At 40.0% G+C, this 144,179-nt stretch overlaps 1 protein-coding gene across 1 annotated transcript; it reads left to right on the top strand.

The window, feature by feature from the left end:
• The first annotated feature begins 27,699 nt into the window (after nt 1-27,699).
• LOC136885356 (uncharacterized) lies at nt 27,700-140,637 on the top strand. Its single transcript, XM_067157869.1, has 5 exons — nt 27,700-27,768; nt 31,241-31,370; nt 33,265-33,360; nt 139,060-139,146; nt 140,509-140,637. The coding sequence occupies exons 2-5, from the start codon at nt 31,305-31,307 to the stop codon at nt 140,635-140,637; spliced, it is 378 nt and encodes a 125-aa protein (XP_067013970.1). The 5' UTR covers nt 27,700-27,768; nt 31,241-31,304.
• Nucleotides 140,638-144,179: the final 3,542 nt, after the last annotated feature.

Raw genomic sequence — 144,179 nt, 5'->3', positions numbered from 1 at the left:
ATGCCATAATGTGTGAAACACCGTGAGTCTACGCTAGTTTTGATTAGTACAGCAACGTGACAAATACTATGATTCTACTTTACTAGCGATAAGTGTCATTACGACGGGCCGTTGACCAGCATTTTCGACCCCTTTAGACAGCAAGCATCCTCAATTCAGGATTATGCTTTAGAAGCAATCCCTTGGTCAGTAATACTATCGTTTATGATAGTTTCTGTGTTGGATCCACCGATTGTTTAAAATTCATATCCACCAAATTATTCTACATCATAACGTTCTCATTCTGGTCAGTGGACGATTTTGAACTTTTGAATTGTCAATACATTTCGTCTTATTTCATACCATTAGGGACTGATGATCTAGATGTTAGGCCCCTTCAAACAACAAGTATCATCATCATCAGGTTTATTAATGTTATTTGCTTTACGTCCCACTAACTACTTTTTAAGGTCTTCGGAGACGCCGAGGTGCCGGAATTTAGTCCCGCAGGAGTTCTTTAACGTGCCAGTAAATCTACCGACACGGGGCTGTCGTATTTGAGCACCTTCAAATACCACCGGACTGAGCCAGGATCGAACCTGCCAAGTTGGGGTTAGAAGGCCAGCGCCTTAACCGTCTGAGCCACTCAGCCCGGCATCAGGTTCATTATACCTACACCAATCAGACTACAGTCTAGGGAAGTACCTTTTATTATAGTACATAATGCTCTTACTTATATGTATAATTGAAGAACTGAAGATCCATATACAGGTATAACTGGTATAAATCCAAACTGTGTAATTTGGGAGAGAGTGAGCCCATGTGGTATTGCGCATCACAAGAAACTGTGTGAATTGGCTGTGCAGTTCGATCATACTGCTGTGGTGGTGGATTCGAACCCCTCACTCGATAGATCTTACTTCTTTTTGTTTTTTCCGTGGTTCCCTCACTATTACTTTTAGCTGTACCTTTATTATTCATAGCCCTCCTTCCTATCCCATTCTTCCCTTACAACCTGTCTTCAATCAATGTGATTTAAGCCAATATATAGAAATCTGGTAATTTTGTTTGACTCATTAGTGCCCCTGTATATTTCCTGGGTTTCCCTAATGTGGTGAGCTTGAGATAAACCAACTTGCAAGCTAAAAATTGTTTAAAATGACCCACCCATCCCCTACTGCTTATTGAAGGATGAAGAAGAATAAAACATCCAGGCAATAGGAAGACATATACTGTAGGTCCTACGTGGTAAGTCCTTGAACTTACGGAATTTGCAATAAAATACACAATGTAGATCTTTGTCTCTCTTTCTCTCTTCCTCCCATTGAGAATACGGTTATACTAATGCGTACATCAAAATAAAGGCCGGAACTATTTAAATTTAATTTAATTTAAGCTAGTGAAGAAGAGAATGTATGACTAGCTCGGGTTCGCGGATTCGAGTCCGGCGATATTTGAGGGTGCTCAAATACAACATTCCAATGTCTGCAGACCTACCAATAAGTGAAAGAATTCTTGCGGGACGAAATTCTGGCTCCTCGTCGCTTATGGAAACCCTAGAAGTAGTTAGTAGAACTGTTAACATTATTATTCTCAATTCAACAATGAATTTGAAAGCTGACCTAATTTCCGTTCACATAGCCGAGCACGTTAGTTCTCCTCTATGTTCCCTGGATAAGCTTGAATATATAACCAGCATGACAACTGAAAATATGCCGAATAATTACAGGTCACTGATGAGAGAAGAAAAACTGAAAAAAAGCAGCTTGATTTGTTCTGGGTGATATCCGAGATGAGAATATGTAGAGTTACAAAAATGTTGCAAAGTTTGGGCTGGGAAGACTTGGGATAAAGGAGACGAGCTGCTCGACTGTTCCGAGCTGTCAGTGGACAGATGGCGTGAATTATATCAGTAGACGAATAAGTTTGAGTGGTGTCATTAAAAGTAGGAAAGATTACAATATGGAGATAAAGCTGGAATTCAAGAGGACAAATGGGGCAAATGTTCGTTTATAGGATGGGGAGTTATGGATAGGAAAAACTTACCAAGGGAGATGTTCAATAAATTTCCAATTTCTTAATAATCATTTAAGAAAAGACTAGGAGAATAACAGATAGGGAATTTGCCACCTGGGCGACTGCCCTAAATGCAGATCAGTATTGATTGATTGATTTGTTGACGTTCGCACAAAATAAAGGAAAGGATCTAAGTAATTTGTGGAACTTTCGAAAATCACACTGCAAAGACTAAATAAAATGCATCGTTTAAGACACCGGTCTTTTCATGGATATCGTTTTAGGAATGCATATATCAAATAAAAGGCAGAAATATATAACATTAATTTGAGTGAGAGTGAGAAAGTGTGTTTATTTCCTTAATTCCACATTGAGCGTGGGAACCGGATTAATTATGAATATCTTGATTTATTTCTTCTTAAATTTTATCATTTACTGCTGCACGAGAACGTTCATTATGGATGTGCACATTCAGGTTAGTTTGTTACCATTATGTCTAATGATTTTTAATATGTAACTAGTCATGTTGGCAGGAGTGATGCGCCTTGATAAAAGAGAATAGGGCCGTGATATTTAACTTTTAGTGTAGGGCCTTAATTGGCGATTACTATAATTAGGGTGCTTGGTTGCGTCGAATACTTCAGGCTTCGGGCCCTTCCTCAAAATTGAGGAAACGCACTGGTTACGGCCCCTTTACATTCAGGAAGTATTGTGTCCATCATTTCGGTAGAATGGTATTCCAAGCTGAAGTAGTGTTGTCAATATCCTGAATATGTTTATTCTTCTGTAAAATATGTTTCGGCTAACTCTCCTCCCCTAGAAATTTTAGGACTTATCCATGCCAAAATTCATACTTCAAAATTTATGTGGATATCTAAGATAATGTTTGCTAAATATTTGCCATGCCCTGTGATATTAATAGCAGATTTCCTGTCACATTCCACTATCGTGCTCGATCCTGCGCATTCAAATTGAGGAGTAATTTTCATATACGGTACCTCTCTTGAATTGCAATTCTCTAGCATCTTCTATTATTTCGCCTCCTCAGAATGAGATGTCGTTTGACCTTATGCGTCTACCTGAGGATCAGGCTAGTTGCATTCGTAAATTATGTCAGTCATTTCCCGACGTGTTTTCGGAAATTTTTTTCGTATTGGCTTAACGTCGCACTGACACAGACAGGTCTTATAGAGACGATCCGGAAAATCTAGGTGTGACTCACTTAACTGAATACAAGATTGAGGTTACGGATTCGATCCCCGTAATATTTCCTCCCAACAGGTTATCTCCGCCGAAAATGAAGGTCCTCAATGAAATAATCGACAGAATGCTGAGGGATGGTATCATTCGACCCTCCAAGTCACCGTATTCTTCACCCATTTTTTCTGTTGTCGGAACCTCAAGGTGGCTTCAGGCCAGTAATTGATTACAGGGCGTTACATCGTAAGATTGTTCTACAATCAGTACCACTTCCCGACTTGTAATCATGTTTCTGTTGGTTTCGGGAGGCTAAGTTCTTCACCATCTTAGATCTCAACCAAGCCTATAATGATATACGTCTGGTGGAAGAATCAAAACATCTGACTGCCTTCGCCACCGACTGGAAGCTGTGTGAAGACAACCGCGTGCGTTTCGGCCTCGCCCACCGGCACGGCGGTTCTTACTAGGCTGTCCCGTGAGGTAGATCATACACAACACTCTACGTTCACGGCAGTAAATTAACAAGAAAGAAAGGAAAAATTAATTGGAACACAATAAGTGAATAAAGGGAACAAGCTGGAAGCGAACCCAGAGCAAAATCATCAACACCAAACAAACAAGAACAAGATACTTACCATAAATAAGGCCAAGAAAACCCACCCGGAACAAGGAGAAGGAAAATCATACCTGGTACCAGCTAGTTAATTTAAGAAGAACAACACCTTTATAGGGAAATTAAAACAAATGCTTTATTTAGAGAATTAAACGTTTAGAAGGTTAGAGAAAGAAAATACTCAACGCAGGAGAAATAAAAAAGTATACATTAATTTGAATTAAGATATCAAATAAATATGTTTTAAAACTTAGGCTGATCAACCCCCAGAAAATAAATGAAAACACTAAATTATTAAATAAGTGAGGCCTCATCATACCAGGAAAGTTAATTTGGCACTAGTATCAATACACATTGGGTACATTTTAAAGTCTTCCAGATCCACCGAGTTCTCACCAAGGGAATAAATCAAGAGGAGAAAATTTAGCATGACACATAGTACCCCGAAGAAACAGTAGGAAACCGAAATAAAAAAATTAAAATCGCTTAAATCCAAGCACAAGGTCACCCAAGAGAAGAGAAATCAAACAGAATAAAGCATAATCACATCAATACCAAAACCGTTGGCATGGAAACCAACAAACGCAATGAAACAAGTATGGAAACGGGTGACCACGGATACAAGAATAATCAGAAAAAAAGGGGACGAAAGGACGAACAAGGAACAATAAACACGAGCAAAATCAAACTCAAACACAGCATAATTAAATAATTACTGTCCACTTGGTTAGAACTCAACTGGATAAATAAACTCGCTTAACATGCTTTGACAAGGTAGTTAAACTGATACTTTACAAGCTTTACCACATAAAGGTAAGGTACTCGAACTCCGAAATTTCTTAAATTACTTTACATATTTCACCCGAATAAAGGTTTCAATAATATCTTTCAAAATGATAATAACAATATCCAAATTTCTTTCAAAAGGCTGAGATCTTCCATTCAATTAAGAGTCTATCTTTACTACACGACGGATACTGTAATTGATTGAAGCTGAAGAGAATTAGTTTCGTAGAATTGCCGAAAATCTTCACTGCATTAGGAAGGCGTCAAGACGCCATTTTTTTTAAAAACTTACATTCTGGATGATGAAGCGATCCAACGATTAAATTAAAAATACCAACTAGAGCAGCTCCCGCGTTGATTTAAAATACAAGATCATAAGGAGGGCCAAGGGATAGCCCTTTTTCACATTTTTCTTCAAGTCACATCCATGACGAGAGGCAAAATGCCTTCCCACCAGACAGGCAAGAAACGTGCGTCCATCTCAGATCACAACTCACGCCAGACTCCTCCTCAATAATCGGCGATTAGCTTTTCTTCTGGAAGCCAGCTCTCATTGGTTAGAGGTCGGAGCATCGTTTGACGAAAGCTCAGGCAGAGAGCGCCACATACAAGGTTCATTTCTTCCCGCAGCTTCAAGGAATCACCGCCAGAGCGCAGATCAATGCATATATTTAGTAAATAAATTCTCAAGCAGTACCAAACCGAAACGAAGGTAATTCCACCAGATAGAGATAATTTGTTACCAATTTCCACCACCGAAAGGCCAGTTCGAAACTGTTTCCTTGGGAAAGGGATTTTTAAGTTATTAATACCGTCTCAAGGCTGCTAGGTAGTAGGTAGGTAGGTCTTCTGCGATATTAAATTTGAATATATGTACCATTATCTAGATGATGTTGATATTTCCTCTGAGACCTTTGAAGAACCCGTAGCTCATCTATATGAAGCTCTAATCGCCTTCGTAAAGCTGGATTGACGGTCAAGTTTCAAGAGGTATCTTTTGATTAACCATCTATGTCCTACTTTGGGCATACTGTGTCACCTGATGGAGTTTCAGTCGATCATTCCAGAACGCATGCAATCCGTAACTTTACGCCTAGTAAGGATGTTAAGGGGGTTGCTAGATATCTTTAGGAAATTCATCCCCAACTTTGACAATATGGCGGCACCCCTAATCCGTCTCCGCAGGAAAGCTGTCAAGTTTGAATAGGGGCCGTTGCAGCAAGCAGCGTTAGAGGATCTGAAATTGGCTCTGTGTAACGCCCCGGTCTTGGCTGTGCCAGATTTCTCCAAGAAGTTAATTGTAAACACAGACGCCTGTCCATCCGCGGTTGCTGCGGTTCTTCTTCAGGAATCTGCACTGGAATGGCGGCCAATCGCCCATGCGTCTAGAACCTTGTCACATCAAGAGGCCAAGTACTCTACGTACGAGTTAGAAGAACTGTCCGTCCCATTCCCCTTATAAACATTCCGTGTTTACCTTGAGCATGTTAAATTTCAATTAGAGACTGACAATCATTCTCTGAGGTGGGTTCTTCCTAGGCCCCGTCGTACCGGGAAAATCGGATATGAGCGTTTTAGTTTGACGTGCGAGACATTGGGTGATGTGGAAGTATGGTTTCAGATGGATTAAGCCGAATGTTTGCCGGCGATTCTGATGTTGTTGACTCGAAGAAAAGCCCTTTGCATTCTATTTCCACACCTCCTATTATAAGTGCCATTCTAACTGATGCCCCTTTGTTATTTCATGACATAGCGAAATACCAACGTGAAGATCAGTGCTGGCTCCTGTTATGGAAACCCTTTCTTCTTGGGAACATGTTGTCTATCATGTTTTGATGAATGTGGGTCGGTGTCGCCTTTCGAGGCATGATCAGAATATGCAAATTATGGTTCCAGCTGTTCTAGCGTCCATGATTTTCAAGTATTACCATGAGGCGCCATTAGGTGGACATCTAGGCGTCTTCAAAATCAGAGAAAAGATAAGGGACATGTTTATCTGGAAGAGCATGGACGGCGAGATTAGAGAACTCGTTAAAGCATGTAAGTCTTGTTTAATTAGGGATAGTAAATCGAATGCATCGGACCCTTCCCTCAGTCTAAAGGGAATGGGAATAAATTCATTCTTGTGTGTGTGGATGGTTCCACACGGTTCTCATGGCTGTTTCCGACTAGGATTGACGCTGATCAGTCCACTGTTTCTTGTCTCAATATTATTTTCCACCTTTTGGACCCTATCAATATATTATTTCTGATAACGCTATTGCGTTCCCCTCTAATTCATTTCGTAAGTTCTGTTTCGATCTCTCTATTCACAATGTCACGACGTCTGCGTACCACCCACAGCCATCTCTAACCCAGAGGGTTAATCATAATCCCCGAACTGCCCTTATTGCCTTCCACCACGAAGATCATTCTCGTTTGGACACTTCTTAAACTGGTTATCATTAGCCTTTAACTGGGCCGTTCATGAGTCCCACGAGTTTTCTCCACTTTCTCTTATGTTTAAGTTTGTCCCAAATTTTCCTTTGTCAAATGTGTTGTCAATCAATGAGCTATTGCCAGAGACAATAGATCCTGAGGATATCCGGGATTTATGTGGAAAAGCTACAAATAACCTTAGGGCCTCTCATAGGAGAGTAAAGATTGGGTGTGACCGTGGACAAAGACAAACCAATTTAGAAAATTGGAGATCAGTTTGTGGTTAAAAATTTTGTTTCCTCTGGCAAGCTTGCCCCCAGATTTCATGGAACTTGCATTATACTCGATTTCCTTACTCCTGTCACCCTTTTGGTAAGTAACCCGAGAAACGAAAGGATATTAGGAGTCCACCTGTCTCAAGTAAAACCTGTGTGAAGGCCTTCGCTTTTCATTATACGCCACCAAGTGATAATATTGCTGATTTAATTATATTTCTTTCCTTAGTTTCTTATCAGTTTAACTTTTATACAAGCAAGTTAGAATAAGGAGGCCTTCTGCCCCTGCGGGTTGTGAAATATTCTATGTATTTAAGTCAATCCTAAGTTAACTTCCATTTTTTGCTTAAATACTTTTTTGAAAGCCTTGACTTCAATTATTTCATTACCATTCCACCGTTAAGGACACTGCCTCCAAACGTGTGTCAGAAAATTCGTACATTCGTCCTACAAAGTCGCCAACTTTACCTGCAACACATGTGACACTATCTGTGAGTCAGTTACTGTTGCCCCAAAGATCAATGTTACAGTGCCCTACTCTCACTTGAGGCCACGTCGTGTCAACCTGCGAGAGATGCCCGCGGGGGTATGGGTCCGCCTCTTTCCGGCCGAGACTGAGTCTAAATTGCCTCCTTTGGGACTATCATCCTTGGGATAAGCTTCGAAGCTGGATTCCAAACGCCCACTCTATCCTTGACCCGAACAATGCTATTTGGTACTTTGTGACCACGCCTTGGTTGCTCCCCACAATATACGGGAGGATGGTATCTCAAGGTACCTTGGAAGTCGGGGTGACCCCATCCAGTCATCGTCAGCGGCAGCCGCTCTTGCCATCGACTCTGGGCGCAACAGTTCGAACTTCTGCTACTTCGCAAACACTATCTGAACTACATTTCCTCAACAAATAAACAAAAAAGGACTCTCTATCAAGTGATACTCCAAATTATATATATGTTCTCTCAAAAATATGCATGACAAGATTCAAGATTTCAAAGCTGCTCATAACGTGGTAAGAGCTTAGAGGGTGGCGGTCTGTACCGAGGGTGCACCTTCTCTGTCCGGTCGAACTGCGTGCCTTCTATAAGGCCATCTATGTAATGGAACTTGAAATAATGTTATGCAAGACACTTTGATTTTCAACTGTTGGATGCCTCTACCATCGGCCTAAGTGCCCCCTCTGGAGGGATTAAGGACAATTAATTCTTATCGGTAAGCTAATTTTGAAAGGTAGATTATCTTAGTTTTGAAAATTATTTTGTTCTTGTGTCAAGGTTGCCAGCACATCTGCCTCCCCCCTCCCCCCCCAATTTCCTGCATCTATCTAACACTTCGTAATTTTGTGAATATTTTCTGTAGCCGAATAATATTTGGGGTGTGTAGTACAAGCGTCCAGCCTATCCGTAAAGTGTTCACTAACTTCCCCTCGAGATACTATAAAAGCTGGGCGCGTTAAGGCCGTATTGTCATTGGCATGGCTACAGTTTATTGTGTGCGGCGTATACTAAAGTGGCAGAGGTCGCTGATCGGCGTTCGGAAGGCCAGCCACACAGGGTAATGACAGAAATTTTTTAACATATGATAGCTCCCGGAGATAGCATGAGAGGAATGTTTCAAAGCTCCTTTATTTCGTGTACATTTCTAAACCTGTTGGTTTAAAAGTATAATTTTCGCCAATCTAAGGGCTCTGTTTTATTCCCTAATGGGAAATATGTAACATAAGGGGACAAAAGTGATTACCCTCTGTTGACTACCATTCAACTGCTATGGGGTGACTAAAGTTTCTTATCCTCCACAATCATTAACAGTTTTTGGTATTCAATGCTTATTGTTTAGTTACCCTGGCGTAGAATAGCCTTAGCCTCTGTACCTTGGGGCCACGAGCTCACTTAAAGTTTTAACAGTTTTCTAGAAGGAGTGCAGGATTTTCGCCTACCTGCGATTTTTTTTGGCCGAAGATTATCAACTTTTTCCTGTTTACATTGTAGCCATTCAATATGGGCACTCATTTTGCCTCTTTATGTTTCCGGAAGGTAATAACAAAATAATTGAGCAGAAGTGAGTGTAAATACCTCATTTGAAGTTTGCTATTGTATATCCTTGTGCGCTATAAGAAATGTATGCCTCTGAGAAACTGGACTGTATTAGAGTTTGGAGCTGAGACTCTTAGTGAAGCAAACCTGCTCTTATACAATAGTGTAAATGTTTCAGGGATAAAAGTACTCATCCATCGTGCTTATAACTCTCTCTACTTTTGGACTTTATGTCGTTGTTGTTGCTCATTATTATATTGTTATTGTTTATTCACATCTTCTATTTACCAAATTTTAAATAAGAGAAACAAGAAGGAAGGAATAACATTTCCAAATTTAGTGCATTAAAATATGCTCTTGTCAATTCCTTGTCCATGCATTCAGCCCAGCACGTTCTTACACATCTGTGATCCACGATATTTGCGGAATAATAATAATAATAATAATAATAATAATAATAATAATAATAATAATAATAATAATAATAATTGTACCGGGAAGTACACCTCAACTCCGCTCATTCAAAATCAGCGCCTTAATAATCTCCCCTATCGATCAAAAAATGAAACTAATAACACAACAAGTTGCAACTTTAATCAGAAGCTGTCACCACTGAAGTATTAAGTAATTGTGCTGTTGTGAAGTTTCCTAATCTGATTGAATTTCTTCTGGTTTTGTTCGCCATACATCAAGAAGTTTGGACATTTTTCCACAGATGATATTACCAAAAAAACTCTGATCATGCACTCTGGTGCAAGGTGTAAGAACTTATAACTTAACACTAGAACGGCCAGAGCGGTCATTTTGACCGTTAGCGAATTTCATGGTATTTCCACGCTCGTAATTTTTTACGCACGAGGTTGTTCTTTTGTGACTTTTAATATTTTAGGGTTATGTACATTCACGCCAAAAATTACATCCGTAGATAATAAGGGAACGCCGATATTGTCCCTTATACCTAGGAAGGCCATAAGCGGTCATTTTGACCGCTTCACTTCCTTGATACGGAAAGCTCTATTCTGCTCACTGATTGCTTCCTGTGATATATTTACAAGTGGCGCTATAGGGGCGTATGATGTAACTAAATAGTATGCCTCTAGCAGTGGTTGCGAGTGGACGAGTTAGTGCCTGTCCCTTGTGTCGTATAGTGCGTAATAATGGCTCGGCGGCAAAAACTTACTCCTGTTCAATTATTAGCAGAACTTGAAAAGCTAGGAGAAGACGAATCAGGTGACGAAGATACATTATCAGATATAGACGCAATGAGTGACGATGAGGATTTTATAACTCAACAGTGTGATAATATGTCGGACAGTGATGGTGATTCGCCTGATGAAAATATGCACACAGTGGACTTCGCACCTACGATAGACGCAGTTACTCCTTCAACCAGCCGTGATCAATCTTGCAGCAGAGGACGATCTCTTAGCAGCAGGCAACCTGTTCGAAGAGGAAGGGAACGAGGTGGGAGAGGTCATGAACTGGTAAAGTCTTCTTCATTTGCACCAGGGGATCAGTTATGTGGTAATGATGGAACAACTATTTGGACTGTTGTCGACAGTAGTGGGAACCCCCCTGGAAGGATGGCTGCTCAGAATGTACTGAAAGAGGCAGCAGGGCCTACTTCTCACGCTAAGCGTACCGTAGAGACTAACAGCAAGGTTAGTGCCTGGCGTTTATTCATTGACGCATCCATGTTGAAGCATATAAAGATGTGTACAGAGACCGAAGCTCGTAGACAGACAACGGATAATAATTGGTCTATTTCTTTGGAAGAATTAGATGCTTTTATTGCTTTGTTATACGCCCGTGGAGCTTATAAACTTACTAGTCTAGCTGTAGATCATATGTGGTCTTCTTTATGGGGTCCCCCTGTTTTCACTAACACTATGGCAAGAAACAGGTTCAAAGAAATTCTAAGGTATTTGCGCTTTGATCTCCGTAAAACTAGATCCACTCGTTTGCAGACAGATAAATTTGCTTTGGCTTCGGCTATTTGGAATAGATTTATTGAGAATTGTTATGCGTGCTATAAACCAGGAGCGAATGTCACAGCTGATGAACAACTCTTCCCCAGCAAAGCTCGGTGCAGGTTCACGCAGTATATGGCCAACAAGCCAGATAAATTTGGCATAAAATTCTGGCTACTGGTAGACGTTGATTCTAAGTATGTGTGCAATGGGTTTCCTTATCTTGGGAAAGACGAAATGCGACCCGCCAATGAGTCACTGCCTGAAAATGTTGTCATGAAACTTATGGACCCATACCTCATGAAAGGACGTAACGTGACCACTGATAACTTCTTTACATCGGTAAAGTTGGCTGAGAGACTGAAAGAGAAGAAAACTAGTATTGTTGGAACAATCAATCGAGTGCGGAAGGAAATCCCAGTGTCAATCAAAGCACTACGTATGAATCTGTACGAGACTGTCGTACTTCAGAAGGAAGATCACACCACTCTCACAGTATATCAAGGAAAAGTGAACAAGAATGTGCTTCTGCTAAGCACTCTACATCCAAGTGTTCGAGTCAGTGAAGATAACAAGAAGCTCCCTAGTACTACTGAATTTTATAACGAAACTAAGTATGGTGTGGATGTAGTTGATCAAATGGCGCGTAAATACTCCACTAGAGCTGGATGCCGAAGGTGGCCTGTACATGTATTTTACAACGTACTTGATCTAGCAGCAATAAATTCATGGATAGTCTACAAGGAAGTTACGGGACAGAGAATCTCTCGACATGATTATATTCTTGAAGTAATACAAGAACTAAGATCTGATTTTGTGAAGACAAGATCCCGGTTGATTGAACTCCCTACACTTCAGCCTGAGCCTCAGATTCAGGTTCAATATGCCAGTCGAAAGCGACGACAATGTCAAGTGAACTCCAATTGTAAACAGAACAAAACCTCTGACACATGTTCTTCGTGCAACAAAGTAGTCTGTGGAAAATGTTCGTGTAAGGTAATAACTTGCATGAATTGCTTGTCAAGTGCCTAAATAGGATTGTAAACAAATAGAGACCGTTATTTTTATCATAATTTTTCACAAAGGCATACAATAGCAAGTCCGCCGAAATATTTCATTGTTACCTATCAGAAGTGAGATAATATGAACAATTATTAATATTTAACAATGGATTGACCTGTATACAATACATCCTAATGGTTAACTATGTTGTTTTAAAATAAATAATTGAACATTCGCATGTTTCTCAGATCCTGGATCCTAGGTATATGTCAGTAAGCGGCAGCGGTCAAAATGACCGCCTGCGGCCTTTATAGGTATGAGGAATGTTCGGCCGTTCTAGTGTTAAAGAATTTCGTATTTCTAGGTTTTTATAACTTAATCTATGTTCATTTATTTTGCGATTGGCAATACTTCCGTTTCTTTCCGCCAGTCTTGAATAGGACCAATCATAAATATTGGTGATTAATTTTCCACCAATCCCGCCTTTCTAGTTCATTTTGAATCCACCAATAAAAATTAAGAGGGTGTGTCCTGATTAGCCTTTAATTCTCTCGAACCTTCCCTGCGGCTTTTCATGTTTCCTTGTCAACTGATCATCCTCTTTCTGTGTGTGTGTTAAGGCAGGAGGCGGGGCCGCCTCTTTCTTCGGTCAGCTGAACATCTATAATGTAATGGCCACGTAAACTTTATCTTTCTTGCTACCTCCGCAGCTTTATTCGAGGGGAAGGTCTGAGTCTTTAATTATGTTACAATACTTTTCTAAAATGTAACTTTCCTTTCGGCTAATGTAAAAACTTCATAAAATCTTTAATTGTAAATGGGGGATAGAGAGTGAGTTACCCTCTCGAGCTCCCATTCTTCTTGGTTTGATGTGTCTGCGATTTAGCAACCTTTTTTCTGTAATGTATTACCGTTATTTTCATGCGCACCACCTCAAGTAGCTTGGGATTAGCTCCTGTTTCCTTGGCCGAGAGCCCTGTAAGTTTTAACTTTTCATTATCTAGGAGTGCACTGTACGCCTCCATTCAGTTTGTTTGAGCCGTTTATTTAACGTGTTCTTTTTCGCAAAGGCCCTGTAGGTTGGGTACTAGATACCCCTGTATAAAATTATTTTCAATTAGTAAGTTGTGCCTTGAGAGGCCAGAGACTGTAAGTTTTTGATGTTGCCTTGAGTAGGCTAGAAGAAAATGAGAGAACTGAGAGCCTGTTGCCTCTTTTACCAAAATTTAGTAAGAGTAATGTGTACCTATGGAAGGCTAGATATTGCATTTTGGGAGCAAGTGCTCTTGAATTAGGGGATTTCTGCCCTTGAGTAAATGATTCCTTGTTTGAATTAAAATTGTAAACTGGATCCGGTATATCTAGGATTGTAACATTAGGGGCTTGAAGCCCAGAATCCCTAAAAATCACTAATATTGGTTTTTCCTAGTCCTGTTTCAAGATTGCTAATTGTACCTGTTATATAGTTATTTGTTGATTTTTGAAATCTATATATATATAAAATAAGAGTTTTGTCTGTACATTGCTCCGAATTTGAAAAGAATGGTATTTCTGTATCGGTCATGTCCACAGTAACAAGAAAATGCATCTTTTATTTTCCGTAATTTCTGTCTGTCTGTCTGTCTGTATGTATGTATGTATGTATGTATGTATGTATGTATGTATGTATGTACACGCATCACGAGAAAACGGCTGAAGAGAATTTAATGAAAATCGGAATATAAAGTCGGGTAATGAACCGCTACAATCTCGGCTATAAATTATTTTAATAATGCTGAATGAAATGGTAGTTTAGGGGAAGGCCTGAAATTTAATTCTCAAATATTTGTCATTAGTGTTCGTGTCTTAATGAAAATCGCTAGACAAAGATGGGAAATAATTCGCTACAATACAGGCTGTACGCGCTGAGAAAAATGGTAGTTTAGGGGAAGGCCTAACATTTAATTGACAAATATTTATTTTATTAGTGGTCGTATCTTCACGAAAATTGGTATGCAAAGTCGGGGAATAGGTCGCTATAATCTAGGCTATCAATAATGTTATTCGCACTGAGTAAAATGGTAGTTTAGGGGAAGGCCTGAAATGTAATCTATCTATCTATCTATCTCTCTCTCTCTCTCTCTCTCTCTCTATATATATATATATATATATATATAATAAGAGTTTTGTCTGTACATTGCTCCGAATTTGAAAAGAATGGTGTTTCTGTATCGGTCATGTCCACAGTAACAAGAAAATGCACTTTTTACTTTTCCGTAATTTCTGTCTGACTATCTGTCTGTCTGTCTGTATGTATGTACACGCATCACGAGAAAACGGCTGAAGAGAATTTAATGAAAATCGGAATGTAAAGTCGGGTGTTGAACCGCTACAATCTAGGCTATAAATTATTTTAATCACGCTGAGTGAAATGGTAGTTTAGGGGAAGGCTTGAAATTTAATTCTCTAATATTTATGTTATTAGTGGTCGTGTCTTAATGAAAATTGCTAGACAAGGATGGTAAACAATTCGCTACAATATAGGCTATACACGCTGAGAAAAATGGTAGTTTAGGGGAAGGCCTAAAATTTAATTGTCAAATATTTATTTTATTAGTGGTCATATATTCACGAAAATTGGTATGCAAAGTCGGGGAATAAGTCGCTATAATCTAGGCTGTCAATAATGTTATTCGCAGTGAGTGAAATGGTAGTTTAGGGGAAGGCCTGAAATGTAATCTATCTATCTATCTATCTATCTCTCTCTCTCTCTCTCTCTCTCTATATATATATATATATATATATATAATAAGAGTTTTGTCTGTACATTGCTCAGAATTTGAAAAGAATGGTGTTTCTGTATCGGTCATGTCCACAGTAACAAGAAAATGCATTTTTTTTAACTTTTCCGTAATTCCTGTCTTTCTGTCTGTCTGTCTGTCTGTCAGTACACGCAACACTAGAAAACGGCCAAAGAGAATTTAATGAAAATCGGTATACTAAGTCGGGGAATAATTCGCTACAATCTAGGCTATAAATATTTTTTATTCACGCTGATAGAAATGGTAGTTTAGGGGAAGGCCTAAGGTTTCATTTTCAAATATTTATGATTTTAGTAGTCCTATCTTCATAAAAATTGGTATGCAAAGTCGAGGAATACGTCACTACAATCTAGCCTATGAATAATTTTATTCACGCAGAGTCAAATGGTAGTTTAGGGGAAGGCCTAAGTGTAATTCTCCAATATGTATGTTGTTAGTTGTCGTATCGATAAATACTACATAACCAAAGTTATAGAGAATTAAATTTCCGACCATTTATGTCTTATACATTTTTACCGTACCGGCTAGGATTACACAGATATTCATGAATTTGTATTTTTGTTGGTAAGTCCATATCAACGCCGAGCCACGAGAAAATGGCTTAATAGAATTCAATGAAAATCGGTATATAGAGTCGGGGAAAAAGAAGCTACAGTCTAAGCTATAAACAACTTTATTCATCCTGGATGAAATTGTAGTTTAGGGGAAGGTGCATAAAATGTAATTTTTAAATACCAATGTTATTGGTCCTATCGAAAAGTAGTATATAAAAAGTTATAGAGAATACAATTTCCTTACCGAATGGTAAGGCCTAAAATATCGAACAATGACATTACATTGACCATTGTTTATTGTGATGTTCTTTGTCTCTTATGCTGCCTTTCAACTCCGATAGATGGGATTACTGCTGCGTACCGAGTATAACAGCCTGACTGAATATTGGCGGGAAATAGCCGGGGAGTTAGAAAACTTTCTTCTTTAGCATGCAATTCCCCTGGTTCATACATTTTCTTATACAGTTGGTACGTAACAAGCTGGTTCATCATAGTATTTCAGCTATTCGATCCCTACTCTGACGTGCTGTTTTGAATAAGCAGTGTGCATACTTAAGGCAGAGCCTCACTTAGTAGTAGTAGTAGTAGTAGTAGTATGGCCTGGTCTAGAAGAACAATTTACCGAGTTCGATAGCTGCAGTCGCTTAAGTGCGGCCAGTATCCAGCAATCGGGAGATCGTGGGTTCGAGCCCGATTGTCGGCAGCCCTGAAGATGGTTTTCTGTGGTTTCCCATTTTCACACCAGGCAAATGCCGGGGCTGTACCTTAATTAAGGCCATGGCCTCTTCCTTCCACTTCCTAGGCCTTTCCCATCCCATCATCGCCATAAGACCTATCTGTGCCGGTGCGACGTAAAGCAAATAGAAAAAAAAAGAACAATTTAGGTCTTTTCGAAATTATAGCACCACAATATTCACTAAATAGCTCAAAATTCAACCCTGAAGAGAGCCGTTTCTTAAGAAAAGCTTCTTTCTCTTCACTTTTGAAGAGGGGGTTCCTCTTCTGGCTTGGAGAAAAAAATTTGCCTTCAAGTCAGATAGATTTTTCCGCCGCCAGTGTAGTGAATTGATATTTTCCGACTCATCGGGCACTCCTAGGAAACAGAATAGTAACTGGGCATAGTTTTTGCCCTGGGAGCCTCTACTATTCGACCCTCTCCCCGCCGAAGAGTGTTCACGGATCACGGCTCACGGCTGTCTGCGGTTTGGTCATTCCAGGTCTGGAACTTTGGACTGTTAGATAGGCAATGTAGTCCTGTTCGTTAAAAGTGAGGAAATGTGTGGTGTTTCATTTGAACGAGTATTTCGTAATATGAAAGCATTGCTTTTAATCGAGCCATTCCTATTGACGTCGTTGTATGTTCATTTCAGTTGGGAAAACCACTAAGACAGCAATTCTGAGAACGTAAAAAGGCATTATAATGAAAACATCCCAACCTGATTTTGACTGATTCTAACCGGCACCACCCTCTAGGACCCCGGTAACATCCTAGCAGTGATGAGGTTAATATAAAAGGATAAAAACAACACCAGCCAACAACATGACACAAAATTACCCAAAAGAAAAAAGAGACACTTACCCAAAACGTAGAGGAAAAGCCCGTGGGCACCCAAACAAAGAAATAGTTGCAGCGCTGCACCAAATGTGGTAAATGAAAACCAACTTTTAAGTGATATGAAAGAAAACTTTAATAGACATTTAAATGAGAGGTAACAAGTCAAAAAGATAATATCTGGAGTGGACCTAGGTTCATCATTAAAAGGAGATTAAAGTCAGATAATAACTTGAACCAGGTGTTAAAAGAATGTAAATACTCGTTTAACAGTAACTGGATTAACTTGCAAGAAATTAATATGATTAGTAAATAAATAGCCAACAAGGCAGCTTTAAATAAGAAAATGTAGACTTCATTTAACAAATAATAAAGGAACTAATCCGTAAATATCAACAAGGAAAAAACAACAGTGACCTCCATACCTCAAACAAGATAATTAAAATATTGATTTAAATGTGATCGATCACGCATTTAAGAGAAAAACCAATACCATACTTAGCAAACAATCAGTAGTTCCATGACCTTTAGGCCGGTTGCCTTTTAACTTTACCACAATTCATTCCAATTTCTACCGAGGGCAATTTCCAAGGGCACACGAAAATAAAGGTAGAAGTTACACATTTCGCCTAGACAAGGAACGAGACGAAACGACAAAGAGGTTGGCCGAAATTAATCACTTTATATGAAAGAAAAGCCAACGATACCAGGCAACAAAAATATTTCATCCAAGAAGCACACACAAACCAACAACAATCCCCATTAAAAAAACGCCCACAACAATTACCCAAACACACGTTGCCATAGTAACGGACAAGCGAAGCACAGTCCACAAATGAGAAGTAAAACCAACGGTATAAAATTAAAATAAAACAGAGATTCCAGAAACAATGCAAAAAAAATCAAAGTAAGGAGAAATAAATCCCAGAAGGCAAGGAACTCGAAGGAAAGCTAACCCCGCTACCTTGGAAACAGCGCCTTTGTTCACACCTTATGGTACAATAAAGTGCAAAAAAACTTTTACTTAATTTTAAGATAAACATACTAATCTTTTTCACCGTGCGAACTGCATTCTAAAATGATTAATTGCCGAAACCGTTTCCTATGGTTCACAGACGCACACGATATCCAGCACATATTTCGAAGAGGAAGTCTTAATCCAAATTATCATTATTATTATTACAGTTATCTTGAAGTACGCCGAAACACATTAATCTTCTTGCTTCCCCAGAATTACTTTAATCCAAAACAGTTACGGAAAATTGAGAAGTTCAAACCTGGCCATTGTTAATGAAGACCGGCAACCACGAGGCCGTGAACTAAAGTTGTTCACCAAGGATCCTGGAGAATTATCGTAGCAAAAACATAATCCAATGAAACAGTAGGAGGCCAGCAACTAATGGAATAAGGGATAATCCCTCTTAAGTTGGATTTCACGGGGGTTTCAGCACAACCACCCGCCGCATAGCGGAACACACACATTCACGTCCATCCATGGCGGCTACAGGACGCGACTCGACTCGGAAGTAGTCGCTAGCAGTTAACAGTAGACTCGCGTCACACCACTCGCGCACGCGTAGTAGGCGCAGACCAATACTCAGTTCAGCAGCGCGCGGCATACTGTCCTTAAAAAATATATATTGGCAAAAGCCGATTGACATAGAATTTCCAAATGGCAACACACACGCCAGTTCGAAAAGGTTATAGGGGGAGTCTCAAACTACTTAATACTGTCTCACTGATGGTATGAAACTGGGTCTACTATTACATTGAAAATTCCGTCAGTCTTCATACTGTATGAGAAAAGATGTTTGGTGAACTCCCGTTGCATTTGTAGCGTGACGTTAAGAGCTATACAATTTCAGACAATCTTGCTCACAACGTGTACACTACCTAACGTAGAATTCTGTATACAGTGTAGAATTCCTTAGCAAAGCACGGGTACATCAGCTAGTTCTAAAGAAATATAACCTTCAGATCAAGTTTTAAATTAATTTTGATATTGTAGATAGACCCATTCACCCCGGCACCTTCTTTAACCTCTTTCTGCTCCATGGATATCCCCGAAATAATAATAATAATAATAATAATAATAATAATAATAATAATAATAATAATAATAATAATAATAATAATAATAATAATAATAATAATAATAATAATAATAATAATAATTGTCGGTTCATGGTGTCGGTTACTACAGTCGCGTTCCAGTTCGTGAACCATGGGCAACGGCTAAGTAAGCTAGTAAGCGTTCCTGAGGGTCGCGATACCACTTGCTATGGAACGGGAATGGGTTCTCGGACATATTCTGTGCAATGGCCCTTCTTGTGCTCAGGTGGCTAAGAATACAAAATCCACCCGTGGTCCCTAACCCGTTACAGGAGAGATCCTCACTTGGATTATGTATAAGTAGGGTAGCATCCTGCTTCATGTATTTACCGAGTTCAGAACGTTTAAAGCAAACCTCGGACCTATGGGAGTAATGGGGTCTCACTCTCATTAACAGGCGAAGGACTCCTTGGAAACGACTTGGCGAACGAAATGGAATTCGATGGTGGTCTATCAGTATTAATGGGGCTATTCGAATAAAGAAAGTAGAAGTGGATGATTCGGCAAAGAGGACGCATCCGGATGTACTAATGGTAAGTGATATTAGGGTAAGAAGTGATAACGAGGAAGAGACAGGAGATTGTAAAAGGGTACTTGACTGGTGTTAGAAAGGGAAGGGCACAGTATGTGTCAGGACTGTTTATGTGGAATACTATTGTACGCAGCATAGTTTCTTTTAGGCAGTTAAATGAGCGAACGACGTGGATATATTTGGCAGTTGGAGGAATTAGGACGAGAATTGTTTCAGTGTATTCACCGTGTGAGGGTGAAGATGAGAATGAAGTTCACAAGTTTTATGGAACATGGAATGATATCGAAGTCAGGGTCAACAGCAAGGATGAGGAAGGTGCTAAAGGGCGATATCAATGCGAGAGTTGGAAATAGAACTCATGTATTCGAAAGGGTGATTGGTAAATGTGGGGAATACATGGAAGCAAATGGGAATGGGAAGAGTTTGTTGGACTTCTGTGCTAGTTTGTGTTTAGCAGTTACGAATACATTCTTCAAACATAAGGCTATTCACATGGGGCTACGGATACCAGATCCATAAAATAGACCATATCTCAACCGACTTAAAATTCGAGAAGTCTGTTAGGAATGTATCAGTTTTTCGGGGATTTTTCGGTGATACAGACCACTATCTGATCTGTAGTGAACTAAGTATCTCTAGGCCTAGGATAGAGAAAGTGAAATCTGTCTGCAAACGAATAAGAGTAGAAAGTACATGGATATGATTACTGAGAAGTTTTGAACAATGGACAGTAAGCAGGTTCAGGACATAGAAAGAGCATACAGGGATGCTGTAGTAGAAACAGCAAGGAAATGCCTAGGAATGACTACGGTATGTATAAATACAAAAAGAAGGCTTACCAGAAATGGCTCCAAACAAGGGCCGAAGCAGACAGGGAATTGTACGTAGATGAATTAAACAGAGTGATACAAATTGTTGTTGAATTGAAAAAGAAACCAAGGGAAGATTTTGGTAAAAACCTGGAAAGGCTATGTCAAGCAGTAGCGAAACCTTTCTGGACAGTAAAAAAGAATCTTAGGAATTGAAGAAAAAAAAGGAAATGAGCAGTGTTTTGAGTAATACAGGTGAACTCACAATAGATCCCAGGGAATCAGTGGAGAGGTCGAGGGAATATTTTGAAAATCTTGTCGCGAACAACCAATCTCATGTGCAGGAAGAAAGTGATGTTGGTGAAATTACGCTTGAGGAAGTTGTAAGGATGGTAAATAAACTCCATTGTCATAAAGCAGCAGGAATAGATGAAATTACACCCGATATGGTGGGGATGAAATGGCTTCATAAAGTAGTAAGATTAGAATGGAGTGTTGGTAAGGTACCTTCAGATTGGACAAAAGCAGTAATTGCACCTATCTATACGCAAGGGAACAGGAAGGATTGCAACAACTATCGAGGCATCTAATTGTATACTATACCACGGAAGGTATTCACTGGCATCTTGGAAGGGAGGGTGCGATCAGTGGTTGAGAGGACGTTGGAAGGAAACCAGTGTGGTTACAGAGCACGGAGAGGCTGTCAAAGTTCGATTTTCAGTACGAACCAGGTAAATGTAAAATGTTACGATTTGAATGAACAGTTGTGTTTATGTTTTGTAGATCTACAGAAAGCATATGACGGGGTACCGAGGGGAATGATGTTCACCCTAGTGGGGGGATGAAATTAAGGGTACATTATTGAAATGAATCAAAGTCATTCATGATGACAATTAGGCTGCAGTGAGTGGTAGAAAGAGTTCTTGGTTCAGGATACTTACAGGGGTTAGACAAGGCTGTATCTTTCACCTTTGCCCTTCGTAGTTTACGTGGATCATCTGATGGAAGGTATAAATTGACAGGGAGTGATTCAGGCAGTTGGAAATTTAGTAAGCAGTCTGGCCTCTGCTGACGACTTCGTCTTAATGGCAGATTGTGCCGAAGGCTTGCAGTCTAATGTCTAGGAACTTGAAAATAGGTGCAATGAGTACGGAATGACATTTAGCCTCTCCAAGACTAAATTTATGTGAGTAGGTAAGAAAGTCAACAGAATTGAATGTCAGATTTGTGTCTAAAAAGCTGGAAAAGGTGGAAATATTTAAGTATTTTTGCCAGCATGGTAATATAGTAAGTGAGACTGAATCAAGGTGTAGTAAAGCTAATTTACTGAGCTGACAGTTGCGATCAACAGTGTTCTGTAAGAAGGAAGTCAGCTCCCGGACGAAACTGTTTTGGCATCGGTGTGTCTCCAGACCATCTTTGCTTTACGAGAGCGAAAGCTTTGTGGACTCAGGATATCTTATTCATAAATTAGAAGTAACAGACATGAAGGTAGTGGGAATTGTTGCTTTTTCAAACAGGTGGGAGCAATGGCAGGAGAGTACTCGGAACAAGCAGATGAAGGCTAAGTTAGGAATGAACTCGATGCATGAAGCTGTACGCGTAAAACGTCTTCAGTGGCGGGGATATATGCGACGAACGGAGGAGGATAGGTTACGTAGGAGAATAATAGTCTCTATTATGGAAGGTATGAGGAGTAGAGGGAGACCAAGAACAATGGTTTGACTCAGTTTCTAACGATTTAAAGATAAGAGGTATAGAACCAAATGAGGCCACGACACTAGTTGCAAACAGAGGATTGTCACGACGTGCCGTTTCGTTAAACTCACAGAGGCATGCAGACTGAACGCTGAAAGGCATAACGGACTATAATGATAATCCATGCAGGCCCTGTGTATAAAAAAACCGTACGATTTTATTTCCGTTAGTGTGCGAACAATTGGATCGTAAAGTTCAGTCAGTTGATCCCTCCTTCCATGGCTGTCCACATACACGGACATACTTTCGTATTCTTTCTTTCACCTGGAGAAGTTCCTTTTCTCTTGTACATCCTCTTTGAGCCAGACATAGCGGGAAATTGCACCCTGTGTTTCAATCAATCAATCAATCAATCAATCAATCAATCAATCAATCAATCAATCAATCAATCAATCAATCAATCAATCAATCAATCAATCAATCAATCAATCAATCAATCAATCAATCAATCAATCAATCAATCAATCAATCAATCAATCAATCAATCAATCAATCAATCAATCAATCAATCAATCAATCAATCAATCAATCAATCAATCAATCAATCAATCAATCAATCAATCAATCAATCAATCAATCAATCAATCAATCAATCAATCAATCAATCAATCAATCAATCAATCAATCAATCAATCAATCAATCAATCAATCAATCAATCAATCAATCAATCAATCAATCAATCAATCAATCAATCAATCAATCAATCAATCAATCAATCAATCAATCAATCAATCAATCAATCAATCAATCAATCAATCAATCAATCAATCAATCAATCAATCAATCAATCAATCAATCAATCAATCAATCAATCAATCAATCAATCAATCAATCAATCAATCAATCAATCAATCAATCAATCAATCAATCAATCAATCAATCAATCAATCAATCAATCAATCAATCAATCAATCAATCAATCAATCAATCAATCTCTGCATTTAGGGCAGTCGCCCAGATGGCAGATTCCCTATCTGTTGTTTTCCTGGCCATTTCGTAAATGAATTCAATGACATTGGAAATTTACTGAACACCAAGTTGGATAGCTGCAGTCGCTTAAGTGCGGCCAGTATCCAGTATTCGGGAGATAGTAGGTTCGAAGCACACTGTCGGCAGCCATGAAAATGGTTTTCCATGGATTCACATTTTCCCACCAGGCAAATGCTGGGGCTGTACCTTAATTAAGGCCACGGCTGCTTCCTTCCCACTCCTAGCCCTTCCTTGTCCCATCGTCACAATAAGACCTATCTGTGTTGGTGCAAAGTAAAGCACCTAGAAAAAAAAATATTGTACATCTCCCTTGGTAAGCTATTCCAAGAAAACTTAAAGGTCCAATAATACTGCCTTGAGGAATTCCCCTCTTAATTATTACAGGTCAGATAATGCTTCGCCTTCTCTAATTTTATGAGATCTATTTTCTAGAAATTTAGCAACCCATTCAGTCATTCTTTTGTCTAGTCAATTGCACTCAGTTTGGCCAGTAATCTCCCGTGATCCATCCTATCAAATGCTTTAGACAGATCAATCATGATACAGTCCATTTGACCTCCAGAATCCAAAAAATCTGCTATAACTTGCTGAAATCCTACAAGTTGAGCTTCAGTGGAATAACTTTTCCTAAAACCAAATTGCTTTCTATCGAACCAGTTATTAATTTTTCACACATGTCTACTGTAATCAGAAGGAATGCCTTCCCAAAGCTCACATGCAATGCATGTCTAACTTACGGGCCTGTAATTTTCAGGTTTATGTCTATCACCCTTTCCTTTATATTCAGGGGCTACTATAGCAACTCTCCATTCATTTGGTATAGCTCCTTCAAACAAACATTAATCAAATAAGTACCTACTTCAGATATGGTACTATATCCCAACCCATTTTCTTTACTATATCCCCGGAAATCTTATCAATTCCACCTGCTTTTTCTAGTTTTCAACTTTTGTATCTTATTATAAATATCATTTTTATCATATGTAAATTTTATTACCTTTAGAGTTAGTCACCTGCTCTATCTGGACATTTTTCTTATAAACAATAATCTTTACATACGGCTGACTGAATACTTCTGCCTTTTGAAGATCCTCACATACACCCTCTCCTTGTTCATTAACTTTTCCTGGAATGTCCTTCTTGGAACCTGTTTCTGTCTTAAAATACCTACACATACCGTTCTATTTTCCACTAAAATGTGTATGACTGCCAATTATGCTTGCCCTCATGTTATCCTTAGCTGCCTTCTTTGCTAGATTTAATTTCCTAGTAAGTTCCTTCAACTTCTCCTTACTTCCACAGCCATTTCTAACTCTATTTCCTTCCAATCTGCACCTCCTTCTTAGTCTCTTTATTTCTCTATTATAATAATGTGGGTCTTTACCATTCCTACCAGCTTAAAGGAACAAACCTGTTTTCACATTCCTCAACAATTTCCTTAAACCCATCCCAGATTCTGTTTACATTCTTATTTACCATTTCCCACCAATCATAATTACTTTTTAAAAACTGCCTCATGCCTGCTTTATCATCCATATAATCCTGCCTATTAGTCCTACTTTTAAAACCATCCTTTCTATCACATTTATTTTTAACTACAACAAAAACAGCTCCGTGATCACTAATACCATCTATTACTTCGGTTTCTCTATAGAGCTTGTCTGGTTTTATCAGCACCACGTCCAGGATACTTTTCCCTCTAGTTGCTTCCATCACTTTCTGTATCAGCTGTCCTTCCCATATTAGCTTATTTACCATTTGTTGGTCATGCTTCCCGTCGTTCGCACTTCCTTCCAATTGTTGTTTGGTAAATTAAGATCTCCCGCTGCGATCACAGTCCTTTCCATGTCGTTTCCCACATAGCTGATTACCTTATCAAATAATTCTGAATCTGGGTTAGCACTACCCTTTCCCAGTATGTGCACTCCAAAGACATCAGGTTGCCTATTATCTTTTGTAATGAGCCTTACGAATTTCATGTTTCTCATGTTTAACTTTTTCGTAACTTACAAATTCTTCTATCACCAGAATAAACACTCCCCCTCCCACCATTCCTATCCTATCTCTACGGTACACACTCCTGTATGTAGGATGCTAAAGGGTTTATTGTGTCACCTATTCAATACATATACATTTTCAAACATTTAGGAATTTATTATTAATTCCATTTGAGACATGTTTTGCCCTTCATTGATGGCATCATCAGTCAAATGGAATTAATAATAAATTCCTAAATGTTTAAAAATGTATATGTATTGAATACGTGACACAATAAACCCTTAAGCATCCTACATTCAGTATCTTCAATACGGATTAACAATGATATTTATCACACACTCCTGTTCCGTGAGAAAATTTCTGAATCCATTACATAATTTCTCAGCCATGATTCAACTCATATTACAATATCTGGTAAATATATGTCTATTAAGTTACTTAATTCTACTGCTTTCTTTACAATACTTCTACAGTTCAACACTAACATTTTTATTTCATCCCTACTTGATTTTTGAACCTCTGTACCCTCATCACCGCTCCGTCGACAACACCGTTTTCCTGAATGTACCTCCCTATTACCCTTCTAAACAAATTTCCTAACTTTTACATACCACTGCGATTTAATTGAAGGCCCTCTGAGTGCAGATCCCTATCTCCTATCCACCCATTAAGATCTAGAAATTTAATTCCCAGTTTCCCCACATACCCACTCCATAGTCTCATTTAAATCCCCAATCACTCTCCAGTCAGTATCCCTCCTACACAGTATTCCACTGATAACAATCTTTGCTTTCTGAAACTTCACCCACGCAGCATTTACCAGGTCTCACACATCTCCAACTATGTTGGTACTTATATTAGCTTGCCTTACGTTGTTGGTACCAACGTGAAAAATTACCACTTTCTACATTCCCTTCCTCCTTCTCTTCTACTTTTTTCAGCATCTGCCTCAAACTAATTTCTGGATAACACTCTACCTTGGTTCCCTTTTCTCCACACACTTTCCCCACATGGCTAACAATGGAATCCCCCATGACCAGAGCCTCAACCCTACCCACCTCCTTTGATCCCTCTCCTCCTGGTCAGCACCATCTTTCCTGATTGCTGCAGAAGCTACTTCCTCCTCCCTTTTCTCCCCCCCATGGCCCTGTTCCACCTGTCTTTTCCTATTCTCTACTCTACATTTTCCTTTCCTACCTTTCCCCTTCCCTCTACTTCTACACATATCAGCAACAGTCCCCTGTTCCTCATCTTCCCTCTGTTGCTCTACCAGGAGTGGCTTCTACTGATTTCTCATAGACACCTGTCCTGAGTTCTGATCCTGAATAGAGCCCTTAGCCTGCAATCTCCTTCCCCTTAAAACATTAGAACACCCGTCTTCTACAGTTCCCTCCTTTACTTCCTCTCCCTCTTGTACACTTACTGTAACCTGTACGTTGTTTGAGGAAGTCCCTCCTGTCTTCTGTGAGAATCCTATTTATCTCCCTCAAACTCTCCAACTCTTCCCTCATACCCCTCAATGCCTCGCCACACCCACAGTACATACACTTGCATTCTTTAGCCATTCATTACAGAAAAAATTAAAAGGAAAGGAAAACAACTTGTTTTGTCCAAAAAAAGAAAAAAGAAAAAAAAAAGAAATACTGTCTAGGATAGTACTCAAAGAACACACAACAATTAGGTACCGTACTTAATATACCGGTACTACTACACTATAATACTACTTAGTCGTATTCTATGTGTATCCTACAACACCCAACAGATGAAAACTACTGTTAATTACTGAATACCGAAAGGAATACACAAAAATTACACAATTCTATACTGCAGTCAAGCCTCTCCTAATTGCAACAACAGCATTTTGGTAAGAGGGTTTCTAGAGATACCTCTACTATACTACACACAAATTCTACAATAATAAAGTAAGGACGCCTATTTCTAATAAGATATTACTCGTATACTACTGTACAGTACACTACAATAATTTTAAGCCACATTAATACGTTTCCTAATTACGAAACCGGTATCGTTTGTCACTACTAAGCACAAACGTAAATATAATATGCTCTTTTCAGTAAGTGCCTCCTATTCTGTAGTTGTCACTAGTAATACACCCTTTCTATCTTCAGCCTGTTCAACTGACTGTTACGAATCAAATTTGATCTTCTAGAGTTTGTTAAAGGTTGATTTAAGTAATTAAACAACATTCAAATATCCGGTTTCGTTTCGAAGTGGCTTCTATGTTGTTATGTAAGGAGCGTATTAGCCAATCGTACAGCTTCCTCCGTTAAGTGAGTTAACGGATTTGCTTCAATGAAGAATTGTGATTTCTATCATTTTACACTGTGTCAACAACCTCTAACATATTGTCGGTAATGTTCAAGTTCAATAATTTTCTTTTGCTAAATGTATAGATCTAAATTGAGAATATTAGAAGTTAATACTAATCTTTCTCAGTTTCATCATTCTGTTATTAATACTCTTAAATTTCTTAAAGTTTATTTTAAATTAAGCATTAAAAATTAATTTGCATATAACTAGCTTGCTTTTTAGAAAACTCCCAGCCTTTGCGTTGAAAGTGCCTGCAAGTTGTGTCAAGTAGCATTATATCGTATATCCTAAATTAGTGGAATGAGGATTTTTTTCTGAAGAGCAATGCAGATGAATTTTAATTATTGTTTTGCTGTGTTATTTACCTTTCTTTGCAATTGTATAGTGACGCTGTTAATGTTAAGTTGTTCTTTACGCTGTATCCTGCAACATATGGTAGTAGGGTTCAAAATCTTGAGAGGTTTCCATTTAGGATATCTGTATCTTGTTATATCAGTGTTGTTATGGAGATTCTTCTGTATCACATCATTACCCCACAGCAGCTATATCCGGTATTTATTCGTGATGATTTAGGTAACAGTTGCCTGCCTCCCTGACTTATTGGTTAAAAAAGATTTTCAGGGGCGAGTGGCGCTTAGTTTGCATGGGGTCGAATCCTAGGATCTGCAACCCTGAAAAACGTTTCCATGGTTTCCCCATATTATCATTAATTAACCCTAATTAATGCTGATGTGTACCTAATCTTATCCCTTTCCCTTGGAGTTGTTAGTGCAACATTAAACTGCTAGCAGGAATGGAAGAACAATCTTCAGGAAGAAATTCTGGCTGTGGAAACTGTAAAAGGTAGTTGCTTGAATGTAAAGCCAATAACATATTAATAACCTGTGATGGCCAGAACAAGTAAACATGGTACACTACAGTATTGGCAATGCGTAAGGATTGACTCAATTAGCCACGGGTACGAAGCTTGTATTACCTGTAGGAGAAATTATAGTATTAATTGTTAGTGCAGTATGTTTACATTTACAGTAAAATATCACAAAGTGACTAATAAACACTGCTATTGGTTGAAATGATTTCTCTGAAGCATTACTCAAGGTATTCAACATAGACAATTTTTGTACAACCTGGGGAACAATAAAAACAGCTAAACATTTGAACCAATTTTTTGGCATGGAACTCCCTTCTAGGGGTGCTCTGCTAAGCACCACTCATTTGTGTCATTAGATATGACATGAAACGAAAAAAAAAAAGAAAGGACACTTAAGTAAAGGTTGGTGGCATTGTTCGATGAAATGAGCTGATGGCAGTATTCTATAAATTTTTGTCTTCATTTCAACAGAATTTTCTTCATTTTCCATTTCCAGTCTACTGGGTTGAAATGTGAATCAAGAAACTCCTCTGTTTTTCTCTCTCAACCACTCCCTTTCTTCCTCGAATATTTTTTCTACTTTAACTCCTCTCTTCTCTGTACTCTCCTTACTGTATCCATTCACCCCTTTCTGGGCATTTCCTGATGTCTTTCTCCTATGACTTTCCCTGTATATACTTACTTTGGAACTCTATCCCCAACCATTCTCATCATCTGTCCATACCATTTCTCTATCTTGCCTTTCAGTTCAGGCGATCCAATTCTCTCCCTGATTCCTATGTTTCTCACTTTATCGCTTCATGCCCTCCCTTGTATTTCTGTAAGGAATTTCACCTTGGCCTCTTGCATTCTGCTTTCATCATGTGTTCTTGTCCATGTGCCTGACACATATGTCAAAATTGGTGTGTAATAAATTGGGTGCAAAATTTTCTTGCATTCCATTGCGACAAACCAGTTACAGACTATACATCTCACACATTGGTAAAACTCATTGGCTTGTTCAATTCCCTTTTGAATTTTTTAATGTATTTTCCCATCTTCTGCAATTATTCTCCCCGAATACTTGAAGCATTCCTCAACTTATAATGGTCTTCCTTTACTTCAATATTCCCACTTCCTTCTCTATTATTACCGAGCTCGATAGCTGCAGTCGTTTAAGTGCGGCGAGTATCCAGTATTCGGGAGATAGTAGGTTCGAACTGCACTGTCGGTTTTCCATTTTCACACCAGGCAAATGCTGGGGCTGTACCTTAATTAAGGTCACAGCCGCTTCCTTCCCACTCCCAGCCCTTTCCTGTCCCATCGTCACCATAAGACCTATCTGTGTCGGTGCAACGTAAAGCAAGTAGCAAAAAAAAAGAAAACTTCTCTATTACATCTCGTCACCACTATTTTCTTTCCATATTCCTCTATCTCCTGATTCCATACAGTATCTTGTTCTTGTGCTTCCATTTCATCTTCTCCACGTATTATTGTCTCATCTGCAAAGATGCGTCCTTGGTTGTCACTTTTTATTGTATACTTTTGTGGATTACATCCATGAACGTAATGAAGATTAGAGGGGATAAACACATCCTTTTTGAAGTCCTGTTTCTACTTTGAACAGTTTGTTTGTCCTATCATAATATTCATAATACTTACCCTCTTTTCTTTCATGGTTTTTATACTTGTTTCTTCTGCTCTCCCGGCCTTCTTTTTTATCAATGCATCCGAGATCACTTGCCATGGTACACTGACGTATGCCTTCTCAGTATCAATAAATATCATCACCGAATCCAGCCTAAATTCCCATCTGTTCTCAGTCACGTTCTTTAGGTTCAACGGATTGAAAAATTTAAAAACTGTGTTTACACTGAGTATGGAGTATGACACCATATGGAAATGAAACATAGACAATAACTGGTGCCAAGAAAATCAGTTTGGAAGCCTTTGAAAGGCTGTGTTATCAGAAGTTCTTGAAAATCAGATTGATAATATATGTCTCAAATAAAGAGGTATTGAATCAGCTTGATGAGAGCAGAATTATTTGAGAGAATTTGATCCCAGGAAGGAAAATTATAGAACAAATCTGACAAAACTGTGAACTTCTTCAGTTAGTTTAAAACTTATTGCAAAGGATAAAAATGATAGGAAGAATCCAAGATATAAACCCAGGTGATCAGAGTGATATACCATTGGAATAGTCACTGAATTTTCAAGAAATTTTGTGCATTTCAATCACAAGCGATGTACATTGGGTTTTTAACATGAAAGGTCATCTTGTTGTGGTTTCAGTTCTGTATAGAACTGTATGTTATACAGTTATTTATATGATATAAGGAGTCATGTGGTATTAGAGGTCCTTTGACTAAGATCTTGATATCGACAGATATATTAACTTATATTTCCTATGTAAGTGATCACTGTTTTAGAAGTCATGTAAAACTGGAGATCCTTAGCGTTGATCGAAGTATCAGTCATAGAAAATGGAGGTCCTCTGGGTATGATCACAATATCAAGAGTCATGTAAAATTTTGAGTTTTTCGGTATGATTAATATTGACGGTCATGTAAAATTGAAAGCTTGTTGCTTTGTCTGTTGACAAACAACATAAGTAGCAATGACATCAATAATGTTACATACTTTTCTGGCTTATATTTCAGTGTAAGGTCATTGGAAGTGATCAATGACCCTAGTACCTTCTAAATACTTAAGTTGCAGTGCAAAATGGACCTGGAAATAAAGATCAAAGAGGAACCTGCCTGGCTTGAAGGGACAACAACTGCATCACTTGTAAGTATCATTCCAGATAACTTGAAAGAGCTCAGAAATTAAACCTTAATAGCTGAATAAGTTTGGAAGGGGCATAATTTTCTCTGTGCTTCCTGAGTATTAACACCAGCAGTCACCAATTGCTGAATGAGCATCTAGGCGTAGTATGACTCTGTTTTGCTTCTTCGTCTGAGAATGCACCACAGCGCTCTACAAAAGCTGCCAACTCTTAGGATCTTAAGGTTGAGGTTGGATTAGTCTCTACTTTTTACTGTCAATATCAATATTACTTTGGTTTAGGGTTTGCACTTCTATTTTTCCTCTCTGGTTATAATAGAGGATGGTTGGCCCATTGTACTTAAACAAAACTAAAATCCTCCAACACTACTGCAACACCGTTAGCACCACATGTTAAAAATTATTACTCGTACCATAATTCGTGTAGAAGAAGTTAAATCACAAATCTTTCGTTGGTGTTTTTGAGATTGGATACACCAGTCTGCTAAACAAAACATCAACACCGGTGTGATTATTCTGGGTTATCCTCACATCCACATTGTGCTGGTAGATATTATGTGTGTTAAGAAAAGTAGCAGATTTGCCTATGGCATACGAGGGATAAAATAGCTCAAAATCTGAATGTACGTTCTCTCAAAGTAAGTATTTTGCTCAAATGTTGAATTAATTTAGAAAGTTGGAATAGTGATTAGCTCATTTTATTCCTCAAATACAGGTTAGATTCTATGTTATATAGAGAACCATGTCTAAGGGCTCTAGAATGCACGATATCTGAGAATAATTTCTTTAATATGCCCCTTCTTAGTGGGCTCTGACACTTTAAGGTCTTACGGCACATTAAGCAGAATATTTTCTTTCCTCTTTCTCATTATTTCCCTGTCCTTTTTGTGCATCCTTTTCATCCATTCCTTAGTTCAGCTACTGTTCCCTTCTATATCGAATGGGTTAAGTCAGTATATTCTAGAACTTGATACTGTAATTCACATTTAATAGTAAGTTAACTTAGAATATAAGCTTTTGGTCACAGTCCCTCCTCCCCCCCCACCCCCCCAACGTATAGTGCTGACAGGGTTTTATAAATCCATGTGAGAAATTTAAATGTCTCGTAGTATATCATAAAAGATCTTCTGAAACTGCAGATGTACACTCCAACACTGTTGACTCTTCACTGACAGTGTTCTCATCCCCACAGTTCTTCAAAAAACACTACATAAAATGCTTGTAGTAGTAAAGTATTTCATTTGTGGTTGCTTTGACTTTGGGCTACATCACATCTTTTGCTGGTATATGAATGTGATAAGTCTGCTTCTTTCATCTTTTTTAATTTTTATTTTACACTTAACTGTCTTAATGCTTTATGTGGCCCATGTGATCTCAGCAAAACCAGAGTAGAGAATGTGTTTCCATTATTTCAAGTTTTTTTTTATCTGTGTCTAAACAAACTCTATGCTGAGAATAAAAAAATATTTAGAATAGTTTTAACTCTTCTAATTCATTCAAACAACTTTTAAGATTTGATTGATGTGATTGTACATATGAAAACAGTTCATACAATTTAGTGTTTATGCCTATGGTTGCTTCCTTCCAAATTCTGTGTGAGATAACCCCAATTCCATCCCTTGTATTATATCTTCTGATATGGCTAGAAAATGTTTTGCATTTTACGTTTTGTTCTCATCCTTTGGGTTATATAAAGAGTGAGGAAGAATAGTAACACCATTCTCAGTACAGCCTTTGGTTATAAAAATCCTCTGCTAGTAGAAATCTTCCTTAAACATTAGTGAAATTCTGAGAGTAATGTAATACCGGAAATTAATGAATGAACATGCTCATTTGTTGGTTGCTATATTTGTAGATGTGTGTTATGAGCATACCTAATATATCTTATTTTCCACAGGAAAATTTTGAACATGTATCAGAAGTGATAGTTCTGAAAGATGAAGTTAAATCAGAGTTAACCGAGTCAGGGTCATCACATGAAAACTATCTTGAGGTAATGTACATAATTTGATAAGCCATTGTCAGTTGATGGAAATGGTTAGAAAATGGCTCAACGGATATCAAGGCGTGATCCTTCATTTCAGTGCACATGATTGAAATTCCTACAGAAAATATACTTTTTTATGAGATTGTCTGTTTACTTACCTAATTTTCACTTTTCCTTCAAGTTGTTCCACGATCTTGCGTTATCAATTGTGCTGCAGCTAGTATTATTCCAAAGACCTTTACTCTATATCATTTTGGGAGCTGGAATCATTCCTACTAATACTTTTGAATTCATAAATAGTTTCGAACAAAAAGTAGCTATAAGATAGATAGTTTTGTTACTGTTACAGGATATTTTACTAGTTGCTTCCAAATGTAACACTTTGTTATTATTTATTATGTTAATTATTGATTTCTAGATAATACAGTAATTTGTTGATACAAGTTGCAGGTGATATGCTCGTTTACTGTGTGCGTTCGCTTATATACTACACAATGGTTTTAGCCGTCTCGTGGCAAGTGAAAAATATTCTTATTCTTCCTAAAGTGGTCTGTGGTGTTCCTAGTCCATTGTGACTTATAATATTACTTAAACATTCAGTGAATAAATAAGCCATTCAAGAGTTGTCTGGCCTTTCTGTTTCATACTTTGTAAGGGATAGTGTTTGGGAATAGGCCTTGTAAATTCAATTTTACTGACCTGAACATACATTACATGAATGAATTCATCATTACCAGGATATAAATTTGATCACACTAGTCGTCCAATTCATAGCATGTGCGTCATCATCGTTCAGTATGACTATATTGCTATGGGGAATTTCATTGCCCATTTATTGAGGTATTCATTTCACTATCTGTTCCGGGATTTCTATGTTAGCTGCTGAAAATTTATCCATGTGGGCAAGGTTGTGATGAGATAAGATATATACTCATCATCAGAGAGTGTAGTAAGTGGCTCTCCTATAAGGAAATGGGTTGTAGTTAGGTAAGAAGTTTCAATAGGGTGTATTTGCATGTGATATTGTTATACATCCGGGTGTCTCCTGGGCAACGGACTAGGACTCTTCCTAGACGGCTGATTCTCTCACACCAGAAGCAGAACTAATCAATCTTAAAATGTATTTTAAGAAACGGCTCTTTTCAGAGCCATCCATGACAATAATATCCATAAATATTGAAGGCCTGTCAGCTGCCAAAGAGGAACTCTTGAAAAAACTATGCCAAGATCAGAAATGTGACGTCTTGTACATTCAGGAAACACATAGGGATGAACATCAGAAACGTCCAAAGATTTCAGGAATGATTTTAGTTGCAGAAAGGCCTCATGCGAAATATGGTAGTGCTGTATTTGTAAAGCCAGACATCCAGATCATCAGTACTCATCATACTGAAGATAACGACATCGAAATAATCACCGTGGAGTTAAGCAACATGACCATTACATCTGTGTACAAGCCTCCAAATGAAAAGTTCTCTTTCTTACCACCTGCAAATTTTGGTAATCAAACTAAGTCAATAGTAATCGGTGACTTTAACAGCCGTAGTCACGTCTGGGGATATGCTCAAGAAGATCAGAATGGAGAGATCGTCATTGCATGGGCTGAAACTCAGGAGCTTTCCCTTATTCATGACAGTAAGCTTCCCTCCTCCTTCAACAGTGGAAGATGGCACCGAGGGTATAACCCAGATCTTCTCTTTGTGAGCAACTGCTTTGTGCAGCAATGTTCTAAAGAAATGGGTTAACCAATCCCAAGAACACAACACCGGCCACTAATATGTCACCTCTCTTCACCCATAAGACCACACGAAGTTCGGTTCAGACGGAGATATAACTTTCGAAAGGCTGACTGGAAAAGGTTTTCCAGTATGTTGGATGAGAGGATAAAAACTGTCTCTCCTATACCCCAAGATTATGACAAATTCATTGATATCGTGAAGTTCTGTTCACGGGCATCAATTCCCAGAGGCTGCAGGACACACTACCTTCAAGGTATAACTCGTGAAACAACTGCTCTGCTGCATGATTACTACAGGCTTCACAAAGAAGACCCATTTAGTGAGCAAACGATTCAAGCAGCACAAAGTGTTCTTTCCTCTATCTCCCAGGCAAAGAAGGAGACATGGATGAAGTTGATGTCTGAAGTCGATATGGGTAGGAGCAGTCAAGAAGCTTGGAGACTTTTAAAACACTAGAGCAATGATCCTATGCAAGGTAACACACATGTCAATGTGAGTGCAGATCAAATAGCACACCAACTTTTGCTTAATGGAAAACCAAAGCTTTCCATGAAAGTAGGGAAGAATCCTATAGTCAGACAACCAGACGAGAGCAATGAGTTATCTAAGCATTTCACACTAACTGAACTGGAATTAGCTCTCAGTAAGTGTAAGATTGGGAAGTCAGCAGGACTCGATGACCTTCGAATGGAACAAATTAAGAACTTTGGTCCTACTGCGAAGTGCTGGTTGTTAGAACTCATGAATAACTGCATTCAGTCTTCCATGATTCCTAAAATATGGAGGAAGGCTAGGGTCATAGCCATTTTAAAACCAGGCAAAGATAAAAATGACCCTAGGAGCTACAGGCCAATCTCCTTATTATGCCATCTTTTTAAGATTCTGGAGAGACTAATCCTCAATAGGTTGACTGATAAAATTGAGCCACTTCTGATTCCACACAAAGCTGGATTCAGGAGAGGGAAAAGCTGCACATGGCAGGTGTTGAAATTAAGTCAACACATAGAAGATGGCTTTGAAAGCCGGAAAATCACAGGAGCTGCATTTATAGATCTCTCGGCAGCATATGATACTGTTAATCACCGAATTCTCCTTGGAAAGGTATACAGCATGACAAAGGACTTCCATCTGACTTGTGCCATTAGAAACCTACTTCAAAATCGAAGTTTCTTCGTTGAGTTCCAGGGAAAAAGAAGCAGGTGGAGGATACAGAAGAACGGACTACCTCAGGGAAGCGTGTTGGCACCAATGCTTTTCAATATTTACACAAATGATCAGCCTCTTCCTGCCGGGATGAATAGTTTCATCTATGCTGATGATTGTGTCATCACATCTCAGGGGGATAACTTCAAGGCGATTGAACAAACATTGTCCACAGCTCTAGACACTCTTGCTGGCTATTACAAGAAGAATCAACTAACACCAAACCCAACTAAGACGCAAACCTGTGTTTTTCATCTAAACAACAGAGAAGCTTCCCGAACTATGAAGGTCAATTGGCAAGGCATAGCATTACAACACAATCCTACCCCGAAGTACCTCGGAGTCACTCTGGATCGTGCCTTAACCTACAGAAAACATTGTTTGAACATCAAGCAGAAAGTGGCTGCTAGAAACAATATTGTGCGGACGCTAACTGGAACATCTTGGGGAGCACAACCAGACACAGTGAGGACATCTGCCCTTTCGCTCTGCTATTCCGCAGCTGAATACGCATGCCCGGTGTGGTACAAATCTTGCCATACCAAAGCAGTTGATGTAGCACTCAACGAAACCTGCCGCATTATTACTGGATGTTTGAGACCTACACCTTTGGAAAAAGTGTATTGCCTCGCAGGAATAGCACCTCCCGATATTCGCCGTGAAGTGGCAGCCAAGAAAGAAAAGAGAAAGGTGTTGACATCGGAAGCCCACCCTTTGTTTGGATATGAGCCACCACGCCAGCGGCTTAAGTCTAGGAAAAGCTTCTTGAGAGTAACCGAAACACTTGCAGGAACAGCGCAGCAAGCAAGCATTCAAGAATGGCGCGTCAGGAGTCAACATACGAGGATCAGTCAATGGATGACGCCAAAGGAGGAACTCCCTCCTGGCCATGTCACAGATTGGGTGAATTGGAGAGCACTGAACAGACTGCGCTCTGGTGTTACGCGGTGCAGGGTAAACCAGAAGAAATGGGGTTTCGAAGTGGACAGTACCTTGTGTGTATGTGGAGAAGAGCAGACCACAGCCCATTTGCTGCAATGCAGTTCATGCCCATTCAGCTGCACAACAGAAGACCTGGTTAAAGCGAAGCCAAATGCACTTGATGTTGCAAGGTCTTGGGCTCACATAGTTTACTGTGGCTCTTCGCCATTGGAGTATTTATATTATGTTTTATGTTCTTCCTTATCTTTAATTTTAAACTTATGTATGCTTCTGACACGATATAAAATAAATTTAGCTTTGGTGAAAGGATGTGTTGTAATAATGGTCCATTCTTTGTTGGTGAAGCGATAAGAATCCATCACTTGTCTGGGGTGATATATCAGACTCTTGACAGCTGCTTCCTTGATTCCACCAAAGTGTGATGCTTCAGAAGGGATGAAATGCCACGTCCGTTCCATGCCTGCAGTTATGTGAAAAGTTGGTTTTCTGAGGGTTGTTTTGCAGAAAGGCCTTGATTTCTGTAGCTGCTCCAAAGGAGTTTGTGCCGTTATTGCTGCAATGTTCAGGGGTCAAACTCTATGAGAACCAAGTCGATAAAATGCAGAGAGAAATATTGTTGTGGTAGAGATCAGGTAACATGATTATCTTTTAACTTGCACCTTTTTCATGATGGATTTCTTTTTCTTCTTATTACGGGAAGAAGCTCCATCCTGGACGGGATCATTCTGCTTACTTTCATTTGAGAGGAATTCGACGACTGCGGTGTATAGAGTTTCTACAATTTCCTGTGTGATATTCACACCGCTGGCCGCCTCTCTCAGCAGATATGTTGGTTCCCGTGCTCGCGGCAGTCACGGACCAGATTTAAGGCCTCCTTCCTTAATCTGATCTAGAGGCATCTTCTACCAAGATGCGTCTAACCAGGGGCGAGGATCCTCAATGGAGATCTAGGGCTCATCTTCAACATGGACACTCGTCAAATCCAATGGGGACGCCAGAGGGAGTCTGTACATCCCTCCCTCCTGGTGAAGTGATAGGTTGAACGCCCGTCCGGGTGCTAGCGCATGGTGACTGGCTGTGCTCGTGCATTCTCCTCCCCCCAAGCGACTGGAGGGATGGCCTGATTTCTAAGAAGTAAATCATCCCTTGCCCTTTGATAGGCGGCCTGACATTACTTATCACTTATTTGCTTTTTGGTCTTAGTTCCCAACGACTCAAATATGAGTCTACTTGAATCCGGATTCCCTTTTTGATCCTGCTAGAGTGTGTACATTTTCACAAGTTCCTTAGCAGTGAACTTGCTCTCATTCCCACTACCTGCGGCAAGGCGGGGCTTTGTGCTGGGAACGGGATCCTTACGCCTCAAGTTTCTGAGGGCCGGATGAGTATGGGGCTCGTGTTGGGACAGACCTCTTTGCATAGCAAATTCCATCATACACGCTGAACATGCGTATGAAAGTGTCACGGGTTTGGGCGGGCCCGTGCACTTGGGAATATGGGTCTGAGTGGCATACTTACCAACATACGTCTTCAGGCAAGACGTGCAACAAAATAAAATCTTCAAGGAAGCATGCTTAGTTTTAAGATGAGCCACATAATCATTGATGCTCAGACCCTTATATGTTCCCTTCATCTCGCGGAGACAAACGGGACAATCAGTTATCTTGTTGGGAACATCGACGTAGACTGGTGGATCGCCCTGGTTTTCATCGATGGTCCCCTGCATACTTAGGGGTGCGTAGGACGTGACGCGACCAAATCCGAGGCCCTTTGAGGACTCATTTGATTTCACGCAATCATTCTCTCCACTCTAAGGAGGGACTAGCCCTAAAGAGCCCTTCCCCATGACTGGGTGTTTACCCTCCTGTTTAGTTCATCCTGAGCAATGAATGGGATTTTATCCATGCCCAGGTGGTCTTGCTCAAGGACCGGACCCACAGGTAGGGAGTTGGGGTGACTTTCCAGCAGCAGGCTTGTGCAGAAGACAAGGCACATTGTGCCTGCCCTGACCATTGACCACTTTGGCCAATAGGTGCTGTAGACACACACCCGTTGCAGGTAACGTGGAGATACTCAAGCTGCCCCAGAGGCTTCTTCTCGGATACTAGGTCTTATATGCCTGACATCTCAAACGATGAGCAAATAACGTATGCTTCATCTCGGATACTAGGACTTACATGCCCGACACCTTGAGACACCTTAAGAGAGTCATAGTTACTCCCGCCGTTTACCTGCACTTGCTTGAATTTCTTCGCGTTGACATTCAGAGCACTGGGCAGAAATCACATTGCGTCAACACCCGCTTGGGCCATCGCAATGCTTTATTTTAATTAGACGGTCCGATTCCCCTGGTCCTTGCCAGTTCTGAGCCGACTGTTGAATGGCAGCCAAAGAGAATCCGCGCACTCACGGCTGCAACCTCTATGAGGAGACTGCAACACCACAATGCAGACCGCGGCCTGGCAGCTTGTACTAATCAGTACATACGATGACATCGCTATCCATGTGGTCATCTGACAAGGAACTGCTTGGGTTGGACCAGACCAAATGCAATGGAAACTGTTAGGATTATCACTGAAGACAGTAATCCTGCAAGTTCTTAAAAATAGTGACTTTTAACTGTAACCTGGAGTTTCAATGATATGCTAATACAAACGGTCCACCTCTGGATTCCCTGTGTTCACCAATTGGGTGCAGAGTAGTTTGGGGGAAATGGGAACATGACTGGTTAATGAAACAAAGTACAACAGGGGACTACATTTATTTTAAAACGTAACTGCTCAAAAATCATGAGAATTACAAAAGTTAAGTCTTCTTGATGATGTTAAATATTAAAGTCTTTTTGAATTGAAAATCAACACACAGAAATGTTTTACTATATAAGTATATAATACTTTGTAGATATTCTTCACTGTCCTTGGAAGGTATGGAACAGCGTTTAAGTAACACTGAAGGAAGAAGATATTAGTAGATGCTATTCACAGGTTTGCCGGCCACTGCCACCATATGCCCTGTGACACGCCTCCGCCACACAGAATGTTCTGTCTTAAGAGTGCATGCTTAACCTAACAAGGACAGATTCATCTTTATGCCTAACTTCACATGCCATGGATTCAACCCTAGGCTTAACCTTACAATGGTGTCAGCTTTACAGACTCAAGTTTGATGCCCAAGAGTGCTGGCTAAACACAACTGCCAATGTGAATAGGGTCACGAGTGCTAGTTTAAGATAACAGGCACGAATTTAATGCCCATCTTAACCTTACAAGGACATTACAGACTTTCAGTTTCGATCCCAGGCTTAACCTATCCATACAAGTTGAGACAAGTTCCAGTGGCTTTTGGATCTGTTCTCGGAACAAGATGGCGGTTACACAATTGTTTTATTAGGCTAGGGAAATGGCATAAGGCTAAATATATATGCTTTATTCATAGGGCCATAACATTGAAAGGTGGCGTTAGGTCATGGAGCTGAGAAACTGCAAAAGGGCCAAACGGTTAAATAGCTATAGGACAAAAGGGCTAAATGGCTGAAGGGCTGAAGAGCTAAATGGAATGATATATGGTGTAGGGCTCAGAGCCAAATTGGAACAGGATGGCTGTATGGGACTAGGGAGATGGTGAAGGATGAAATATATGTGCATTATTCATAGGGGCATAACTATAATAATCTACTACAAGGTTTTGAAGCTGAGGGGCTGCAGAGTCAGAGATGCACGCATGTGAGCTGAAGCAAAACGCGCTGTTGGTTTTTAGTGTTTGGAACTCTGAACTTTTTACTGTAACATTTCGAGCTTATAGATTTGAATTCTACGTGACTTATAGTAGCTTACAATATTATTGACATCATTTAGGGAATAAAACTTTGTGTTCAGAATTTGAAAAACATATTCATGCTTCACATGACTGGAATGGAACCCAGGGCTCTTCCCTTTTTCACTGCTGAGTATCATGCTAAGGAAATAACTGTGCTTGAAAGTATCCATTTAATTCAAAACACATGATATTTGAGCTGTGATAAATTAAATAATCCCACCCCGACAGGGAATCGAATTCAGCACTTTTCCTTGTGGAAATGTTTGTGCATTAAGTTCAAAGACACTCATCCTTCGAAAAACAAGGAATTGAATACATTGCCGTCCCAACTAGGAATCGAACTATGGGTGCTTTATATGGGAAACAAGCATGCATGCTAACTAAATGACTGTACATTAAAGATCTTGTGCTCAATCGAATCACCTGTAGATGGTTTTCCGTGGTTTCCCATTTTCACACCAGGCAAATGCTGGGGCTGTACCTTAATTAAGGCCACGGACGCTTCCTTCCAACTCCTAGGCCTTTCCTATCCCATCGTCGCCATAAGACGTATCTGTGTCGGTGCGACGTAAAGCCCCTAGCAAAAAAAAAAAAAAGAATCACCTGTAGTTCGACTTTCTTTCGAAATGAGGACGATAACAATGTTCACAATACGTCTTACTAACTACACTCCAACATATGAAAAGTTTGCAAATAATAATAATTGTAATTTTGAAGATCGAGGCTTCTTTCATGCCGAATACTCAACATATATGCACACTAAGAAAGAAAAGAGCAGCACTTTGACTGTCTGAGCTACTCAGCTTGGCAATTAATTTGCTAAGTGCTGAAATTGCAATCCCCGCTTCAGACAGTTTTCGAAGACGCTGACGTGCCAGAATTTTGTGCTACAAGTATTCTTTTACATGCCAGTAAATCTGCCGACCCTAGGCTGACGTATTTGAACACCTACAAATACCATCGGGCTGAACCAGGATCGAACCTGCCAAATTGGGTTTAGAAGGCTAGCGCCTTAACCGTCTAAACTACTCAGCCTGACAGTCCAACTATTAAATGCCGAAAACTAACACTAATAATAAGTAAACTCGTGTCCTTATCCTGAGTTGCTGCAGCTCTTTTCAGGCACACCCCCAAAGCAGGTGAGCTGCATGCACCATTTTAACCACCTACCAACCCTCCTGCTATTCTGAAATGTCTGGCAGTACCGGAAATCGAACCTGCGGGTTCGAGAACGGTAGCTAATAACACTAACCGTTATGCTGCGGAGGGGGACAAGCTAATAGTGATAATCATTTTGATGATCCAACCAACCTTTGTACTGAATACTATACATGTTTACCCAAAAACAGAATGTTATCTGGTGCTGAATGTTAGTCTAGCAGGAGTTATTGTCTTATCATAATCATCTGATAAAGAATAACATCCCCGTCACAGCCAGGAAAATCAGCCAGGATTACACATGCACACACACACTCAATAATAATAATCATAAATTGGGGATCCAACCCACCTTCGTACCAAATATTCCATATGCTTACCCAATAAGGAAAAGTAATCTGGTGCCAGAATTTAGTCCCGCTTGAGTTTGCGTCTTATCAAAATTACTCAGTAAAGTCTAAAATCACTGACTCCGCTGGGAATTACAAAATCTAGAATATTTAAATCAGCCTGAATTACACCGTAATATTCCGTAATATTCAATTCTTAAAAAGCAAAGACGTGTTCTGCACTCAGTTGTCAGAGACCAAAGAGATTTCTGTCTTTAGTTTCTATCTGCTAGGGTCACAATAATAATGCTGACAAGCTCTAAGAGTTCTGATGATTTTTGCGCACACCTAGCTTGAGGGATCCAAAAAATGCAATAACGCGAAACTTCCAGTTTACTTTTCAGCATCATTATTGTGAGCCTAGTTGTTAGAAACTACAATAGAGTAACCCCTTTGGTCTCTGACAACTGAGTGCAGAACATATCTGTGGTTCAGGACTAGGACTTTGCTTGGTAACGATTGAATACTACAGAAATAATGTGCATGTAGGTGCAATCCACGCTGACTTAAATATTCTAGATTTTGTAGTTCCCAGTTAGGTTGGGTTTTTTCTTTATTGTTTAAGTCTGATAAGACGCGAACTCCTGCTGGACTAAATCCCGGCACGAGGTTTATTTTTCTTATTAGGTAAGTGTGTAGAGTATTCCGTACAAACGTGGTTTGGTTCTTCCATATTATTATTGTTTTGTGTGTGTGTGTGTGTAATCCACGCTGTTTTAAATATATTTGATTGTGTAGTTCCCAGCTGGGCCGGGGATTTTATTATTCATTACCAGGTAGGCAATTCTGATAAGATGTAAGCTCCTGCGGGACTAACTTATTTGGTATGCATATTGAGTATTCAGTACGGAGGTGGGTTGGATCCTCCAGGTTACTATCGTTATCATCATTACTAGTGTGTCTGTGTTTTTGAACTTAATAGTTGAATTGTCGGGCTGAGTAGCTCAGACGGTTAAAGCGCAGCCCGATGGTATTTGAAGGTGTTCAAATACGTCAGCCTTGTGTCATTAGATTTACTGGAACATAAAGAAAACTTGCAGGACTAAATTCTGACATGTCGGCATCATAAAAGACTGTTTGGGAATGGGACTGACGTTTCTGCACTTAGCAAATTAACAAATTAATAGCAATGAATGTTGAGTACTCGGCATGAAAGCAGCCTGGATTTTCAAAATTATTGCGAACATTTAAAATGTTCAAGTGTAGTTAGTAAGATGCAGAGTGAGTATTATTATTGTCCCCACTTCGAAAGAAAGTCAAACTTGATGTGTTTAAATTAAACACACAAGCTACTAATGTACAGTCGTTTAGTGAGTATGCATGTTTCTTTCCCGTGTTAAGAATCCACCGGTTTGATTCCTAGTCTGGTCAGTGATTTTTGAATTCCTTTCAGCTCGAAGGCTGTGTGTTTTGAATTGAATGTACAATCCTTTCGTTATTATGATAGTCAGCAGTCCAAGGGAAAGTTTGCTGAGTTTGATTCCCAGGTGGCCTGGGGATTTTTTAATTGTTCGCAGCTTTAATTTTCGGTGCCAAGTGATGTAAACACTTCAGCAGGCAATTACACTTCTTCAGGGTTCAAATCAGCAGCCTAGAGCTCAATGTGGGAACATTAAACTTTGTATTCCCTGTGTTAGCAAGTAAGTTACTTCCAAGTCTAGTAAATTTGTTCATACCGCCAATATTCTTTTGCTGAAATGTGCATACTAGGCTAATTGCAAAAACAATGAACTTTATATTTCATGTCATAGCAAATATTTCCAGGTTCAAATCCTAGTCAGGAATGCAAAATGTTCATTTCTTGTACTTCAAATTTGAGGTGTTTTTGAGTTTATCGCGCAATCATTTACTTGCTATGGTTGCCATCATTCCAAGGGAAAGAGTGCCGAGTTCTATTCCCAGTCTGTGTGGGGATCTTTTAATTTCTCGCAGCTCAAACGTTAGGTGTTTTGAATTAAATGCACACTTTCAACGTGCAGTCATTTACTTACCTTTATAATCAGCCATCCAAAGGAATGAGCCCTGAGTTCCATTCTTATTCACGTGTTGTGCGAACATTTCCTCAGTTCTGAACATTTAAGTTTTAATCTGCTGAGTGGTATCAACAGTATTATAAGCTACTATAAGTATCCAGAATTCAAATCTCTGAGCTTGAATTGTTACAATAAGAAAATTGAGGTTCCAAGCACTAAATACCAACAGCACATTGTGCATCAGCCTTCATGCTAGCATCCTTGACTCTGCAGTAGCTCAGCTTAAGGACCATGAGGTAGCTTTATAAAGGTATGTTCCTGTGAATAATGCACATGCATTAAACTTTCACCATCTCTGTAGTCCCATACCACCATCTTGTTCCACGTTCAGCTCTGAGCCCTAGATCACAGCTCAGTCCCTTTTGCCCTTTAGTTTTAGCCCTTTTGCCATCTTGTCCTTTAACCATTTAACACTTTTGCACATTTGTCCTTTTAGCATGTTGATCTGTATCCTTTTTGTACTTTTGGCCTCTTGCAGTCACTCAGCTACCGGGCGAGTTGGCCGTGCGCGTAGAGGCGCGCGGCTGTGAGCTTGCATCCGGGAGATAGTAGGTTCGAATCCCACTATCGGCAGCCCTGAAAATGGTTTTCCGTGGTTTCCCATTTTCACACCAGGCAAATGCTGGGGCTGTACCTTAATTAAGGCCACGGCCGCTTCCTTCCTACTCCTAGGCCTTTCCTATCCCATCGTCGCCATAAGACCTATCTGTGTCGGTGCGACGTAAAGCCCCTAGCAAAAAAAAAAAAAAAAAAAAAAAGTCACTCAGCTCTATGACCTGATGTCACCTTTCAGCATTATGCCCCTAAGAATAAAGCACATGTATTAATCTTTACACCATCTCCTTTGTCCTATTAAAATAATGCGAATGGCCGTCATCCAGTTCCAAGCTCATCTCCTAAAGCCCATGGACCATATCTCATCTTGTCTAGCTAGGTTTAAGCCTAAGATCGAATCTCAAATTCGAGTCTATAACGCCCTTGTAAAGGTTAAACCGGGCAACAAATCCATGACTGTTAGCTTCAACCAATACTATTGGAGATCAAACTTGAGCCAGTAAAGCTAATGACCTTGTGAGGTTAAGCCTAGGGTTGAATCCAGGGCCTGTGACGTCAGGCCCCAAGTCAAATCCGTGCCCGTTAGGTTAAGCTTGCACTCTTGGCCAAGCCCTACTTTCAAATTCTCCCCCCCACCACCACCAATATAAGGTCATGTGAGGTTAATCATTTTATTTAGGTGAACTTATTACATTATGTATCTTCATCATTTACTGAAAACTTTAACTTCATGAACATTCTGAACATTCTACTATTGTTGCCAACCTCACTGTAAGAACCATGATCGAATAACTAGATGACATTAAGAAGATTTGTCAATCTATCTTCACACATTATAGAAGAGAGACTAATAATGGTTTAAAATTTGCATTAATTAGATACATTTTTTATTAGACAAGCTTGGGGTTGTTAAGTGAGCACAAAGAGTGATTATTATCTTAAACTGTGCTTGTCGCTTCATGTGCTCAATAATATACTCTCCATAATGCAGTATTCGTTGCTACTTCCTCAGTGAACATAAATATGAGCTATGGTACCATTATGTCACTTGACATGGCTAGGCTATTTCCATTGAGCACTATCTGCCTTCATAAATAGAGCATCCTAGGTCATTAAGGCTTATTATTAACACTTGATCATTTACATCCACATACATTACTTTTAACATAACTTATTTTTATATCATAAGTTTAGTCCGTAATGCACATGAATAACATTTAGCTGACAATTTATACTTCACTAGCAAATGTACCCGTGCTTCGCTACGGTAATCTACAATGTGTATGGATATCGAAGTAATTCGCTGTACATGAAGTGAATAAGAATTTTTTAATTGCATGTCTTTTGGCGTTATCCGAGAAAAAGCATCGGGAGGTCCGCAGACGTTGTTTCCAATGTAAAGTGCGAGTTGCAGAGTTGTGATGACAACGACAGGTCCACTTGTCGGCCGCAATTCACTATACGTAACATCAGTCACATTTTCATGGGTAAATTTGTTTGTAATCAGGGGCACCTATACCTAATGATAAAGAGAATCAGGTAAAAGAGTTTTAAAGAAATGCACGCTCCCTTGCCTTCTGCTAGTCAAATCAAGAAGGGAATTATACATTACTATGGTACACAGGCGTTGGAGCAGGACACCATTCCTATTGCTAGTTAAATTGATGTGGGGAGTACTGATTAGAACAGCAGACGCCCTCCTGCTGACAGTCACTATTGATTTGTAAAGTATTAATTACCATGTAAGACACACCCCCTTCTAGATAGCTACAAATGGACTTAAATTAATAAATGTAGGTCGACGTAGCGAAGTATATGCATGTTCACCTTCATTTACAGAATAACTGCTGCTGAACGGTGCATTCATATTGAAAAACGGATGGTATGAAAAGACGCCTCTGGCCTCATTTAGTGATTCAAATGGCTGGCCCTATGATAGATCCTCGAATCTCATCTGTTTAAAGGCAAGATTATTTTAGAAACGTTGAATAGGGTGAAATTTGTGTAAGGTTTTCACACAGTGAATTACTTTTCAGATACTTATGGGACAGCTTCAAACATAGAATTTGGCTGGATGGGCCAATATTCGTGTAGAATTTGATGATCCTATCTTTCCTATAAGTGAATCAAACCATCAATTATACGAGTACAAAGTGCAAAATTTAAGTAAATCCAGAAATAGAGCCAAATTTAACATAAGGGATAGATATACGACAAAAAGTCATAGGACCAAAGTTGTAGATCGCTCCAAATTGAACCGAGATTGTGCCATCCGTTTTGTGATACGACTTACCGTTTAGCCACCAAATACCTCGAAAGGAAGTCTGCACCGTCATGAAAGTTGCCTCCATATTTCGATATTTTTCGGGAGTAAAAAATAAAATGTTTAAACATCTCGTAAATTTTCCGTCGGTTACAGGCTAAAAGCTACAATTTTGCCAAATTTCAATTTTTTTAACTCGTCTGGGAGATAGTGCTGCCATCTTGATATGAGGGAGGGGGTTAAAAATTAGGACTTTTAGGAAACTTTTAGCCCATGAAACCTATAGGTTATCGTTCTGGATAAATATCCCCGACTGTGTTCTTATCCAGATGTCAAACTCCCAGCATGTCCCTCTCAGACAATTAAGAGAATTTTAGATTTTTCTAGGGATCCTGAAGTCATCACGTTGCCTGATACCAAGTTTTCAGTTTCTAGGATGCCTAGAATGGTCTCTTTAGTTCACGCCTGTTTTCATTTTTATGCCTTAATTTATATATATATATATATATATATCGCGCCAAACTGACTAATATTTATTAATATGGATTATATTTCACCCGCTTCCGTAGTGGTTCTAGGGGCGTCTTACTCCCACAGTATGTTTTCCAGGTAGTAAGTCATACATGAAAGTCATACTGGAACATACACACGTCTATCACCTTGGGCATTTTTGACAATTTATTTTTTCATCCTTCCTCACCCTCTATGCCAAAGGGGGCTGAAGTTGGACTTTAAAAATCCGGAATGTTACTATTCATCTCAGCGATCCGGAAAACGATGGATTAGGCAGTATATTCGATTATTATTATATTTCACTCCCCCCTCCCCCTAACGGGGGTTAAACTTTGAGTTTTAAAAATCGAGAGTGTTACTATTCATCTCAGCGACACCGAAAACTATGGCATCGACACTATTTTCAATTATTTTAAAATCTGAATCACCTCACCCCCACCAGAAAGGTGATGAACTTGGAATAGTAAAATATCCGGGGTCTCGCCATTCATCCCAGTGACACCGACAACTATGGATTCAACATTATTTTCGTTTATTTTTATATATCACTCTCCCATTGCCACTCACCACGAAGTGGGCTGAACTTAAAATGTTTCCGGAGTGCCATTATTCATCTCAGCGACCCCGAAAAGTATGGATTCGACACTACTTTCGATTATTTTTATATCTCAGCCCCCTCGCCCCCTGCCCCTAAAGGTTCCTGGGGTGTCCTACCCCCACGTGGTTTGTCTCCTGATACTAAAATTTCGAAGTGTACATTTCACCTCGGCGAACCCGAAAACTATGTTTTCGACACTATTTTCGAATAATTTTATATATCACTTCCCCCTCCCCCCGATCCCAAAGGGGGATGGACTTGGACTTATAAAATAACCGGAGTCTCGCTATTCATCTCAGGCGACCCCGGACAACTATGGATTCGATACTATTTTCGATTTTTTATATATATATTGTACCCGTCTAAATGGTACCTCAGTTAATTTGGGAAAGCTGGGAATATTTATTACGGAGCATTGCTTACGAGTGCGCGTGTACCAGCTGTGACATAGTTGTGCGAGAGCGAGCCGGCCGAAACTAGGTCAACAGCTGATCGAGGGCGACCAGAGCGCAGTTACGTCATGACACCAGCAGACGACAGAGGGGAGGAGAAATGTTCTCATAAAATCCACTCGTAGCGGTCAAGGACGAGCTATGGCGCAGGTCGATTACCAGCCAATAGAAATTGAGGAAAGTGCTGGAAATATTAGGATTGTTCTGGAACTAAGTCGAAGGAAGTTCTTGGGTAAGAACGACAGAACAGTTCAGGAGAAATTTTACGAGACGACGGCCAGAACAGTTTTCAAGAGCACGTCGGACAGTTGTTTCTTACGAGAAGTCGAACCGTGTATTCTCTACGGGAGAGAAGAATATTTTCAGACGACGTGAATACTAGTGTAATCCTTGTAGGGCACGATCATTACATTACTTGAATGCCAGTGTAATTCATTGTTAGTTCAACGCAGTATCCGGCGAGCTTATTACAGTCATGCATTCTCCCGGGTGGAAAATGTTAAACCACAGACAGTCAGCGTGCTCATTAAAGCCGATTCTTGCCATAGAAGCTTTAGGAATGTTCCATTGGACATTATGAAAGGAAGTCACGATCTCAAGTGGATAGGCGAGAGGAAATCTAACCTTTATTTAATCATCATAATATTCAGCCCTATTATTTGTCAGCCTAAGGCGTATCGTAACTTAATGAATGTGTTCAGAAGACGAAGCTTATAGTAATAATGGACCTGAAGTACATCGTTGCGCCAAGTTAAGTGTTGTAAATAACTTAGTGAGTTATAGCTAGTGTGGATCCCTGTGCTAATAGAATACTTTAGTTTCAGCTATCTCCGAGGAAACCAAGTTGTCGACATGCGGCGATCAAGAGGGAAATCGAGAGATTTTCTGGGACTTTGCTGGAGTAAAAAGAAGACGCTGAATATAGCCACAGTCATGAGGAACTAAATTCCAGAAGTGCACGCCAACGCGATGACTTTGTACATCCGTAAACCACCATAGATGAGGCAAGAGACGTCGTCGCCTGGAGCAGCATCCCGACGCCAAGGATTCTCACCGGAAATATGAGTACCCTTGTAAAATTTCTTCTCTTTTAGTAGATGACTAGATTGTATTCTTGCGTAGAGTAAAGTAGTTTCCTTAGTAATTTTGTATTTAATGGTGATGGGAGAGCATTCCTTACTTCGTTGTTTTGTGATTTCAATATTGTTCTATCTTTGCATTTTCTTGGAATAATGATAATTTTATTTTTTGGACGTGATGATGAATAATCCCAGTTATTCTTGAGTTGACAAGAGTGAGTGATTATGATCTTCGAAAGTGACTTTAAGGGAGTAAGGTCTACTAACAATCATGATAATAATAATAATAATAAGAATAAATTAAACTCATAAAAATAGTAAATGAAGATATGATTAGATGTAGGAGTACACTATAATTAAATCGTAGTTTTAAAACCCTGTTAGTCATGTGTAGTGATTGATGGTAGAAGGGAAAGTGAACGACGAATGTGAGAAATATTCTTCGAGAGAACGATCTAGGAGCCATTATAGGATAATAATAATAATAATAATGCTAATAATAGTAAAGGTCGGATAATGTAAAAGTTGTTGAGATTAAACTTGTATGGTCATTGTGATAATGGAGTTCGCCATTAATGGACGACATGGGACTACTAGGGTGCATGTCGGGCCTAAAAGGTATTATGAGTCACAGTGATTGTAATGAATGATTATGGCGATAATGATTTATGAGGATGTACGAATTTAGGGACTAATAATAGGTCTATTTCTGGCTCAACAACTGATAGGAATAATACATGACTTAATCGTTATTAGATGTTTTCGAGGCTCGTGAGCTCTTATCATTGACGATGGTGATGGTTATTCTTCGAGAGAGAAATTTGGCTTTCTGTATCATCATAACTACAGTCCTGAGCGAGTTTTATTCTGGTCAGATGATTGTAAGGATCTTCAATAAAACTCAAGAGGAAGACGAGATAAATGACTGGATAATAATAATAATAATAAATATTACAGATTCATTGTGTGATAAAAATTTACTTATAACCAGTTGGTAGAATTGGGTTATTTGGTGTCATTTACTTATATCATTCCAAGGAAACTTATCTTGTATATTTTTTTTTTGTTTGTGACTGAGATGCATTGTTGTTGTTGATTCCGTGTAGGATCACATGATGCTCTATCCATCCATGAAATGCTAGGTAATTTAGAAAAGTTAAATAGAGAGGAAAGAATACAGTCAAACGTAGTCTACGAGAGAGAGGGAGTTATGCCAAAGAAATTGTAAAGATATTTCCCAACACTAAAATGAAATTGTAAAGGAATTTTATGATGACAAAATGAGTTAGAGGACTTTTTCACAGGTAGAGTGAAATGAATTTTCAAGAAATTTCCTCGAACAAGTAAATGCTGAGTTAATAGTAATTTTTCTTCAAAATGTATGAAATTATTTTACCTGTAAATGACTAAACATGAGTTATAACGGGAAAATGACAGCTTTGCTAATTTAGTGATTCATTCGATGTTACAGAGTAAAATGTTGGGTGGAGTTTCATTAATGAAGCAATGGAATCTAACTCCAGAAGCATGCGAGGACTTACAGTCGTGTTCATTTATTCACAAGCCATTAAAGATTGAGATATTTCTTTTGTTGCAAAATCACATTGTATTTAATAATTCTTTTTTTCTTTCATGCATTGTCCAGACTGAGTTTCCATTATGTTTTTAATAAACGTTGTTGTTATTTTGCCCTGATTTTCATTTATATTGTGTCACCTATCCAGTCACCAAGGGTCCTGAAAATATAAACTCTATGAAATTGTCCCTTAATAGCAAAATCGGCCCTGCGAACGGTCCACCCTTTTGGGACTCTCGCTCTGCCGACTGAGCGACCCCGGAGAAGGGGACAATATATCATTCTCCCATCTCCCCCCCCCCAACGATGGGGGCTGAAATTGGACTTAATAAAATTCCGGAGTGTCACTATTCACCTCAGCGACCCCCAAAAAGTATGGATTCGACACTACATTCGATGATGTGTATATCTCTGCCCCCTCGCTCCCTCGCCCCTAAAGTTTCCTGGGGTTTATCACCCCCACGTGGTTTGTGTCCTGATACTAAAATTCCGGAGTGTCGCTATTCATCTCAGCGACCCCGAAGACTACGTATTCGACAGTATTTTCTATTATTTCTAATATCACTCCCCCATCCGCCCCCCAACGAAGGGGGCTGAACTTGAACATTAAAAATTCCGGAGTGTTGCTATTCATTTCAGCGAGCCCGAAAAGAATTGATTCGACACTACTTTCGATGTTCTTTATATCTCGCCCCCCTCGCCCCTACGCGTTCTTGGGGTGTCCTACCCCCACGTGGTTTGTCTCCTGATACTAAAAATCCAAAGTGTACATTTCACCTCGGTGACCCCGAAAACTATGTATTCGACACTATTTCGATTAATTTTATATATCACGCCCCCTCTCCCCCCGACCCCAAAGGGGGATAAACTTAGACTTATAAGATATCCGGAGTCTCATTATTCGTCTCAGCGACCCCGACAACTATGGATTGGACACTCTTTCCGATTATTTTTATGTATCACTCCCATGGCCCCCTACCACGAAGGGGGCTGAACTTGGACTTAAAAATTCTGGAGTGTGACTATTCATCTCAACGACCACAAGAAGTATGGATTCAACACTACTTTTGATGATTTTTGTATCTCAGCCCTTTGCCCTCCCCCCTGCCCCTAAGGTTTCTTGGGGTGTATTACCCCCTCGTGGTTTTTCTCCTGGTACTAAAAATCCGGAGCGTCACCATTCATGTCAGCGACCCCGAAAACTGTGGATTCAACACTATTTTATATTATTTTTATATATTACTCCCCCATCGCCCCCCACCCCGAAAGGGGTTGAACTTGGACACTTAAAAATTCCTGAGTGTCACTATTCGTTTCAGCGACCCCGAAAAATGTGGATTCGACACTATTTTCGTTAATCTGTATATCTGACCCCCGTTGCCCCCCACCCCCATGGTTTTCTGGGCTGTCTTTCCCCCACGTGGTTTGTCTCCTGATACTAAAAATCCGGAGTGTACAATTCACCTCGACAACCCCGAAAACTATGTATTCGACATTATTTTCGTTTAATTTTATAATATCAGTACCTCATCGCCTCCCACGTAAATGGGAGCAGAAATTTGACTTTTCAAAAATCGGGAGTGTCACTATTCACCTCAGCGACCCCCAAAACTATGGATTCGACATTATTTTCGATTATTTTTACCTGACCCCCCTAACACCCACCCCTAAGGGGGCTAGAGGTGGCTTACCCCACAATGCTCGTTTCCAGATAGCAAATAAAAGTGTTCAAAATTTGATTGAAATTGCACAGTGGTATAGGAGACGTGTCTTTTACACACATATATATACATACATACATACACTTATATATTGCCCCCGTTTTACCGGGCAGCTCAGCCAGTAAGCAAGAGTCCCAGAGGCGGAACGTTCACTTACAGGCAACGCAAAAATTATTGAGGACAGGGACAACCTAAGGACTGACGACAAATGAAAACACAAGAAATGGGTTTTAACATTTATTAAAATTAATTAGCACTTTCCAAAATTCAATTAATATTTCCAAAATCTTGAATAAAATATTTAATTCTTCCCTGTTGGAATTCACCCACAATTCTTCATTAAATTGCATTCTGCAAAGATACGAAACTGAGTTTTATTAAATCGTATTAGAAAATTAATTAACTTATTATCTGAGAAAATCCTATCTCAAAATATCAAAAATCTGATTTTTCGTATCATTATTTAAATTAACAATATTCTGCTATTTACTCTTAAATGAATCAAACTTTCACCTCTCATGAAAAATCAAATAATCATTTCTATTAATTAAATATTATTTTGATGAATTATTTATGCTTCAAATTATTTAATTAAATTACTTTGAAGTCCTATATTCAACTCCTTATATTTTCAATCTCGAGTTATTTGACCTAGTGTTGTGCACAACTCACAATAAAGACTTAAAATTCTCACTAGGTAAGGTTAAACATTTTTACATTTCGTGAGCTTAGTTCATTGACGTGATCCTTGCTTAAGTATTTTTTCTCGAAGCAAAGATTCTAATCTGCCTTATTTTATCATAAAATCGCTTAATGATTTATAATTGAGCCAAATATGCTCGCCACAAAACAACAAGAAATCGAAAAACATTACGCGCACTGCGTACACATATCATGACAAAATATCACCATGAAAAATCACATTTACAAAATATCAATCATTCATCCATCTCACATTCAAGCTTAGGTTCCCGGTAGTCTTACCAAATAGATTTATCGAAACCTATCTCTTGATTTTTATTTTTAAAAATTATTTGAAATATGAGAGTTTTCCCGATGACGATATCAGATAAGGGCTACCATTGCGATCGTCTGGCGTGTGATTGTAACAGGATTATCACTTTTTCAACGAAATAGATTCCACAGCGATGTTCCAGGATATTTTTTCGGTAGAAATCATCATTAAAAATTCCATAGAATTGGCTACAGTCATAGATAAATAAGCATTCGCGCATACGGTCTATGAGTCACGCCTTCGTTATTTTTAATCTCCTATTTTCTCAAATTATCGATCAATATGTGCTGCATAAGAAGAAGTTATGTTCAAAGACATACTCTCTTCCTTAATTGACTCATGTAATGGACACACAAATAAAATCCTATCTCAAGATCCATTTACAAGTCTCAAAAATACCACACAACAGTAAATGCAAAATTTGTGAACATTAAAGTCACGACCAATATTCCAGGCCTACATCTACTTCAATATAGCACACATTAATCACTTATAAGCAGAGTAATAATTACACTCATGACCTTTAAACATTCTATTAGACCGTAACAATGTTTATTATTATTATTATTATTATTATTATTATTATTATACGCGCGCGGTCGCGTCATCGTAGGCTATGGTTTAATGAAATCATAGATGACTCTATCCTATCTCGAATCTATGATAAACTACAAAAACATCAAGGAAAATCCTAAATTCACAGAACACGTCGATATTCTGTCCCAAATAATTCAAAAATTATTCCAAAATTATTTAATAAATTAATAAATGTTATCGCGTGGGTCAAATACTTTTAACACTTTCCTCGACTTATTATGGGACAGTGAGAACATGTCACGAAGCACTCACTCAAATAGAATGAAATACAGGTCCCAAATACACTCTCACACACATCAAATCTACCAACACCAGTGAAAGAAGAGTGAAATTTCTAACTACGATTAGAAATGATCTCAAATATTCAAGCAAGGACTACGTCTACATAATTATTACAACAGAAAATAGAGAAAAATATAATTTAATATCTTAGCTGTAGTAGACTTGGCTTCTGGACTCGGTTGATGATCAGTGAATATTTAACCGGACTTCGTCTCGGATATTATTCTCCCTTGGGCTGAATTACGCCTCACATTCTAATTACACATGGCTGCCGCAGGCGAAGTCTTAGGACAGTTACCAACTCCGTCGCAATGTTGAAGTTCCATTCTTCCGAAATAATTCAGGACTGCTAGTGATCTTCCGTCTTCTGGTGAAAGCTGAAACTAAAAAGTTTGTTTTAGTAATAGTTCCCAACACACACTTGATTCTCCAAGTTGGCACAGTTTTTACGTACTTTAAAAGTTCCTCAGATTTGTAAAGTTAAGGAAATCTGAACTGCGGCGTTTCCAATATTTTCCGTATCTCAAAATTTCCTCAGAAGCAGAAATAATATCATCCTTCATCAAATGAATGCTTATAATTTTTAATATCGTATATGCCGTCTCCAATTATACATGTGTTCTTATAACACGACGACGAGTACTTGTACGAAGCAATTATTCACGCAGAAAGCCGAAGACAAAAGAGCGCAAATTTCCCCAGATACATGGGTATTTATTTCTTCAAGACGTAGGTGTGTTTGTCAGTTGAATTTTATTGGCTGAAATTTAGCGATCGGGCTAACCTTGCGATCTAATTGGTTAAATATCATGACGTCAAAATCTCAAAGTATTGATCGCTTTTGGTCTGGTAAAATTCGTGTCCACGTGCTACTCAGCTTAGGTCCCCAACAAGGCACAAAAAACCCATACTTGCTTGCACGGCGGGGGAAGAACCTGTTCTGCTGCTGGCTAGCAGAGACAGTGCAGAGTGTAACTCTCCTTCCTAAATGATAATTTTATGCATTGTTCCACCCCAGTAATAAAATATTCTTTCCATACAGACCAATTACCAATTTTCAAGGGTACATAATATCCCTTGGTTGAAATGATTTGATTGGCAGATTAAATCATTGTTATCTGGAAATATAATTAACATGTTCCTTGAAAATTTCGAAACACAGTTATGTGTCACACTATTCCATAATTATTCCAGATGACGTTCCAGCACGTAGCCTACTATTGTCCAGTTCCAGCGCAGCACAAAGCAAGCGTAGTTGACTCATGACGGAATCTTGTAACTCCTGGCATTCTTTACACATTTCTTCCGTCATATCGACCTGCGTTGAAGAATGAAGGTAGATTGGATCCTCATCTTCGTTCTTCGACGTTTCTTCTTCAAAGATGACGTTTATTTGATTTATAGCAGATTGTTTAGGACAATTATAACTCTTCAAATTTGAAACATTATGAAGTCTTTCATATGATTGATCAAGACTTTATATGCGATAGGCATTGTTCCCATAGACTTTTGTAATTTTGTACGGCCCAATAAATAACGGTGCAAGCTTGGCATAAAATTTACTTGTGGTTTCTGAGGAAGCTGGTTTCTTGAGTAACACAAGCTCATGTGATTTTAATGGACGATGAAATTTCTTGTTTTTGACACGTCTCTGCCTTCTCTCAGCTTGTTCCTTTAGAGATTTTGCTGCCTTCTCAATATTCTCCTCCAGAGTAGGTTTTACATTTCCCGGGCATTGAATGATACTATCCCAAGGTCGGCAAGGTCGTCTGTCGAAGTGAAGAACGACTGGAATCTGAGATGTTGCCTCATGCACGGTGTTATTTAAGCACTCTATCATAATCGGTAACCCATCTATCCATAACCAATGTGTATTTCCGCAGTAAATGCGACAATATTTCGACAGTTCCTGCATCACTCTTTCAGCTGGATTGCTCGATGGATGGCGGACAGAATTCAATATATGCTTGATGCCCAATTGTTCCATAGCTTGACGAAATTCAGCGGAGGTAAATTGTGATCCGTGATCAGTCAATATGGCTTTTGGCTTGCCCATATGAGGTATCAGGTTGCGGATTGTCCGACGGATTACAGATTTGAAATTCGCCTTTTGGATAGGATACAAGGCAATATACTTAGAAAATTCGTCGATAGTGACTATTACATGTCGGTTTCCCCTCCTAGAGATCGGGACGGGTCCAAATAGGTCCATTGCGAATAACTGTTTAGGCCCTGTAGGTATTATGGGAATAGGACTGTGCTGAAGCAGATGGAAGCTAGGTTTTACTCGTTGACAAGCGTCACAGGTGCGGACTACATTACGAACAATGGTTCGAAGTTTCTCCCAAGTGAATTTCTCTTGAATAGTGGCAACCGTCTTGTCAATACCACCATGACCAGTTATTCTGTGCGCATGCCAGATAAGGGATTCCTGTAATTTTGGAGGTACCACAACTCTAAGTTCATATTTTGCAGAATCAATGAATTTAAACAATATTCCATCTAAATATCGGTAGCCTGAAGCTTTCCTCTTACATCTTCTATAATTAGGTTCTCCAGGTTTGATTTTCTTCTCCAAAAAGTCTATGATATTTCTTAAATCCTTGTCTCTTTTCTGGGCTTGCCGGATATAACGTACTTTTCTTAAAATTTCATGGTCCTCTGGAACTAATTCAATCTGATGGATTTCCACAGTATCGGCATTCGGGTTACGACTTAAACAGTCAGCTAACAAATTGCTTTTTCCAGTACAGTGCTCCAGTTTGATGTCAAATTGCTGGACAAATATCGTCCACCTGAATATTCGCTCGGATGCCATGGTCGTTTTCAACATGAAAGTCAAAGCTTCGTGATCCGTCCTGATAATAATTTGATAACCATATATTATCTTCTGTCAGTATTTGAGGACATAAACTATCGACAACATCTCCAATTCAGTAACCGTGTAGTGCTTTTCGTGATTACGTAATTTTCTGCTGACGAAGGCAGGATAAATTTACCTTCCAGGGTCTTCCTTATTTTCTTGGAATAACACTGCTCCAATTCCAATACCTGATGCGTCTGTTTGTAATACGAACGGTTTTTCAAAGTCTGGATATCCCAACTTGACGTTTTGTATCAGCATTTCCTTGGTCTTATTAAAAGCTGTCTCACATTCATCATTCCATTTCCATCTGTTCCCCTTTTTTAGCATATCCTGTAAAGGTGCGACAGTCTGCGTAAAAATGAGGGCAGTGGTTGGCGAAAAAGTTGGCCATCCCTAAAAATTGCCTTACATGTTTCACTCTTATGGGCGTTGGAAATTTACTTATGGCTTCAATCTTGACCGGGTTAGGTCCGATTCCATCACCATCTATCATATGTCCTAAAAATAGAATTTCAGTCTGACAGAATTTTGACTTGGCTAGATTTATATGGAATCCCGTTCTAGAAAGATTCTCCAGCAATTTCTCCAGTTTAGATAAGTGATCTTCGAAGGTTTCCCTGGCCAAAAGTAAGTCATCTATGTACTTCGTCGTGAAGCTCTTTACTTCCTCCGTCAGACATCGATCCAATGCTCGAATAAGCGCACTTCCTGCATTACATATGCCGAAGGGCAGTTTTCGGAAGACGTTAGTCTGTTGGTTGAACATGAATCCAGTTAGGAGTCTAGATTTTTCCTCCAGGAGAATGTGGTAATATGAAGAGGTGAAGTCAACTGATGTGAAGAGATTCATTCCTCGAAATTTCCTCAAAACTTCTTTAATAGCAGGTGCCTGGTCTCTTTCAGGGATTAGCTTGCCATTTTCCTCTCGGGCATCCAAACACAAACGGAGGGACTCATCTGGTTTGTTTACAATGACTATCGAACTAAGAAAAGGCATACTGGCTTTCATTATAATCCCATCTTTCTCCATGCCTTCGATTAACTTTTCTACTTTAGAATGAAATTTCTCCGGGATTGGATATGGCTTTTTCTTGAAAGGAGTCCAGTCAGTTGCCACCAATGAATATTTAAAATCTGGGATTTGTCCTGGTTTGTCATCAAACAAGTTCTTATATTTTAATAATACATTTCGAAGTTGTTCCTTTTCTTTGTCAGTTCCCTGAGCTAAATTCACCTTCTGATTTATAAGATCCAAGGGATGTGTTCTATTTTCGCCCTCTTCAATGATATCATCCAGAACCTGATGTATTTCTTCTATGGCCTCATGGTCTTCTTTCTCCCTCGATGTTAAGGCGCTATTTATGTGGAACACCTCTTGGTCGGTTACATTAACAGGATTCATGACTGCAGTTTCTGAAAATTCCTCCCGCCGAAATACTGTTTGGTTGAAGTCCAAATTAATGTTTGCGTGGTATGATGTAACAAAATCCACTCCAAGGATGATATTAAATTTGATATTTGTCACAGCCAAAAATATATTAGGGAATCTGGTGTTTCCGATTTCCACATCGAGAAATGTCTGCTGCTTGCAGATTACAGTCTTATCAGGGATGATTCCTTTAATTTTAACATGTGAGACGGGAATGATGGGTATTTCATGCCTTTCTCTTAAGTCGTTCATAAATGATGTTGATATTACACTGATAGTAGAGCCGGTGTTAACTAAACATTTAACTCTTATGTCACAAACTCTAGCTAATATTATTGGTAGTGTCCTTGCGTTATTTCTATTAGCCTCAAGATTTTCTTCTAACAGATCATGAGATTTAGTAACCCACGAATCAATCTGAACTACTATCCATTCCTTTGGGACCTCTGAATTACAAGAGCTAGGATTCATACTATCATTTTATAGTTGGATGGATGTTTTTTAATAGCCCCTCGGCTGTAATCCTCCTTTTCATAGCGTTGTCGATTTTCTTCTTGCTTAGCCCTTTGGTATTCTAAGCTCTCTGCTCCTACGATATCTGGGTTCACGTCCTGATCCTGAATCGCGTGACGCCACTTGGATTTCTCCTGATTTTCCTTGCGTAATTCCTGGATGTATTCCTCTCTCTCTTCCTGCCTCCAGTTTCTTTATCTTCCTTCCGTACGGTTGGCTTCATTGTTTCTTCTCCACCTTCCTCGAATGTTTTCATAGGGTCTGCGTCGTACATTCCTTCGGTAATAATTTTTCTCCTCGTCACTCCTGTATCCTGACTTAGGAGAACGGTCTCTCGGTGACATTTCCTTTGTAGTTCGACCGCTAGGTCTCCCTTGGTTGAATGAAGTTCCGCTGTCGGCTCGGCCGACTGTAGTTTGTAACACCTGTTGCTCTTGACCAAGGTTACATCGGGGCTGTTCTCTCGAGGTTAAATCGAGCTGGCGAAGTATAGCTTCAGCCTGAATTGCTGTCTGCGCGTTCGAAGCAATCATTATACGTTGAATGTCCGCTGGAAGTTGCCTTATTATTACTCGGACGACTTCAAATTCTGAGGGTGGCATATCAAGCTCCTTTAATTTGCGTAATTGGCCTGCAAAATAATCGGCGTAGCGTGTGGGCGTAGAAGAAGCGTACCTCTTAGCGTAGAGTTCCGTTTTTAAATTATGCTGCAAGTCACTGTTCCAATATCTATCCAGAAATGCTTTCTTAAACCCCTCAAAATCTTCAAACGAATACTTGAACGCTTCATACCATGTTAATACTGAATTCTCCAAATAGCGTTCAGTCACCCTTAATTGGCGTTCAGGAGGTACTTTATTATCTCTAAAATACTCTTGAAGTTCATGAATGAAGCTCTTCAGAGTAACGCCTTTAACATTATTGAACTTCTTTGGCTGTTCCTCATGTAGTTTAATAATATTAACCATTTGAGTCTGTCCCGAAATATTGGCTGAATTTATTCCATTACAGTCCTGATTTATGAAAGGATTTGTGTTATTTATGGGATTAGCCATGTCCATCCTATTATCTATTTTGGAGTCGAAGACGGGACTTCACCAGACATCCGCTTCTCCAATTGACCTTGTCTTTCCAATAATGTTGAAGTGACAATATTGTGACTCTCGCCTTCAAGTTTGATTATCTTAAGCTCTTCAATAAGTCCCTTAATTCCATCCTGAAGTTCACGCTTCGATACTTCGGACTCGACTTCTACTTCACTAATCTCCTTGTCCACTTTCGTTTTTACTTCTTTAAGATCTGTCCGTGTCTCCTCGATAGTCTCGTAGAAATATTCTAGCCTTTCTGACGTGGTTACTTGGGAAACTTTTATTTCTGCAATGACTCCCTTTTCCACCTGTTTTAAAGTTTCGTAAAGGCCGGTAAACCTTTTACCCCAAGCTGCCTTATTTGCTGTAAGGTCCTCTGCGTTGTCCACAATTTTCTCCCCAATATCCTGAAAATTTTTCTCCACCTCATTTTTGTATTTATCGAGCCCATGTAATACGTCTGTCTGAACTATAGCGAGTCTCTCGCTTACTTCGTTCGACATATCAGCTAACGAACGTGTAATACCTGCTTGTATTTCACTTTTGAAATTTGAAAAATTCTGCTTGACTGCTACAAGTTCACTTTGAATGGATGCTATTTTTCCATTAAATAATTTCACATCCATGTGCAGTTTATTAATGTTTTCATCCGTCTTATTCTGTATTTCTTCCAATGCACTTTTAAGATCAGATTTACACTTATCCTGTCCCTCGTTCAGTTCAATTTCAGTTTTTCATTATTTTCACTTAATTCCTGTCTGAATCGTTCCTGATTTTCACTTAAGTCCTGCTTCAATTCCTGTTTTAATTTATCACTGTTCTCGGTCAGTCTAAGCTCAAGTTTAGCCTGATTTTCACTGAGGTCCTGTTTCAGGCTTTCTTTTAAATTCCCTAATGCATTCTCCAAAAATGCACGCCATTCATCCATAATAACAAACTCTTTCATAGAAACGGCAGATCAGACATAGGGGAGAATATTATCCGAGTGTAAACCAAAGTCCAGTTCCACGTCCACGAATGAATTAAACTCACCTCCTTAGGGAAGATTTGTATATCATTTCAATAATATTTAACTATTAAAAATCCGAAATGTTGCGCAAATACAGTCGCATAAAAAAATTAAATTTTCCGGATCTCATCAAGATTTTGTTTCAAGTATTCAACATGGCCCTTCCTAACTTTAAATACAGTGCACTCTGCCACAGAGATCTGGGCTAATAAATGTTATCAAATAACCCAAAATCCTATTGTCGCCGCATCTTGCTTATGTCCAAAGTTTGGACTACAAGATCGAGTCCTTAGATTGGCGTCGCCGATATAATTCGGGCCAAACACGTTCGGCGCCAAATTTGTGCTACCTGCCCCCGTTTTACCGGGCAGCTCAGCCAGTAAGCAAGAGTCCCAGAGGCGGAACGTTCACTTACAGGCAACGCAAAAATTATTGAGGACAGGGACAACCTAAGGACTGACGACAAATGAAAACACAAAAAATGGGTTTTAACATTTATTAAAATTAATTAGCACTTTCCAAAATTCAATTAATATTTCCAAAATCTTGAATAAAATATTTAATTCTTCCCTGTTGGAATTCACCCACAATTCTTCATTAAATTGCATTCTGCAAAGATACGAAACTGAGTTTTATTAAATCGTATTAGAAAATTAATTAACTTATTATCTGAGAAAATCCTATCTCAGAATATCAAAAATCTGATTTTTCGTATCATTATTTAAATTAACAATATTCTGCTATTTACTCTTAAATGAATCAAACTTTCACCTCTCATGAAAAATCAAATAATCATTTCTATTAATTAAATATTATTCTGATGAATTATTTATGCTTCAAATTATTTAATTAAATTACTTTGAAGTCCTATATTCAACTCCTTATATTTTCAATCTCGAGTTATTTGACCTAGTGTTGTGCACAACTCACAATAAAGACTTAAAATTCTCACTAGGTAAGGTTAAACATTTTTACATTTCGTGAGCTTAGTTCATTGACGTGATCCTTGCTTAAGTATTTTTTCTCGAAGCAAAGATTCTAATCTGGCTTATTTTAGCATAAAATCGCTTAATGATTTATAATTGAGCCAAATATGCTCGCCACAAAACAACAAGAAATCGAAAAACATTACGCGCACTGCGTACACATATCATGACAAAATATCACCATGAAAAATCACATTTACAAAATATCAATCATTCATCCATCTCACATTCAAGCTTAGGTTCCCGGTAGTCTTACCAAATAGATTTATCGAAACCTATCTCTTGATTTTTATTTTTAAAAATTATTTGAAATATGAGAGTTTTCCCGATGACGATATCAGATAAGGGCTACCATTGCGATCGTCTGGCGTGTGATTGTAACAGGATTATCACTTTTTCAACGAAATAGATTCCACAGCGATGTTCCAGGATATTTTTTCGGTAGAAATCATCATTAAAAATTCCATAGAATTGGCTACAGTCATAGATAAATAAGCATTCGCGCATACGGTCTATGAGTCACGCCTTCGTTATTTTTAATCTCCTATTTTCTCAAATTATCGATCAATATGTGCTGCATAAGAAGAAGTTATGTTCAAAGACATACTCTCTTCCTTAAATGACTCATGTAATGGACACACAAATAAAATCCTATCTCAAGATCCGTTTACAAGTCTCAAAAATACCACACAACAGTAAATGCAAAATTTGTGAACATTAAAGTCACGACCAATATTCCAGGCCTACATCTACTTCAATATAGCACACATTAATCACTTATAAGCAGAGTAATAATTACACTCATGACCTTTAAACATTCTATTAGACCGTAACAATGTTTATTATTATTATTATTATTATTATTATTATTATTATTATTATTATTATTATTATTATTATTATTATTATACGCGCGCGGTCGCGTCATCGTAGGCTATGGTTTAATGAAATCATAGATGACTCTATCCTATCTCGAATCTATGATAAACCACAAAAACATCAAGGAAAAATCCTAAATTCACAGAACACGTCGATATTCTGTCCCAAATAATTCAAAAATTATTCCAAAATTATTTAATAAATTAATAAATGTTATCGCGTGGGTCAAATACTTTTAACACTTTCCTCGACTTATTATGGGACAGTGAGAACATGTCACGAAGCACTCACTCAAATAGAATGAAATACAGGTCCCAAATACACTCTCACACACATCAAATCTACCAACACCAGTGAAAGAAGAGTGAAATTTCTAACTACGATTAGAAATGATCTCAAATATTCAAGCAAGGACTACGTCTACGTAATTATTACAACAGAAAATAGAGAAAAATATAATTTAAAATCTTAGCTGTAGTAGACTTGGCTTCTGGACTCGGTTGATGATCAGTGAATATTTAACCGGACTTCATCTCGGATATTATTCTCCCTTGGGCTGAATTACGCCTCACATTCTAATTACACATGGCTGCAGCAGGCGAAGTCTTAGGACAGTTACCAACTCCGTCGCAATGTTGAAGTTCTATTCTTCCGAAATAATTCAGGACTGCTAGTGATCTTCCGTCTTCTGGTGAAAGCTGAAACTAAAAAGTGTGTTTTAGTAATAGTTCCCAACACACACTTGATTCTCCATGTTGGCACAGTTTTTACGTACTTTAAAAGTTCCTCAGATTTGTAAAGTTAAGGAAATCTGAACTGCGGCGTTTCCAATATTTTCCGTATCTCAAAATTTCCTCAGAAGCAGAAACAATATCATCCTTCATCAAATGAATGCTTATAATTTTTAATATCGTATATGCCGTCTCCAATTATACATGTGTTCTTATAGCACGACGACGAGTACTTGTACGAAGCAATTATTCACGTAGAAAGCCGAAGACAAAAGAGCGCAAATTTCCCCAGATACATGGGTATTTATTTCTTCAAGACGTAGGTGTGTTTGTCAGTTGAATTTTATTGGCTGAGATTTAGCGTTCGGGCTAACGTTGCGATCTAATTGGTTAAATATCATGACGTCAATAACTCATAGTATTGATCGCTTTTGGTCTGGTAAAATTCGTGTCCACGTGCTACTCAGCTGAGGTCTCCAACAAGGCACAAAAAACCCATACTTGCTTGCACGGCGGGGGAAGAACCTGTTCTGCTGCTGGCTAGCAGAGACAGTGCAGAGTGTAACTCTCCTTCCTAAATGATAATTTTATGCATTGTTCCACCCCAGTAATAAAATATTCTTTCCATACAGACCAATAACCACTTTTCAAGGGTAAAGTATATAGTATAGATAGATTTTATATATCACTCCCCCCTCGCCTCCACCCCAAAGGGGGCTGAACTTGGACTTTAAAAAATCCGGAGTGTCACTGTTCATCTCAGCGACCCCGAAAATTATGGTTTCGACACTATTTTCATTAATTTGTTTATCTGCCCCCCTTGCCCCCCACCCCCAAGGTTTCCCGGGCTGTCTTACCCCCACGTGGTTTGTCTCATGATACTAAAAATCCGGAGTGTACAATTCACCTCGACGATCCCGAAAACTATGTATTCGACACTATTTTCGTTTAATTTTATATATCAGTATCCCCTCGCCCCCCACGCAAATGGGAGCAGAAATTTGACTTTTAAAATTTCGGGAGTGTCACTATTCACCTCAACGGCCCCGAAAACTATGGACTCGACACTATTTTCGATTTTTTTACCTGATCCCCTAACCCCCCCCCCACACCTAAGGGGGCTAGACGTGGCTTACCCTCACAGTGCTCGCCTCCAGATAGCAAATAATACGTGTTCAAACTTTGATTGAAATTGCTGCAGTGGTTTAGGTGGAGATGTGTCATTTACATACATACAAACATTCATTTTTATATATATACGAGTACTAGCTGTAGTACCCGGCGTTGTCAGGGTAGCTTTTGAATGTTTACCTTTAGTATTTGTATTTATTTGCTAGTGGCTTTATGTCGGACTGACACGGATAGGTCTTATGTCGACGATGGGATAGGAAAGGGCTAGAATTGGGAAGGAAGCAGCCGTGGCCTTAATTAAGGTACAGCCCCAGCATTTACCTGGTGTGAAAATGGGAAACCACGGAAAACCATCTTCAGGGCTGCCGACAGTGGGATTCGAACTGACTATCTCCGGGATGAAAGCTCACAGCTGCGCGCCCCTAACAGCACGGCCAACTCGCCCGGTAGTGTGAAGTGGGTGCTTATTGATTTATTTTTGAGGTGTTGATTTGACGACATATTATGTAGTTTTAGGGTTATTTAGGTGTATCTGATTTCAAGTTTTAGATTATTTAATTTTCGAGTAATTTGCATATCAGTCCCTCTCATTCCCCACACCCAGCGGAGGCTGTGATTTTTCATCTCCATAGTATTTTTTCTAAGTCATATGTGCACCAAGTTTCGTTGAGAGCAATCCTGGAACATACACACATGCAGTACATCCATAATATCCGTTATATTTACATTCATTTTCACCCCGTCTCAACCTCCATACTGATTGCGGCTGAAGTATGACTGAACCATCCAGAGTGTCACAGATCAACTCTGTGACCTCGTAAAGAAGATTTTCGACATTAATATCAGTAAAAAATCGTTCATTTTTATATTTCACCGTCTCCCCTAGGTGTGCTAGGGGTGTTTTACCCCAACAGTATTTTTTTTCAGATAGCAAGTCATAAGTGTACCAATTTCATATGAGGGCTATGCTGGATGAAAAATTCATCCGTATTTTTGGTCATTTTGAACATTTTCCTTTCCACCCCTTGTAATATGCATGCCGATAGGTGCTGAACAACGACAACCGGAGTGTGATTATTCATCTCAGCGACCTCGAAATGTATGGCTGTACCTTAATTAAGGCCACGGGCGCTTCCTTCCAATTCCTAGGCCTTTCCTATCCCATCGTCCCCGTAAGATATATCTGTGTCGGTACGACGTAAAGCAAATTAGCAAAAAGGAAATAAATAAATAGAAATGCATGGATTCGACACAATTTTTGATTATTTTTATATATCATTCCCCCATCGTTCCCCCACCCGGAAGGAGGCTAAAATTGGACATGAAAAATTTCAGGCGTGTCACTATTCATCTCAGCGACAGCGAAAAGTATGGAATTCAACACTACATTTGATGATTTTTATATCTCACTTCCTGGCCCCCTACCCCTAAGGGTAGGTGGGGTGCCTAACCCACACGTGGTTTGTATCATTATACTAAAATATCGGAGTGCCGCTATTCATCTCACTGACCCCGAAAAATGTGGATTCGACATTATTTTGGAGAATTTTTATGTATAACTGCCCCCCTCGCCCCCACCCCAGAGGAGCTGAAATTGGACTTATAAAAAATCCGGAGTCTCACTATTCATCTCAACAACCACGAAAAGTATGGATTCCATCCTTTTTCAAATATTTTATGTCACCCCCTCGCCCCCCCGCCTCGATGGGTACGTGGTGGTGTCCTACTCCCACGCGGTTTGTCAAAAGAAATCCGGAGTGTCAATATTAATCTCTGCGACCCCGAGAAGGATGGATTCGACCTCATTTTCGGTTATTTTGATTTATCACTCTCCCCTCGACCCCACCCCAAAGGTGGCAGAACTTCGACTTTAAGAAATTCAGGAATTTCACTATTCATCTCAGCGACCGTAAAAAGTATGGATTCGACACTAGTTTCGAAAATTTTATATGTCAAACCCCTTGCACCCCCCGCCCCTATGGGTACATGGGGTGACTTACCTACACGCGGTTTGTCAAAAAAATCCGGTGTGTCGCTATTCATCTCAGCGACCCCGAAATGGATGGATTCAACACCATTTCCTATTACTTTCATATATCACTCCCTCGTCGTACCCCCACCCAAAAGGGGGCTGAATTTGGACTTGGAAAAATTCCGTAGTATCACTATTCATCTCAGCGAATCCGAAAACGATGGATTCGACACTATTTTCGAATATTTTTATATGTGACACCCCTCGCCCCCCGCCCCTATGGGTACATGGTTGCCTTACCCCACGCGGTCTGTCAAAAGAAATCCAGAGTGTCACTATTCATTTCAGCGAACTCGAAAAGGACGAATTCGACACTATTTCCTATTACTTTGATGTATCACTCCCCCTCGCCCCCACCCAAAAGGCGGCTGAATTTGGGCTTGGAAAAATTCCGTAGTATCACTATTCATCTCAGCGAATCCGAAAACCATGGATTCGACACTATTTTTGTATATTTTTATATGTGACCCCAATCGCCCCCCACCCCTATGGGTACATGGGGTGTCTTACTCCCACGCGGTTTGTCCAAAGAAATCCGGAGTGTCACCATTCATCTCAGCGACCCCGAAAAGGATGGATTCGAGACCATTTCCTATTACTTTGATATATCACTCCCCCCTCGCCCCACTCAAAGATAGCTGAATTTGGGCTTGGAAAAGTTCCGAGTATCACTATTCATCTCAGCGAATCCGAAAACGATGGATTCGACACTATTTTCGTATATTTTGATATGTGACCCCACTCGCCCCCCCCCCGCCCCTAAGGGTACTTCGGGTGTCTTTCCCCAACGCGGTTTGTCAAAAAAATCCGGAGTATCACTATTCATCTCAGCGACCCGGAAAAAGATGGATTCGACATTATTTTCTATTATTTTCATATATAACTCTCCCTCGCCCCCAAGCAAAAGGGGCTGAATTTGGACTTGGAAAAATTCCGGAATACCACTATCCATCTCAAGGAATCCCAAAACGATGGATTCGACACTATTTCCGTATATTTTTATATGTGACCCCTCGCCCCCACCCCCCGCCCCTATGGGTACTTCGGGTGTCTTACCCCAACGCGGTTTTTCAAGAAATCGGGAGTGTCACTATTCACTCATTGGGCCCGAGCCACGGAACCGTTCCGTGCTTCGTCTCGGTGCACCAAACGCCGGATCACGGAACTGTTCCGTTGTCTCATTTTACTACGTAATTCAACTTTTCCTCAAGAGATGGCAGAGTGAGTTGCATATGTGATGTGTGAAGGGACACTTTCTTTGCAATGTTATATGCTCTTTGCTAATATTAATATATTTAATGCAGCCAAATAGCCATAACAGAGAATATAGGTTACACTGATGGGTTACATATTTGCATAATCACTTGTAGACATTGTTCTTCTTGTACAGAATTCCATGTGGTACTGTTCACACGTTTTTCCACATAGTTTACACTCACAGTCCTTGCTAATATATATCGATAGTGTGCTTGGTAATGTTAGTTTGAAGTGGGCTATCTCTAGCTTTGAGATTCGCTTGTAAACAAGATGGCTGCCACTATAGAACTGATATTTACCGATATATAACCTCTTTTAGGAAGTAATGATAATTAGGAATGTAATTTCTTCAGTGAAATTAGTAGTAATACTAGTACTAGTGTGAGCAACGCTCCTGAAGAACAAATAGATGAGGAAATCAAAGAGGAAATGCAAAGAGAAGACTGTGTTACAGCTCAGTAAGCGGACTGAGCACGGTCCCGTCATGCTAATAAAATAAAATGTTTTATTGTATTCCTTGTTCCGCAGTTTGTGGTATGAAAGCCTTTTGTTTTCATGTACATTTAAATCTTTAATGGTCTTGTAAGTAAGAAATTTCTCATGATATGAAGCGACACTATATTTCCGCCAAAATAATCCCAGCGCCAACGCAGTTTCAATCCAACAAATATCCAGGGCTCAATGGGTTCATCTCAGCGACCCCGAAAAGGATGGATTCGACTCTATTTTCTATTCTTTTGATATATAAATCCCCCCTCGCCCCCCAAGCAAAAGGGGCTGAATTTGGACTTGGAAAAATTCCGGAGTACCACTATCCATCTCAAGGAATCCAAAAACGACGGATTCGGTACTATTTTCGTATATTTTTATGTGGCCCCTTCCCCCCACGCCCCTAAGCGTATTTCGGGTGTCTTACCCCAACGCGGTTTTCAAAAAAAATCCTGAGTGTCACTATTCATCTCAGCGACTCCGAAAAGGATGAATTCGACACTATTTTCGAAAATTTTGATATATATCACTCCCCCTCGCTCCCCACTCCAAAGGGGGCTCAATATGCACTTAAAAATTCCGGAGTGTCACGATTCATTTCAGCGACCACGAAAAGTATGGATTCGACACTGTTGTCGAATATTTTATGTGTCAACCCTCCCCTCGCCCACCACCACCCCTATGGGTATGTGGGGTGTCTTACCCCACGCGGTTTGTCAAAAGAAATACGGAGTGTCACTATTCATCTCAGCGACCCCGAAAAGGATGGATTCGACACTATTTTCGATTATCTTGGCATATCACTCCCACTCGCCCCCCGCCCAAAAGGGGGCTGAATTTGGACTTGGAAAAATTCGGGAGTATCACTATTCATCTCAGTGAATCCAAAAGTGATGGATTCGACACTATTTTCGTATTTTTATATGTGGCCCCCTCGCCCACACCCCCGCCCCCACACCAAAGGGGGCAGAAGTTGGACTTCAAAAAATTCGGGTTGTCACTATTTATCTCAGCGACCATAAAAAGTATAGATTCGACACTATTTTCGAATATTTTATATGTCACCCCCTTGGCCCCCCCGCCCCTAAGGGATCATGGGGTGTCTTACTTCCACGCGGTTTGTCAAAAGAAATCCGGAGTGTCACTATTCATCTCAGCGATCCCGAAAAGGATGGTTTCGACACCATTTCCTATTACTTTGATATATCACTTCCCCCTCGCCCCCCACCCAAAAGGGGACTGAATTTGGACTTGGAAAAATTCGGGAGTATCACTATTCTTCTCAGTGAATCCAAAAATGATGGATTCGACACTATTTTCATATATTTTTATATGTGACCCCCTCGTACCCCCCGCCCCCACCCCAAAGGGGGCAAAATTTGGACTTCAAAAAATTCCGGTATGTCACTATTTATCTCAGCGACCATAAAAAGTATGGATTCGACACTGTTTTCGAATATTTTATATGTAACCCCCATTGCGCCCCCCGCACCTAAGGGTACATGGGTTGTCTTACCTCCACGCGGTTTGTCGAAAGAAATCCGGAGTGTCAATATTAATCTCAGCGACCCCGAAGAGGATGGATTCGACACCATTTCCTATTACTTTGATATATCACTTCCCCTCGCCCCCTCCCAAAAGGGGGTTGAATTTGGACTTGGAAAAATTCGGGAGTATCACTATTCATCTCAGTAAATCCAAAAATGATGAATTGGACACTATTTTCTTATATTTTTTATATGTGACCCCCTCGTTCCCCCGCCGCCAAGGGTACTTGGGGTGTCTTACCCCCACGCGGTTTGTCTCCTGGTACTAAGTCGTAAGTGTACCAAGTTTAGTGTAAATCGCTCCAGTGGTTTAGGAGGAGATGTAATACATACATACATACATACATACAATGACATTTATATAGATAGATAGATAGATAGATTGATTGATTGATTGATTGATTGATTGATTGATTGATTGATTGATTGATTGATTGATTGATTGATTGATTGATTGATGAAATTATGCAAGATGAGGTATCATATTCTATAAACATTCGCAAATGAATACATCGTATCCATTCCAGTTAGGTTCTAAGTTAAACAAATTGGTCTATGATTTTTAACACGTGATTGCTAGTGCACTACACTGTTAATGAATTTCAAATAATTGAAGACTTAGATTATCAACACATTTTATCTCATAGAACTACAATACACTCATGTTCATAAAAAGCCGAACATCTTGAAAGACTGGAGACAGGAAGTTCATATTCATACGACATGTTCATTAGTATGTTCTGCAGAAACGATTAGCATTTCAATCACCCAGAGTCGGCACGTATCCCGTTGCCTAGTAAGCACTCTATCCTCCAAGGGCATTGATAACTTATTCTATGTGTGATGACATCGACACGTATAAGGCGCGAATGGTGTCCTGGGGTATAGCCATCCATGCTGCATTCACATGGTTCCACAATTCATCTTTGGTGGCTGGCAATGTGTCACAGCGCCGCACCCGTCCTTTACACATTTTCAATTAACGACAAGTCCGATGATCAGGTAAACCAGGGCAATAGTCTGACATTCTGTGACAAGAAGAAAACACGTGTTCACGCAGCGATATGTGGTCGTGCATTATCCTGCTGAAATAAACCGTCTGGTGTGTCGTGCAGAAAGGGTATGGTTACGGGCGCCAGGATGTCATTCACGTAGGTCAAACTGGTAACATTGACCTGGACACGCACCAACTGTGATTTGTGGTTGTACCCAATAGAACGCCACACCATAATGCCTTGAGTTGGCGCTGTATGTCTTGTGTGAATTTAATCAGTGTGATGCCTCTCCCCCAATCTGCAGCGAACCAAAATGCGGCCATCATTTTTAAATAGACAGAACCTGGATTCTGTCCCCAGTGACGTTGTTCCATACACCATCGCAGTCTAGCATGTTTATGCACATTAGTCAAAGGTAGGCGGAGAAGTGGGCGACGTGTCGGTAACTCAGATCATAATAAACTGGGACGGTCTGCCACTCCTGAAAGTACGATATGTTACACTGTTCCACTATTGCGCCAGAGCCGAGGAGGACGCATATCTGTGCTTCAATGCCATTCGGATGGGGTGTCGATCTTCTCGGGGTTGGGGGGTCCTGGGTGGTGTGACCAGGCCCATCTGGTCATGTTCTACAGCCTTCTGTGAATATTCTGTACATACCCGTTGCACTGCCGACACACTTCTTTGCACACGAGCTGGAATATCCCAGATAGATGTATCACGTTCTCTCATGCCTCCTTCAGAATCACTCATTTGACAGTACTTTTCTTGCATATGTCTGCGAGGCATCCTGCACGTCTCCTCAAGTTACAGTGATCCACTACCTTCGGTAGACAGCGACAACGAGAGCCGCAGGCACAGTTTACCAGCCGATGTTGGTGCGCAGAAATATCAATATGGACCTTGTACCTGAGGGTCGATATGGTTCAAATGCTAATCATTTCTTCAGAACATACTATTCCACATGTCTTGTGAATACGAACTTCCTATCTCTAGTATTTCAAGCTGTTCTGGATATTATGGGCATCAGTGTATTTCAAACATTCACAAAATTTACCAACACCAATAAGTAGATGAGAAGCGGTAAGAATCTCTAACACAAAATAATATTTCAGGAATGAAGTCCTTTTGAAAAGGAAATTAATATTTAAAAAAGGTACTTAAATTTTTATGATGGAAGTTGATTCAGTCCTGGCTGTCAAATCTCACCATTGGTCCCTTTAGCACACTTTAGGGTGTGGTGGGATCTCCCCTCTTAGTAGCACAATCCGGAAGGAATATCCCTTTCAAGGTGCACCCCGATGAATGTAGAGATTCATGTTGCAAGCAGCATGATGATTACCCTTGTACCTTGTCTTGCAGGCTTCTTGTAACAGTAGGCTTCCTCACACACATACAGACACTGAAACTAAAACAGTACATTAGTATGTGATCCAACCATGCCTATTTAAATGTCAGTCGACACTTAACTTGCGGGTTCAGACGATTTATGCATACAACACGTGTTCTGGGATTAATATTGTAGTGGTTATGTCTTGCAGAAGACGAAATAAGGTGTTCCCTTTATGAGACATCACGGCTAATATACGTCGCTTGGCTTAGAATATCTTGTAAAATTGTAGTGGGAAAGCGAAGTGAAGTTGTGCTCTAAAGTAGAGCAGTATGAAGGCAGTAGAGTAAAAGCTGAGTAAGTTGAGCGTCGATTTCTCACTGGCTTTATCAGTCCTCAGCCTAGAACATGTGATTAGTTTAAAACCAATCATAAATTTTCTTCATGTATTCTTTAAAAATCATGGTTCGAAACTGGTCTTGTGAATAGTTCTGAAAATTTGCCGGGAGGTGCTAGCCTTGAAAACGTTAACTGTTCATATCTGTCGCATGCTAAGCTCCTGACCAGTACGAGAAGCGAACCGGATCGCCACGCGGCCATGCAGCTATGAGCTTAAAGGCGACTTGCTCCAAGGTTATCAGATTCTGGCCTTCACCACAACTGGTATAAATGCCCCAGTGACCGAATTAAATTAGGATTTTGCGGCAGTCTCAGTGTTAACTGTGATTATGCCATATGCGGATACAATATGTTGTAGATGAAAGATTTCTTTCCACAGTATATACTACTGTATAAATGATACAAAGTATTGAAAGTGTGTTATTTTGATATATTGATGCGTTGTTGAATTAGTAATATAATTTGTAGAATCCTATGTGTGATAATTACATTTTCAGTATACATTGTTGTGCAGAAATTTAAAGTGGTACTATCTGTAGATTTGTACAATGCTTTTGCAGCGTCATTCTGCGTTATTAACAGTTAACTTTTCTGAGATGCTCAGCTATCTTTTAGCTGTTAATTTTAATACTATAATTCGTTTTACGGTAAAATAATGATAACCATTATTTTATTATTTTTTAATAGATATTTCACCCAGGTGTCACTGAAATGTGTTTGATCCAACCCAGTCTCTTCACTTTCGAGAAAAATTGACCCGTGAGTATTTCTCTATACCCAGATACCTTTGATCCACGATTCCCGTTTACAGCATATACACTGCAATTTAGGAGTATTTTCGTACTCTTCTCTGAGTATTGGCTTCCAAATATTCCGTTGGATAATTCTGGACAGGTTTATCTTCACACAAGTGTGTACTTTGTTTCTTAATATGGATAGATCTGTGTTGATGTAGGTCAGTCTAAGTTCATAGAACTATTGTGATAAAATCTATTTCTTGATTGTTGTCTCTTTATCTCCGTCCCTCTGTGGGATTATTTATTTGTTTTATCGGGTGGTACTGAATGTTCACATTGTCAACAAATGTTCGTTGAAGTGAATTTTTGTTGAGTGTTTTACTCTAAATGAAGTTCTACTAGGTTCAAATTGCGTTAGCTTGATCACCTCAAGAATCATGCCTGGCAATTTTCTGAGTAGGGTTCTTTCGTGGGGTTACTTCGGACTGTGCTGCGAGGATATAAGCATAAACATGGAAGCATGGTCTATCGTAATTACAGTGCCGATAAGCTTGATAAGTCTCCTAAATGGATTCTTACCGGGCGAGTTGGCCGTGCGCGTAGAGACGCGCGGCTGTGAGCTTGCATCCGGGAGATAGTAGGTTCGAATCCCACTATCGGCAGCCCTGAAGATGGTTTTCCGTGGTTTCCCATTTTCACACCAGGCAAATGCTGGGGCTGTACCTTAATTAAGGCCACGGCCGCTTCCTTCCAACTCCTAGGCCTTTCCTATCCCATCGTCGCCATAAGACCTATCTGTGTCGGTGCGACGTAAAGCCCCTAGCAAAAAAAATGGATTCTTGTTGAAAGACATACGGAGAAGCTGCGAAGAAGGGCTACCTCGATCCTAGAACCGAAGAGCATAGGTAGGCAGCCCATCTTGATTTCAAGGGAGGAAATCATGCTCTGCATAGAATTTTGGAACATGTGCATTTGGGGTCCTACTTTACTCTTTACTTTTCCAAAGTAACCCCATGTATTATGATAATTATTTGGGGATATTAGGTCGTGTAATAATAAATAAATACCAGCTGACGCGTTTCAATCCTGCGACCAGGATCGTCTTCAGAGCAACAACAAAGCAAAATGGCTACGGTCTCTCCATAGTAAACAGACTCAAGATAGAGAGACCCTGTTAGAAATGTAGTTCATTCCAGGGCCTCCAGAGTCACGGAGAAAGATGTTGACGAGTTAACTATGGAGGGTAGCCATGATCTACTCAGTATATAGCCATCACCTTTGTTAAAATTATTCGGGCGTTTAGCAATTTCTATCGCCTTACGAATGATTCTGGGAATAAAATGTTTCTCTTTACAAATGACAGAAGTTGAATCAAAAATTATTTGATGGTCATTATGTATGGCATGTTCTGCCTCAGCAGACGTCTCTGGCTGGCAAAGACCTAAGTGCCTGCGATGTTCTTTAACCCTTGTTGCTACTTTCCTCCATGTTTGGCCGACATAAACCGATCCACAGGAGCAAGGAATCATATATATTTCAGCGCAGTTTAAACCAATAGGATCTTTGACAGATCGCAAACAATTGCCTATGGTGATATTAGGCTTAAAATTGGTCTTGATATTGTTCTTTCTGAGAATATTGCCAATCCTATCCGTGACAGATTGCACGTATGGCAAGAAGGCCAGACTCAAAGGACGAGAATCACGTGACAATCAGCCTTTTGGCTTAGGATGTAGCACTTCGTCAATCTGTTTCCCTGAATAGCCATTGCTCATAAATGTTCTGGATAGGAACTCAAGTTCACCGTTTAATTTATCCTCCTCACAAACTTCCCCTGCTCGGCTGATAAGAGTGTTAAGCATAGCACGCTTTTGACAAGGATGGTGATGAGAGGACCCATGAAGGTATCTATTAGTATGGGTAGGTTTACGGTAAACCGAATGACCTAAAGTTCCATCTGATTTCTCAGAAACCAAAACATCTAAGAACGGCAAACATCCTCCACGTTCCATCTCCATGGTAAATTTAATGTTTGGATGTATGCTGTTCAAGTGATCCAAAAATATAGATAATTCGTGTTCACCATGGGGCCAGATAACAAATGTGTCATCGACAAATCTCAACCAGATGGACGGCTTGAGCGTGCAAGATTGAAGACAACGCTCTTCAAAATCTTGTATATGGAAATTAGCGATGACTGGTGCCAATGGCGATCCCATGGCAACACCATCCATTTGTTCGTATATTGTACCATAAAAACTGAAAGATGTGGTAGTGAGAACAAGGTGAAACAGATTAACAATGTCACCAGGAAAGATTTTATCCAACAGAGACAAGGTGTCTATTTGGAACCCTAGTGAACAGACACACAACATCAAAACTGACTAGAATATCACCAGGAGAAACACGCAGATTGGATAAAATGCCAATAAAATGATGGATGCCTCATTACCTATGTACGGCTTGAGAAGTTCTCCAAGGTATTTGGCCAGGTTGTATGTAGGGGAACCTATACTGTTAACAATAGGTCTAAGGGGAACTCCATCTTTATGGATCTTAGGAAGGCCATAAAGTCGGGGTATTGTGGAAGACTGCTGTCGCAAACCACGAGAAACATCATCCGGAATCGAGCTAACTTTAAGAAGAGACGCTGTTTTCCTATCAATGGCGTTGGTAGGATCATTTTTTAGCACTTTATAGGTGGGATCGCTGAGAAGTTCCTCAATCTTGTTATTGTAGTCAACGGTGTTCATAACCACAGTTGCATTGCCTTTATCAGCCTTCAACACCACCAAGTCCTTGTTCAGTTTTAGTTGTTTAAGAGCATACCTCTCTTTGGAAGTAAGGTTAGGATGAGGTGGTTTGAAATGTCTGATAATGGTGGCCGTTTCAAGACGAATCTCCTCAGCAATATGATCCGGTAAGGGCTTTAGGGAAGCCTCAACACCACAGATGATCTCCTCCGTAGGAAGCTTAAGAGGTGAAATCGCACAATTTAATCCCTTCTCGAGCACAGACATAGAAGGATTATCCAAATTAGTGGTGGATAGATTAACCACTACTTTAGAAGAATTCAAGTGTGGGACAGAATTCTTCCTCTGGCACATCGATGAACGGGAAAATTTGGATACATGTCTAGCCCTTGATGAATATGAAAGCGATAAGAAAGCCATGTGAGATACAAGGTCTAGATGATTGAATGTGTTCACCTCTAATGGAATGGACAACCTGGAAGGCACTTAATCGTTTGAGGAGTGGAGTAGGTAAATCCAAGGATAACCTTAAAAAATGGGGTTATCTGAAAGATCAGTCTGACTTCTGCGATTGTGGGGAGCAACAAACTACCCAACACCTGTATGATTGTCAGTCCTGCCCTGTTCGTTGTACACTTCAAGACTTGATTCAAGCCATGGAAGAGGGAATTTCTGTTGCCCATTTCTGGGCAGACATTGTGTGAAACATGTTTTGTGACATAAAAGGTATTCTGTTTTATTTGTATATAATACCTTATATGTATTTTTAAGTTTCTCAACACTCTGACACGAAATAAATAAATAACCTCTAATGTCCGACTTAAAAGAAAGATGAAGCTTATAAAGCACACCTGAAACAAAATCCAGTTCCCTTCCCAAAGCATGAATGCGCTCTCGAATGAGAGCGAAGCTCGCCCTACGTAGAATTCTACGAGTATGTGGCGATTCAATCGGATGCTTTAACACCGCGAATTTAGGGACGATGTTATTGTCCCGACATCTAACACAGTAAGTTAGAGACGACAATATACGAGCCTTTTTCAGCCTCAGACGTTCAAAGCGGTTCATGTCGTAATAAATACTCTCCCCATAGAGTTTGGTAATCTTAATACGTAGATTTTCACGACCAATAAATGACATTATGATAATTATTTGGGGATATTAGGTCTTGTAATAATAAATAAATACCAGCTGACGCGTTTCAATCCTGCGACCAGGATCGTCTTCAGAGCAACAACAAAGCAAAATGGCTACGGTCTCTCCATAGTAAACAGACTCAAGATAGAGAGACCCTGTTAGAAATGTAGTTCATTCCAGGGCCTCCAGAGTCACGGAGAAAGATGTTGACGAGTTAACTATGGAGGGTAGCCATGATCTACTCAGTATATAGCCGTCACCTTTGTTAAAATTATTCGGGCGTTTAGTAATTTCCATCGCCTCACGAATGATTCTGGGAATAAAATGTTTCTCTTTACAAATGACAGAAGTTGCATCAAAAATTATTTGATGGTCATTATGTATGGCATGTTCTGCCACAGCAGACTTCTCTGGCTGGCAAAGACGTAAGTGCCTGCGATGTTCTTTAACCCTTGTTGCTACTTTCCTACATGTTTGGCCGACATAAACCGATCCACAGAAGCAAGGAATCATATATATTCCAGCGCAGTTTAAACCAATAGGATCTTTGACAGATCGCAAACAATTGCCTATGGTGATATTAGGCTTAAGTCGGACATTAGAGGTGAACACATTCAATCATCTGGACCTTGCATCTCACATGGCTTTCTTATCGCTTTCATCTTCTTCAAGGGCTAGACATGTATCCAAATTTTCCCGTTTATCGATGTGCCAGAGGAAGAATTCTGTCCCACACTTGAATTCTTCTAAAGTAGTGGTTAATCTATCCATCACTAATTTGGATACTCCTTCTATGTCTGTGCTCGAGAAGGGATTAAACTTTGCGATTTCACCTCTTAAGCTTCCTACGGAGGAGATCATCTGTGGTGTTGAGGCTTCTCTAAAGCCCTTACCGGATCATATTGCTGAGGAGATTCGTCTTGAAACCGCCACAATTATCAGACATTTCAAACCCCCCTCGTCCTAACCTTACTTCCAAAGAGAGGTATGCTCTTAAACAACTAAAACTGAACAAGGACTTGGTGGTGTTGAAGGCTGATAAAGGCAATGCAACTGTGGTTATGAACACCGTTGACTACAATAACAAGATTGAGGAACTTCTCAGTGATCCCACCTATAAAGTGCTAAAAAATGATCCTACCAACGCCATTGATAGGAAAACAGCGTCTCTTCTTAAAGTTAGCTCGATTCCGGATGATGTTTCTCGTGGTTTGCGACAGCAGGCTTCCACAATTCCCCGACTTTATGGCCTTCCTAGGATCCATAAAATGGAGTTCCCCTTAGACCTATTGTTAACAGTATAGGTTCCCCTACATACAACCTGGCCAAATACCTTGGAGAACTTCTCAAGCCGTACATAGGTAATGAGGCATCCATCATTTTATTGGCATTTTATCCAATCTGCGTGTTTCTCCTGGTGATATTCTAGTCAGTTTTGATGTTGTGTGTCTGTTCACTAGGGTTCCAAATAGACACCTTGTATCTGTTGGATAAAATCTTTCCTGGTGACATTGTTTATCTGTTTCACCTTGTCCTCACTACCACATCTTTCAGTTTCCATGGTACAATATACGAACAAATGGATGGTGTTGCCATGGGATCGCCATTGGCACCAGTCATCGCTAATTTCTATATGCAAGATTTTGAAGAGCGTTGTCTTCAATCTTGCACGCTCAAGCCGTCCATCTGGTTGAGATTTGTCGATGACACGTTTGTTATCTGGTCCCATGGTGAACACGAATTATCTATATTTTTGGATCATTTGAACAGCATACATTCAAACATTAAATTTACTATGGAGATTGAACGTGGAGGATGTTTTGGTTTCTAAGAAATCAGATGGAACTTTAGGTCATTCGGTTTACCGTAAACTTACCCATACTAATAGATACCTTCATGGGTCCTCTCATCACCATCCTTGTCAAAAGCGTACTATGCTTAACACTCTTATCAGCCGAGCAAGGGAAGTTTGTGAGGAGGATAAATTAAACGGTGAACTTGAGTTCCTACCCGGAACATTTCTGAGCAATGGCTATTCAGGGAAACAGATTGACGAAGTGCTACATCCTAAGCCAAAAGGCTGATTGTCACGTGATTCTCGTCCTTTGAGTCTGGCCTTCTTGCCATACGTGCAGTCTGTCACGGATAGGATTGGCAATATTCTCAGAAAGCACAATATCAAGACCATTTTTAAGCCTAATATCACCATAGGCAATTGTTTGCGATCTGTCAAAGATCCTATTGGTTTAAACTGCGCTGGAATATATATGATTCCTTGCTTCTGTGGATCGGTTTATGTCGGCCAAACATGTAGGAAGGTAGCAACAAGGGTTAAAGAACATCGCAGGCACATAGGTCTTTGCCAGCCAGAGAAGCCTGGTGTGGTAGAACATGCCATACATAATGACAATCAAATAATTTTTGATGCAACTTCTGTCATTTGTAAAGAGAAACATTTTATTCCCAGAATCATTCGTGGGGCGATAGAAATTGCTAAACGCCCGAATAATTTTAACAAAGGTGACGGCTATATACTGAGTAGATCATGGCTACCCTCCATAGTTAACTCGTCAACATCTTTCTCCGTGACTCTGGAGGCCCTGGAATGAACTACATTTCTAACAGGATCTCTCTATCTTGAGTCTGGTTACTATGGAGTGACCGTAGCCATTTTGCTTTGTTGTTGCTCTGAAGACGATTCTGGTCGCAGGATTGAAACGATTCAGGTGGTATTTATTTATTATTACACGACCTAATATCCCCAAATAATTATCATAATATCATTTAGTGGCCGTGAAAGTCTACGTATTAAGATTACCCCATGTAGCGTAAAATTTTCGACATGTATATGAAAACTTATGTCCAAATGTGCATGTAAACCTGGGGAACTGTAAACACCGAATTTTTAAAATAAAATATTTTTAACGTAATGTTTGAAATTACGTATTGAGATACACTCACAGTAAATATTGGAAGAGAAGGAATTCAAGCACCGAGCTCGATAGCTGCAGTCGCTTAAGTGCGGCCGGTATCCAGTATTCGGGGGGATAGTGGCTTCGAACCCCACTGTCGGCAGCCCTGATGATGGTTTATCGTGGTTTCCCATTTTCACACCAGGCAAATGATGGGGCTGTACCTTAATTAAGGCCACGGTCGCTTCTTTCCCAGTCCTAGCCCTTTCCTGTCCCACTGTCGCCATAAGACCTATCTGTGTCAGTGCGACGTAACGCCAATAGCAAAAAAATCAATTCAAGCAATTGCTTCTTTGTGGTACTGATCAACTGGCCGTTTAGCTATCGGCCTGCATTTGGTAGACGCTGGGTTCGAACCCTCTGTCGAGAGCCCTGGAGTGCATGTTTTCTATGGTTTCACATTTTCACAGCAAGGAAATGGTGCGACTGTACCTTAATTATAACCACAGTTGCTTCCTTCCCAATCCTAGCCATTTATAGCTCATCATCAGCACACTACCTATCTCTGTCGCTGTGAAAGAGAAATGGAAGAAACCATCAAATAAACAAAATGCCGTAGGTTATGTTCAATTAACTTTCATTAATGAAGATTAAATTTATGATAACTGGCCACTGTTGTTTGATAATTACATTCAGACTGTTCACCTTTTGTCTCTTTCATAAACCAAGGAAACTAAATATTATGTACGTAGTCAATGAAAAGTTACGTTCTCATAAGTTCAGTATATTCATAGTTTAGGAATATTTGTTGCTTCAGTAAAAACTATTGTAATTAGGATACATCTAAATGTGGCTTAGAATTATTGTACAATAGTAATTTTATTAGTAAATATCATTCTTCCTTTACTATTACTAAATTTTTCATTGTAGGGGAAATTTCTCCTTAGAGAATCCTATTGTTCCTGTTAACCTGTTGTAATTAGGATAATGTAAGTCCGGTTTAGAATTGATGAGTAGCTATATTAATTACATAGTAAGTTGCTTGCTATGGAAAGGCCAGAAATCGCATGACATCAGAGATGTCTGTGAACTCATCTACCAGGTTACATCCAGCAGGAATGGTGTTGACTTCATTGTGTGCACAAGACTGCAAGATTGAGTTGCTGTGGTTCAGCGCTATTCAGACAGCCTTATGTCAATTACACTCGACATTGCATCCTCTCGGACTTGTGTTTTCTGTGTCACAATCTGGCTGTGATGACTTGGATAAGGAACAGCATTGGCAGGAGCTACGAGATCTTGTTGCAGCGTGTTCTGAAGATGAGTTTCCACTTCTCTGTGGTGATCTTTATGTGCATGTTAGTCACACTAAGAATTTTTATAATAATAATGTTATTTGCTTTACGTCCCACTAACTACTTTTTTAAGGTCTTCGGAGACGCCGAGGTGCCGGAATTCGTTCCCGCAGGAGTTCTTTTACGTGCCAGTAAATCTACCGACACGGGGCTGTCGTATTTGAGCACCTTCAAATACCACCGGACTGAGCCAGGATCGAACCTGCCAAGTTGGGGTCAGAAGGCCAGCGCCTTAACCGTCTGAGCCACTTAGCCCGGCAAGATATTTTTTTTAAAGAATTTTTATACGATGATGGAACTCATATTTTAGGTTTCACTTGTGGTGACTGCAGCAACCAAATTGACCTTATCGTTGTTCAGCACCGTGATCTCCGACTAACAAAGTATGTGAATGTCATATCATCTGACTGTGTACCACCTCTGCATAAGGTAGCCATAGCGGTTTTAAGGAACTCTATGCATCGTAGAGGTGGAGGGATAAATGCCCCCGAGAAGATCGAGTAGTGGAAGCTTAAAGACCAGAAGGAGACCAGTAGTATAATTGGACAGTTCTGCCGCACCTCCGCCGCCGCACGCCTCCGCCCGCCTCCTCCTCCGCCGCCGCCTCCGCCTCCGCCCGCGGGAAATTTGAATTTTGGCGGGAAATTTGAATTTTGGCGCGAGATTTGAATTTGTAAACAAAGCCACGTGCTTTTTGACAGCTGTCATCGACAACAACGCATCGCTAACCTCACTGCTGCCATCTTGACGGGCCTAAACCTCACTAGTGCCAACTTAACCTAACTAGCGTGAGGTAAACAAAGCCACGTGTTTTTTGACAGCCACGTGCTTTTTGACAGACAACAACGCATCGCTAACCTCAGTACTGCCATCTTGACGGGCCTAAACCTCAGTAGTGCCAACTTAACCTAACTAGCGCGAGGTAAACAAAGCCACGTGCTTTTTGACAGCCACGTGCTTTTTGACAGATTTGTAAACAAAGCCACGTGCTTTTTGACAGACAACAACGCATCGCTAACCTCAGTACTGCCATCTTGACGGGCCTAAACCTTAGTGGTACCAACTTAACCTAACTAGCGCGTGGTAAACAAAGCCACGTGTTTTTTGACAGCCACGTGCTTTTTTGACAGCTGTCATCCGCCATTTTTGAGCACTGTGCTGCCCTCTATATCGCAGTAGCTGCAAAATTCGTCACCTGTCATCGGCAGTGCTGCCATCTTGACGGGTCTAAACCTTAATGCTACCAACTTAACCTAACTAGCGCGAGGTAAACAAAGCCACGTGCAGCTGTCATCCGCCATCTTTGAGCACAGTGCTGCCCTCTTTAGCTACTTACCTTTGAAATGTGGTGGCGGATAATTTGAAAAATGCTTTCTTGACAGCAGCCATCTTGCATCGCAAACCTCAGTGCTGCCCTCTTTAGCTAGATACCTGTGGTGGCAGATAATTCCACGTGACAGCAGCCATCTTTAATCAAGAGAGCACCGTGCTGCCCTCTATGTGGTGGCGGCAAATTCCACGTGCTCTTGTTTGGTAAACATAGTCACGTGCTTTTTTGACAGCTACCACCCGCCATCTTTAATCAACAGAGTATAGTGCTGCCCTCTATGTGGTGGCGGTAAATTCCACGTGCTCTTGTTTGGAAACAAACTCACGCGCTTTTTTGACAGCCGTCATCCGCCATCTTTAATCACAGTGCTGCACTCTATGTGGTGGTGGCAATTTGAAAAATTCTATGTGCTCTTGTTGGGAAACAGTGCCACTTGCTTTTTTTTTGACAGCTGTCATCTGCCATCTTTAACCAACAGAGCACTATGCTGCTGGCAATTTCGTCAGCTGTCATCCGCCATCTTTAATCCAGAGAGAACAGTGCTGCACTCTATGTGGTGGCGGTAAATTCCACGTGCTTTACAAACCTATGCGCTTTTCTGACAGCTGTCATACGCCATCTTTGAGAACAGTGCTGCCCTCTATGTAGCGGTGGCAAATTCCAAGTGCTTTACAAACCTATGTGCTTTTCTGACAGCTGTCATCCGCCATCTTTAATCACCGTGCTGCCGGGTGACGGCAAATTCCACGTGCTCTTGTTTGGAAACAAAGCTTTTAATCCAGAGAGAACAGTGCTGCCCCGGTGGCGGCAAATTCCACGTGCTTTACAAAGCTATGTGCTTTTTTGACAAAAAAAAAATTCTGCTCTCGAGATACTTACCGAACAAGACGATACTATACTTACGAAACTGCTCATCACCTTCTTTCTTCTTCTATGAGTAATAAACAAAAAACTCTATCTTGCAAATAAGGAGTGGGAGGAAGGTAATACCTAACCTAAAATAAAAGAATATGCCAATTCTACATTATTTATTTACATCTTGTATGTACAAGTTTTATCTCGAATCATTTTACCCTAGTGATGTTTTGCGTACTTCTCGATGCAATTCTTGAATGTACAAGTTTAGACTTGCCGTACTACACTCTCAGCGTACCTCTTTGTGATGTAAGACAGCGTAACGTAAGTACACACACCTCTAGCATAATGTTTATGTAAAGTAGTACTTATCAATACTACTATGCCCCCAGGCTAGCGTGTTGGTAGAATTTGGAATGACAAACCGCTTACAATCATCGCTATTAAGGGCTACCTTACTAATTAAATGTATGTACAACTGGTGCTTCTTGCTTCTAATGACAGACATTTGCTTATGCAAAACAGGTGGATTACTTTTAATGCAATTGTTATAGTTTTCAAAACTTAGCTGATTCTGAACGACATTCTTTTTAACCCCCTTCAATCTCTTTATTTGTAATTCATTTAAGAGTTTTATGCAATATGACTTGGATTTAGTACCTACAAATGAATCGATAATATTCCCAGCACATTCATCTTTCATTTTACCTAGAACCTTTTTGTTCACTAGCGGTAGATGATATTGATTATCTGCAGGATAGTTACTTGTATCAAACCTACCCAAGTCAGGCTTTATATCATTGTAATAGTCATCAGTTTTGATTTGATAAATAAACGAATCGGTATCTGTGTAGAGCAATTGCGCATTATGCGCGTACTTCTTCATCATATAATCGTAATGGAATTCATACATGAGTGTTTTAGCCAATTCAAGTACTGCAAAGCCGACGTAGGTAGGTTTGTCATACTTAACCTTGGCACGATTCATCTGTATAATAACTAAATTCTCATGTATGATGGTGCAGCTGTGGAAATTTGGTTTACTTATTAAATAGTTAGCACCATACCTTTTCTTAATATTATCCCAGTTTGTAATCAATTTTACATCAACGCGTTTGTCAACATTCTCCATAGTCTTACCAAACACACTGTTATTCATGAGCTTGTAGAAATCTTTTTCAAACTCGTTAACCGCATTCGTTCTTAAATTATTGTTCAGATCGATATATGGCTTTAGCCACGGTGACTGATTAAATTCTAGTACACGATGAATTTTGGATAACTTCAAACCATGCTGCAAACACTGTTTTAAATTTCGGTAATGAATGATATACTTAGATTTATCGCATAAATTAGCAATGAGCATTTTCGTCGTTGATGCAATGTACGGGGACTTCATATTTTCAGGGCAGAACGGTAGGTCATTATGAGAAGTGTGTAACTCTTTAGGATACTGTAAGTCAACTTCGAGGAAATAGCCTTTATCAGCTTCATCGCCTAGGGCGTGTAGCTGTAAAGCATCAATTTCGCACTGCGTCAGCCAGCGGAAACCACTCACCGGTAGATGCTGACTCATCGCCCACCCATACTGATTATTAGCATCCAGATAAACGATATACTGAGATTCCTGACTAGAATCGAAACTCGGCATGTACTTATTATTAGCCCTCGAATATCGCCCGCTGCACTGACTCAGACCGCCTCGAATTGATGCTTTTATAAAGTGCACCATATCGATATCGGTCAGCAGTTCCAAATTCACACGCGTGTATTTTAACATCGCGTCCCAACTTAACCCAGGTGCAGTAAAATACTGACATGGGTCAAGGCTGTAGGTGTTCATGCAAACACAGCGAAAATTTTCAAAAACATCAGCTAACAAAAGTACATCTGTCTTTAAAAATAAGTCGGAGTATTCACCCAGCGTTTGAATGTGGAACTGCTCCCAGATATGTTGTGCATGTAAATAGTCATCATCACTAATATCAGCTGAATTCAGCGAGCTGTAAAAGGATTGTTTCGATGGTAAGGCACGTTCTTCGAGGCGGTCTAAGCAGTCGAGATATTCATAACAAAAAACACCCTTACGCCGAAGTAAATTAAACTGCGCTTCTTCGGGGAAAACGCGTCGAATTTCCGTAAATTGTTCAGGCTGTAAATGACTAGAAAGTTTATCGAGGCTACTCGCCATAAAGCGAAACGAGTCAAGGAATCTCAGTTTTATAGAATGCTCAGCATCTACTTTTACAGACTTTGCAAACGCAATGTACCGCTCTTTATTCTGAGGGATTATATCTACTTTTTCATCTGAAGCTCCAAATTGTGAAATGATGAAATGAGAGTCGTAACCAGATAAGTTATGAAAAATTACAGGGATAAATTTAGGAACTCTATACTTAAGATTACAGCTATAATGAGCGGCACATCTGTAGAAACCAGTTAAATGATCATGATCAAAAACTTTAGGGTCATTTTCGGAAAATTCCCCATCACAAATGCTACACTTTGTAGCACGTTCATGATCATTTAACTGAATTTCGGTGAGTGGCTTCATAGGAATATTACTATTCAGAATACGACCGAGACGAACTGCATCACTTTCAAGTCTTTCTAAAAATACTTTAGCAGCATCATGTCCTCGATACAGCTCTAACTTGTTAAGCGTACTATCGTAACTACACTTGATGTAATACGCGAAGCTATACGGGACATGCATGTGCGTAGTATTAGTGAAAGAGTTGTCAGGATTAGGTGAGCATGTGTTGCATGGCGTGAGGATGGCTTCAAAGTCTGCATAAATCACGAACGGTACCCACATCTGCTTGTGAAAATTTGTAAATTTTAAAACATTATTGCCTGTAGTAGGTATCTCTGTACGTACATGATTGCAGTCATTCTTGGAATGCTTCGTTAACTGATCTTCAGTTCTAAAATACTGCAAGCATCCATCACATAGCCACTTTTTACCATCATGTTTTGACAATTGACTACCAACAAGTCTACTCAGATTTTTAATCCAGCAAAAGTGGCTATTCTCACTGTTTTCAATATAGAGTAAATTAACATGAGTACTCTTCTTATGACATGTATAATACAGAGGACCTACTACAGACTTTTTCTCTACACCATACACATTAATACTAATGTTATTTAGTTCCTCAAAGCGCTTAATATCTTTTAACTGTACGGGAAATTCTATACTATCGAAATTTAGCTGCGTTGAATAGTGTGGATACGATGATGTTCTATACGCTACATTCGATTTAGCAGGATTTATAGCTGACATCACCGCCCATGCGAAACATGCTTCGTCATTGTTTCGGATGTTTACAACAGCTTTTCTTTGCTGAATCCATGTCGGCAGCTCAATGTACGATGAACCTCGCATGGGATTGTACTTATTGATGTTAACTTCTAGATACATTATTTCAACTAAAGCCCACCCTGATTCCTTTTCCTGAAATTCCTCGCTCTTAGTTGAAATAATGTTAGAGACATCCCTAAGTACATCACCAAAATTAGTCGACTGACTTATGATAAAATTCTTCGTATTAAATGATTTAATGTCCGTTATTTCGGATTCATCCGCGCTTTTAATGTACAAGGCGAAAAGTTCAAAATTAACTTTAAATAAACTATGATTGGTCAAAGATTTAGCAAGAAGCTGTTGTACATCCGGTTGAACGCAATTTAAAAAGTTTGAAGTGCTCTGAAACTTTTGACTGGTGCGAATTCGGTAACTAGCAATCCTACTTTTAAATGCTGTATTAATTTCCTCGATGTTTGCGTTACTACCACTTCTACACGCATTATTTTTATGTGCATTAATCCGTAAGTGCCCCTAAAATGCGAAGATGGTACATCAGTGTTACAGTGCTCGCAGTGAATAGTTTGAAGTTCATGATTTTTTCTAGGTTTTTTACTACTAGTACTTTCTACAGCTACATCAGTAGCTGCACGCTTTTCCCCTACTACTACCTGAGGGCAAGTAGATATTTGATGTACCTCTGCTAAGTGATCCTCATATCGCTCTACGTTAGCGAAATACACACTACAAACTTTACATAAAGCTGATGTTATGCTAGGGTGTTTTGATTTCATATGGCGCGTGAAGTTATCACGCCTTGCAAACGTTACATTACATTCCTCGCAGCAGGGGGACATCTGTTCATGATTTTTTCTAGGTTTTTTACTACTAGTACTTTCTACGGCTACATCAGTAGCTGCACGCTTTTTCCCTACTACTACCTGAGGGCGAGTAGATATTTGATGTACCTCTGCTAAGTGATCCTCATATCGCTCTACGTTAGCGAAATACACACTACAAACTTTACATAAAGCAGATGTTATGCTAGGGTGTTTTGATTTCATATGGCGCATGAAGTTATCACGCCTTGCAAACGTTACATTACATTCCTCGCAGCAGGGGAACATCTGAAAAGAGAACGACCGATAGAGATTAGGTGAAAGTTACGGAAGAAACCAAGTTTCAGCGTATAGAGGTTGGACATGGCTGTGAGTTAGGCCTATAGCATGAGGATTGAAGAGAACGACTAAAGTTACGATGTTCGGAAGAAACCAAGTTTCAGCCCGTTGAGGGCAGACATAGCTATGTGCGTGTGTTTGAAATTATACCACGTCTATAGTATGAGGATTGAAGAGAACAACTATTTATCAATAGACTAAAGTTACGATGTTCGGAAGAAACCAAGTTTCAACCCGTTGAGGTCAGACATAGCTATGTGTGCGTGTTTGAAATTATACCACGTCTATAGCGTGAGGATTAAAGAGAACAACTATTTATCAATACTCTAAAGTTACGGAAGAAACCAAGTTTCAGCCCGTTGAGGGCAGACATAGCTATACCTCGTCTATAGTATGCAAGAACAACTATTTATCAATAGACTAAAGTTACGATGTTCGGAAGAAACCAAGTTTCAGCCCGTTGAGGGTAGACATAGCTATGTACACGTGTTTGAAATTATACTACGTCTATAGCGTGAGGATTAAAGAGAACAACTATTTATCAATACTCTAAAGTTACGATGTTTTAGAAGAAACCAAGTTTCAGCCTGTTGAGGGCAGACATAGCTATGTGTGCGCGTGTTTGAAATTATACCACGTCTATAGCACGAGGATTAAAGAGAACAACTATTTATCAATAGACTAAAGTTATGATGTTTTAGAAGAAACCAAGTATCAACCCGTTGAGGTCAGACATAGCTATGTGTACGTGTTTGAAATTATACCACGTCTATAGCATGATGATTGAAGAGAACAACTATTTATCAATAGACTAAAGTTACGATGTTCGGAAGAAACCAGCTTTCAACCCGTTGAGGTCAGACATAGCTATACCTCGTCTATAGTATGCAAGAACAACTATTTATCAATAGACTAAAGTTACAATGTTTTAGAAGAAACCAATTTTCAGCCTGTTGAGGGCAGACATAGCTATGTGCGCGTGTTTGAAATTATACCACGTCTACAGTATGCGGGTTGAAGAGAACAACTATTTATCAATACTCTAAAGTTATGATGTTTTAGAAGAAACCAAGTTTCAACCTGTTGAGGGCAGACATAGCTATGTGCGCGTGTTTGAAATTATTCCTCGTCTATAGTATGCGGGTTGAAGAGAACAACTGTTTATGAATAGCTTAAAGTTATGATGTTTTAGAAGAAACCAAGTTTCAGCCTGTTGAGGGCAGACATAGCTATGTGCGCGTGTTTGAAATTATTCCTCGTCTATAGTATGCGGGTTGAAGAGAACAACTGTTTATGAATAGCTTAAAGTTACGATGTTTTAGAAGAAAGCAGACATAGCTATGTGCGTGTGTTTGAAATTATACCACGTCTATAGTATGAGGATTGAAGAGAACAACTATTTATCAATAGACTAAAGTTACGATGTTCGGAAGAAACCAAGTTTCAACCCGTTGAGGTCAGACATAGCTATGTGTGCGTGTTTGAAATTATACCACGTCTATAGCGTGAGGATTAAAGAGAACAACTATTTATCAATACTCTAAAGTTACGGAAGAAACCAAGTTTCAGCCCGTTGAGGGCAGACATAGCTATACCTCGTCTATAGTATGCAAGAACAACTATTTATCAATAGACTAAAGTTACGATGTTCGGAAGAAACCAAGTTTCAGCCCGTTGAGGGTAGACATAGCTATGTACACGTGTTTGAAATTATACCACGTCTATAGCGTGAGGATTAAAGAGAACAACTATTTATCAATACTCTAAAGTTACGATGTTTTAGAAGAAACCAAGTTTCAGCCTGTTGAGGGCAGACATAGCTATGTGTGCGCGTGTTTGAAATTATACCACGTCTATAGCACGAGGATTAAAGAGAACAACTATTTATCAATAGACTAAAGTTATGATGTTTTAGAAGAAACCAAGTATCAACCCGTTGAGGTCAGACATAGCTATGTGTACGTGTTTGAAATTATACCACGTCTATAGCATGATGATTGAAGAGAACAACTATTTATCAATAGACTAAAGTTACGATGTTCGGAAGAAACCAGCTTTCAACCCGTTGAGGTCAGACATAGCTATACCTCGTCTATAGTATGCAATAACAACTATTTATCAATAGACTAAAGTTACAATGTTTTAGAAGAAACCAATTTTCAGCCTGTTGAGGGCAGACATAGCTATGTGCGCGTGTTTGAAATTATACCACGTCTACAGTATGCGGGTTGAAGAGAACAACTATTTATCAATACTCTAAAGTTATGATGTTTTAGAAGAAACCATGTTTCAACCTGTTGAGGGCAGACATAGCTATGTGCGCGTGTTTGAAATTATTCCTCGTCTATAGTATGCGGGTTGAAGAGAACAACTGTTTATGAATAGCTTAAAGTTATGATGTTTTAGAAGAAACCAAGTTTCAGCCTGTTGAGGGCAGACATAGCTATGTGCGCGTGTTTGAAATTATTCCTCGTCTATAGTATGCGGGTTGAAGAGAACAACTGTTTATGAATAGCTTAAAGTTACGATGTTTTAGAAGAAACCAAGTTTCAGCCTGTTGAGGGCTGACATAGCTATGTGCATGTGTTTGAAATTATACCACGTCTATAGCGCGAGGATTAAAGAGAACAACTATTTATCAATAGACTAAAGTTATGATGTTTTAGAAGAAACCAAGTTTCAACCCGTTGAGGTCAGACATAGCTATGTGTACGTGTTTGAAATTATACCACGTCTATAGTATGCGGGTTGAAGAGAACAACTATTTATCAATTGCTTAAAGTTATGATGTTTTAGAAGAAACCAAGTTTCAACCTGTTGAGGGCAGACATAGCTATGTACGTACCCCGCGTGAGGATTAAAGAGAACAACTATTTATCAATAGACTAAAGTTACGATGTTTTAGAAGAAACCAAGTTTCAACGAATAGAGGTCAGACATACCTTAAAATCTTCGCGCTGCAAACTGTTACTCGGATGTATAAAATGCGTGCGTTCAAGCCTGAAACTCGAATGATAATATTCTGGTCGTACCTAAAAAAAAAGAAGAAACATATATGAATGTAGTGTAGGGTGCATCATCTAACCTAATTATCTTTACAACTCAAAGTTCGAAAACATACCTTTAAAAAAAATGCACGTGCTGCAGGCTGTTACTGGGATGAATAAAATTGCGTACTTTCGAACGGTACCTAAAAAAGAATAAACATATATGAATGTAGATGTCCAGCGTAGAAGTTGCTTTGCAAATAAAAAAGTAACTAACAGTTCTACCTTACCTTAAGATAAAGGCTGAAGAATAATATTCACAGCAGACGGGAGACGTGTGTGTACGTAATAAACGCATACAGAGAACTGTGAGCACTTCGCGCAGACTGCAGCGGCTAAATATTCTGCTTGTTACCAAGCGGATGTGGAAAAATCGCTGAGCTGGCAACTGCGGTACAGTCGGAACGAATGCAACAAGAGCTCCCACCTATAGTCCTGCAGGCTGACGTATTCGAACCTCCTGTTGATGCCGAGGTGTCAGAATTTAAGAGTTCGATCCTTGGAAAGTTAGCGTGTGATCCTCGACTTCTCGAGGGTACATACGCGGTATTCCTTACCTGTAGGTATCGAGCTAAAGCTAGATCATGTAATGACGATCGCGCAGGCCCCTCGCCTAGCATTTACGGCTTCTAGTTCGAACCCGCTATCTACCGAAGTAGCGAGAATGATTGAAGAATGTTGAGGGTGATTCATTTGTCGGATGGAGGCGTTAAGCTATGTGCAGGCTTCTTCTAGTCGGGGTACGCGATTCAAATCCTGGTAACTTATGCCGTCGGGAAGGGTATCTAGCTAGATCATGTTATGACGATCGCACAGGTCCCTCGCCTAACATTTACGGCTTCCAGTTCGAACCCGCTATCTTCCGAAGTAGCGAGAATGATTGAAGAGTGTTTGAGGGTGATTCATTTGTTGGATGGAGGTGTTAAGCTGGCTTCTTCGGTAGGAGTAGGCTATGTCGGGATATCGATTTAAAATCCTAGTCAGGAGGGGCAACCGGTCGTATAAAACTATGGTGTGAGGACGTTAAACCTTGTGCAGACTCCCTCGAAAATGATTTTTTGAGTACAAGACTTGACGGTGATTCATTTGTCGGATGGAGGCAATAAGCCTTGTGCAGGCTTCTTTGGTAGGAGTAGGCTATGTGTCGGTACCGGGAGATCTAGTTATAAAACCCGCTACAACAAATTTATCGCGTATACTGCGATTTAAAATCCTAGTCAGGAAGGGCAGCCGGTCGTAAAACTATGGTGTGAGGCGGGGTGTGCAAAAAAGCCAGCATTAAGTAAGGGCTGTTGATAGGAGGCGTTAAACCATGTGCAGGCTCCTTCACCAGGAGAAGCCTACATGCCGGTACCGTGCAGGTTCTTTCGATAGGAGTAGGCACTGTGTGTGTTTTAACCTCTCCGTACAATCATGATATTTTACGTTAGGAACTTACATAGGCTAAATGCTACACATTCCGTGGCAGAGCCAGGAATCGAACTCGGACCTCCGAGGGTAGCAGCTAATTACACTAACTACTGCACTACAGAGGAGGACTATTTCAGAATATTTTACAACCTTAATTAGTACTGTGTTTTAAGAGCTTACATGCTACTCAGCTAAGAAGACGTTCGCGAGTTACAAGCACGCCGTGTCCTCGTTCAAGGTTGAGCCGGAAGATACGTGTACAATTTCAGCTAACACATGCATTCCACACAACTCGCTCAGAATGACTGTGCCGATACTTCGAGGACTGTAGAACAAATCTATAGCCTACAGTATGCATGCCTCTCACCCGGTAGTCTCGGGTTCGATTCTCTTGGGAATAAAAATGTGTTTAAATCACATGAATTTGTTGAGTTGTCCTTCCTGATGCATAACTAGCAGTATCTAACCTCATACACTATAGTTTTCAACCGGTTGCCCTTCCCGACAACTCGGATTAAGAATCTGTTTTACAACGTCTAACACGGGAATCGGGGATTTACAGCTAGATACACTTCTTAGATTTTAAATCACGAACTATTGTTTTACGGCCGGATGCCCTTCCTGACTAAGATTTTAAATCGCAAGAATTTGTTTTAAGACTAGTCGCCCTTCCTGATGCAAAACTGGCTGTATCTAGCCTCATACACTATGGTTTTCGACCGGTTGCCCTTCCTGACGTCAAAGAACTCGGATTAAGAATCTGTCGAGAATCGGACAGGATTTACAGCTAGATGCTCGCCGGATGCCCTTCCTGACTAAGATTTTTAAATCGCATGAATTTGTTGGGTTACCCTTCCTGACGCAAAACTAGCAGTATCTAGCCTCTCACGTCATACACTATTGTTTTCGACCGGTTGCCCTTCCTGACAACTCGGATTAAGAATCTGTTTTACAACTTCTAACACGAGAATCGGGGATTTACAGCTTAAAGATGGCGGATGACGGCTGTCAGAAAAGCACATAGGTTTGTAAAGCACGTGGAATTTGCCGTCACCACATAGAGGGCAGCACGGAGATTAAAGATGGCGGATGACAGCTGTCAAAAAAGCACATGGCTTTCTTTCCAAACAAGAGCACGTAGAATTTACCGTCACCACATAGAGGGCAGCACGGTGATTAAAGATGGCGGATGACAGCTGTCAAAAAAGTACGTGGCTTTGTTTCCAAACAAGAGCACGTGGAATTTGCCGTCACCCGGCAGCACGGTGATTAAAGATGGCGGATGACAGCTGTCAGAAAAGCACATAGGTTTGTAAAGCACTTGGAATTTGCCACCGCTACATAGAGGGCAGCACTGTTCTCAAAGATGGCGGATGACAACTGTCAGAAAAGCGCATAGGTTTGTAAAGCACGTGGAATTTACCGCCACCACATAGAGTGCAGCACTGTTCTCTCTGGATTAAAGATGGCGGATGACAGCTGACGAAATTGCCAGCAGCATAGTGCTCTGTTGGTTAAAGATGGCGGATGACAGCTGTCAAAAAAAGCACGTGGCTTTGTTTCCCAACAAGAGCACATAGAATTTTTCAAATTGCCACCACCACATAGAGTGCAGCACTGTGATTAAAGATGGCGGATGACGGCTGTCAAAAAAGCGCGTGAGTTTGTTTCCAAACAAGAGCACGTGGAATTTACCGCCACCACATAGAGGGCAGCACTATACTCTGTTGATTAAAGATGGCGGGTGGTAGCTGTCAAAAAAGCACGTGGCTATGTTTACCAAACAAGAGCACGTGGAATTTGCCGCCACCACATAGAGGGCAGCACGGTGCTCTCTTGATTAAAGATGGCTGCTGTCACGTGGAATTATCTGCCACCACAGGTATCTAGCTAAAGAGGGCAGCACTGAGGTTTGCGATGCAAGATGGCTGCTGTCAAAAAAGCATTTTTCAAATTATCCGCCACCACATTTCAAAGGTAAGTAGCTAAAGAGGGCAGCACTGTGCTCAAAGATGGCGGATGACAGCTGCACGTGGCTTTGTTTACCTCGCGCTAGTTAGGTTAAGTTGGTAGCATTAAGGTTTAGACCCGTCAAGATGGCAGCACTGCCGATGACAGGTGACGAATTTTGCAGCTACTGCGATATAGAGGGCAGCACAGTGCTCAAAAATGGCGGATGACAGCTGTCAAAAAAGCACGTGGCTGTCAAAAAACACGTGGCTTTGTTTACCACGCGCTAGTTAGGTTAAGTTGGTACCACTAAGGTTTAGGCCCGTCAAGATGGCAGTACTGAGGTTAGCGATGCGTTGTTGTCTGTCAAAAAGCACGTGGCTTTGTTTACAAATCTGTCAAAAAGCACGTGGCTGTCAAAAAGCACGTGGCTTTGTTTACCTCGCGCTAGTTAGGTTAAGTTGGCACTACTGAGGTTTAGGCCCGTCAAGATGGCAGTACTGAGGTTAGCGATGCGTTGTTGTCTGTCAAAAAGCACGTGGCTGTCAAAAAACACGTGGCTTTGTTTACCTCACGCTAGTTAGGTTAAGTTGGCACTAGTGAGGTTTAGGCCCGTCAAGATGGCAGCAGTGAGGTTAGCGATGCGTTGTTGTCGATGACAGCTGTCAAAAAGCACCTGGCTTTGTTTACAAATTCAAATCTCGCGCCAAAATTCAAATTTCCCGCCAAAATTCAAATTTCCCGCGGGCGGCGGCGGAGGCGGAGGCGGCGGCGGAGGAGGAGGCGGGCGGAGGCGTGCGGCGGCGGAGGTGCGGCAGAACTGTCCAATTATACTACTGAGACCATTGCAGACAGCATAAATTTACCTCTCGTTGATCTGACTGCAATTGACAACATGTGGACACCATCTACAGATCTTTCACTGTAATCGTTGCAGTGAGCTTGGGTACGACATAACCTAGTTCCTACTGTATTGAAAATCAAACGTTCTTATGGATGATTCCAGTCCAAGAAGAGGTGTCAAAAAAGACAAAGACATACTGTATATAAATTGTCTTTCACAAAAGACTCCAGAGCACAGGGAAAAAATTGTCTTTGCTTAAGGTGAGGCTAAGAAATCTGTCACTGAATCGAGGCGCACTCACTGTAATGACCTGTGTACAATATGTATCAGAACTGAACTGACAAAGAAATCAGGGATGCTCATCGTGTAATGTTGAGGATGATGGTGCAGTTGGATTGCCGGGGAAATGTTTCTTCTTTAGGAAATGAAGTATTTACTGTATTTGCTATACCAGAGAGTCAGCCGCTGTCCGTTGCTGTGCGTCAAAATAGGTAAGGGATCGGAAGTAAAAATTGGGAGGCATTAGTAATGCTCGGTGCGATTGCACAAATTTCTCGTTCATTTCGCTTAGTCGCTTCCGAGCTCCGGTACGCAGTGTACAGTTCTACACAAATTGACTACTATGTGATCCCCATAGAAAGAGAAGGCACACTTGTACCAAGAATACAGGCAGCTTTCCAAACCGTTCGGCACACACTACACATCCTGAACAGGGTCCAAATGTCACTCACTACTACACCACTGTGAACTATCCACCAAAATAGGAGGGGGCCATATTGAATATCTACTGTAATCTAAACGTTGGGCATGTTGATTCCTTCGTTTAATATTTCATTGAATTTACAATGTTGTGAGTGAAGGAATACACAATTGCGATGTGGCAGCATTGCATCTTCGAGCATGTTAATTAATATAGAATATTACTGCGACAAACATATGAGAAGAGAAACAATCTGGTAATTTCCTTGACTAACATGTGTGTCTTAAATACAGTGTGTTCTTTAACTGTGTGTTCAGTTACGGCTATTTGATAAATGGACTGTGGATATTGTATAATAGAGACAATCCTATTCAAGTTGTTTGAGGAATTTTTGCATACGCGCGAAGCATTATCTTTGCATCATACACTCCACAACCCCTCCCTACCCTTGTCTTACCTGAAACACGGCAGCAGCTCGTCAATTTGAATCGCGCACCCGGAAGTAACAATTTTAAACTATTTTCTCAAAAAGAATAATTTTCCCCGCCAGTCTGATTGAACCATTGTTTTTAACATACACGGGGAGCATCCTTAACTTTTTGTCGGTATAGTTCTGATACACACTGTACACCATTGAACTCAAAGGAAGGAGAAAGAACTATTTTCCAGCTGACCAAAATTGACACAGTTATTGAGCGCTCTGTGTGTGTGGAGAACACAAGTTATACCTTTGGCGACTAATCGATTTCAAGCATAAGAAAGACGGTCTTTTGTTCTATGTTGTTATGTAGTCTCCTTGCTTATAGTTTGGAAGATGGTGTTGAATTGTATGAATAAATTGTGTTAAAGTAAATGATTTGTTACTGTATAGAACATTTGGCGACCGTGACAGGACTACAGGCAATTTCAACATCAATATAAATTAGAAGAACGATGATCGAACGACGAGTATTACGCGGCGTGTTTACTCGCGAAGTGAATAAGCTTGAAGAACTACTGAATCTTGCCGATTGTGACCATATAGAAATTCGTAGCAGGTATGCTTCACTTGTGGAAAGATACGAGAAGTTAAAACGTATTGATGATGAAGTCTACAATGAACTGCTGCAAAGAGAAAACCTAGAAGACATCGTGCTTGAAACAGAGATCGACAATTGCAGTGAGTACGAACTTAAATTTTTTTTAAGGTTAGAGAGAAGGTGCAGGCATTACAAATTGCAGATCAAGATGTTTCGGAAGTCAATAGTAACTGTTCACGTTCTTCCAATCAGAGATTATTAAGACTGCCGAAACTAGAGCTCAAAAGGTTTGATGGGAATGTGAGAGGTTGGATTGGGTTTTGGGCGCAATTTACTAAAATACATGAAGATGGCAGCCTTAAAGATGAAGACAAATTTGTTTATTTGATTCAATGTATGGAACCTGGTTCACCTGCTCAGAAACTGGTAGAAAACTTTCCTCCTTCCAAGGAAAACTATAAAAAGGCTATAGATTTGTTGAAGTCTAGGTATGGGAAGGATGAGTTACTAATTGAATACTATGTTAGGGAACTTTTATCCTTGGTGTTAAAGAAAGACAGCTTAAGATCCATAGCACAACTGTATGACAGTCTGGAAGGACAGTTGAGGGCGCTTGACTCATTAGGAGTGACAAAGGAGAAATACGCAGCAATGTTATTTCCCCTTGTGGAGAGTGCCTTACCAGAGGTTATGTTTAAAACCTGGGACAGGTACCGTGTATCGAAAGAAACGTCTACCAAGGAACCTGACTGTTGCTTGACAGTACTGTTAGCCTTCTTAAAGACTGAGGTTGAAGGGGATGAACGACTTAAGCTAAGGCAATGTTCTTTTGAAGCTAAGGAGAGGGTAGATCGTGTTAAGCAAGATGATAAAATCAATATTAAGAAGAAGGAAATGCCTTCAGCAGCTGCTTTAGTTTCAGTAGAGGATGTTTCCGTTAGTAAGGGAAGTAAGAACAACAAAGAACTAGCATGCGTGTTTTGTAGCAGAACCACACATCCTTCTCAAGACTGTGCTGTAGCTATTGATTGTTCACTAGAAGAACGCCAAGGGACATTAAAGAAAAAGGGAGCTTGTTTTAGGTGTCTACGACAGGGACATGTCAGTGCTAAGTGTAAGATGTTTGTGAAGTGTCCATTTTGCAGAGGGAAACATTACGCTTTGATGTGTGCGAAGACAGCCTCAGATGAACCTAAAGATGATTCACTTTCAAATACAGTTAGCATGATAGCAGGTAGTAACGAAAGACAAGTGACCTATCTGCAGACTTTAGTTGCTAAGGTAGTTGTTGGTGGGTCCACTCACAGAGTGAGAGTTCTTTGCGAAGTGGATCGCAGATAAGCTACATTAAGAAGTCTTGTGCTAAGAAATTAGAGTTGAAACAAACCGGAAAGGTAACCCTAAGTCAAGAATTATTTGGAGGTAGGAAAACAGCACCTGTTAGCTTCGAGTCCTATCAGATAACCCTGTTGGGTATGAACGAGGAAAGGAGATGTGAGGCTACTGTGTTAGGTTCTGATTGTATTTGTAGTAGTGTTCCCCTAGTTGACGCTGACTTGTTTAATTTACTGAAGGATAAGGGAGTTGAACTTACTGATGTTAGACAGTGTGATGATAACAATGCTAGTGAAATACAGGTATTGTTAGCAGCTGATGTCTGGGCTCAGATAATCACGCCAGACTTTGTGCACGTATACAAGAATCTGGTGGCTGTGAGAACTTGTTTGGGGTGGACACTTATGGGCCCTTCTGAGACCATCTCACCAACTGCCTCGTCTTACACTTTACTTACATTGACTCAGTCAACAAGACTAGCGGATTTGTGGGAAATTGAAGCTATGGGTATAAAAGATCCTGGCGAGCAGATCAAAAAGGAAGAGAGGGAACAACAGGTCAAGATGTTCTTCGATAAGACTGTGAAGAGAGAAGAAGCATCTGGACGCTACATTGTTAAACTGCCTTGGATTGACGGTTGTGCTTCTCTGGAATCAAATCGTGAAGTTACTGAGAAACGATTGTTGAACACTTCAAGAAAGTTACGAGGAATGCAGAAATTTCAGGATTATAATGAAGTGTTTCAAGAATGGGAAAGTAAGGGGATCATTGAAGGCGTTGCAAACGAGGTTTCGGATGGAGCTACGCATTATCTGCCTCACCGAGCTGTGCTGAAAGACAGTGGTACTACAAAGATTAGGCCAGTGTTTGATGCTTCCAACAAGGACAGAAATGGTAATTCTTTAAATAAGTGCCTCGAACCTGGACCAAACCTCATTGACCTTGTTCCATCCGTACTCACCAATTTCCGATCCTACCCTATAGGTCTAATTGCTGTTATAGAGAAGGCCTTCCTGCAGATTATAATTGATCCTGAAGATAGAGATATGCTTCGTTTTCTTTGGTGGAATAAGGGAAAGGTCGCCACTTTTAGACATTGTAGGGTGGTTTTTGGGGTCTGTTCCAGTCTCTTTTTATTGGTTCCAGTACTGAACCACCTTCTGGATGGTGCCCCAACTCATTTGAAGGAAGTAGCTAATAAATTGAAACATGCATTTTATGTGGACAACTGTCTTACTGGAGTTGTTTCAAAAGAAGAGATTGGGCCATTTATTTTAAAGGCACAAGAGTTAATGTCCTCTGCAGGTTTCAATTTGAGGAGATGGGTGAATTCCTCAGATTGTAATGTTGGCACAACTGAAAATGTCTTAGGACTTCGATGGTATTGTGACGTAGATGAACTTGGATGCAACTTCAACCCAACTACAGGTTTGGTAACCCGAAGGTTGGTACTCTCCAGTGTACAGAAAATATTTGATCCGGTTGGATTTTCGGCCCCAGTAACCCGTATTCCCAAACTCATTCTACAGAAGACATGGCAAAAGAAGATAGGATGGGATGAGGTTTTACCAGGAGATATTTGTGAAGAATTCCATCAATGGAACCAGCAGTTACAATACCTACATGATTGCCGGATACCTAGAAGGATTTTCCTGCATGACAACAGCTCATTGCATGTATTTGTTGACGCCAGCAAACGGGCGTTTGGTTGTTGTATATTTCTGAGGACAGAAGATGAAAATGAAATCAAACTGAGCCTTCTGATAGCTAAATCGAGAGTGGCACCTCTCAAGCAACTAACACTACCTCGTCTCGAACTGATGGGTGCGCTCCTTGGAGTTAGGATGTCTCGGTTGAGCTTGAGATGCCTACATAGGGATAGTATACACACAGTGTTTTGGTCGGATTCAACAGTAGTCTTATCCTGGATAGAAAACAAAGGATATTGGTCTGTGTTTGTAGAGAATCGGGTAAAGGAGATTCACGAGTACAGTAAGGCTGATTCATGGAGGCACGTTCCGGGCGGTCTCAATCCAGCAGACCTGCTGTCTAGAGGATGTTCACCTGCACAACTTTGGAGATCCCGATGGTGGAAGGGCCCCTATTGGCTTAAAAGTAAAGAGTAAGAATGGGTCTCTAACCGTCCTGAACCAGTATAGGAAGAAGTCAACAGGGAAAGAAGAAAAACAGTTGTAACTGCCAAGATCACTGTTGTGAGAACGATCTTACTGCAACTAAGCTCACGATTCTCTGGATACACTAAAATCGTTAGAACTATTGCTTGAAGAATTTCTCTATGCTGAGAAGAAGCTGTTCTTCCTTATCCAGAGTGAAACTCTTTATGTAGAAGAAAGAAAGGAGCAATTGAAGAATCTGCAGGTGTTCACAGATAACGAAGGCATTCTTCGCATGAAATCAAGAGTTGTTGATTCCGACGATACTCCGGAATATACCTATCCAATTGTACTTCCATCAAGACATGTAATGGTTGAAAGGATGATTGAACAGTTTCATTATTTTCATAATCATGCTGGCACACATACGCTACTTGTTTTGTTGCGCCAAAGGTTTTGGATTCTTAGAGGAAGAAGAACGGTGGCAGCAGTTGTTCGGAGATGTGTGATCTGTCGTCGTAACTCTGCTAAAGCTTTGGAAGTACCTTTCCCTCCATTACCAGAGGATCGAATTAAAGCATCGAGTACTTTCCAGATCACTGGTACAGACCTAGCAGGCCCTGTATTTCTACGAGGTGCAGAAAAGGGATGGATTGTTATTTTCACTTGTGCGGTTTATCGGGCTGTGCATCTAGAGTTGATCACTTCACTTAGTACGGTAGCTTATGTCCAAGCTCTACGCAGATTTGTGGCAAGAAGAGGAAGAGTGAATACCATTTATTCTGACAATGGGACGAATTTCACAGGACTGCGTAAGGCGCTGGAACAATTGGGCTAGACTGAAATAGAGAAGACATTTGGTCTTCTGAAAATTACCTGGAAGCTGAACCCTCCCACGAGCCTGGTGGGGAGGATTCTGGGAGAGACTTATTCGGATTTTAAAGGACTTGCTACGCCGTAATTTGGGCAAGGCTTGTCTAAATTATGAAGAAATGTGCACTCTTTTGTGCGATTGTGAGAATTTGATGAACAACCGACCTCTAACTTATGTTTCTGAAGAAGATGAACTGAAGCCACTACGCCCTTCCATGTTCCTACAGAATCTAGAGGGTAATGATGTAACCGACTTGGACCAAGTTCAATCTTGCAGTTTGAATGACAGATGGCGTTATCTACAAGCTGTTCGAGAGAGCCTTAGAAAGCGCTTCAAAAAAGAATACTTGGGATTTCTTCAATCACGGAGCCAAAACAATGGGGATCCCTCCAAGTTGGAGACATCGTGTTGGTGGAGAGCAACGACAAGAAGCGAGTCAACTGGTCCTTAGGAAGAGTGGTGGAGCTGTTACCTGGAAGAGACAATGTGACTCGTCTGGGCAGGATTAAGACAGCAACTGGTGTCTTGCTTCGTCCATTACAAAGACTTTATCCTCTAGAGATAAACTGTCTTGAGAAGAAGGATTTTACCAATGCTTCACAATACCGAACAGGAGAAACAGTAAACAACGAAGATGTTGCCAGTAGTGACTCCAGGAGTGAAAACAGGAGTGAATTCAACACTCGCTGTGGTAGAGCTGTTCGACCACTCAAGAAACTAGACTTATAGTGGTTCACATCTATGAGTGAAGTGTAAGAGTATAAATTTTCAGTTGTCGATGTGTTGCAAAACTGCTTTTGCAAGGTGGGAGAATGTGGAGAACACAAGTTATACCTTTGGCGACTAATCGATTTCAAGCATAAGAAAGACAGTCTTTTGTTCTATGTTGTTATGTAGTCTCCTTGCTTATAGTTTGGAAGATGGTGTTGAATTGTGTGAATAAATTGTGTTAAAGTAAATGATTTGTTACTGTATAGAACAGTGTGCATCAGAGGCAAAGATGACAAACAAGGAATCCTCAAACATTGGCAACAACATTTATAGATATTTCCTGCATTGAATTCCCACATCACCCTATTCCAGATGGTAAGTCCCATCTTATGCATCGGATCAAATGAAGTGGACAGTGCCATTAGGAGTATGAAGAACCAAAAAGCGATAGGACCAGATGACATTCCAGCAAACTTCTGGAAGTTGTAGCAATTTAAAGAACTCATTATCAGCTGGCTGACAAGCTTGTTCACTGAAAGAGTTGACTCTGGCTCTGTTTCCAGTCATTGGGCTACAAACATCCTTGTACCTATTTTTAAGCAAAATGACGAACCAGCAGAATGTGCAAATTACTGTCCAAATTGCACCCAATTGTACATGAGGAGATCTTTGAGAGTATCCTTCATTATTGACTGGGTGAAATCGTCGGCATTATTGCTAACCAGTGCATTTTCATTAAGCCAGAATGCTAATTGAAAAGCACTGAGAGCACCAGCAGGCAGTGTACACTGCCTTCCTTGCTATTGAAATTACTTTCGGCCGTGTTCCACAAATATTGGGGTTTAGTGTTTGTAGTAACTGCGATTCGTGGTATTTATTTACAATTTTCACACTGAGTAGTTCCGTAGGCGTTCGCTAGATTAAAAGCTGTAATTGAGGACTGCGTGAAAGAAGTACAGGTATCTTTCTTTTTAATAGTATTATTAAAATATCAGTAGGTTTGTTAAAATACTTACAAAGGAGGGATATTAAAGAGAGTCGTAACTTGGCAGCGGTTATATTTGTGCAGGCAATTGATAGGAATTTCAAATAGCAGTTCTACTGTTCGAAGGTAATTACTTCTTTAAATAACGCGGTACTGTTTTAAATTTTGTTTAAAGAAAGGATTTCAACAGAATATACAGTATTTCACTGGCGAGACAGTTAAGAGTGGTTCTAATTTTATGGATTATTGTCGCTCGTCGTATTCAAATTTTTGGCTACAGTCGTGAACAAAGGTTGTAGTGTATAAAGAATATATAATTTATAAGTAAATATAAATATATAAATAAATATCAGTGATCCTTATATTCCGATCTTTTGTAGTTCTGAGCAGGCAGTTCAACTATCCGTAATTTATATTTCACACTTTCGATCTTGCAGTACTTACGAGCGGTTAGCTAATAATAATCAAGTTCCTGTATCCCAATAATAGCAATTAAAGTCCCTGGCGTAGTTTTGAAAGAAGTATTTTTGTGAAGTTATTGTAGACAACCGATATTTTTCAGCATTTAAGGACACTTTTATAATCCGTCCTGCGGAGTAGGGAAAATAATAGAATCCACCATCTGTAATAACCACGTGACCACATTTCAGTTGAGAATTTATTGTAGTGTAGATACGGTATATTAGATAGTATCTTGCCTGTTATATTCGTGTGTATCTCTGTGTTCGGTAACACTGTCGATACTCTAGCATTTCACAAACGGCAGATTTCACTTCTGTTAGAGCATAGAAAGATAAGGTAGTAGTAATTTAATAATAATCTGTCTAGGCGTTTGACTTTGTTTGTAATCCTTGAGTAGTTCTTGCGAATTTTATACTTTAGGCCCAATTGCAATTTTCATTTCTGTTTGTGCTTAGTAATAACCTATTGTAATCAGGATACGTCTGAACGTAGCTTAAAATTATTGTAGGGTATTGCAGTAACTTATTAGAAATTAGATTGCTTATTCTATTATTTTGAGTAGCCTTGCGAATTTCAAACTTTAATTGTAACTTCCATTTCTGTTTGTGCTTTGTAATAACTTGTTGTCATTAGGATACGTCTGAACATAGTTTAAAATTATTGCTGTGTATTGTAGTATCTGAACGTAGTCTGAACTTTGTTTAAAATTATTGTAGTGTATTATAGTATCTTATTAGATATTAGTGTGTTTATTTTATTACTGTGAAATACGAGTATTTGTGTAGTATAGTGTATGTAGTATCTGTGATAACACTTTTACCAGAATTCTGTTGTAGTAATTATGGTAGACTTAACTGCAGTTTAGAATTGTGTAATTCTTTTGTATTATTTTCTGTTTTCAGTAATTAACAGCAATTGTCATCCTGTTGGGGTGTTGTAGGAAAAAAATCGTAAAACTAAGGAGTGTTGTAGTGTAGTAGTAGCCTATATTCACTACCTTATTTTCGTGTGATTTTTGTGAACTATCCTAGACAATATTTCCTTCCTTTCATTTTTATTTTGCACAGAAGAAGTCATCTTATTTTTCCTTTTCTTTTCATTATTCAGTAAAGAATGGCTAAGGAGTGCAATTGTAGGAACTGTGGATGTGGCCAGGCATTAAGGAGTATGAGGGAGGTATTAGAGAGTTTGAGGGAGATAATTAGGATTCTCTCAGAGGAGAGGAAATAAAGTAGGCCTCCCTCAAACAATGTACAGGATACATTAGGTGTAAATGAGGGAAGGGAAGGAATGGAAAGGGGGGAACTATAGAAGACAGGTGGTCTAATGTTTTAAGTGGAAGGGGATTGCAGGCTAAGGGCTCTATTCAGGATCAGAATTCAGGACAGGTGTCTGTGAGAAATCAGTACGAGTCACTGCAGGTAGAATAATCGAGGGAAAATGAAGAACAGGGAACTGTTGCTGAGAAGTGTGGAAGTAGGAGGAAGGGAAAAGGTAGGAAAGGGAAATGTGGTGTAGTGGATAGGAAAAGACAGGTTGAACAGGGTCATGGGATGGAGAAAAGGGCGGAGGAAGTAGCTTCTGCAGCTGTCAGGGATGATAGGCCTGACCAGGAGAGAACGGGTCGAATGTGATGGGTAGGGTTGAGGCTCTGGTCCTGGGGGATTCCATCGTTAGACATGTGGGGAATTGTGTGGAGGAAGGGGAACCGGGGTAGAGTGTTATCCAGGAATTAGGTTAAGACAGATGTTGAGGAAAGTAGAAAAGGAAAAGGGAAAGGAGAAGGTCTTAGTGTTTCACGTTGGTACTAACAACGTAGGACAAGCAGGTATAAATACCAACATAGTTGGGATGTGTGGGATCTGGTAAATGCAGCACGCATGAAGTTTAAGGAAGCGGAGATTGTTATCAGTGGAATATTGTGTAGGAGTGACACTGACTGGAAGGTGATTGGGGATTTAAATGAGACAATGCAGTGGGTATGTGGGAAACTGGGAGTGAGATTTCTAGATCCTAATGATTGGGTAGGAGATATGGATCTGCACTCAGTTGGCTTCCACTTACACCGCAGTGGTACATATAAGTTAGGAAATTTGTTTAGGAGGGTTATAGGGAGGTAAATTCAGGGAAACGGAGAGCGGTGATAAGGGAACAGGGAACTGGAAGTCAAGTAGAGATGACATAAATGTTAGTGCTGAACTGTAGAAGTATTGTAAAGAAAGGAAATGAATTAAGTAATTCATTTAGTCTGATCCAGGACACCCTAGATGTGCCATAAGACACAGCATAATACACAATAGCAATTTTGAGAGAAGATAAAGAAGATTAATGTTAAAAAATGATAGGTTACAATTAACCATGTTAAATGGCATGAACTCCATATAAATGGTGACGAAGAATCGAAACGGAGTATTTGATGAGTGAGACGACTATTTCATCTAGTAGACTTCTCGGTAGTTTATAATGTCGCCATGTGACGAAAGATTTGGGAATTGTTCCCCTCGCGCCAAAGAAAAGTCCAGTCACCGTAATTTTTTTAAGGTTATACGACTCAAGAAAGAAAGGGATAGTTGGATTATAGATATCCTTTTTCTCGTTGTCTACGTCAGTCGGCTGAGAGGCTGAAGATTCAAAGCGTACCGTAGGATCAATAATTTCTGCTTCGTTCCTCCGTCTGTCAGTCGCTATAATATCAATCCTGCCTCCGGCGATGCAGTGGACTTCTTCGTACACTTCTAGATTTTGAGACGAAGAGCATTAGCAATCAGGTTTCTGATGATGTTATGGCGTTTGATCCTAAGTAGTTCTCCTTGAGGGCAACTCCCCAGCACATGTGGTAAGGTTTCATACTCACTGCAGTGTCTGCAGTGGCCTGTGCTGGTAGAACGTCCCGGCAGAGTACGTACTGGTGCAACCATCGCTGTCATCTTCAACATCTCCCTCCATTCCGAACAAGTTAAACCATCCCTTCTGGTAACCCAAGAATTAGCAGCAGGAACTTGAGCAAATAACTCAACACCTCTTCCTTTCTGTGGATATGCACACCAAGCTTCAAATTCGCGTGTTCTAAGTATATAGCGCAGTTGTCTAACAGATTTCGTTGATATCTCTTCATTGAGTTGAAGTTCAGATAGGCAGCGAGTTTTTGTTGCCGTGAAATTTCGAACAGTATTTACTGACTTAGCAAATGTCATGGGATAGTCACTTAATGGCGTGTGGGGCCTCCTCTGGCCCTGCGAACTGCAGTGAGACGCCGTGGAAGTGAATCGACAAGTCCCTGGTAGTCCTCTGGGCGTAGCTGACACCAAATCGTTTGCAGAGCGGCCGCCAATGCTGGTCTCTTCGTGGGTGCAGGATCCATGCCACGGAGCCTGAGTTCCAGGACATCCCAGATATGCTCGACAGGGTTCGTATTGGGCCTCCCGGGTGGCCATGGCAGTCGTTGGACCTCCGCTGCATGTTCCTGGAACCATTCCCGGGCGACGTGGGAGCGATGGGGTGGCGCGTTATCATCTTGAAACACCGTAGAACCGTCTTGGCGCTGGAAGGCCGAGAATGGGTGGAGATGGTCTCCGAGCAGCTCAACATATCGCGTACCATTCATAGTCTCCTCCAGAACAACTAGGAGGCCCATTCCATACCAGCAAAATGCACCCCACACCATAACAGAGACACCAGCGCCCTGGACCACACCTTCGAGGCAGGCGGAATCTATCGCTTCATGTGGTCTGCCCCATACACGGTGCCTTCCATCGGCATAGTGCAGTTTAAATCGTGATTCGTCCGACAATAACACGTTACGCCATTATTCCAGTGTCCATCCCTGGTGACTGCGGCAAATGCGCGTCGTTGTGCCCGATGACGTTGGGTTAACAGTGGCACCCGTGTGCTGCGCCGGCTCCCATACGCCATAGAACCCATGTTCCTATGGATGGTCCAGCGGGAGATGTGTCTAGCACGGCCTGTGTAGAATTGAGCCGTGATATGTTGCACGATTGCCCGTCTGTCACTACTGACAATCCGTCTCAGATGTCGCCGGTCACGGTCATCGAAGGTGGCTGGACGGCCAGTCGTTCGTCAGTTGTGGACGGTGTCACCCGCATTGAACCATTCACGATACACCCTGGACACGGTTGATCGTGTGAAGCCGAATATCCGCACCACTTCCGAAATCGCACTTCCCATCGGTCGGGCACCGACCACCATACCCGTTCGAACGGTGTCAGCTCACGACGACGTTCCATGTTACACCTGTCACATGCACAGCCACTGCTCACAAGGTCTCCTATGCAACTGCTGCTGGCACAGGGGGCTTGTGGTGCGCAGAGAACACACCTGCGCATTAGTGCTCCGCTATCCCATGAAATTTGCTCAGTCAGTGTATATTCACCAGATATTGTAATAGGAGTTGAATCATGGCTGAGAAACGATATAAAGGATGCAGATATTTTATCACGGAACTGGAGATAGGATAGGAATGGTAGGAGGGGGAGTATTCATTCTGGTGAAAGAAGAATTTGTAAGCTGCGAAAAAGTCAAAGATGAGAAACATGAAATTCTAGGTGTAAGGGTCATCTCTAAAAATAATAGGCAACTTGATGTCTTTGGAGTGTACAGACCAGGAAAGGTAGCGCAGATGTTGATTCAGAATTATTTGATAAGATAATCAGCTATGTGGGAGACGATAAGGAAAGGAACATGATTGTAGCGTGTGATCTCAATTTACCAAATGTCAATTGGGAAGGTAATGCGAACGACCGGAAGCGTGACCAACAAATGGCAAAATAAGTTAATATGGGAAGGGCATCTGATTCAGAAGGTGATTTAACCAACTAGAGGGAAGAATATTCTGGATGTGGTGCTGGTAAAACCAGATGAGCTGTATAGAGAAACCGATGTAATAGATGGCATTAGTGATCACGAAGCTGTTGTTGTGGTAGTTAAGAATGAATGCGAAAGAAAGGAAGGTATTAAAATTAGGACTATTAGGCAGTACCATATGGCTGATAAAACAGGTATGAGGGAGTTTTGAAAAAGTAACTATGATCGGTGGAAAAACGTAAATAAAAATGTGAAGAGACTCTGGGATGGGTTTAAAGTAATTGTTGAGGAATGTGAGAATAGGTTTGTACCTTGAAGGTTTTAAGGAATGGTAAAGATCCACTATATTATAACAGAGAGGTAAAGAGACTAAGAAGGCAGTGCAGTTTGAAAAGAAATAGAGTTAGAAATGGCTGTGGGAGTAAGGAGAAATTGAAGGAACTTACTAAGAAATTGAATCTAGCAAAGAAGGCAGCTAAGGATAACATGTTAGCAAGCATAATTGGCGGTCGTACAAATTTTAGTTTAAAATGGAAGACTATGTATAGGTACTTTAAGACAAAAACAGATTCCAAAAAGGACATTCCAGGAATAATTAATGAACAAGGGGAGTGTGTATGCGAGGATCTTCAAAAGGCAGAAGTATTCAGTCAACAGTATGTAAGGATTGTTGGTTAGAAGGATAATGTCCAGATAGAGGAGGTGACTAATACTAAAGAAGTATTAACATTTACCTATGACAACAATGACATTTACAGTAAGATACACAAGTTGAAAACTAGAAAAGCAGCTGGAATTGATAAGGTTTCGGGAGATATACTAAAGACAATGGGTTGGGATATAGTACCATATCTGAAATACTTATTTGATTGTTGTTCACATGAAGGAGCTCTACCAGGCGAATGGATAGTTGCTATAGTAGCCCCTGTGTATAGAGGAAAGGGTGATAGACATAAAGCTGAAAATTACAGGCCAGTCAGTTTGACATGCATTGCATGTAAACTTTGGTAAAGCATTGTTTCTGTTTTTATTAGACATGTTTGTGAAATTAATAACTGGTTTGATAGAAGGCAGTTTGGGTTTAGGAAATGTTATTCCACTGAAGCTCAACATGTATGTTTCCAGCAAGATATAGCAGATATCCTGGATTCAGGAGGTCAAATGGACTGTATCGCGGGAGACTACTGGCAAAAATGAGTGCACCTGGACTTGACAAAAGAGTGACTAAATGGGTGGCTATGTTTCTAGAAAATAGAACTCAGAGAATTAGAGTAGGCGAAGCTTTATTTGTCCCTGTTATAATTAAGAGGGGAATTCCTCAAGGCAGTAGTATTGTACTTTATGTTTTCGTATATATCAATGATATGTGCAAATAAGTGGAATCTGCAGATGATGTTATTCTGTACAGAGTAATAAATAAGTTACAAGATTGTGAGCAATTGCAAAATGACTACGATAATGTTGTGAGATGGACAGCAGGCAATGGTATGATGATGAACGGGGTTAAAAGTCAGGTTGTGAGTTTCACAAATAGGAAAAGTCATTTCAGTTTTAATTACTGCGTTGATGGGCTGAAAGTTCCTTTTGAGAATCATTGTAAGTATCTGGGTGTTAATATAAGGAAAGATCTTCATTGGGATAATCACATAAATGGGATTGTAAATAAAGGATACAGATCTCTGCACATCGTTATGAGGTTGATTAGGGGTTGTAGTAAGGATGTAAAGGAGAGGGCATATACATCTCTGGTAAGACCACAACGGGAATATGGTTCCAGTGTATGGGATCCTCACCAGGATTACATGATTCAAGAACTGGAAAACATCCAAAGAAAAGCAGCTCGATTTGTTCTGGGTGATTTCCGACAAAAGAGTAGCATAACAGAAATGTTGCAAAGTTTGTGCTGGGAAAACTTGGTAGAAAGGAGACGAGTTGCTCGACTAAGTGGTATGTTCCTAGCTGTCAGTGTAGAGATGGCGTGGAATGACATCAGCAGACGAATAAGTTTGGATGGTGTCTTTAAAAGTAGGAAAGATCACAATATGAAGATAAAGTTGGAATTCAAGAGGACAGATTGGGGAAAATATTCGTTTATAGGAAGGGGATTTAGGGATTGGAATAACTTACCAAGGGGGATGTTCGATAAATTTCCAATTTCTTTGCAATCATTTAAGAGAAGGTTAGGAGGAAAAAAACAGAAGGGAATCTGCCACGTGGGCGACAGCCCTAAATGCAGATCAATAGTGATTTAGAGTTGTTTAATGACAGCCCGTGTTCTCATTAAATGTTGATGTGTACACCAATGTTCCACTTTGTCCCCCATTCCTCTTTGTCCTCAGCATGGACACCACCACATGGGACTTGCAAAGGGGTGTTTGTAGGACTCTGTTATATGCAGATGATGTTGCACTTGCTGATAGATCCAGAATGGGACTGCGGCATCAAGGTGAAGATTGAATACCTGTTTTTCACAATACAACCTTAGAATGAACAAAAAGAAGAGTGAATACCTGGAGTCATCCGAACCATCTAATGGCTCCGTCCAAGTTGATTCAGGTACCTAGGATCTTGCCTACAGACTGTTAGTGGGTAGATGTTGAAGTGCGATTTATGATAAAGGCAGCGTGGATGAGATGAAGGGAAGTCACAGGCACACACAGTGACTGAAGTATAACACTACGTCTGAAGTTCAGAATATAATGCATGTCAGTACGTCTTGTTGCTGTGTATGGTGTTGAATGTCGACGTACTGAGAAAGGTATGGAGTAGCAATTACACAACATGGAAATGTGTATACGCCATTAGTCGATGGGCATTGCAGTCCTGCATCACATAAGAAAAAAGACAACGTTCACCAGGAAATGAGCATAGGTCGGTGTCCTTTTGTTGTACCTGACGCAGTTGGCAATTTCATCCAATCTTTTGAAATTACTTTGCAATGTCCACATGGACCTACTACAAAAAATACATTGAAAATATGATACAAAAGTTTAAAACTAGAAATGCTGCTGGGATTGGTAAAATTTCTGGGCATATACGAAAGTCAATTCTTTGAGATATTAATTAGTGTATGTGTGATTCAATGAATAATTGGTGTAGTAGTACCCTGTGTATAAAGAAAATGTGCTAAACATAAAGCCAGTAATTACACACTAGTCAACTTGACTGGTGTTGCATGCAAGCGCTTAGAATGCATTCTTTCTGATTACATTACACACATTTACGAAATTACGAACTGGTTCGATAGAAGGTAGTTCAGGTTTCGGAAACATTATTCCACTGAAGCTCATCTTGTAGATTCCAGCAAGATATAGCAGATATATTAGATTCATGTGGTCTAATGTATCACGATTGACATATCTATAAGGATTTTCACAGGGTAGATCTTGGGAAACTACTGACAAAAATTAGTGTGGTTCGAATAGATAAAATAGTGGCTAAATGGGTGACTATAAAGACGAGGCCAAATTATTAAACATTAAAAATTGAGAATCGAACACATAAAATCTTACCCATTTTTAAGTTTATGACTTTAGTACTTGGTAAGCACCCCCTTAGCTTTCATGAGTGACTTGATTAGACTGGACATATCCTCAAACAGTATTTTACCCAGACTCTTTAAATTGTCATCATGACACCAGATTTGAACGAGCTTCTCAATGAAGCCAATTTTTGTCGCTATATTCGCTTTTCGTACTTTTCTTTGCTATCGCCTAAGGATGTTCTATGGATTTCATGTCTGGACTGTTTCTAGGCTTTGTGGCAAGGAGGCCCATCTTGCAAAAAAAATAAATTCACTTTGGCCAAACCACTCTTGCATCTGAGCTACCAAACGGGTTCATAATTTTATATAGTTCACGTCTCATAGTTCCTTCTACAATATATAATCGTCCACAGCCATACCAAGAAAACACAATCCAGACCATCACTGAAGTTGGATGCTTCACTCTCTGCTTCACTCAGTCTGGATGGAATGCTTCCCCTTTACTTCTGACACATTGACTTGTCTCTTCATCGACAGGAAATACTGATTCGCCACTAAAACAAACCTGAAATAAATGAAACAAATAAGCTTAGCATTAAATGCAATAAGCTGTACGGTTTGAAAAAAAATCTTACTTGTACTGTGCTGTACGGTTACATCACTTAGATTGGGTAAAAATGGAATAATAAATGATAATTTAGGAATTACAGTAATTGTCATTGACTTGCCTGTTTCATTCATCAGATGACTAATTCTCGAGAGTCTTGGCCCACTGGAACCTCTTTGCAGCCATAGCAAGAGTAATCTTCCCCTTTCCTTGAGGTCGTCTTGCTTTCATTCCAGCATCAATCAGCTCTCGCCTCACAGTCCTGGCTGGTACCAATGACCCATACTCTTCTAATTTCTTACGTAAATCTGAACTAGTAATATTGCGATGGTTTACTGACAAATTAATCAGTTTTGCTTCCTCCTTAGGGTTAGTTTCTTCTTTCGCCCGCAGTTTCCAACACGTGGTTGACATTTTGTCTTCCCCTTATCTTCACATTTTAAAATTCTGCTTACAGATTGCTGTGATATTTGCAATCTAGAATCTATCTCTTGCTGTGAATAACGTTTCTCGAAAGTAGCTCTCTGACAGTACCTTTCTTGTCGAAAAATCCTTTCGTCTCCCCATAACCTCAAAATTTTACAATTCTCTAGAACCAGTCTGAAGAAATGTCAACCGAACTCATGAATAGTATCAATAATGCGTGTAACTTACAGAATGGACAGTTTTAACAATAGGTCACATTATTTACTTCCATACAGCAACAATATGCAGATATAGACAATAACTAACAGAGCATGTTCACTAACAAAAATGACACAAAACCATATGAATAATGAAATTACATTGTGGTTCTCACGGTAGCCACTATATGAAAAAATACAGTAGTCTAGACAGGGATATCCCGAGTGGTAACTCCACCAAACAAGTTCAAGGATTAGGCTATAAAGATTGATAATTTACATAAAGATAGAAATGTACGTTTTACCATTAGAATCTGGCCACGTCCGGTGTATTAAAGTATAGAACTCAGAGCATTGGAGTAGGTGAAGCTTTATTTGATCCTGTAACAATTATTGGATTGGCTCCCACAGGGTAGTATTATGAGACCTTTATTTTCTGATATATATAAACAATATGAATAATGAACTGAAATAAGTGATGAGGCTCTTTGTAATAAGTGTTTCAGGATTGTAACTGTAAAGAGACCTTGACAATATTGTAAGATGGACATTTGGCAATGCTATCTTGGTAAACGGGATGAAAAGTCAGGTTCTCTGTTTCGAAAAATAGAAAGTGTCCTCTCTGATTTAATTATTGTGTTGATGGGGTGAACGTTCTTCATGGGGATCTCTGTAAGTGCCTAGGTATTCATAATAAGAATAGATCTTCATTGTGGTAATCATATAAACATACTGAAAATAAACTTCATAGATCTCTTAATATGATTATGAGGTTATTTAGGGGCTGTAAATGAGAGGGCATATAAATCTCCAGCAAAGCCACAATGAGAGTATGAGTCGGTCACCAGTATTACTTGAGTGAAGAACAGGCAATAATCCACAGAAATAGCTCCATTTATTGTGGGTGATTTCTAACAAAAGAGTTGTGTTACAGAGATTTTGCAAAGTTTCAGCTGGGAAGACTTGGAGAAAGGAGACAAGCTGTTCAGTTAAGCAGTATATTATGAGATGTCATTGGAGAGATGGCTTGGAATGACATTAGTTGATGAATACATTTAAGTCATGTTCTTTAAGTGTAGGAAATGTCACAACATGAAGATAAGTTGGAATTCATGGGGAAAATTTTTGGCAAATGTTCACTTAAAAGAAGATGATTTAGTGATTGTAATAATTTACCAAGGGAGTCGTTTCACATTTTCCACAATCTTTTTCTACATAAACAATCAACAGCCCTAAATGCTGTTGTTTGATTGATTCATTGATTGATTCATTCACTGATTGGGACATTGACTGATTTATGTTTTTGGTCTCAATGTGATGTACAGGGAGGGATTATGGATATTTCTATGCTTATGATTTAAGCATTGTCCACTTGTTACGAAAGTGGTGGGAATAATGTGGGATTATTTGATATTACAGTGAAGTGTTTTCGGAAAGAAAGTATATAGGAACATGGAAATGACAGAGGTGACAAGTCAATTCATGTATAGAAAGATGGGAACAGGGGAATCTCTATAATTATAAAAGGAAGTGTTTGTCTGTCTGTCTGTCTGTCTGTCTGTCTGTGTGTCTGTGCGCGATGCCCAGCAAAATCTACAGCACGCAGAGATCTGAAATTTTGAGCATAGGTAGATGGAAGGGGGTCCGAATGCACCTCGAAGCCGTAATTTTCATTTTCGCTTTCGTTGGTGAGTTATGAACGAAAAATCATCAGAAAACGTGCATTGGGATATGACAATCCAACGTGCTGTCACCAAGATTAAATGCATAGAGTCGCTGTCGCTAGGCAACGTACATAAGATAGGTAGAGAACACAATATTCAAGGAGCCATTTTACGTCCAGGAGGTAGGAAGCTGTTTTTTGGCCTTATATGGTGTGAGGGAATATGACGGTGTTGATGATGATTCGTCCGTCGGATCGGGACGTTAAGTCTTGGGCTATTCGAGAGGAGTGGTCTATGTGCCGGCGGCGGGTTTCATCCTCTTCATTCTTGCTATCATATATCATGTCATTCATTTCTTTCAACAAGCAACTTTTACAAGAATTACCCCATGTTCTACACAGTTACAAGTCTATCGACTACACGGCAGAGCTTCGCAAGACTTGGAATCACCTGGAGTACCCTCGAACATCTTAGAGCGGACGATTGTGGCACCAGTTATCCTTCTTAAGAATAAGAATCCTGCCCTCTGCAACGAACACGTCTCTGAAACTGATGACTAATATTATTCAAGCCATTCTCATGATTGGGCATGCCGCGAGCGAACTAATATTCATTCCTCGGATTCGAATAATTTCTTCGGATATACAGTAAAGTTTATATGTCTGCAGTGTTCAAAATAAAATTTATCCATGTAATAATAAAGCAAACACAATCTTCTTCTTCTTCTTACTATATATAAAATGGATGTATGCATGAATGTGTGGGTGTAAATGACACATCTCCTCCTAAACCACTGGAGCAATTTCATCCAAACTTGGCACACTTATAACTTACTATCTGGAGACGAGCACTGTGGGGGTAAGCCATCCGTAGCTCCCTTAGGGGTGGCGGGCCAGGGGGGCATGGTATAAAAATAATCGAAAAAAGTGCTGAATCCACAGTTTTCGCGGTCGCTGAGATGAACAGTGACACTCCCGATTTTTCAAAAGTCAAAGTTCAGCTCCCTTTCGAATGGGGGCGAGGGGGGCGGATATATAATATAAAACGAAAATAATGTTGAATACATAGTTTTGGGGGGTCGCCGAGGTGAATTGTATACCCTGGATTTTTAGTATCACGAGACAAACCACGTGGGGGTTAGACAGCCTAGGAACCCTTAGGGGCGGGGGGTCGAGCAGGGTCAGATAAACAAATTAACGAAAATAGTGTCGAATCCATACTTTTTGGGGTCGCTGAGATGAATAGTGACATTCCGGATTTTTCTTTTAAGTTCAAGTTCAGCCCTCTTTTGGGTGGGGGCGACGGGGGAGTGATATATAAAATTAAACGAAAATAGTGTCGAATACATAGTTTTCGTGGTCGCTGAGATGAATAGTGACACTCCGAATTTTTATAATCAGGAGACAAATCACATGGGGGTAAAACACCCCAGGAACCTTTAGAGGCGCGGGGGGGGGCGGGCAAGGGGACTCAGATATACAAATCACCGAAAGTAGTGTCGAATCCGTACTTTTCGGGGTCGCTGAGATGAAATAGTAATATTCCGATTTTTTTAAACTCAAAGTTTAGCCCCCTTTAGGGTGGGGGAGGGGTGAGTGAGATATAATAATAATCGAATATACTGCCGATTCCATAGTTTTCCGGGTCGCTGAGATGAATAGTAACATTCCGGATTTTTAAAGTCTAACTTCAGCCCCCTTTGGCATAGGGGGTGAGAAAGGGTGAAAAAATAAATTGTCAGAAATGACCGAGGTAATGGACTTGTGTGTTCCAGTATGACTTTCAAGTATAACTTACTACCTGGAAAATGTACTGTGGGAGTAAGACATCCCTAGATCCACTAGGGAAGCGGGTGAAATATAATCCACACTAATAAATGGAAGCCTGTTTGGCGCGATCTATATATACTGTACTATATATATATATACTGTATATATAAATTATGGCATAAAAATGAAAACAGACGTGAATTAGTGAGACCATTCTAGGCATCTTAGAAATTTAAAACTTGGTACCTGACAAGCTGATGACTTCAAGGATCCTTAGAAAAATCTAAAATTCTCATAATTCTCTGAGGGTTGCATGCTGGGAGTTTCAAACCTGCATAAGAACACAGTCGGTGATATTTATGGAGAACCTACAGGTATCATGGGCTTAAAAGTTTCCTGAAAGTCCTGATTTTTTACCCAATCTTCCATATCAAGATCACATCACAATTTCCCAGACGAGTTAGAAAATTAAAATTTTGCACAATTATAGCTTTTAGCATGTAACCGACGGAAAATTTACGAGATGTTTAAAATTTTTACTTTTATCCCCGAAAAATATCGAAATACGGAGGCGATATTAATGACGGTGCAAGTCCTTTCTTTCGATGTATTTCGTGGCTAATGGTAAGTCGTACCACAAAACGGATGGCACAATCTGCGTTCAATTTGGAGTGATCTACAACTTCGGTCCTATGACCTTTTGTCGTATCTCTGTCCCTTATACACTGACTGACAGTGACAATGCAACACCAAGGAGGAGTGGTTCGAAAGGGATGAAAGTTAGGGAAAAAACAGAGACGGCATGGACGAATAATTGATGTTTATTTCAAACCGATATGCAGGTTACACAATGCGCACGGCATCGACTCAGTAGGATGGAGGACCACCGCGAGCGGCGATGCACGCAGAAACACATCGAGGTACAGAGTCAATAAGAGTGCGGATGGTGTCCTGAGGGAGGGTTCTCCATTCTCTGTCAACCATTTGCCACAGTTGGTTGTCCGTACGAGGCTGGGGCAGAGTTTGCAAACGGCGTCCAATGAGATCCCACACGTGTTCGATTGGTGAGAGATCCGGAGAGTACGCTGGCCACGGAAGCATCTGTACACCTCGTAGAGCCTGTTGGGAGATGCGAGCAGTGTGTGGGCGGGCATTATCCTGCTGAAACAGAGCATTGGGCAGCCCCTGAAGGTACGGGAGTGCCACCGGCCGCAGCACATGCTGCACGTAGCGGTGGGCATTTAACGTGCCTTGAATACGCACTAGAGGTGACGTGGAATCATACGCAATAGCGCCCCAAACCATGATGCCGCGTTGTCTAGCGGTAGGGCGCTCCACAGTTACTGCCGGATTTGACCTTTCTCCGCGCCGACGCCACACTCGTCTGCGGTGACTATCACTGACAGAACAGAAGCGTGACTCATCGGAGAACACGACGTTCCGCCATTCCCTCATCCAAGTCGCTCTAGCCCGGCACCATGCCAGGCGTGCACGTCTATGCTGTGGAGTCAATGGTAGTCTTCTGAGCGGACGCCGGGAGTGCAGGCCTCCTTCAACCAATCGACGGGAAATTGTTCTGGTCGATATTGGAACAGCCAGGGTGTCTTGCACATGCAGAAGAATGGCGGTTGACGTGGCGTGCGGGGCTGCCACCGCTTGGCGGCGGATGCGCCGATCCTCGCGTGCTGACGTCACTCGGGCTGCGCCTGGACCCCTCGCACGTGCCACATGTCCCTGCGCCAACCATCTTCGCCACAGGCGCTGCACCGTGGACACATCCCTATGGGTATCGGCTGCGATTTGACGAAGCGACCAAACTGCCCTTCTCAGCCCGATCACCATACCTCTCGTAAAGTCGTCTGTCTGCTGGAAATGCCTCCGTTGACGGCGGCCTGGCATTCTTAGCTATACACGTGTCCTGTGGCACACGACAACACGTTCTACAATGACTGTCGGCTGAGAAATCACGGTACGAAGTGGGCCATTCGCCAACGCCGTGTCCCATTTATCGTTCGCTACGTGCGCAGCACAGCGGCGCATTTCACATCATGGGCATACCTCAGTGACGTCAGTCTACCTTGCAATTGGCATAAAGTTCTGACCACTCCTTCTTGGTGTTGCATTTGCTCTGTCAGTCAGTGTACATTAAATTTTTCTCTATTTCTGGAGTTACCTAAATTTTGCACTTTGTACACATATAATTGATGGTTTGATTCAGGTATAAGAAATATGAGATCATCAAATTCTACACGAATATTGGCCCACCCAGTAGCCATATGCGAGTCAAATTCTATGTTTGAAGCTGCCGCATAAGTATCTGAAAAGTAATTCACTGTGTGAAAATCTTACACAAATTTCACCCTATTCAACGTTTCTAAAACATAATGAACTGTGGTAGACAAGTGCACCTGTCATTATCATCACAACTCCACAACTCGCACTTTACATTGGAAACATTGTCTACGGGCCTCCCTATGCTTTTTCTCGGATAACGCCAACTTACATGCAATTTAAAAATTATTATTCACTTCATGTACAGTAATTTACTTCGATATCCGTGTACAATCTGAAATACCGTAGCGAAGCACGGGTACAATTGCTAGTGTGAATATAAGAGAATGAAGAAAATAGCTAGTCTTTGTGGAAATAGGGACCAACAGAAAGAGAAACAGAAGCAAGAAATGGTATTGGGTAACGATTTGGAAAATGGTGTTTATTATTATTTATTTTCCTTAAATTGTACATATACTCGGAAGTATACCTACACATGTATGCGTAATATACTCTGCTGAATATTCACAAATATGTAGGTAATATTAAATGTACATATTTACAATGTTCCTCCTTTTCCATGCTACCTTGTCTACTGCTATCCAACGGTGTGTTCCTTTTCATGCTCTTATCTCTCTTATCAGTTGTCTGAAATGCTGTGGCAAAAGGGACTCGGGTTAAAACGCAGCAGGTCGTTGGCCCCAGTCCTACGATCTCCCCAAATCGCCCAGACAGGTCAGCCAATAAATAAAACAAAGGTGGAAGCACATATCACCATAACAGCACAACAAGAAGGAAAAATATAAATTAAAAGCAACTTACCATGAACAGTGCAGGTGATAACAAACCGTGGGACGTGGTTACTGTATACAATTTGATTAACTACTCCAAGAACAACATAATACCATTTAAATAAATAACGAGATTTTATTTAGGAAAATAATAGAGTTAAATTTAAAACTGAACATCCTCAAAACATCAAATTAAAAAAAAAAGTTAACAGGCGTGCGCAGGAATCGGCCGATACCCCTACAAGATTTAAGAAGAAAATTTTTAAGCTTACAACCCTTTTAAACAATTTGTTCAAATTCACAGACCTCGGGTCTTGCATATTTAATACTTTTTGAAGGTCTCTTATTCTTAGTATACCAGTTTAATATTTTACAATAAATGAAAATTTACTACATTAGTGACTTACTTCTCGATGAGTTTTCACAAGGAAACTCATCCCAAATAACTACAGAAATAGCCAAAAGGCACAGGTAAGTAATAACGCCCCCAGAACAGAAAAATTAAAGAACTCCTAGGCCTACAAGGATAACCCAATCACAAGATACAAGCACGACAATGCAAATAAGGAGAAACAAAAGAAAAACGGAAGAGTCAGAAACCCAAAAAGGGGCAAAAATAAGGAAACCATTAAACCCCGAAAGGAACAAGGAAAAGTGCAATTACTAAAGTCTTTGTGAAAACTTCCTCGCTATTTTACCTCTCAGCGAAATTATCATTATTATTATTTGAATTTCAAATGCCCAGAAAAATCATAATGTACTTAAGATATCCCCGAAGGATAACATAAAATTCATTAACTTTTTAAAAACCTTTAACAGGTTGGAAACATGTTAAAAATTAAATAATTGAAAAGGAGGTTCAACCTATTCAATACTTAAAAGAAGGAAATGCAGTAATCACATTCCTATTTAAATGGGACCAGTTTCGACCTTAGTCCAGGTCATCATCAGCCGTAAAAAGATGTACAATGTTTATGAATATTGGAGGTCAGTTTCACACTTTGATAGGTACAAAGACACGACACCACAGTCTGTATGCACAAAGTCAACACTATCAACTAATTATTTAATTTATTTTCCGGGTTGAACCGTGTTGTACTTGTACGCATATCACGTACAGTTTGCCGACGTTTCGAATACATTGCAGTATTCATTGTCAAGGCGACTGAAATACCCCTACTCGATCCGAGACTGATTACCTCGGATCGAGTAGGGGTATTTCAGACTGATTACCTCGGATCGAGTAGGGGTATTTCAGTCGCCTTGACAATGAATACTGCAATGTATTCGAAACGTCGGCAAACTGTACGTGATATGCGTACAAGTACAACACGGTTCAACCCGGAAAATAAATTAAATAATTCTTCACACCGTGGAAGCTTCACTTCTAAGATACTATCAACTAATATACGAAGATCAAAAAATAACTAGAAGTCGCAGACGAATAGATTTGTGGTAGAAAGCCGCTAGCTCCTGGTAATCAGCGCGGCACATTCAAGGTCATGCGCTGCGGTCGAACGCCAAAGTAGAGTGGAGAATGTTATGAAGGTCTAGAATTTGTCACGGTTGCGGGAAGTTAAGTACGTATATAAAAATATACGACGCAAATCAGAATAATTGAGTGAGTACTTGTACTCCTGCTAAGTTCTTGGAAAACAGTTGACTTGAAAAAACAATTGTAGAGAGAAGAAAAAAATGTAGTAAAACAATCGGAAAACAAATGAAAACTTATATGCACAGTGCGCTATTTTTAAATGAAAAATTTTTAGGTTATGATTGAAGTAGTCGAAGTTGGTGCAAGACAAGAGTTAAAATATGAAAGAGGAGAACCGAAATGAAGGTCGTGGTTTTTTTTATAGAGAAGGAAGAATAAATTAAACGAGGAAGAGTGATAGTGAAATAAGAGAAAGAATAAAAGAAATTGAAGCTAGATCGTAATGAGGAAGGATAAGATAGGGAAATGAAGGAGGGGTAGTTTAGGGTGGGTTAGGAGGGTGGGTTATTGGAGGTAGAAAATTTGGGTGGGAACTATGTAAGGCATGGAAAATAGAATTGGGGTTTTGGAATTTGGAATTTTTGAGAAGAAGAATTAGGAAGTCAAAAAGGATATTGGGTTTTTCAGAAATGTCGTTTAAATTGAAATTAGGGTTGAAGTACTGGTCAAGGTGGATAAAGCAATTTTCAGTAATGTTTAAGAGGGGGCCTTTGTTAATGATTTTAAGTATATTTAAGTCATTGTCAATACTGGTGAAACTATGCTTGGAGTCTTGTATGTACTGTCCTATGGCAGAGAATCTGTTGTATTTAATGGCGTTGACATGTTCAGAGTACCTGATATTGAAGTTGCGGCCAGTTTGTCCGACGTAGGAGGAATTGCAGTTGTTGCATTTAAATCTGTATACACCAGATTTAGAAAAAGCATTAGACTTATTTAGAGATTTAGAGTTGTGTAAGATATCAAGACTTCTATTGTTAGTTCTAAAAGAAATTTTCATATTATGTTTTTTAAAAATATTAGTTATTTTATAAGCATCCTGAGTGAAAGTGAAGGTGGAAAAAGCAGTTGGTTTAATTGTGTCTTTAGATAAAGTGGTTTTTGGACGGTGTTTGAATTTGTTGATGATGCGGTTAATGAAGGAGTTATTAAAGCCATTAAATTTAGCAATGTTGCGGATGGTGTTTAATTCATAATTTAAATCTTTTTTGGACATAGGGGTGTTGAAAACACGAAAAATTAAGCTGTTATAAGTAGCACGTTTATGAGCTTGGGGGTGCGAAGAATTTTGTCTTATTGTAGTTGCTGTTTGGGTTGGTTTTCTGTAAATTTTGTAAGATAAAGAAGAAGGATGTCTAGTAATAGTTAGGTCTAGAAAATTAAGAGTTTGGTTGTGTTCTGATTCGAGGGTGAATTTAATGTTAGAGTCTAAGTTGTTGAGATGAAGAAGTGTAGAGGCTGCGTTGGTTGATTCCTCATTTAATATTACTAAGGTGTCATCGACATATCTCGCCCAAAAGAGGATGTTGGAGAAATTATTATTATTATTATTAATTCTTGTGTTTTCTAAGAAGTCGAGGTAAATTTCAGCAAGAATGCCGGATCAGGTGAGCCCATAGCCAAGCCATCTTGTTGATAAATGGTGTTGTGAAAGGTAAAATAATTATTGTTAAGAACTAATTTTAAAATAGACATGAAGTCTTGAATTTCAAGTTTACTTAGGTTACTGAATTTGTTTACGTTGTTGTTTATAATGGGGAATAATTTTGGAATTGGAATACTAGGGTACATGTTGACAATGTCAAAAGAATGGAGAGAAAAATTTGGTTGGATTTCAAAATTATTTAATTTGTTGATTAGATCAGAAGTGTTTTTGATAGATTTGTTGGATAAAAATCGATAATTTTTTAGTAAAAATGTTTGGATGAATTTAGAAATGTTGTATAGGGGACTGGGTCTGTAATTGATAATTGGACGGATAGGAATGTTAGTTTTGTGAATTTTAGGGAGAGCTTTGGCAGTGGGTAGTCCAGGGTTCATGTTTATTAGTTTAGTTTTTCTTGATCTGTGAGGAGAAAGGATGCATTTTTTAAAGTATGTTTGAGTAGGCGTTGGATTTTTGTGGTTGGGTCTTTTTTTATTATAGAAAAAGAAGGGTCACTGAAAAAGTTTTTGGTTTTATCTAAGTAGTCAGTTTTATCCATTATGACAGTAGTGTTGCCTTTATCAGATTTGGTGATAATGAGGTTATTGTCATTGATTTTCTTTTTAAGATCTGAAATGGTTTTATTATCTTTAATTAAATTATTATTATTATTATTATTATTATTATTATTATTATTATTATTATTATTATTATTATTATTAAGAGAAGTGTTTTTGTTATTGTTAATGTAGATTTTTCAAGTTTCCTTTTTACTTCATATCTGATTTCATCTTGTTCATCTGTTGGCATTTTGTTAATGGCTATTTCAGATTCAATAATTAAATTGGTGGCTACATTGAAAGTGTTGAGATTGGGCCAATTGTGTTTGAAGACCTTCGAAAGAATTGAGTTTTCATCATCACTCAGAGTTGTTTTAGATAGATTTACGATGGGAGGGTGGAATTGTTCAATAGTTTTGGAGGGTGTGTTACGGTTCCTAAACTGGAATTTATGTGAAGAAGAGCTGTTCTTAAGAATTTTGAGTTTTTTCTCTAGGGTTTGTTGTTTGATTGACAGTACATGAAATCATTTATTGTCTACTTGAGTTAGGAAGAGGTTCCATTGTGTACTCGGGAGAAGATTAGCAATTTCTAGATGTGTTTCGTATAATCTGTTGTTTAAAAATGATTTTTTCTTGTATAAGAAACGAATTTCGTTTTTTAACCAAATTTTGTTGGTTATTTTTTGGGTTTTTAACATGTGAGGAGAAGAAATGTTTTTTCAGATACAGCTTTAAAGAAATTTGGGGGTAAGATTGTGGAATATGCATTGTTTCAGGAAGTCGATGTCTTTTCCTAATTTAGCGAACTTGATCTTAAGGCCCATGTAAGAGAAGGCTTTTTGTTTAGCTTGTGCCGCGCTGATCACCAGGAGCTAGCGGCTTTCTACCACAAATCTATTCGTCTGCGACTTCTAGTTATTTTTTGATCTTCGTATATTAGTTGATAGTGTTGACTTTGTGCATACAGACTGTGGTGTCGTGTCTTTGTGCCTATCAAAGTGTGAAACTGACCTCCAATATTCATAAACATTGTACATCTTTTTACGGCTGATGATGACCTGGACTAAGGTCGAAACCGGTCCCATTTAAATAGGAATGTGATTACTGCATTTCCTTCTTTTAAGTATTGAATAGGTTGAACCTCCTTTTCAATTATTTAATTTTTAACATCAATAATTTCAATACGGAACAATGAAGTTTTTATCTTTAAAAGGTTGGAAACATGTTAGACGTAGCTTCTACACCAGAACCCCGTAAACATTAGTGATTAAACGAAAGTCATTTCTCCCAGAATCAAAGCACAGTTTTGGTACTTCTTGAAAACCAAACCTAAATCAATTCTTTTAAAACGAGATCAATAGCAGTTGAAGAGGCGAGGTTCCCAGCTCAAAGCTAATCCCAGAGTAACAAATAATGCAGAACTTACAGTCTTGAAGTTTCCGATGAGATACCCAATACAGGAGACCACGAGGTTATGAGATAATCATAATAAAATAAATTTTGGAGGATGTATCAGTTACCAAAATATTCTAGAAGAAATAAAAACAAACTCTCCGGGAAATGCCCCGGGAGGATAGTTCCTTCTATCCTTTGTCCGTCGTGGTTCTTGAGTTCATGTGAAAGCGTGGGTACAAAGTACAACCAACCTCCATCTTTTCTAGTCTGAGATCAACAACCCTCCTTCTTACCAAGGCACGCTTAAATCGCCTGGTACAGTAAGAAAAGATGCGCGCGCATACCGCGCTTAGAATAAGAGACTTGACGGCAAGTTCATGCCTGCTCCGATACCGTGCAGCGGCAATTAGCCCTCCAAACATGGTTAAAAATATAAATTTTGTCATTGCCTTGGCGAAGGTTCAATTTTACAAATTTCTAGGTTAGAAGTACGAAGTCGAAAGGGATAATACAATAGAGGTTTTTTCACTTTAATTCCGTCACAGTCCTCCATCCTTTAAACCTCACATAGTCGCAAACGTAATCAGGCTAATAGACCAGTAGACCAGAAGTAATCAAGATTTTCTGTGAAGTAGAATTCGAGAAACAAGATATATATATATATATGTGACTCTCTAGCACAGTGTTCATTGTCCAACACCAACTGACCGGAGAATATATTGTCTTTGAATCACCAAAGCACATGTAAATTTGTCCCATACTGTTGAACTCATTAAACCAGAAATTGATTAGCACTTCACCTTCTTATTAGAAAGATCTTTGCACCATCGAGGTGTCAAAACTGAAATGACAAATTTCTAAGTTACACTCCTTCAATAAGTGGTATCGCACACTACGACGATCTCTCATTAAGTTCATCGCTTTAAATTAAGATGCAAATACTTGAATATTTCCAAACTAGAGATATTCTTTACAATTTCACATGGACACGCAAAATGAATTTTAAAACTAATCGTGGCAAGGCCACTTACCAGATGGTTAACCTACTAGAATTACAATTGCTGCATGGCAGGCATTACTCTGAAATGAAGTTACCAAATAATTAGTTTTAAGGAAATGCATCTCATTTTCTTGGTCACAGTAAACAGTAAAGATCACATCAAAGTAAAGGGGAAACAAACAGAGTGCGGAGCAAGAAAAAGGAACAAAAGGGAAAAGGAAGGGGGGTTATTAGGTGAGTTAAAATTTACTGGATCACATAAATCCACAATTAGTTCACATTTTTTTAAACTCTGGATTGTGCCAGGACCAGAGTATACCATAGAATTTACCCTACGAATACATAACTTGAACAGAACCTAGGCAGCCAGAACTAACTCAAACACCTAGAACGGTACGGAGACAAACCATCAACTCAGTGAGCATATTAAATTTCACAATTACACAGAAGCATATCTAGAGTTTTTTTTTAAATTTTCCAACTTAATTTGGCTCATCCTTCCACATACACATCATACATTACCTAATTGAACAAGAATAAGGCCAAGGAACCAATACACAATAAGTAATGCTGCAAGCAACCATGCATAGGGAATTAAATATTGAAAATCCAAGGCTTAAAGTGGTAAATACATTTAGAGCAAGGGAAGGATTGACTGGACCAGTTGGAGACCTCTAAAGATCCAGATGGAGAGTGCGCGTATAGTCTGTCGTCGGCAACAGATCAGCCAAGCAATACCAAGCAACGAAAATCATAGGTCACAACTGATACTTCATTAGACACTAATAAGCAACATGGAAATAACAGGACAGGAATAGGGATAGAAGAACCACAGGAGGGAACACAACCTGGAATCAGCAACTAACCTACTACACAGGACAACAAAACCCATTTCACAATGGCCGTCCAATCAAATTAAAAGGCAATGAAAATCCTCAGATCAGAAGACCAAAAAGGAAAATAACGAGCAATGACCCACACTACGTATACCATCGGTTATCCCTTAGGATCTCGGCATGATGCGGTTTATAAATACGTGATATCCACATCACACTGTCGCTTCACGGCTAAACAGGTACCTCCCCCTATCCCCCAGGGGACCAGGCAAATAAAATATAAGTGGCGGAATACAAGGCAAGTCCATGGAAAACGCTCAAAGTAACTTGAAGAAGGCAGTACACTACTAATAGACCCCATAATCTAACAGCAGTGAGATTCCAATACAGACTAGGGGAGAACTAACCAGTCCCATACACAACTAATAAACCCAGAGTACAGTAAGATGACTAATTAAACATGTCAACAGACACTAAGAGATCCACTGAGAAAAATAAAACACCATAGAGTGGCAGGTAAAATGAGCTTTACAGTAGATCAATAGGAAATGCATGGAGACAGGAAAAGAAGAAACCACAACACACAACACCAACAACTTATTCATAACAAGACAAGCTAATTCTGAGAGTAGCAGATTCATGTAAGAAGAAATGGCCATATCCACAGGACACGGAGGTAAGTTAAAGACAGACACAGACACTGCCCATACCAAGGTGCCATCACCACCCAATTACATAACACATGAAGTATAATCCAACCATGATAAACCACAACGGACATGCGTCAGCCCCCTAAAGGGATAAAAGGAACACAGACCATCCTCAACAACATGCCGTGAAGTCACCATGCCACCCCAAAGTATATCCCCGAAAACAAACCACGGTACCGTCACAACATAATCACTGAACACAGGACCAGAGCCATACCGTTTAGGTTCAAAGAGGCATTCTGCCCCTCAGGCAAAGGATCCTCACTTGCACAACGCAAGACCACAATAAGCAGATATGGTAGGGAATACATGGAATCCACGACCCAAAGGAATTATATAAATAACAATAGGTTAGCAGAATTTTTCAAAACACATATTCCAGGTACATAATTACCACGGCAGTGCACGATACAAACAATGTAGAGAACAATCGAGCATAAGGGACAGCAACGCACCAAGTAATGTTTACACCAGGATGAAAACAAAACTAATAGCTCAGAAAAACAAGTTAGGTTAATTAATATACAACAGGAAAAAACAGGAGTGGGAAAACTTGAGTTAGCCCAGACACCAGATGAATACTCTACAACAAGTTGATAGATCACACAAGGTAAGTGGGCAACGACACATGAGAAATAGCTAAACACATGCAAGCAATAATCAGGAAAGGGAAAACCAGTAAAAACTAAAAGTTCAGGTACGAGACCAACTAGTCGTCCCAACCTAATACCGACTAACATGGCTCAACCATAACTGATGACACCCACATAAACAGATGACACAGAGGATAAATCAAATCATTAACCAGAGCCTTCCATACACACATATACATGGAAAGGATGATAAAATGAAAGGGCTTTCATGCAGACAACACACTCTACTCAGCCAAAGCACAAACACACAGTAGCTCGGCAACGATAGAGTCACACCATATGTTTCAATTGACAATGTTCCACGCAGGGACAGGAATACGTCACTAGTAACTGGTCAGATAACCTAATCATGATCACACAAGGATGGATATATAACGGCACACTTGAAGCCCACTACACTTCAGATGGTAGTAAATTAAACCAAATTTAAAGACATAATAATAAGACAGATACGTTTAAGCAATTTCAAAATAAGAACAGACCAAAAGGCACTGAAGCATCACTGGTTGGATTAAATTCAAGATACCATGAAATTGCACTCCAGATTATCAGATATTAACAACGCAAGGAACAATTACTGGCATGAAAACAATAGTGAAAATCCAAAAGTTAGTACGGGCAAATAAATATATCCACACAGCACAGGTTAAGGGAATATACCCCAAGCACATACAATCATCAACGATAAGGTGCAAGCCGGGCTGAGTGGCTCAGACGGTTAAGGCGCTGGCCTTCTAACCCCAATTTGGGAGGTTCGATCCTGCCTCAGTCCGGTGGTATTTGAAGGTGCTCAAATACGACAGCCCCGTGTCAGTAGATTTACTGGCACGTAATAGAACTCCTGCGGGACTAAATTCCGGCACCTCGGCGTCTCCGAAGACCTTAAAAAGTAGTTAGTGGGACGTATTCTCGTCAAAAGGATTCGCCAGATAGCTAAACTTACAACGAACCGAGCTGTATTCGTGTAAAACTGTGGCACAACGGATGCAATCCACGCTGCACGGCTGTTAGTTGAGAATCACCATGAAAAACATAAGCCTCTTCATCTCGCTTTTCTGGATCTTGAGAAGGCCTTTGATCGGGTGCCACATGACCTAATCTGGTTAGCGCTACGAGGACATAGCATTCCGGAGCACCTTGTTAAATGGGTACAGATGCTCTACGTAGAACCAAGGAGTTATGTTCAAGCTGCCGCAGGAGCGTCCGATGATTTCCGCATCACTGTAGGAGTACATCAAGGCTCTGCCTTATCACCACTGCTGTTCATTCTTGTGATGGACACTGTTACATCCGATCTGCACAAGCCAATACCATGGACACTTCTCTATGCTGATGATGTCATGTTGGCTGCTGAGAATAAGTTTGATCTCCAACGCCAAACAGAAGAGTGGAACAACCGACTAGCGCAATACGGCCTGCGCCTCAACAAAAAGAAGACAGAGTACATGACATTAGATCCTCGAGAAGTTGGAACCATCCACGTTGATGGTGAAGATCTACCACGAGTAGAGAAATTTAAATATCTGAGCTCCACACTCTCTGCCGATGGCAGACTTACTGATGAGGTCAACACAAGGATACACGCAGCCTGGCTGAAGTGGCGAATGACAACGGCGTCACCTGCGACCGTCGGATGAAGGATCATCAAAAATGTAATATCTACCGGACTGTTATCCGTCCCGTCGCTCTCTACGGCACCGAGTGTTGGCCTGCTACGAAGGAGGTAGAACGTCGACTAAGCGTCATGGAGACAAAGATGCTTAGGTGGACAGCTGGCATCACTAGACTGGTTCATATTTCAAATGGCAATATTAAGAAACGCTATGGCGTTGCACCAATCCAGAAGAAAATGCAGGAAAATCGTCTGCGCTGGTTTGGACATGTATTGCGTGCAGAAGACAATACACTGACAAAGTCAGCGTATACATTGGAAGTCGCTGGAAAGAGGCCCAAGGGATTACCAAGACAGCGATGGATCGATACAGTGCACAACGACCTGAAAGCTGTAAGACTACATCCTGACGTGGCCCGTGACCGAATTAAGTAGAGACAACGAATCCATACAGCGGACCCTGTCACCAGGCGGGACAAACGCTAAAGGAGAAGATTATTTATTATTGACAAGGTGCAAAGCCTCAGATAATAACAATGGGAAGGTGTAACACATCACCATTAACTTCAGTACATATCCATTTACACAATGGAATAGACATAGTTGGATACGCCTAGAGGTTAGGTTAAGTTTTCCATCTGTTTCACACGCCAGAGTTAATGCAGTAGAACACATAATTTTGAAGAAAATAAATTAACAGTTAGCATGTACACTACCAAAGCACCACGTAGGAAACCATGATAGCAATAACACGGATTGGGAACCAAACCATAGGCCAGAACAGATAACATCATAAAATGCTCCAGAGAGCAGACTATCACTCGCTAAATAGCAACCAAACAAACTTCTCACAAAACATAAATGGTCAGATAAGCTCTCCCAGTTAAGATAAAATTAATTTTCACCGAAATTGCAAACACAGTACACAGGTAGATAGTAAAAATACCAAGCTGACAGCCAGCACACACAATACAGATGTAGCCAACGGTAGTACACTTGTTAATCCGAGCCCACCAACACCCACTGCGTGACAGGATTAAAATTCACACCTTTCGCATGCAATACACAAACACCACCATTACCATAAGCACCGATTAGACATTGTACTGCTGAAATTGAATTTCATTGCCACCAACAGATTGTATTGAAGAGAACTGATTACCTAGAGGTAGATATAGGGCTCCATGCTTCAAGTTCACTTTAAAATTAGATAATTTAATGGAGCTAGCAACCATACAACAGGAGAGATAGAATTTAAACATTTTCAAAATAACTAAATGACTAAGTCACACACGATTATCCAGAAATAATGACTTATACGAAACGGTCACAGACATACAGTGCAAATAAGGTAAAGCACACACGCCAACTACACAAACCAAGAAGGTTTTAAGAAAGGTTCATAAACAGTAACGGTGGGAGGGTGTCAAGAAACGCACAATAATTCAGCACTGAACCACGCACCTACAGAAATAGATACAAGGTGGATATGCCATAGATCATATCAAGTATGGATCAGGATCACACGCCAGTACCAACGCCGTAGACAATATTAATTACAGCAGATTCTCTTAATTAATAGTATGCACACTGCCCTAGTATAATGCCAAGTAATAATAATAATAATAATAAGACTGGGAACCAATATCAAACGCCGAGACAAATAGTATAATAATATGTTCCCAGAGTACTGAAAACCAATCATAATTAAGTGGATCACATAAACTTCACACGCAACGTAAAATCTCAAACTAAATAACTCAATAAAAATAGAATGAATTCGCACACTGAGGTGGTTTTCAAATACACCAGTAGGCAGTAAAACACCAGGTAGATTACCAGCACCGAAACACAGAACACACAGCGAACCGTGGTATACTTCTGGCCCTGATCCAATCCATCAGTACTCAACGACGGGTCGTTCACAAATTTCGAATTCAACAACTATCATATTCAGGCAATCATTAATAATAATAATAAATGCAAAACTCACCTAATAGCCGGGATACACAAGAGAATAAGTTACAGCTTACAGAGAACCACCAAGCAGGTAGGCAGCTTATAGAGGAACGTTACCGTTAAGATAAAAATCACCGAAGTCCACACAACTCACGTAAATAAAAAGAACGGAACTGGACACTCCATGGTTGAAACATGAAACAGTAAAACCAAATTTATACAACAAGATGCCTGCATTTCCTTTTGCAGATGAATTTTACAATTTCTTACTTGTCTTTCTTGGAATAGTTAAACCACTTAACATCCATACAGTAACCATGACAATAGGGGAGAAAGTAGGGATGGGCGCGACTGAAGCCTGGAATCGAGAGCGTCGACTCCATCGACTCCGAACACCGGTCTCGGTTCGCATGAAGCTTCTCGACTCCAAGTTAACTTGATGCGCATTGCGGGGCCGCACGGTCGCTTCGCATGAAGCCTCGCGACTCCATGTTAACTTGATGCGAATTGCGGGGCCGCACGGTCGCTTCGCATGAAGCCTCGCGACTCCAAGCGAACTTGACTCTCATTGCAGGGCCGCTTGCTTGTCGAGGCGCGGAAAATAACATGAAATATCATACATGTTGCTGCTGATTTTCCCATTTGTTTTTTTTAAGGAGTATTGTAGAGTGAAGTACGATATCGTTAACGAAGACGACGAGCGTAATGGTGTAGTTGAAATAAAATTAAACGTGTCATGTCAGAAAGTATCGGCATAGCAGACCACGGACATTTAATTTCACGTCTTTATTTGTCGTGATCAGGAAATTGATAAACGGATATCGATGGTAAATCATTATGAATTGCACATGAACGATGAAAACAAATCTAATATAGGTAAATCGTCTAACATAATTCGAATATAGATTACACCATTAAAAGCCTCCGTGGCTCAGGTGGTAGCGCGTTGACCTCTCGTCGCTGGATTCCGTGGTTCAAATCCCGGTCACTCCACGTGAGATTTGTTTTTCTCCGGGCACTCCGGTTTTCTCTGTCATCTTCCATTCTAGCAACACTCTCCAACATCATTTCATTTTATCCGTCAGTCATTCATCATTGCCCCAGAGGAGTGCGACAGGCCTCGGCAACCGGTACAATTCCTATCCTCGCCGCAGGATGGGGGCTTCATTCATTCCATTCCTGACCTGGTCACTGACTGGAAAACAGGTTGTAGGTTATAATTATAATTCAAGGACCACGTTAAGTCTTGTTGCATTACTATTATTATTATCAGTAGTAGTAGTAGTATACACAAAGGCCCCTTTTCGCGACAGCCCTGGTAGGCCTTGGCCTACCAAGTGACCTCTGCCCAGCTCGAAGGCCAGTAGATTACGAGGTGATGTGTGTTCAGCACGATGAATCCTCTCGACCGTTATTCTTGGCTTTGTAGACCCTGTCTCTACCTCAACGTGATCACAAAACCTGAGATACAGGTAAAAATCCCTGACCTGGCCGGAATCGATCCCGGGGCCTCCCTAGTATGCGGAGGCGGCTATTATGACGCACCATGTTTGGTAAAATATTCGTTGTAAAATCTAAGCACTCGCTTCTTTTTTTTGTTTTATGCCCCAGGCCAGGAGTATTAATAATTTACCATTTTAAAAAACCTAACCAGGCCGAAAAAATCGAACCCGGAACCGCCGGGTGACAGGCGCACGCATTGCCTCCTACACCGCGGAGCTGAACTAGTTGAAGACAATATTGGCGATTATGTAAAAGTATACTGTCAGATTATTATTACCACTACCGTACAGTTATTGTCGTCATTATCATCATCGTCGCCAAAATAGACCTAGAACATTAACACTAACGATAATAAAATCCCGAAACAATATTTAATGTTTGCTGGCTAATAACCATCTTGTACTCATCGTATCACGAGTTACCAAGGGAGGAACGTGGAACTATAATTCCAAGCAGTTCCGACAATAGTTGATAGATGGCGTTACTGCATCAGTGGAGTCGACACTGGAGTCGCGAGTGTCGGTTTCAGAGGTAACAGTCTCGACTCTTCGCGACTCCGTTCGCAGCCCATCCCTAGGAGGAAGTACTAATAGAACAGTTAGCTACGAGCCAACGAGCTAGAATAACATAGAGAGGCGGAAGCGCTGCCTGGGTAAAGCTAATAGAACGAACGTCCGCCATGTTTCCTGTTGTCACACAAGCAAGAGGGCATGGCCTTTAAATGACGAAAAGTGTAGAAAATACGCATTTTAGAATCACTGGGGGAGAATTAAAGACCGTTGCCGAAAGCTTGAAGCATTAAAGCGAATACCGCCACTTCATCATATTGCGGCACGAGGCCAACATCACGATCAGTTGATTGTAGGGTAGTTCGAAATCATCGCACAGTGACATACGAATAGGCCTCGAAATCGGAACAAGAGCGTTACCCTGCTTGGCTGTTGTGGTTAAGCGTAAATTAGAATAAAAACGATGGACATAAATATTTATGACAGGAAGCCTTAAAATCATAGGGACCTACAATAGGTTACAACCTCATTCTGTTCATATTTTTAAAATTATTGCATCCTCATGAGTACTGTGTTCCTTTCATAATCTGTTTACCCTGTTTATCCTTGGTTTTTCCTACGGACTCAGCGAGGGATCCCACCTCTACCACCTCAAGGACAGTGTTCTGGAGCGTGAGACATTGGGTCGGGGGATACAACTGTGAGCGAGGGCTACACCTGCTATGCTGAACAGCGGCCTTGTAGGGGGGGGGGGGGGAGAAGGAAGCGGCTGTGGCCATAAGTTAGGTACCATCCCGGTATTTGCCTGGAGAAGAAGTGGGAAACCACAGAAAATCACTTCGAGGATGGCTGAGGTGGGAGTCGAACCCACTTCTACTCAGTTGACCTCCTCAGGCTGATAGAATCCCTTTTTTAGCCCTCGTGCCCCTTCTCAAATTTCGTGGTGGAGCGGGGAATCGAACCCGGGCTTCCAGGGGTGGCAGCTGCTCACGCTAACCAGTACACCACAGAGGCGGCCCATGAATACTTTACCACAATAATCGTTTAGTGTAATTATTTATTATAATATAGGGGGGATATCATGTTTTTCCCATTACCATATCATACTGGGATTACTAGCTGAAAGGTAAGCTTGAAAGTTGTCCATTATGAAGTGTGGCATAGTTTTAAAAACCAAGGCAACAGACATCTACAATAAAGGCTGTATACATTTCAAAAATAGCAGTAAAATACTGTATTTACCATACTTGGTGTACGTTTGAACGAAATAAGTGTTTTGTTTTTGTTTTGTTTTTTGTGGTTACGTTTTCTTGGTGGTGGGCGCTCCATTTCCTTTATTTGTAAATGTGAATGAAAATTAAATAGGGCTGCAAATGTACAGAGCATAAACAACTGAATTGAGTGGGATACCTTTTATCTCTTTTCGCCCTCACAACGCATTGTTCCGTTAATTCCTTGTTCTTTAAACGAAATCTGAAACAAAATTCGATAAACAATTACCGTGGCTATCCGTACTTTCGCTAAGTACACAATAAAATGGATTTAATTACAAACAGAAATTACAAAAAGGAATCTCGGCTATAACTCAGTAATACTTACTTAAAGTACGATATATCCTTGGTTCTATTACTCCGATTAGTACAACCATACTCTGAGCTTACGGCTGGCATTCTTGAAAGCGAGAATCTTTGTTTTCACTTCTTAAAACTTAGGGAATTAAATTGGCATGCACGATCTCCCTGTCACCTCAACATATGCTCTCGCGCCAATTCACTTTGTTTTGACAACCGTTAACATGGCTGCCCCTTATCAACTTGCTTCAAGCAGGGAGCGCTGATGACAGGCATACAGCCCCTCTATGTTATTCTAGCTCGTTGCTACGAGCCCAAGACCCAACCGAGCATAGGACTCTTCTAACTGAGAAGTCGTATAACACAACCTGCATGAAGCACCGTTCGACAGTGAAACAAAATACCACCGCGCATAGCTGCGACCACTAACTGCCCCAGTCCTACGATCTCCCCAAATCGCCCAGACAGGTCAGTCAATAAATAAAACAAAGGTGGAAGCACATATCACCATAACAGCACAACAAGAAGGAAAAATATAAATTAAAAGCAACTTACCATGAACAGTACAGGTGATAACAAACCGTGGGACGTGGTTACTGTATAAAATTTGATTAACTACTCCAAGAACAACATAATACCATTTAAATAAATAACGAGATTTTATTTAGGAAAGTAATAGATTTAAATTTAAAACTGAACATCCTCAAAACATCAAATTTAAAAAAAATAGTTAAGGAGGCGTGCGCAGGAATCGGCCGATACCCCTACAAGATTTAAGAAGAAAATTTTAAAGCTTACAACCCTTTTAAACAATTTGTTCAAATTCACAGACCTCGGTCTTGCATATTTAATACCTTTTGAAGGTCTCTTATTCTTAGTATACCAGTTTAACATTTTACAATAAATGAAAATTTACTACATTAGAGACTTACTTCTCGAGGAGTTTTCACAAGGAAACTCATCCCAATAACCACAGAAATAGCCAAAAGGCACAGGTAAGTAATAACGCCCCGAAGGAATCGAACAGAAAAATTAAAGAACTCCTAGGCCTACAAGGAACTCAACAAGACACAAGCACGACAATGCAAATACGGGAAAACAAAAGAAAAACGGAAGAGTAAGAAACCCAAAAAGGGGAAAAATAATGAAATAAAACCATTAAATCCCGAAAGGAACAAGGAAAAATGCAATTACTAAAGTCCTTGTGAAAACTTCCTCGCTATTTTACCTCTCAGCGAAATTATCATTATTATAATTTGAATTTCAAATGCCCAGAAAAATCATTATGTACCGGTAGTTAAGATATACCCGAAGAATAACATAAAATTCATTAACTTTTTAAAAACCTTTAACGGGTTGGAAACATGTTAGACGTAGCTTCTACACCAGAACCCCGTAAACATTCGTGATTAAACGAAAGTCATTTCTCCCAGAATCAAAGCACTGTTTTGGAACTTCTTGAAAACCAAACGTAAATCATCTCTTTTAAAACGAGATCAATTGCAGTTGAAGAGGCGAGGTTCCCAGCCAAAGCAACTCCCAGAGTAACAAATAATGCAGAACTTACAGTCTTGAAGTTTCCGATGAGATATCCAATAGAGGAGACCACGAGGCTATGAGATAATCACACGTTCCAACGTATAATAAAATAAATTTTGGAGGATGTATCAGTTACCAAAATATTCTAGAAGAAATAAAAACAAACTCTCCGGGAAATGCCCCGGGAGGATAGTTCCTTTTATCCTTTGTCCATCGTGGTTCTTGAGTCCATGTGAAAGCGTGAGTACAAAGTACAACCAACCTCCATCTTCTCTAGTCGGAGATCAACAACCCTCCTCCTTACCAAGGCACGCTAAATCGTCTGGTACAGTCAGGGAAGATGCGCGTGCATACCGCGCTTAGAATAAGAGACCTGACGGCAAGTTCATGCCTGCTCCGATACCGTGCAGCGGCAATTAGCCCTCCAAACATGATTAAAAATATAAATTTAGTCAATACCTTGGCGAAGGTTCAATTTTACAAATGTCTAGGTTAGAAGTACGAAATCGAAAGGGGTAATACAATAGAGGTTTTTTCACTTTAAATCCGTCACACGTTATGCAATTTAGGTTCCGAAAAGCGTTAAAAAACGAAATAAATAAACGCAGTGTAATTTTTAATCTAATAGAAGTTGTATACTATAATTTGAAGTAGTTGCACAAGTTGTATATGTGTTGATAATGTTTGTAATACAGAAGATATTATAAGTAAAATTTTGTAAATTATATACATGTATTAAGGATGTGCTGTGTGTTTAATAGAAAAAATTTGCGGAAATTGTATAATACTGTATTTTAGGAAAGTGTCTTCTTCTCTGTTCATTTAAAATTTAGTGCTTGATAATAATGTATTTTTGTGTACCATTTGCCACCTCTCTTGCATTTAAACTGATTTTGATTTGATTGTTCCTTTCCATTATGTTTTTTTAAATGGGAGATAAATTAATTATACTCTTCTTGTGCCACTATGAAATTTATTTTCTCAGGTGTTTCTTGTTTAAGCCTATATTTTTTTATTCCCTTACTTATTTTATTCTACTTTTTTGTTTCTTACTTATAGCCTTCCGAAGATATTAAGGAGGAAATATTAATAGAAGAACATAGTGATGTTCAGCTGTTGCCGTACATCAAAGAAGAAACAAAGTACGTACACTACAAATCCTATATAATATGGAATATGTTGTACCCATTCACAGCTGTGTTCAGTAGTGGTTGGTTTATCTCCAGAAACTGGCCATTTTCGTCAGTTTAATCCTTTCTTTACAAGGTTACATTTAAATGCAAATATCTTAAAATTCTATTGGTTAATATTACCTAAATTTTCAGGAACTTTATGATCATATTTAATGTTCCATCAAGTAGTTTTATTGAATATATATCTACAAAAAAATCTCTAGTAAAGCTAGATATTTTGAAGTGTATTTGTTTACAATACCTTTAAGCAAATATGAAAAAAGTGTTTTTTCTTTTACCGTCTCTGCATCATTTGTTCATCTCATTCTTATCATCTCAAATGCCATCTGAATCTATTGCCTCCAGATATTCTGAGTAAGTTTTTGTACGTTGATACTAACAGTGACACACAGAGAAAGCAATGTTTGCAGATTAAAAATTAAATCTACAAATTTTGTAATTGTTAAGTTTTATGTACATTGTAAACAATATAAGTATTTCTACTAACATAATCAGTTTCATTAATCAATATAACGATGGCTGAGTTCAATAATGTAATAACTCAAAAAACGTCATTTTAAAATTATTTGGTTAGATTCCATTTTTTATGATCATTTCTTTTCTCTTGTGTGTGAAGTCAGACTCCTCCATTTGGCGATGCCAAAGCAGATAATGTGTTGTAGAAATGAAACGTTCAGATCAGTAGTTCTACATCTTCAATATTATAGTTTTCAAATAAAACTTCTGCATTGTTGTGAGCGTAAAAGAATGTGGTATTGAATTTATGTTCGTTCCAGTGTTGTGGTCACACTTGCTGAACCAATTTAATGTTCATTTTCAGTCAAGTGCTTGTAGTGTGTTGATTGCAAACGTACTTACACAGTTAGTATAAACTAATTAAATGGCCAGCTACAAGTGGAGTTTTAAATTTGTGCAGGTTGCCTAAAAATTCATAATTATTCAAGTGAAATTATTATCTCATAAAAGTAGGTAAATAATGCAATGATATAATATTATTTCAAAATTGTAATTATTGTCACTGACCTTACAAAGTAGCAAAAGGGTATATTCTGTTTTCAAACATTTAATACAGTAGTGTTTTTGAACTGTAGTTGTGCCAATGCTAATTAATTTTTTGCTCTCACACGTTTGTTGGTTACTGTGTGAAATGATCTTTGATAGTCCCTGGGAAATGATTGTATAGTCTCGGATTGGTGCTCTTAACAGGTACCCTGCATCGGCAGGTCATGCAGTGGCTAGTCACGGCCTAAGGTTTGACTTCAAACCGGATTAGTGATAGAAACTACAAATTCTGAATGGTTTATTTGATTTTCAGGGTGGTCAGAGTATCCTCGACTCTTATGTGATGCATCTACTTGTTCCTACTGTACATTCACAACTAGTGGCAAGAAATATTCATGTCAGTCCTCAGAACTACCAATACCAGCTTGTACTCTCTCCTTAGTCAAAGTAGAACCATGCACACAACTGAAGATCGCACTATTACGTCAACTCTTCGAGGTTCAGATCCTGCTGTTTCTTTGTAATTCATGTGTAACAGGACAAAATGGGCTACGTTAGAGAACAATCTTTTATTATGACCACCAGTAAAAATGTTGCTTATGAATGCTTTTCACACACGAAATGCCGATTTCTATTTTTCATGGGGTTTAAATTAGCTTTCTACTTCCTAAACATATTTTATGCAGAGGCATTTTTCGGACCAGCAAAGTGACATGAAATGTATTTGTCTTCGTTTTCCTTGGTATATAGGGCAGATGACAGTAGCTTAGTCAATTTTATATCAGAGATTTAAGTGCTTCTGAAGAATTCAGTCGACCGGATCTTATCTACTGCTTCCCTTTTTGTTTTATATCTCACCTCAGGCGCTATTTTATCCTGACTCTCATTTCAGCAGTGTACAAATATCTTGCAGCAATTTAAATGACTTCTTTTAAAATGACTAAAATATTTTCCATGCCAGTTTGGTACTCAATTACAGGAGAACAGGTTTTAAGATTCATAAAATCTCCTAATTGCTGACTTGTGGAAATAAAGTATTTCTGAGCTTACCAATTAGTGATGGGATTACCTTCCATTTGTGGAGAGGTGCCTCGTCCTGAGCTAAATAATTAATGATGAGGCCAACCTCCGTTTGTGTAGAGACACGTGGTCCTAAAGTAACCACTTAGTGATGTGGTTTCCTTCCACTAGTAGCGTGTCGAGTGTCACATGGCCCTGAGCTGACCACTTTATGCTACTCCTCCATGATCTTCATATTTATAGACTGATTGGGGTGAAAATATTCTGACTATTATGATCGATTACTATCTGTGACGTATGTATGCAGAAATATGAATTGCAAAATTCCACTCAGGATAGAATGCACTGACGAACTCCCCTCTTGTTGGTACTCATAGAATTTCACCGGATATTCAAACTGTCCCTCCCATATAACACAGATAATCCTAAAATTTTATTTTGTTGATTTATATATTTTTGTTTATAATGCATTTATAGGAGTCACTCTAACACGAAATCCAGAAGTGTTCTGCTATTCAAACCCTATTTTGGGAAAATAAGTCTTTATAGATATCGGACATAGGCTTTAGGGGAGAGAATTTGAACATACAACATACTAAGTTGAATGATAGGATGCATAAAGTATCCATTGCAACTCATTTTTATAACCGTTTATTCATCAGTCTACTTCTTGTTATTCCTGTTTCTTTAGTGTTAGTCCTGCTTGGTGGAAGGGTCCGGTGTAGTGATTCATTGTCTCCAGTTAGTTCGGTCTCGGGCCATGTCTGTATGTAGTCTCACTGCTTTCATGTCGTTGTGCACTTTATCTGTCCTATGATGACTTGTTCGTCTCTTGCGCCTCTTTTCACCATCTTTCTGTGTATATGCTGACTTTCCCAAAATATTGTCCTCTGCGCGCAACACATGCCCAAATCAGCGCACACGCCTTTCCTCAATTTTCTTCTGGATCGGTGCAATGCCAAAATGTCTTGTAATAACATTATTTGAAATGTGATCTAGTCTATTTATGCCAGCCTTCTGCCTAAGCATCTTCGTATCCATGATGCTTAGTTGGCGTTCTACCTCCTCTTTAGCTGACCAGCATTCGTTGCCGTAGAAAACGACAGGACAGATATCAGTTCGGTAGATCTTAGATCCTTCATCCGACGGCCGTTAGGGCGCCTCTTGTTATTCTCAACTTCAGCCAGCCTTTGTATATTCTTAAGTTGACTTCATCAGTAAGTCGGCCATCATCAAAGATTGTGGAGCCAATATACTCAAATTTCCCTACTCGCGCTATACCTTCAACGTCAACATGCATGGTTCCAATTTCTCGACGATGTAATGCAATGTTTTTGTTGAGGCGCGGGGCTTGTTGTGCTACTCGTTTGCTCCACTTTCTGTTTGACGCTGAATATCAAGCTTATTCCCTTCAGCCAAAATGATATCATTTGTTTAGAGAAGTGTCTATCGTATTGGACTGTGCAAGTTTGATGTAATGTTGTCCATTACAAGAATGAAGAGCGGTGGTTATAAGGCAGGGCCTTGTGTCCTCCTACAGTTATGCGGAAGTCATCAGACGCTTCTGCGGCAGCTTGAACATAAATCCATTGTTCTTTGTAGAGCAACAAGGTGCTCTAGAGTGCCACGAACTTGTAGCGCTAGCTGATTGGGTTATGAGGTACCCGAAGGAACGCCTTCTCAGGGTCCAGAATTTCGTGATGAAGCCTCTCATACTGTTCAGTGTGTTTCACAAATAACAGCCCTGCAGCGTGGGCTTCTCCCGTTGCGCCACAATTTTACACAAATCCAGCTTGGCTTGTTGTATGATTGGATAAATCGCCAATCCTTTTGTCGAAGATTTGTTCTAAGTCTGTCATTGCGTGGCTCAGACGTACGATCGGGCGGTAATAAGAGAAATCGGCAGGGTTTCCCTTATTTTTTAATGGATACTCCGTCGCCAGTCTGTTTGTTTTTGACCTTTTTTGATTATCTGGTTGAAAAGCTTGCTTTAGCCACACTGCTGCGTCCCCCATTTAGAGAAACAAAACTCTGCCTGAAGATAATCAGGACACGTGGCTTTCCCTGGTTTCATATCCTTCAGCATAGCCTGGACTTTGGTGACGTCATTTTCCTATATTGGACCTTCAACAGTGAAGGTGATTAGGATTGGTAGATACGGAAATTCCATGGCTCAAAATTAGTCAAAATAGTTCCGCCAGTGTACTCGCGCTTCCCGCCAGACCAGTAGCAAAACGTCTGTTTCCTCATTGATGCCTCGATTTGACTAGCCGTTAAATATTCCACTCGTTTTCGCGCGTGTCATATTTAGTATATAGACCTGCCTACCGGTTTGCTTTTGTTACAGAAATGACCTCTTTTACTTTACTAGTGGCTGCTTTGTAGGCATTCTAACGAGCAAGAAACTCGTGGTACAGCTGTTTCTTCAACCGTACTGCATACTTAACATCGTCATTACTTAGCCATATGCCACCGTTAATCGTTCGTTGTCGTCGCCCTGATTAGTTGTTCCAAGAATAAAGCCTACGGCGTCTTTCAGTTTAGTCCGGCTCACTTCAAATATGGTGATCTGTTTCTCTGTAACTTTTGCAACAAAGTTAGTCTCCTTCTTCAGGCGTCATCATTTGATCTTGTTGACTTTATCAGCAGCTTACAGATGACTGGTAGATGTTGCATCGCAACGATTTAATAAGGGACAACTGTTGTCTCTAGAATATCTTATAGATTTCTTCCTATCAAAAGGATGTAGTCAATGTGAGTTGGATGGGAGACACTGTAGTACGTGCCTGGGTGGATATCACTCTTTTGGAACCGTGTGTTCACGTTGATCAGTTTCTGCATTATCGGGAATTTGTTGGCCGTCGTTGTTCTTTTATCCATATCCATGGACGCCATAGACTGTGTGTTTTTTCCTCCGTCCGTCACGTCCATTCAGATCATCGGCAACGACGATATAGTCAGCGG

The sequence above is a fragment of the Anabrus simplex genome, chromosome 14, assembly GCF_040414725.1.
Source record: "Anabrus simplex isolate iqAnaSimp1 chromosome 14, ASM4041472v1, whole genome shotgun sequence".
Taxonomy (NCBI): domain Eukaryota; kingdom Metazoa; phylum Arthropoda; class Insecta; order Orthoptera; family Tettigoniidae; genus Anabrus; species Anabrus simplex.
This window is presented reverse-complemented; position numbering and strand designations above follow the sequence as displayed.

Excerpts from the sequence above, each read along its gene's own strand:
- LOC136885356 (XM_067157869.1), top strand. The coding sequence starts at position 31,305 with ATGGACCTGGAAATAAAGATCAAAGAGGAACCTGCCTGGCTTGAAGGG. Across the intron at positions 33,361-139,059 it reads CACATGAAAACTATCTTGAG|CCTTCCGAAGATATTAAGGA; the intron begins GTAATGTACATA and ends TCTTACTTATAG. Across the intron at positions 139,147-140,508 it reads TCAAAGAAGAAACAAAGTAC|GGTGGTCAGAGTATCCTCGA; the intron begins GTACACTACAAA and ends TTTGATTTTCAG.